The 101263-nt window shown below is 32.6% G+C and overlaps 11 protein-coding genes, 1 long non-coding RNA gene and 1 pseudogene across 17 annotated transcripts; 5 read left to right on the top strand and 8 right to left on the bottom strand.

Annotated features, from left to right (window-relative positions):
* The first annotated feature begins 4032 nt into the window (after window positions 1-4032).
* On the top strand, window positions 4033-10248 carry LOC11413678 (vacuolar protein sorting-associated protein 32 homolog 2). Of its 3 annotated transcripts, none has more exons than XM_024773743.2 (8): window positions 4033-4220; window positions 4302-4430; window positions 4761-4860; window positions 5625-5710; window positions 8519-8610; window positions 8907-9021; window positions 9155-9344; window positions 9605-10248. In XM_024773743.2, exons 2-7 carry the CDS (start codon window positions 4341-4343, stop codon window positions 9338-9340), a joined length of 669 nt encoding a protein of 222 aa, XP_024629511.1. In that variant the 5' UTR covers window positions 4033-4220; window positions 4302-4340; the 3' UTR covers window positions 9341-9344; window positions 9605-10248. The 3 variants fall into 3 exon arrangements, with proteins under 3 accessions (XP_024629511.1, XP_003630667.2, XP_024629510.1); XM_003630619.4 differs by having other exon boundaries at window positions 9600-10248; XM_024773742.2 differs by lacking the exon at window positions 9605-10248 and having other exon boundaries at window positions 9155-9577.
* A 3251-nt stretch (window positions 10249-13499) lies between these two features.
* On the bottom strand, window positions 13500-17957 carry LOC11409610 (vacuolar protein sorting-associated protein 32 homolog 1). Of its 2 annotated transcripts, none has more exons than XM_039829567.1 (7): window positions 17714-17957; window positions 17038-17137; window positions 16855-16940; window positions 15002-15093; window positions 14714-14825; window positions 14337-14532; window positions 13500-13720 (listed from the first exon to the last, which is right to left on the bottom strand). In XM_039829567.1, exons 1-6 carry the CDS (start codon window positions 17795-17797, stop codon window positions 14341-14343), a joined length of 666 nt encoding a protein of 221 aa, XP_039685501.1. In that variant the 5' UTR covers window positions 17798-17957; the 3' UTR covers window positions 13500-13720; window positions 14337-14340. The 2 variants fall into 2 exon arrangements, with proteins under 2 accessions (XP_039685501.1, XP_039685500.1); XM_039829566.1 differs by having other exon boundaries at window positions 13502-13730; window positions 17714-17956.
* An 8006-nt stretch (window positions 17958-25963) lies between these two features.
* LOC112417645 (uncharacterized) lies at window positions 25964-26092 on the top strand (annotated as a pseudogene).
* Window positions 26093-27972: 1880 nt separating this feature from the next.
* LOC11415739 (uncharacterized) lies at window positions 27973-31911 on the bottom strand. Its single transcript, XM_003630615.4, has 7 exons — window positions 31740-31911; window positions 31606-31667; window positions 31138-31221; window positions 30841-30895; window positions 30435-30570; window positions 28641-28691; window positions 27973-28548 (listed from the first exon to the last, which is right to left on the bottom strand). Exons 1-7 carry the CDS (start codon window positions 31834-31836, stop codon window positions 28449-28451), a joined length of 585 nt encoding a protein of 194 aa, XP_003630663.1. The 5' UTR covers window positions 31837-31911; the 3' UTR covers window positions 27973-28448.
* A 1982-nt stretch (window positions 31912-33893) lies between these two features.
* Window positions 33894-35336, bottom strand: LOC11416725 (60S ribosomal protein L31). The gene is made up of 3 exons (XM_003630614.4): window positions 35198-35336; window positions 34988-35086; window positions 33894-34338 (listed from the first exon to the last, which is right to left on the bottom strand). Exons 2-3 carry the CDS (start codon window positions 35071-35073, stop codon window positions 34059-34061), a joined length of 366 nt encoding a protein of 121 aa, XP_003630662.2. The 5' UTR covers window positions 35074-35086; window positions 35198-35336; the 3' UTR covers window positions 33894-34058.
* A 3656-nt stretch (window positions 35337-38992) lies between these two features.
* Window positions 38993-49923, bottom strand: LOC11413677 (zinc protease PQQL-like). Its single transcript, XM_039828634.1, has 21 exons — window positions 49548-49923; window positions 49179-49425; window positions 48688-48813; window positions 48424-48561; window positions 48197-48331; window positions 47831-48088; window positions 47583-47720; window positions 47428-47497; window positions 47106-47319; window positions 46306-46411; window positions 44983-45216; window positions 42496-42660; window positions 42267-42416; window positions 42101-42192; window positions 41280-41361; window positions 41072-41155; window positions 40873-40989; window positions 40679-40789; window positions 40388-40468; window positions 39557-39751; window positions 38993-39463 (listed from the first exon to the last, which is right to left on the bottom strand). The coding sequence occupies exons 1-21, from the start codon at window positions 49757-49759 to the stop codon at window positions 39356-39358; spliced, it is 3063 nt and encodes a 1020-aa protein (XP_039684568.1). The 5' UTR covers window positions 49760-49923; the 3' UTR covers window positions 38993-39355.
* An 8364-nt stretch (window positions 49924-58287) lies between these two features.
* LOC11412372 (F-box/LRR-repeat protein At4g29420) lies at window positions 58288-60738 on the bottom strand. The gene is made up of 2 exons (XM_024773319.2): window positions 60222-60738; window positions 58288-59541 (listed from the first exon to the last, which is right to left on the bottom strand). Exons 1-2 carry the CDS (start codon window positions 60532-60534, stop codon window positions 59012-59014), a joined length of 843 nt encoding a protein of 280 aa, XP_024629087.1. The 5' UTR covers window positions 60535-60738; the 3' UTR covers window positions 58288-59011.
* Window positions 60739-61152: 414 nt separating this feature from the next.
* Window positions 61153-62058, top strand: LOC120577604 (uncharacterized). 2 transcript variants are annotated; one of them, XR_005643566.1, is made up of 2 exons: window positions 61153-61646; window positions 61888-62058. It is a non-coding gene; the product is annotated as an uncharacterized lncRNA (long non-coding RNA). The 2 variants fall into 2 exon arrangements; XR_005643565.1 differs by having other exon boundaries at window positions 61853-62058.
* A 2200-nt stretch (window positions 62059-64258) lies between these two features.
* On the top strand, window positions 64259-66195 carry LOC11407568 (40S ribosomal protein S15a-5). The gene is made up of 3 exons (XM_003630607.4): window positions 64259-64588; window positions 65447-65607; window positions 65762-66195. Exons 1-3 carry the CDS (start codon window positions 64459-64461, stop codon window positions 65858-65860), a joined length of 390 nt encoding a protein of 129 aa, XP_003630655.1. The 5' UTR covers window positions 64259-64458; the 3' UTR covers window positions 65861-66195.
* A 707-nt stretch (window positions 66196-66902) lies between these two features.
* On the bottom strand, window positions 66903-68809 carry LOC11407567 (probable caffeoyl-CoA O-methyltransferase At4g26220). The gene is made up of 5 exons (XM_003630606.3): window positions 68617-68809; window positions 68453-68532; window positions 68097-68241; window positions 67562-67693; window positions 66903-67483 (listed from the first exon to the last, which is right to left on the bottom strand). Exons 1-5 carry the CDS (start codon window positions 68689-68691, stop codon window positions 67193-67195), a joined length of 723 nt encoding a protein of 240 aa, XP_003630654.2. The 5' UTR covers window positions 68692-68809; the 3' UTR covers window positions 66903-67192.
* An 861-nt stretch (window positions 68810-69670) lies between these two features.
* On the bottom strand, window positions 69671-73687 carry LOC25502259 (uncharacterized). Of its 2 annotated transcripts, none has more exons than XM_039829219.1 (3): window positions 73383-73446; window positions 73042-73228; window positions 69671-70218 (listed from the first exon to the last, which is right to left on the bottom strand). In XM_039829219.1, the coding sequence occupies exons 2-3, from the start codon at window positions 73221-73223 to the stop codon at window positions 70032-70034; spliced, it is 369 nt and encodes a 122-aa protein (XP_039685153.1). In that variant the 5' UTR covers window positions 73224-73228; window positions 73383-73446; the 3' UTR covers window positions 69671-70031. The 2 variants fall into 2 exon arrangements, with proteins under 2 accessions (XP_039685153.1, XP_013447294.1); XM_013591840.3 differs by lacking the exon at window positions 73383-73446 and adding an exon at window positions 73521-73687 and having other exon boundaries at window positions 69698-70218.
* Window positions 73688-74749: 1062 nt separating this feature from the next.
* LOC11406014 (uncharacterized) lies at window positions 74750-78098 on the bottom strand. The gene is made up of 3 exons (XM_013591839.3): window positions 77941-78098; window positions 77104-77282; window positions 74750-75280 (listed from the first exon to the last, which is right to left on the bottom strand). The coding sequence occupies exons 2-3, from the start codon at window positions 77280-77282 to the stop codon at window positions 75094-75096; spliced, it is 366 nt and encodes a 121-aa protein (XP_013447293.1). The 5' UTR covers window positions 77941-78098; the 3' UTR covers window positions 74750-75093.
* A 20119-nt stretch (window positions 78099-98217) lies between these two features.
* Window positions 98218-100400, top strand: LOC11412189 (1-aminocyclopropane-1-carboxylate synthase 7). The gene is made up of 3 exons (XM_024772425.2): window positions 98218-98476; window positions 98573-98844; window positions 99346-100400. Exons 1-3 carry the CDS (start codon window positions 98306-98308, stop codon window positions 100208-100210), a joined length of 1308 nt encoding a protein of 435 aa, XP_024628193.1. The 5' UTR covers window positions 98218-98305; the 3' UTR covers window positions 100211-100400.
* Window positions 100401-101263: the final 863 nt, after the last annotated feature.

The raw sequence follows: 101263 nt of genomic DNA, 5'->3' as shown, positions 1-101263 counted from the left end.
AACTCCAGTTTACTCAATCATATGCTTTGTTAATATCTATCTTCAGTGCTACTTCCCCCTTCTTACATTTGGATTTGCGTTTCATGTGATGTAAAATTTCAGATGCTACCAAAAATTATCAAGAATAGATCTATTTTCCACAAAAGCTGATTGTTCTTGTGAAATGCATTTTGGTAATAACCTCTCGAGTCTATCAGCTAACACCTTGATATGATTTTGTAAAGGATGTTGCATAGTGAAATAGGGCGTAAATCCCTCATAGTTTCTCGATTATCCTTCTTTGGAATTAAGACTATTTATTTCCACTAGTTTTTTGGAGAACTCATCTGTATTCAGCCACAAGACTCCAGTATGAAAAATCTCTGCTCCACAAAGATGCCAAAAACGCTTATAAAAATCCGGATTCAAACCATCTGGCCTTGTGCCTTGTCTGAGTGCATTTGAAACAACGCTTTCCGAAATTTTTCCATGCTAAGTGGTGCAAATAACATATCATTATCTTGTTGAACAACCACACCATTATTCAATATTTTATTTAATGACATCGATTTACTAATTTTGACTTTGTAATGGCTCTATAACTTTGTTAGCAAATATTTTACGTAATTTAAATAATATAAAATTTGAGTGAACCATCAAATCCGTCCTTGAATTTTTACGGGTCGGCCAAATTCGTCCCTCAATTATGTGAAATATCAACTTAGTCCTTGAATTTGTCAGACGTCCATCAAAAAGGTCCCTCCGTCCAAGTGCTCTGTTAGCCATGCTGATCTGTCGTCCTGCATGCTGTGTTGTCTTGTACACGTGGCAAGAAGGAAGCCACGTGTTCAAGGACTAATTTGATTTATTTGGAAAAAGTCCAATTATCACTTTTCAATTTAATTTTTTTTCTGCTTTTCCCATTTTGCCCCTGCATTACCGATACTTCCTTCCTCACATTTCTCTCAGAAACATAAAAAACGTTCTTGACTCTTCTCCTTCCCGCTAAAACTTTCTCCATTCTCACCACTCCAAAACCATCATCATCTTCGACGATTCTCACGTTTTTGAAGTTGTTGTGTTCGGCTGTGGTTAAAGGTAACACCTTTCCTCTAATTTATCAAGTTTCTGTGTTCGTATTTACCATTTTTTTGTCTGTTTTTTCGTTTTAAGTTTTTATCATTTTGTTTTTGTGATCGTTAATGCTTGTCTTGTTCTTTGTTTGTGTTTGTTGTGTTTTTGAGACAGTTGTTTTTATTAGAGTTTTAGGGTTTTGGATTAAGACTTAAATTTTTTTTTTTTTCTGGTTGGTTTCTAAAATTGATGAACATTTAAGTTGTTGAAGCAAAATCCTTTTTATTATTTTAAGGATTACAAACATATTTATTTAATTATATATTGTTATCTACTAATGATTTTTATGAGAAATGTTTATGAGAATGATCTCAAGAATGATCTTGGCACATGACAAGTACAAACAAAATAACACTCACGTATGAAGACAAGAGTGAACTTTTTATGCAATGGTTTATGCATCATTAAAGGCAAGAAATTAATATGGAACATTTTGTCTCACCAAATAAAGGAATAAGATCATATGACTTTATTTGGGTATTTATGGGCTTTTAAGGAATTTGATCCATTAAGGAGAAAGACCCATTAAAAGAAATATCTCTTATCTCCAATGACATGTACATGATATCATGCAATGACATCACAAAGGTCACTTCACATGAGCTGTAGCAAAAACAGCTTGCAAAACGCGTGAAAGCTCATCTCATGTACTTGCTGGATTTTCAAGAACGTTCTGGACAGGCTCAAGAACATTTTGCAAGTGTATTTTTTCATACCTTTCCAACAAGCAAAGTTTGGAGCGCAAACTTCAAATTCAAATTAAAGGAAAGGACAGCTGGTTTATTGATTGGGGAACAAGTCTTTGGCTTCTATAAATAGAGGAAGACATCCAAGGCAAAAACCAAGAGTTTGAAATACAAAAACATTTATCTTTCACAAAGCAAACAAGCTATCAATCTCTTCAACAATCTTTCTACAACAAGCAAAGCAAACTCCATAATCTTTCACTATATTTACCATCTTTATCTCTTTTATTTGAGAATATCTTTTTGAGTTTGCCTTTGTAAAAGTCTCTTTTGTTTTGAGACATCACGACCAAAACTCATCATCATACAAGAGTGTAATCTAGTTCTCAAGTCTATTGGGCTTAATAGTTTGAGAATAGGTGTTCTGGACTGATCTGGTGTGATCAAGACCTTATAGTGTTGGTTAGAAGTTTCTATCAACTGAAATCTATAGTGGATAATCTCACACGAAGTGTGGAGACTGGAAGTAGCCGGATTGGGTGACACAATATTCACACACAATCACACACTCTTTATTTACTTATCTCCAAAACATTCTGGTCCTATTTAAACCTCTACTATATCAATCCAGAGTGCTCTGGTCCTTATAATTAAAGTATTACTTTACTAATTTCTTCCAGAACAATCTGGTCCTGTTTAAATCTCAATCATATTAATCCAGAGTTCTCTGGTCCATATAATTAATTAATTACACTGCTTCCAGAACATTCTGGTCCAAGATAAAACAACTATATAATATTTAACTAAAGTTTAAATTCAGCTCAATATATTGTTTTATTACTCTTACTCTCCAGAACATTCTGGTCCTTAACTAAATCTTTATATTCCAGCTTTATATCATTCTCTTATCTTGCTCCAGATCATTCTGGTCCTAAAATTATTACTTACTTGACTGACTTGAGTATAAAATTTAATATAAACTTTCAGGAATAATTTAAAAAGGGTCACAATTCAAACCCCCCCCCACCCCCCACCCCCCCTTTTTGTGACATTTATTGCTACTTCATAAGTTTGTAATGAAGGAATTTATAGGTTAATAAAACAGTTTTAAGGATCAATTTAATATATGATTAAACAATTAGGGACTTATTTGATGATTTTTTAATATAACGTAGGAATCTATTTGATAGATAGAGAAATAATTCAAGGACTAATTTGATGGTAATATTATTACATAAATGTTACATTCCTCAATCACCTTCAACCTCTTTTCATTAGAACTTTACCATAGGCCAAACATATAATGGCATTCCTCGGTTTTTTGAAGTATTGGATTTTCTAACAACCCAAATTCTAGAACACCAACATTCAAGCACTCTCACAACACCATTAAACTTGAAGCTCGACTTTCATGACTGTTTTTTCCCATATTCCCACCCCCCATCATTTCAGATTCAATTTCAATAGTTTTGCTTCAAGAAATTTTGAGGATTTTGGCTTTCAAATTCAATACGAAAAAAATTAGGGTTTGAAGTTTTTTGAATTGGGGAAGAACTGGACCATTTATAATTGGAAGATATTTTGGTGATTTTAGAGTGTAAATTGCAGATTGTGTAATTAGGGTTCCAATGTTATACAATTGGGGAAGAAAGAGCCGTTAGGGAAGAAAATAGCTGTTTGGGAAGAAAGTCAAAATATTTTCTGCAAATCAATCAATTTAGTCCTTCGAAATGTTTGTTATTATCGGCCAAATTAGTTCCTGCCTGCATGGACATGTGAGAGGTTAACGGCCACGTTAGTCTCGTTAACGCTCCATTTAAACAGAAGGACTAACTTGATTGACATTTAACAAATTCAGGGATTAAATTGATATTTCGCATAATTAAGGGACGAATTTGGTCGACCCGTGAAAATTCAAAGACAAAGTTGATGATTCGCTCTATAAAATTCTCATTTAAGATATATAGATGCACACATACACTTAAATAAAATATAAAATATTGATGCCTTAAAAATTACGGTGTCCTGGATTGCAGCCCCTGAGCCATGCTGAGGGCTACCCTTGGTTGTATGTACAATCAAGATTTATATGAATAGTTAGTTAGTTTTAATTTGTTGAGAGTAAATAGCAAAATGATAAAGTGGTTTTGTTTTTTTGTTACAAAAAAGATAAGTGGTTTGACCTCCATACAATGGGACCCAGAATATAAATACTAAAATATAATTGAACGAAACTAACTAATCCGTGTGGGTCGCGCTTAGTAGAAGGGAGTAAGCAAGTATCCTTCGCTTTCGTTTTTCTTCTCTTGTTGAAGTACCCATCGCATTCGCACGCGTTTTCATCTCAATTCGTTTTCTTTTCTTCTCTATTATCATCTTCTCCGTTTCTTTCCTCTTATTCCAAACCCTAATTTTCAACAGGTTCCTTCCTTCATCTTCTTCTCATCATCATCATTCCTTTTTATTAAAATTTCATAATTCTCATATTGGATTCTGTTGCAGGAAGACCGGGTTTCAATTCAATTTCATAATTCTCACAAGATGAAATCATCCATGTTTTCAAAGCTTTTTGGTAAAACTAAACAGGATCAACAAGCCAATACTCTATCAACTTTAGAAAAATTAAATGAGGTAAATAAATAAAACTCCTAATGGAACTCAATTTTTCTTACTGAATTCTGCATAATTCATTAACATAACTGTTCACTCTTTAAACTGCTAGCACTCGATTACGTTTATATTGTTATTCGGAATATAGTTTTGTTTTTCTTAATTGATAAGCAACGTTATTGTGGATGTTGAATATCAATTGTTCCATATCTCAATTAAGCCTATAGTTATAAGGATACTACTTTTTGTTCTATAATAATAATAATTTGTATTTAGTTTCTTTCTTTCGGTGGTTTACAGTTTGAGGGAATTTTTTATAACTTGAAGTATTTTGTTGCTTGAATTATGTAGACACTTGGAATGCTAGAGAAAAAGGAGAGCGTGCTTCTTAAAAAGGCTGCAGCTGAAGTTGAAAGGGCTAAAGAATTCACAAGAGCCAAGAATAAAAGGGGTACGTACCAAAACCTTTTTTTAAAGAATATAAGTGGGAGTGGGACGCATAGACCCTGTTTCTATAGCAAAAGATGAAATTAAATTATTATTTTTTATGTTTGTTTCCATATATTATTTCGGAGAACTTATGAAAATAAGCTGAAAAAAGCTTATTAAGCGCATCATAAGCTGTTTTTATAAGTTCTCCCAAACACTAGCACAAAAATTATGCCGGTAGATAAACTCAAATAAGTTAATCCAAACAGAGCCCATAGTGTATCCCTCCTTATGACTTGCACTTGTGTTAATTTGGAGAATATAAATGTGTACTTTGCTCAAAATCAATCCAGCCTTCATTGAAGAGAAACTTGGGTAGCACCAACTGTAGAAAAGAGGGTAAAGTTTCTTCATAGGTGATTGGTTTGGCAATCTTTGGAGATGACCTATAGAAGCAGTTAAGGACGGCAGATCAGGTAGTTCGGTAGGTTTAGGGTGCCTACTACGACATCACTTTATAAAATGTGAGCTGATAGAAAAGGAAAGACTAGAGTGAAAGTGGGAGTGACTGGGTGAGCAATGAGCATATACAAGCTTTACCTGATCATTCTATTGTACATTTTACCAAATTTCTATAGATAAGTTTTACCTGGACATTTTATGCTAAAAATATCTCAACACACAGACGCACCCCTCTTTAGAAATTCATTATTAGTGGAGCAGGTTCACGAGTCAAATATATTAATCTCTAGTAAAGTTTTCTTTTTGAATTTCTATCTATTGCAGCGGCGATACAATGTTTGAAAAGGAAAAGGCTATATGAACAGCAAGTAGAGCAGCTTGGAAACTTCCAGCTGCGTATTCATGATCAGGTGACAGTGCCGCTTCTTATTCAGTAACTACAATTTCATATCCAGCAGTTACATTCATTATTTTCAAAAGTGGACCAACCATTAAATCGCTAAAAAGATTCAAAACTGGACTGACCATTAAATCGCTAAAAAGAAAGGTTCAAGTCTGCTTAGTTCAACCACCATTTTGTATATTAACGTAGATATAGACTCACATACACTCTATTAAACCTGATCAGAAGCCCAACCACCTGTCAATTTTCTACAAAAAACCTGCCCAAAGGCATTTTTATAGTTTTCTACTTTTCTTGCAAAACTTAGGCATTTGACAATTTTCTCCTGATGGCTTTCATGCGATTTTCATGCAAAAACATGGACATTTCCCTTAAGTGGATATTTTTCCCCTGAGCTTTTGCGTTGGTGCTGCACCTAGTAATGCTATGTAATCATATGAAAGTAAACAAATATCATACTTACGGATCTGTGTGTGAAACATGTATAAATAAATAAAGAAAAATATAAAAATATCTACCATAATTCAATGATTTATTACATTACTGGTATGAAATTCAAGTGATATACTGATATTATTTCTAACATACATACTAGTATCATATATAATGAGAGCAGAAGGGGAAGACAGGAGATTAGTAGCAAAATCTTGTTGCATTACAAATTGTTGTTTTTCTCATATTGATTCTAAATAAATTGGTAATAAAAAAATCATTATTATTATATTATTTAAAGGACCAGTTCAATCATTTGAGCAATGAACTGTGACTTGTTCATGCGGGTTGACTGGTTGACTACCAGTATGGTGCAGGAGGGTTTTATTAGTAATTTAGTAGTATTTATTATTTAGCCAAATCTTAGTAATTTTCTAGAACTTTCTATTATTATTTCGTTTTATTTTATTTTGGCCCACGGGTTTGTTATTTCTTTCACTATATAAGCAGAACTTATGTAGCCTAAGAGGCACACTTTTTGATTCAATAAAATTATTTGAGATTTTCTCTCAATTCTGGTGGATTCCGGAAACCCTTATTTTGATAGGTTTGTCGCTTGCAACCCTATTTTCACAAGTTTGTCGCTTGCAAACTTGTTCTTTTCTATCTAGGTTTAGCGCTTGCTAGCCCTACGCTTCCGTATTGCGTCAGTTGGTATCAAAGCAGGTTTCTCCTACTTTTCCTAACGGATCAGCCATGGGAGATCAACTGATGACGAGGGCAGAGTTTGCCGGCATCACCGCGACTCTTACCACGGACATCAAAGCTCTGTTAGATCAGATGTCGGCGTGGACATGTAAGGTTTACAACAACAACAGAAACAATCCGAACAGAGGAGAACCAATTCCGGTTATTAGGGTTTGTAATAACATCCCTATTATTGTTACGTACCGAAAATCAAAATATGTCAATGAATCTGATTTGGAATATTATGAGTGTAGATATTACAACAAGTTGACGGATGATTACTACGAGATTGAAATCTCCGATTCGGTATATCGTTGTCCGTTTTGTTACAACAAAGATTACTCCTAGTCCGACCTTTTGAGACATGCTTCCAGAATAGCTGATAACTCACGTAAGAAGGTTAAAGATATTGCTAGACATTCTGTTTTGATAACATATATTCTAAGAATTCTTACGACGTTGAAAGAGGAGATCGACGTTGCTCGTACGACCGAAGCGTTTCCGACGTCTGTGAAACCATGTGCTCATCAGTCTCCACAATACTAACAACAGGTTCGGTGACTGAATGTTCTTCGACCGGTTTCACAGACGTCGGAAACGCTTCGGTCGTCCGAGCAACGTCGATCTCCTCTTTCAACGTCGTAAGAATTCTTAGAATATATGTTATCAAAATAGAATGTCTAGCAATATCTTTAACCGTCTTACGTGAGTTATCAGCTATTCTGGAAGCATGTCTCAAAAGGTCGGACAAGGAGTAATCTTTGTTGTAACAAAACGGACAACGATATACCGAATCGGAGATTTCAATCTCGTAGTAATCATCCGTCAACTTGTTGTAATATCTACGCTCATAATATTCCAAATCAGATTCATCGGCATATTTTAATTTTCGGTACGTAACAATAATAGGGATGTTATTACAAACCCTAATAACCGGAATTGGTTCTCCTCCTCTGTTCGGATTGTTTCTGTTGTTGGCGTTGTTGTTGTAAACCTTACCAGTCCACGCCGACATCTGATCTAACAGAGCTTTGATGTCCGTGGTAAGAGTCGCGGTGATGTCGGCAAACTCTGCCCTCGTCATCAGTTGATCTCCCATGGCTGATCTGTTAGGAAAAGAACAGGAGAAACCTGCTCTGATACCAACTGACGCAATACGAAAGCGTAGGGCTAGCAAGCGCTAAACCTAGATAGAAAAGAACAAGTTTGCAAGCGACAAACTTGTGAAAATAGGGCTGCAAGCGACAAACCTATCAAAATAAGGGTTTCCGGAATCCACCAAGAGAAAATCTCGAATAATTTTATTGAATCAAAAAGTGTGCCTCTTAGGCTACATAAGTTTTGCTTATATAGTGAAAGAAATAACAAACCCGTGGGCCAAAATAAAATAATAATAGAAAGTTCTAGAAAATTACTTCCATTTGGCTAAATAATAGATACTAATAAAACCCTCCTGCATGACAGTACTTCCATTTTTTGCACTGTTTTTTTAGGGTTGAGTTGACCGATTGGAGGATCAGTTCTTAAGTTTTCTCGATCTGAGAAACCAGTTCAGTCTTGTTCCGATAACTATGAGTGCAACATGATTCAGTTTTTAAGTGTCTTTGATATCTTATGCTGGTGATATGTGTTACAGATGATAATGCTGGAAGGTGCCAAGGCAACCACAGAAACAGTAGCCGCATTGAGAACTGGAGCGGCTGCTATGAAGACTATGCAACAAGAAACGTATGTAGCACTACTTATGTTTAAAAAAATTGTGATCTTGTTCTTGATATATATATATATATATATATATATATATATATATATGTATGTATTGCATGTTGGTATATACTTGGTGTGTTAAGGCTTGGTTGTTGTTGGTATATATCTACTTGTTTTAAAACCTGAAAAAATTTATAATATTCTTTTGATGTGGAAAATATTCTTCTTGTATGTAACCTTTTTTTGTTTAACGCTCTTTCTTATCTTTAGGTTAGTGATTTGTGACTTTGTTGAGTTGCAATATTATATTTTTTCAGGAATATTAATGATGTTGACGCAACCATGGATGAGATTAATGAACAGACTGAGAACATGAAACAGATTCAGGAATTATTGTCAGCTCCAATTGGTGCAGCTGCTGATTTTGACGAGGTTATCTCTAATAATAATTTGTATTTTCACTCTGCTATGGAAATTTATCTTTTGATAGATTTGTCATTAAGCGTCTATTTATACGTATTTTGTGAAATATTCGGTCAGCATTCTGAATTTGTTTGCCATTCAGGATGAACTGGAAGCAGAACTTGAAGAGCTAGAGGGTGCTGAGTTGGAAGAACAGCTTCTTCAGCCTGCAATTACAACTCCAGAAGCCTCGGTGCATGTCCCAGCTAGGCGGCCTACTCGTCCGGTGCATACAAAGCCCACTCCTGAGGAAGAATTGGCAGCTTTGCAAGCTGAGATGGCACTTTGAGCAGGTCCCTTTTCTCGGCTACGACACTATTGATCTATTCTTATCTATGCATTAATATGTTTGTCTGATTGGTATGGCAATTAATGTATAGCAGTTGAATGATTTGTGGATTCTTGTTTCATTTCAACGTTTGCACAGTTGAATTCTGCGGTATGATAATATTTTGAAATGAATTGCTTGAAGCTGCTTGGCAGAAAAATATGCCTGTCCTGTTTTAAGCAGTTCTTGTTAATGATATATTGCTTCTCGCTTTGGTTAGGTCAGAATTTTGCAGGCATTGATGATGAGAATGATACGGGGCATACATAAGAATTGGAACCAGTGACTTGGAGAATTCTGCCTCTCTCTGTCACTTTTATCTTCGGAAATTATTGAACGGAGGATGCACATGTAGATTATAGATATTGAAAATTAATTTTGCCTTTGATGTCACCTTGCTAGATTTTTTTTTTTACGCAAAACAAAATCAAGACAATTCATTCAATAAAATGTTCCAAATACAATGATTAATAAACGTGAAAACGTTGCGAGTAGCATAGTTGGTACTCTGATATTAGGGTTGAGCACCGGCCGGTTTACGGCCCAAAAATGGCACAGTAGATGAAACCGAAGTCACCAAATTGAGACCCAAATTCGACCGTTGATTGGCTCGGTTTTGGCGGGTTTTGGATGTGTAGGTCGGTTTGTCCGGGTGGGTTGGATTGGTTATGGGTCTCAACAATGGAAAAAAAATGTAGAGAAATAGAAAGAAGAGGTGAATGACTTGGCAAAAAACCGGAGAAAGCTTCTCTCGGGTGCTTGTTTCTTTGTTTCTCTTTTCTAGAGGATGCTTGCTTCTTCTCTCTTGTATTCGTAAGCTCAAGTATCAATGTATCATTTCTTGTAATGAAGAGTAAATTAGATATTCAGTCCCTTAACTATTTAAGAGGTTTTATGTTGGTTATATAATTAATTTTCGTTACATTTTGGTCCCTTAACTCATCTCCGGCCAAATAAATCCATTTTGTTAACCTTTGTACATTAACATTCATCATCCTCTTCATCATCTTCATTCTTAACATTGTAGTCAATCCCAGATAGCGGCGTGTAGCGGCTGATCCTGAAGGTGGGACAACATGATAGAGTATAGCGGTATGACAAGTAGCGGTCCGTGATGTTTGACTGTTTTTTGGACAAATTACATGAATAATACCTACAGTATAAAAAACATATTTAATACAAAATATATAAAATTAAATATAACACTCAAATCTTATGAAACATTCATAAATCAGAACACCAAAGAATAAAAGAAATAGGACCGAATAAAAAAAATCATAAAACAAGAGAACAAAATGATCTGAACAGTGGAAAAGAATCGGCGACAGCGAACGTAGGAAGAGATTGTGTGAGTTCAGAACAGAGAAAGAGAAAAAAGATCTCAAGGTCGTGTTTTCCAGTTGGAAGATAGAATAATGTGTTTCGCGGTGCAGGTGGACGAGAGGAAGAGTTGAAAAATGTTAGGGTTTACGAAATCTCCAAAATGTCCTCAATGATTTTAAAAATTGAGTCAATTTGGAAATTTCCTGCTATAATCAAGCAATGGTCCCAAATCCGCTAACCGATAAGCCGTTATAGCAGTAGCAGATGCTATTTGATTATGTACCGCTACACTACGCACAACCGCTATCGACCACTATTGACTACTTTGATTCTCAAACCAATAAAATTCATCACATTCATCATCAAAACTCAAAAAATTAAAAAATAAATAAAAATCCATATTTCTTCTAGGTTCGAATTGTAACACAAAATTCCAATTTAACACTACAACATCACAGTGCACTTATTCTTAGTTCATTCTTTCTCATAAGACAACTTAAACTGAAACCCACCAAACCAGAATGAAGATGCAAGAGTGAATGGGGGGTGACGGTCACTCCTCTAGTCTATACAAAGCCATCAAAGAAGTCTTCCCTAAAACACTCATTTTAAAATCCCCACCAAGCTCCAATTTTGATACAAGAAACAGAAACCCAAACGCCCATTATTAGTTCAAAACCAAAATGAGAAATTCGAAAATAAGGATAAAATTAGTTTTGATTAATTGTGTTGATTTCAATAGCAAAATTAGTATCATTTACTAAAATACCTTTATTAATTGTAGTTAGTGGCGTAGTTAAGTTGGATAAAATTCAATAAATAAGAGTATAATCATGGAAAAAAGAGAAACAAATATTTTAAAGTGACATGAAAATAATAAACATATTATTTTGAGACGAAGAAAAAAATGATAAAGAAACAATTATTTTGAGACGAAAGGGAGTAAGCTTGAGAGAAACAAATTGATCTTTAATTAATTGCGATGGTATATGGAAAGTCAAAAGAGAAACAAGACGTGACACTTGCAAAGACAAGGCATATGCACTGCACACATTGGACAACGTCTTGAATATCAAACTTCAGATTACTAGCATTCATGAGTTTAAATTTCCACCAATATCATCTACTACATGCTTGAAATCCGTCTCTATAATATTAGTTACGATTACTAGCATTCATGAGTTTAAATTTCCACTAATATCATCTAGTACATGCTTGAAATCCATCTCTATAATATTAGTTACCCTAATTTAAATATATATGAGACCCACATAATTTGGTGGGATCCATATAAATTTTATCCAATTGAAGAAAATGTATGTTTAAATGTGTGTTGCTAGCATTCATGAGTTTTTTTATCCAAAGATACAATATTGAATGAACGCTGTTTAATCTTCAAGCGTAATGGAATTGAAATAGTTTTCTATGGTATTGATTCATTTTTGTTACCTTTTCTCCCTTAACTTAATGCGGCTTATGACGGACAATATCCGTGTTGCTTATAACCACAAAACTTGATACACAATGAAGAAACGGGAACCCAGTCCCAGACTGTGCAAGTGGGAGAGCTAACAATGTTTAAAGGGTGGAAGGGAGGTGTTTGTCAATTTATTAATAAAAATAAGGGAGGTTATTATTGTGTCATTTAAGAAGAGTCTAAGAAAGATGAGTGTTATTTGAACAACTAATTTGATTGATAATTACTTATTTGACAACCATACGTTTACAAAGAAATAATAGGTATTTGCACGAAAACCATAGCCATAAAAAGATAAAAATAATATGAATATGAGAGAGAAAGTTGTCACCAAATGGATGTTCAAATATCATTTATCTTTAACAAAACGGGTTGCACTTTGGTGACATTGAAGTTTGATGGCATTGGTAACATTTGTTATCTCTCTCATAACCATTCATTCTTTCATCAAAATTAATTTATACTAATGTCACCAATGTCACCCAAGTATCTTCTTAAGAAAACCTTGGGATGGTTAGTGTAATTTAACTTAATTTATTAATAAACCAAATATTTTTATGCAAATCTCAACTCCAACATCTTTATACCCCTAATCGCAGCTCCAAATTCAGCCAATAACGCAGAAACTTCCTTATCCAAATTCAACTCAAACACACAATACGTTTGCACACACAAACACGCTACCAAATCTGTGATGCAAACTTCCTTCAAAAAAATAAAAAGAAAAAAATCTGTGATGCAAACTCTCGACAGTATGAAGAGGCAGAAAAAACAGATAGCTCCTGTTTTATCTAAATCTCATTTGCTCAGTCACTCATAATCAAAACCGACCATTATTCATTTGTTGTTATTCGTTAATGTGATGAATAACGTTTATAGTCCCTCCGTCGCTATATATAAGACCCTTTTGTCAAAATCACGGGAATTAAGATAGTGGATATTTGTATTAAAGTTGTTTGTAATCACTATTGTTTTTACAATTTTATCTTCTTAAGAAAGAACGTTAGTTTATGTTTTCAATATGTTATTTTTTTTTTTTTTGGTCTTAGATGAAGTGGTAATCCACTGAAAATAAACTCACACACAACTGTGAGATCCCGGGTTCGAACCCGGGTCATGACGTCCGGCCTTGCAATTTCGGCATTTGCCAGTTTTGAAGAAAAATATGTATAATAAATAGGGGCATGTATGTAAAAAAATAATTAATGTAGTTGGAAATAACAAAGGGGTCTTATAAAAAGGGACAATTTTTTTTTTCAAAAGGGTCTTATAATTAGGGACGGAGGGAGTAGATGACAAGGTTTCTGGATGAAAAAAAAATATAACCAAATGCATCAATATACTCTGCAACAGTACATGTATAATGTGTAAAGCACGATAAGATTTCAAAGGGTTGTTTCAAAATTATCATCTATATATACATCACATCATGTCTGTTCAATAATTCCCCAAAAAAATCAAGTGATTGTAAGGTTAGGCAGAATTCTCCAAGTCACCGGTTCCAAATCTTTAGAGGTAACACATGTCATGCACACCAATGCCTGCAAAATTCTGGTTTTAATAAAACACAAGCAAATCTGTTACCAAATGCATAAAATAAGATATTCAGAACTTTATTCTGACAAGCAACTTAAAGCAATTCAATTCAAACTAAGATAGTATAAATTAAATCAATTGTGAAAAGTGATATCAAGCATGAAATTGGTGCAGATACAAACCACTCAACTGCTCCGTTAATTGAAATACTAATCCAACCAAAATAGATTAAGGGTGTGTTTGTTTCAACTTTAAAATTAATGGATTTTGGGCTAAAAGAATCTAGATATTTTTTTAGAGATTTTAAAAATAATCTGAAGCTATTTTTGTTTGCTTACTATCATAAAAATCATTTTTTTAAGATTTGAAACTCTTACAATTGAGTTCCTTGTTTTTAGAAAAAATAGATTTTGAAAAAGCTACTAGAAATAGCTTTTCATTTTGAGGCTAAAAATAAATTTTTTAACAAAATGGATTTTTTTTTTAAATCTGAAACAAACACTACAAAAATAAATAAATTATTTTTTAGTTAAAAAAATAGATTTTCTTTCAAGAAAATCCCAAACAAACGGGCCCTAAGGCAATCATTGAATAAATGGTGTGGTGGATGAGTTATGGAACCTGCTCAAAGTGCCATCTCAGCCTGCAACTTTGCTAATTCATCTTCCTCAGCTGTTGGTTTCACAGACACAGGGTGGGTATGTTGCTGCCCAGCTGGGACATGCACCGGGGCTGCTGGAGTTGTAATTGTAGGTTGAAGAAGCTGTTCTTCCAACTCAGCACCCTCTAGCTCTTCAAGTTCTGCTTCCAATTCATCCTGAAATAAAAAATAAATTCAGTATGTTGCCTGGGTATATTGTATCATATAATACATATGTCAATATTCAATAACGATTCAATCTGAAATAACAAAAAATTTGAATCAATCTTGTAATAAAAAAATCCTCTTCAGCATAGAGTAAATAAATAAAAACAACATTAACAGTTGAGAAGACAACCTCATCATAGTCGGCTGGGCCAATTGGAGCTGACAATGCTTCCTGAACCTGTCTCATCTTCTCTGTCTGTTCAGTGATCTCATCCATGATATTGTCAACATCATCAAGATTGCTGAAAAAAATATAGCAACCGATCAAGAGCAAGAGCATGAAACAATATTAGCTAAAAACATGAAGATATTTGTTCATACAGTATTCTCAGGTTTTAGAACAAGCATGAAAGAGGTAAAACATACAAGTGTACATCAACAATGAAAGAAAGGAAAATTCATAAACATTGCTATGTACAATTCTGTTTGCATGCGCTTCATAGCAAATGCTCCAGTTCTCAACGCATCAACCGTTTCTGTAGTCGCTTGGGCTCCTTCCAACATTATCATCTGCAACATATATTACAAGTATATGATAAAAATAATACTTACAAAAAAATTAATCATGTTGCCCCACTAGCAGTAAAAAATATAAGTAGAAACTAAACTCGATCCGCCAGTCAGACTGGGAAGACTTGTAACCAGTCCTCTAACTGGTCCAATCAATCCTAAAAAACAGGTAATATAATGGGTGAACTAATCACAGCCCATGAACCAGTCAAACTGTGCGGATCAATCATGATTCAAATGATCGAACTGCTCTGTCTTTTGTAGTTTTTCTAGAATCATGTAACAATAGTTGTTCTCAAATAATAACCAAAACTATCCATCTCTTTTAATTTGTCTAAATAGTTGTTTGTCAACCTGTGCGGATCAATCATGATTTAATGGATGGTAAGTTTCACTTCTTTCTTCTACATCTAGTGATTCAAATTCAAAATAAAACTAATGCATGTTAAAAAATCATGCAAATATAATTCATAACATCTGAGTGAACATTTAGTTGCAAGGGGATTTTTCACCTTTTTCTGACATTTTTCTCTTTCTCACACATTTGTGATATCCAACTCATACCGAACAGCAAAATTATAACATTTCTATTTTAATACTTAATCTTAATGATTTTCTCAATCAATAACGATACTAGCATGCATATCTAGATAAATAGAGGAATGTTTCTGGTGTAATTTGTGATACGAAAATCCCTGTCAAGCCTGACGAAATTTTTTACTTCACAACTACATGAACTACAGTGTTGTGTGAGAATGCATAGTGGTAGATAAAGAGCTTGCGCCAATGTAAGCTAACCATTACAGCGCCAAAACCATTACGATGAATGAGTACAAACATAAGACAATATAAGCTTAGGAATAAGAGCATTAAAGATAAAGTTAGAGAAGCATCCATAATAGAGAAAATAGTAAAGTCTCATCTTAAGTGATTGGAAATTTTATTGTGTATGGAGAAGAGCCATAGAAGCACCAAAAGGGGTGCAAAAATCAAATGCAGGATAGTCCAACAATTATAGACAGATAGAAACCGAAGAAAGCTATAGTGAAAACCATTCAGAAAAATTTGGTGATTTATCAATAGAAATGATTTACGATAGGACAATACGGGATTGTTTGATTCATGTAGTTGATCTTACTTAGTAAGAGAAGGCTTTTGTGATTGATGCTGTATTTTACTTAAATACTTGGCACAGATAGAAAACAGGTGCGAGTGTCTCAAGTATGCGGGTCAATTTGTATGAAAATAAGAAGATTAAATCATGACATTAACCATAAATTGTCAATATTAATAAAGCAATAAAGACACTTATAAGTTCTAACATTCACCACCCGCTGCAAATCAGATTGAAATTCGCAGCCTTAAGGCTATGTTTGGATTGATGGAAAATGATGGAAAGTAGTGGAATCAAATAGGTTAAATACTTTGGATTGTTTAAAATAAAGATGAGATGGAATGAAAAAGCGTTACACAGAATGAATTCAATCCCATTTCATCCAAAATCCCACTTTTCCTTGCCCATCAAATAGGGGAGACTGGAGTAAAACAAGTTTTTTCTCCACTCTTTCATTAAAATGAACAGACAATGGTATGGAAAATGGTACCTTATTTCATTCCATTCTACTTAAGTCTATCTTATTCTACTTCATTCCACTCTCCATTAGATATCCAATAATAGCCTAACAGTTTAATAGCTATTTCGGTTTTGAAAATAATAGTTATTAGCGGTTAACTTCTAACTACAAAGTTATGTTCACACACCTGATCATGAATACGCAATTGGAAGTTTCCAAGCTGCTCTACTTGCTGATCATATAGCCTCTTCCTCTTCAAGCACTGTATTGCCGCTGCATGAAAATAATATCATTATCATAATTTAGCAATATATGTAAATGTATTATATGCCACAATAGTATTCTCTATAACATGAATATTGTCACATACCCCTTTTATTCTTCGACCTCGTGAATTCTTTGGCTTTTTCAACTTCCGCTCCAGCCTTTTTAAGTAGCACTGTCTCCTTTTTCTCTAGCATTTCAAGCGTCTACATCATCCAAGAAACAAAACATTCAAAATAAGAATGATTCCCCAAAACAAGTAAACTACTATTAGAAACAACCAATAAAACTTGTAAAACTTAGGTGCATTACTCTGGATACTCTTCCTACGGTGTTTTTACATCTGTGTAAAATTGTACAGTACCTATGGTTTTGTACCAAATTTTAATCCTAAAACTTTTACACGCATTCATCATTACACGATCAAACAAACAATGCTTAAAAAGTTATACAAATAAAATAGTACACAACGTTACAAAACAATGCGTAAGTCAAATTTAATAAATAAGAGAAATGTTAACGAGTGCCCCTTTGGCTAGAGCTCACACAATTTAATTGTGGAGAAGTGGAGTGTCCGGGGTTCGAACCCCGGCTCCTACATATAATATGCAATATCCCTACCAACTGAGTTAAGCTCACGGGGATGCCCCTTTGTCTTAAATAGTAATTTTTTATAAAAACATGTGTATTTAATGCATCGGAAATTGAACATGGCTAAAGAGCGGGGCAATCTTTAACAAGACCCATAAATAAATTACACAGAATTCAGAAATCGGTGTTACCTCGTTTAATTTGGCTATAGTCTCTTGAGCACTGACTTTTGGTTTAGGTTTGCCAAGAAGTCGGGTAAGCAATGTTTTGGACATGGTTACAAGAATCAATCAAAATCGAAGTTCTGAAATCGCAAAAGGTAGCTCTATTTAGGGTTTGCGGATTGAGGTTTACAGAGGAATTTTGGTTCGTGAATGTGGTTTTGTTCCGTTTTATGTGAACCCGTTTTTCAAACCCATTAAAATAAGATTGATGAGTATTTTTTTTTTTAATTTGGTCTTTTTGGTTCATTTATATGTGAATTTTTTAAGTTTCAAATTTATGTTTTATTTTCTTATTTCAATCTTATTAAGATTGATGAGTTTATTTCATGGTTTTATTTTTTGAGATTGATGAGTTTTTTTTTTAATTTGGTTTTTAGGCTCATTTATATTTCAAACTTTAAATGTATGGTCATCATTTATTTTTTCGTAAGAATATTAGATTTGAGACTTAAAAATTCATGTGAAATGGACCAAAAATTCAAAATTGAAATAAAAAAAAAAAATAAATGACCAAATTATTATCTAAAAGTGAAATTTTATCTTCTTTTTTTTGACCTTATCTCTAGCGCTCTCTATTTTGACAATGACGTTATAACCGTCTAAAAAAAGAAAATAAAATCAGATGAGTTGCAATTAAAAGTAAAGAAGAACGACATATTGTTTATAGACACAGACAAAAACCTTATCGGTAACGATAGTTAGAGAGGAACCATTTCTCACGTGGTCCACCTTCTAATAGTTGTTAACCACATGTCAATCACCAGCCAAACCACGTAGGCAACTGACGTCGTCCATATTTTTGGCATATTTCATATTATATAATTTGATACTGTAATTCATTGGTTCATATAATATAATCAGAAACGTGCCGAAAATGTGCAAGAACATGTGCATTGGGGATTTTGCACGTTTCAAATTATGTAATATAAACCAGTCAAATACATATTTTTTTTTTGTGGTCCATATTGCAACAATAGCTACCGTGGTCACAACACATGAAACCTTTTAAAATTGGTGTGTTTGATTCATTTGCAACCTACTCCACGTAACCATTAACACTCAACTAGTAGATATGAATACCAAGCTAGTTGCAGTGTATTGTATGAGGGGAAAACTCAATATGTTTAAGGTCCACATTACGTTAAATTGTCTGGCTTGATGGATCAGCTGAACCAAATTAATGGCTGTCTCAACCACAAAGACACAAGATAGATTGATAGTCTTAAGTATCATCGTCCATCAATCTACTCATATGGGCGTGTTCAGTTCACCCAGATGAAGCTCCAAAACAACGACAAAGTGATAATCATGTTCTCTATATTTGATAATATGGTTGAAAGAGACCGATCGAGTTAGACGCTTTGTTGAATAAATATTTTCATGATGTTTTCAGGAAAATTTGATTAGGTCCAGGACTACAAATATATTATAGATTTTCATGGATAGATCCGATGAAGAACTTAGCTTGTCTTGTCCATTAGTTCATCCGTTGCTAAATTATAAGACGTTTTGGCCATTTAACAGGTATTAAGAAATAAAATTAATCTTGTATAGGAAATAGATATTAGGGTTAAATAATGTTTACCTATCTCATTTCACCAAGTTTTGGTTTACCCTCTATAATTTTTTTTAGATTCCCCAATATCATTTGAAAATTCTTTAATTTTAGACCTTCGACAATCTGAATGTGCAAAAACGATGACACACTAATTTGACTTTTTTAACTCATTTTCAAATATTTTTAATCCAATTGTATTTTCTATTATTACAAAATGTTTTTAAATAACTAAAACAATTTTTTTAATTCACCTGTATTTTCTATTACTACAAAATAATTTTAAGGCTTAATAGGTCATTTGGTCCCCTAATTAATTTCAAGTTTTCATTTTGGTCCCATAACTAATGAAACTCATGTTTGTCTCCGTCAGTCAAATAAATCCTGACAGTTAACTTTAACCCCCCAAAATGTTATGGTGGACCAACCTTAAGTGTGGTCCACCATAGATCCTATTAATTATTTAATCTTAACCCTTTGATCTTTCTTCATCTTCTTCCTCAATCTTGTTCATCATCCTCAACATCACATTCATCAACACCATCATTATCTTCATCATTTTTCGAAAAATTCAGAAACCTCGACCATCATCAGTAAATGGAAAATTCTTTACTCTTTCCATCATCCTTCATCAACAACAACAACATCATCATCACCATTAATTTCTATCAATAACAACCCCAAAAAAACAAACTCAATTGCAGATCAATAACACCAACACAAATTCAGTTTACTAGAGAAACAACCGTAAAGTAAAATTGCAGCAAACAATGCAAACAAAAATAGAATGAAGAAGGATTGAATTCAAAAAACCCTTCTTTCTACTAGTAGGAACCATAATTGCAGAAGCTTTTTAGTATTTCAACAACAACAACAAAAATGAAATCAAATTGGGTAAACGTGAAATTGAATACAAGGATCCCAAATAAAAATTTAAAGATCCCAAATCAGAAATACTAGGAATTCCAAAATTTGGCAACAAAAGAATGAAGAAGGATTGAAATCAAAGAATTTCATAGAAATGAAAAGGTGGGTCTCAATCTAAGCTATCCAGGATCACGAAAATGAGAACGATGGATGAGAAGAAAGTTCCAGATTCAATTGGAAGAAAATAAGGGTTTGTGGGTTCAATCCTGAGTGAGTAACGATGGAGAGAAGAAGAATCATTAACCTCTTTCGTCAACTTCCTTCTGCACCACATCATCATCCAAATGTCGCCGTTTCGGAGAAGAAGAATCAATCCTTTTATAGGTTGTTTATTTTTTTTTTGACTGTTTTTTTTTTTGTTTGGTGTTGATGAAGAAGATGAAGAAAGTGAAAAAATTAGTTGTTGATGGTTCGCTGTTAGATACAACGGCCCTTCGAAATCTAACCGTCCTTTTTTGGAAAAATAGATCAAAGGGTTGAAATTAAATAATTAATAGGATCTATGGTGGACCATTCTTAAGGTTGGTCCACCATACACATTTGGGGTTAAAGTTAACCGTCGGGATTTATTTGACTGACGAAGACAAACGTGAGGGACCAAAACATGAGTTTTATTAGTTATGAGACCAAAATGAAAACTTGAAATTAATTAAGAGACCAAATAACCTATTAAGCCTAATTTTAAATAACTAAAAACTTGAAAATTTTAGATTAAAGTTATCATCTCTTCTAACCAATCATCACAAATCAAAGAAAATTATAATTTATGAAGAAGATATGATTTTATGAGTTGCGTTAAGTGCTAATCGAATTATTTGGTCAGCATTTTTTTTCATTTGTATTTGAAATAATTAAAAGAAGAGATAAATACATTAATGTTTCATCCCCGCGAACTTAGCTCAGTTGGTAGAGATATTGTATATTATATGCAGGGGCCGGGGTCGAACCTCAGACACCCCACTTCTCCACAATTAAATTGTGTGAGTTCCTAACCACCGAGCTACTTGACAAAAAAAAAAAACATTAATGTTTCATTGATATTGTAAATCGATTTATAATTTGAGATTTTTTCTTCTCAAAACGACTTATGACTTGAGAGGGAGGGAATATCTTGTTTGTGTTTAATTATGTTATTGCAATTATCATTGTTTTCTTTTTTTGATCTAGTAGCCTAGTGGAGAAGTGGGGTGTTCGGGTTCGAACCACGGCCCCTGCATAAATTATGCAATGTCCCTACCAATTGAGCTAAGCTCACGGGGACTGCAATTATCATTGTTGACATCTTGGGGACGACGAGGTGCATACTTTTCTGTCTTTTAATTCCATCGTCAATGGCACCAAAAGGTATACATGTTACTTTTTGGTGTGAATCAGATGCACAACTATAGACTAATTTATCGGTTTATCTTATTTTTAAGAAACTAAACTAGTCCATTTAAATTAATATTAAGGAGAATCGAATCTGATACATTTCAAAAGTTCAAATCAACCAATGCTGATAATCCGGTTTAGAATACAACAAAACTCTTACACCCCATTCTGCGTTTGGGTGCCAATAATTTTATTTTTTATTTTGATAGGAGAGTGCCAATAAATGTCATTTGAGTATATAAACTGAAATCTTGGAAGAATATGGAATATTGATTTAAGAGGAAATAAAATTGCAATAATTTCTTGACCAAAAAAAAGAAATTGCAATAACTTACACGATATTTTTCCAATAAGTTCGCAATCGTGGCTTTAATGTTTTTATTTTATTTTTAGAAATGATTTTATTGTTTTACCATAAAGGTGTTAATGAATCAATAACAAAATATGGTAAAATAATAATATATCCTTAAATGAATGAAAGTATTTTTAAAGACAATGAATTGCATTAACATATTTCCATCTTTTCGTCAAAAAAACTTATTTTCATCCTAAATATATTTGTTTTCATTAAATTTGTATATAACTATTAGAGAAAATTACCATTTTAAAAATATCCCAAGATATTATTAATTGTTTCATTTTAAACATGTTAAAAAAAAACGCCAGTTGTTTCTCCTTTTGCTATCTCCATTTTTTTCGTATATTTACAAAACAATCAAAGCACTGTCTGTGTTCTTGAGAATTCTGTGTGTATTGTTCATATGGCTCATTATATCTCATCTCCAAAGTTGTGTTCAAGGTTTGAGTCAAAAAATAAGCTGTCTTCAAGGTGTTACATAGACTACTTATCAGATGATTTATTAGGCCAAATTTTCACCCGTGTGCCATCCAGATCAACCGTTGCATGCAAATGTGTTTCAAAACGTTGGTTGAGTTTGATTTCAAATACTGATTTCATAAAACAATTCACATCTCATCAACATTCTCTTTTCAAATCAATGTTGATATTCGTCACACCCCGTGAACTTATGTTAGCTTTTTGGGATCAATCTCAACATAATCAGTCTCTAGAGATTCCTATCTCTTTCCCTCCGGATATGCTCATCAAAGGTAAAGGCAGCAGCATATGCGGTTGTTCCAACGGCTTATTCTTGTGTTGTAACAACCGGTACACATATGGTAGCGGCTATTATGTTTATGATCCGCTTGTGAAAGGGCGTATCGATATACCTGATCCTTCTCCTCCTTTGACGTGTATCGAAAATTTATACGCCGTGGGATTTGTTTGCAAACCGAAGCAGAAGGTGACCGCTCGTCGTTCAAATAAACACAATTTTCGAGTTGTGATCATCAAGTCCTTTTTAGTAAGGGTGTCCGAGATCAAAGTTGATGTTTTCTCCTCAAAGACAGGGCAATGGAATCACATTGTTATGAAAATTCCGAAGGGCTTCGCTTTTGCTCCTCATTGGCTTCTGAGTTTTTCATACTGTGGAAAGCTGTATTTCATGGGGAGGGCAAACATTTTTGTGTTTGATCCTTATTCAAGAAAAAGGTACACTATTAATTATCCATCGGAAGCCGATGCGATGAATATAGTGAGTTGTGGGTTTCTCGGGATCTCTTGTAGTCGTTTGAGGATAGCTGATATTAGACAACATGATTTGAGAGTTTGGGAACATGTTGAAAAGAATCAGTGGGATTTGTTGCATTGTATTGATATATCTACAAAATTGCCACAAAAGTTTTGTGTTAATTACTACAAGAGGGTTGCAGGGTTTCATCCTTTTGATGGGGACATTGTGTATTTACATTCTTATGCTGAAGGAATTTTTGTTTGCTACTTAGGGACCCGGAAATTTGAGGCTGTTCCTGGTTATGAGAAAGCTGATATAAGTCCTTTTCAACTAGAGATATCAGATTTATTGCTGCCTCAAGAGTCCAGAGCCATCACAATCAACTGAATAGGATTATTATTGGATGAATTCTACATCTGTTTTTTAATTTCATAGTTTATTAGTTTGCTTAGTTTTTTAGGAGGGAAAACAACATGTTTCAAGTTTTGAATAATACAATTGTTCTTTATTGTTGAGTTTTATTTATTAAAAATGATATATGATGATGTAGTTTTCATGTTATAGTCATTTTTTAGATACATATGTTTGAGTTGTGTTGTTGGTTGTCACTCATAGTAGCTATATTTTCCTAGGAGAATTGTCATTTTTGAAATCAACTTTCTACATCAGAAGAGATTGTTTGACGAATAAAAAAGTCATAATCATCTCTTTTGCTCACACACTTACGATTGAAGGCGTGTCTCGATGTCCGACATGTGTTGTGTCCAACACTGACACTTGTGATTACATTGAATTATGTCATTTTCTCAAAATGTTAACGGTGTCGACGTGTCCGTGTTAGTGTCGTGTCCGATCTACGTGTTGTGTATGTGCTTCATAGATAATCATTTATGATTTTCAATGATTTTCTCAAAATTTTAACGGTATCGACGTGTCCATGTTAGTGTCGTGTCCGATCTACCTGTTGTGTATGTGCTTCATAGATAATCATTTATGATTTTAAATGAAAATCAAATACTTTTGGAAAAGTGTTCATTCATTCTCTAATTAAGGTTTTCAATACAATGTTGAAATTTATAGAAGAATTGAAAAAAAAAATCAAAAAGCTGGCTCATCATACATGGAGGAGTACCACGTAAGGGTGGGTTTTCAACTAAGTATTTGTGAGTGGTCTATGAGCTTACTTTTGATATATTGTCAACAAAATACAAATGAAAATCAACTTTATGCTTGACTTTATATGATATATGATTAAAGTTAAAGGTTTGTGGTGATCTCACAATTACAATTTATGGAGTTGATAGTGTAAAAGATCATTACTGTGACACTTTATATAAATCAAGTCAAAGTGTAAATGCTAAAAAGTTCCATATGAAGAAGGAATTGGTGAAAAATGAACTGAAAATTCGAAATAATACATCATCTTTCTAACCAAAGAATTATATAATGAGTTAACTTTAGTTTTTCAAAACACAGTCAAATTTGAGAGTATTGAGTTCCAAGCATTGTTTTGAAAGAGTGAAATAAGGGCAAACTCCAAACTTACATAATTTCATATTAATGACATCTCTCTCCCTTTGTCAAAGGTTTTAACATTTCATTCAAACTAGGCAAAGGTCAAGACTCAAGAGAAACAAACATTCAACTATTTGGAAACACAACAGGAATAATGCAAACTCTTAAATAACGACATCTCATGTGTGGGAAATTTTAGGTTGTACATGTGACGAGCGCTTGTGACCTGCTCTAGTTTAACTCTTACCGAATTCAAATAAATTAGTTTTTAACTCATATACCCTCATTGGAGGAACAAATAGAAGAGTATGAATGCATTGCATTTCCATGTGTGTACACTTCTAGAAGAACTACCTTGTACCTAACAACTTATTTTACACATGAATTATTGTTTGCCTTGTCATGAGGAGAGGTTTGTTACAAGAGAAACTAGAATACTCGAAGCATACCAGTTCCGATGGAGTACAAAAGAAACAGGATGTAACAGAAGACAAGAGCCGCAAATACAGTTTAACAGATCAAAAATAAATCAAAATCAGGTAAGCATTAGCTAAATATTTTACTGTTAGCATAGAATAAAAAGGTGGAAACCTTAAAATATCATTCAAAATAATCCCTCCATTAACTTCTATTACGTGATACCTTAACTAGACATGTCACATTTTATACGTTAATCTAACATCAATGTTTGATCATTGGTGACTAATTTGCCTATGAAATTTAGACCATGAATTTGATTAATGTATCACGTCATAGTCTCTAACAATAAAAACTAGTGGAACGGCTATTTTGACATACACTTCACAATGTTCAGACACTACCAGTAATCGACAATATGCATAAATCAGTCATGCTTGCAAATACATACAGAAGAAACAAACTTTGTAAGCCTTTTTCTGATCAACCAAACTGTATAAGGCTTTTTCAGCCTCAAATATCAGTATTAAAAACTCCACAAAAAAAAAAAAAAAAAAAAAAAAACTGCAGTGCTCCTCCTGCTACATTAATTTACAGAATGACTTAGCATAAGATAGAAATGTGAAAAGGGTTCCCGATTTCTGAATGTTCATATACTTTTTAGTAGTGGATACGGTGTTTAAATATGAGCACAACTACTTTGAGAGAAAACGTATATAGATAAAGGAGGTAGCTGAAGAATGGCCGAATACTGGTAGCTGAAGAATGGCCGAAGAGTGAGTCAAAATTATTGTTTAAGTGTAGTCCCACATCGATAAGTAAAGAAAGCAAGGGAACAGCAAGCCTAAGTTTCAACTCATACCTTTCTCGGCCTTTTGGCTAAGATTAAGTGTAGTATCTATTATGTGGCCCAATGGGTCACACAATATTAAAGTCTCTCGAGTGTCGTCTATGTGTTGCACTATTGCATGGGCTGACGCACCCCACCAATTAAGTTTAATTTTTTTTACTAGCTTTTGAACAGAGCTAGTCCAATTTGTTGTTGCGTATAAATTATGAATATTACTTTTTATTAAATTTTAAATAAAATTGTTTAGATTAAAATAGGCTTATTTGATCCAATGGTCCCTTAAATAATTTTAAGTTTTCATTTTAATCTCATAATGAATAAAACGTACGTTTTAGTCCTTCACTTTTTCCTCCGTTTGTCAAATAAATCCTGACGGTTAACTTTAACCTCAAATGTCTATGGTAGACCAACCTTAAGAGTGGTCTACCATAGATCCTATTAATTTTTTAATATAACCCATTCGATCCTTTTGTATTAAAGTAGGACTGTTAGATCATGCATGTCTATTGTATCTTACTGTGAATCCAAAATTTCTCCATTTCTTCATCTTCTTCCTCACTCTTCTTCATCTTCATCAATCATAATATATTCATCCATTCATTACAACACCCCCAGATTTTTTTTTTTTTGCAACAACAACAACAACATACACTTTATATACAATTTCATTCATTTTCATTATCTAGAAACAAAAATAACACTATTATTTTTCTTGCAAAATCATGGTTTTGGCAATAGACCGTTAGAGTAGAAAGAAAGAAAAAAAAAAAAAAAAACAACTCCCACTCCACTAACAAACACATGCCTACTGGAAAGAGATATGGGGCAGCAGCTAGCAAGGAAATGAAAAACACAAATTCTGCAAACGGCTGAACCAGTACCAATATATACCCAACTTCGATTAATCAAACAAAATCAACAAATCAAAACAAAACAAATGCCAGCTGCAATTTTCCGAAACAGTGAACACAAACGAAATCCGGCGCGGTGGTCGTATTTCCCGGAGCGGTGGTCGCCGGAGCAAAGTCATCCGATCATAGTTTTTCTTTGTGGGTTTTGTAGAGAATATGAAGGAGAGTATGTTTATGGTGGTGGTTTGTCACGAAATAATTTGTGGTGGTCTAAATCTAACAATGGAAGTGACGGTTTGGAGACTAAAAAACTGTCTCCGATCCAAAATTAAATTTCAGAATGAGATAGAGAATGAAGAACGGATGAATATTACATATTTTGTTAGACAAAAGATGGCCGGAAATACCACGGTGGATGGCCGGAAAAAGAGGAGAGCGAGAGTATAGTTTTGTAAAGAGGAAGAAAGAAAAGAAAATGAAAGAAGAGTCATGATGGGGAATATATTTTGTAAAGAGCGGAAGTAATTATGGTTTTTTAATTTTGTTTATGAATGTATGTGAAAATGACATGAATATGTTGAAGAAGAGGGAGGAAGAAGATGAAGAAAGGGAGAAATAATTAGGTGTTGTTGACTCGCGGTAAGATAAAATACACATGCGTAATTCAATGGTCATCCTTTTAAAACACAGATCAAACGGTTTAAATTACAAAATTTAATAAGGTCTACGGTGGACCACTCTTAAGATTGGTCCACAATAGACATCTTTTGGGGTTAAACTTAACAGTCAGGATTCATTCGGCAAACAGACGAAAAAGTAAGGGACTAAAACGTACGTTTTATTAATTGTGGGACCAAAATGAAAACTTGAAATTATTTAGGAAACCATTGGATCAAATAAGCCATTAAAATATTAGGTATAGTTAATAAACTATATTCAACATTATATTGAACTGAAATTTTCAAAATTTAAAAACTTATTATCAAGAATCTAAAAAATATATTTTCCTTCATAATCCCTAAATTTTTCATACGATTATAAAAGGTATATAAACACAGCATATTTTTTAAGATAATTGTACAAATTTTGAAATAGAAAAAACAAAGAAAATATAATAATTCTATTTATTTTATAGATTGATAAAGTGACAATTAACAGTTGAAAACTTAAACACAAATGAGAAATACCGAGTTCGAATCCAGATTACAACGTCCAACTTAACAATTTCAACATTTGCCAACTAGGATTTGTAGACTAATAATTCTATTTCTATTTCAGGTGTTACGATACATAAGTGCGACCTTTTTATTGGACAACATCTTTTTTATATTTTTAAAATAAATTAAAGGAAAAATAAATTAAAATAAGAACCAAATCCTATTTTTTACCACCTAAAGAACCAATACTATTTATTCAAAAAAAAAAACTCAACTATTTCGATATACAGGATCCAAAATTGTTACTAGTTCGTTCTCCCAAAAACAATGCCATTTCCATTGGATTGAATCAACCCAAGTATGTTATAACTCATGCCATCTCTGTTTTGTGCTGGTGGCTGATAAATAAATGGAATATACATTTCAGTTTATCTTATCATTCTGCTCCAAACTGCTTCTCATGTTTATTCTTAATCACCCCAATTCTAGCTTGCTTTGTAGGCATACATGTATCCATGAAGCTTTTTTATCTCTTCTGATGACTCAGTTAGTAAGTGATCCACGTAGAGACAGATTGTAGACGCACTGAATCAGGATAACCGAGCAATGCACCTATTATTTAGTTACTGCTTTCAAAACAAAAAACAGACAGACCCGGAAATAGAATTGTGGCTTACCTAAGAGGACCAAATGGCAGCCAGATAACATCCCAATGGAACTTCGGCAACCTACCAAAAAAGATTGTTATTATCACACAGTGAAAGATGAGAAGCACCTGAAACAGAGCATGCAACCAGCAGAAAACACAATTGAAGAGGGTGCTGAAAGAGCACTACAATAGGGAAAACAATCATTTTGTACTTTATTCGATTTTTACTGGAGTAGAATTGGTACACTCTTCTTTTATATACATTTCAATTTTATTTGTGCCCAATTGCAGACCCTTTTGATTCATGCAGCTAGAAAATCCAAACTGAATGCAACTAACAGCCAAATGGTGCAATAATTTCCTGCTATGAATTAAGTTCAACTAAACTTGATCAATATTTTTTGTATTCCTCTATCTCTTACCAGTGAACTATGAGTCTTCTCCAAACACATCCAAACTACTTAAAATAAGACATCACTATATTTCCAACAATGATAGCTACTGTAACTTTTTCTCTAATGATTTTATTCCTAATCTTGTCTTGTGCAACCAAATAATCTCATGTAGCCTTTTTATCATCCAATATTCAAATCTTCACGTGAACCATAAGATAAGTGACATATCATCCAATAAAAATGACATTTTTAATTAAAGATAAGTAACATATCAAAATTATAAGTTGATATATCATATACGAGCTTCTAAATAATTGAAGTTTTAAGTCATAAATGAAATGATAAAAGAAAAATGGCAAACTATATCAAATTGACAAAAAAGTGTGCTCGAGTAAACAGAGTTTCAGTAATGATTCATTAGAATGAATTAGCATTCATCATAGTTATTACTTATGAGTGAATCGAGATTTAATGAGATATATGTCAAAAATAGACATACACTAGGGATCCTTATCAAGATATGACTTGCATGTATATAAGATACTGATAACTAAAGCAAAATTTATTGAGCAATACTTTTCTATCAGTAGTATTGTTCTATTTCAACCATCTTGCTTTAATCCTATGGTTAACAACACACCCATTGATCTCGTTGTAGTTAGTACGATTAGCCCATGTTACTTAAAACATCAAACTTGTGATGTTGTATGCTCTTCAAGTTTCACCTCTAAGTTGATATTTGCTGCCAAGATGGGGTAAATACATTCAAAAACTCCCACATTGAAGCAAGAGAAAAGGTATTTATCATAATGATTTAAGTCATATATGGGAAATATGACTTCTATCTAAGGATAAAAAGATAGATTAAAATTAAAAAGTTGTATTGTATGAGTATCCAATAGATGAGTAGTGAGCAAGAAGAAAAATTGAAGAGCAGATCATGCCTAGCAAATATTTATAGTTTTTGGTGCAACATGTACCACATACAACTCGCATTGTAATTTTCCTTCCTGCATATAAGTTATATTGGATAGCAGTCATAATTCCCCCCTATGATTTCTACTAATTTGATAAATACTTTTCACTTGCATCTATATGGAGTTACACTATCCTCGTGAAAAGGTCACTCTTGTTAAACTTGCATTTTATACTCTATTTTATTTCTACTTTGGCAAAAGTCAAGTGCGTCCAAAGTTTGTCACTACCTCCACAACTTTCCATTTATTTTTCTCCCCATTCTCTAACTAAGGCTATATAATCCACAAAGCATATATCATGACACATGTTTAATATATTCAATAAGAACATCTAGAACAAATATGAAATGAATACAACTCATATCATAAGTTTATAACTGGTTTACCAATATATTGAATTCATAAGGAGTATATAAATTGCTTTTGTTGATGCTTATTTAAGAACTTTACCTGGACATGTAATATAACCAGAAGATTGCCAGAACAATGTCAGTATACCATGAGTACCAGATCCATCTCCTGTGATGCATTGACTCATGAAGAAGTCCTTTGATGGCAAATGAAAATGCTAAAATAGCCACGAAATCTGTAAAAGTCATACAGTTAAAAAAGTTTACAGTAATAGTCCTGAAAATTTGAAAAGTGAATAGCATATCATATTTCATCCACAATCGCAAATTAGTACAAGACTACAAGCATAGAAGGAAGTCAAAGGGTGCAAACTCAATATAAAGGGTCTAAAATCCGCAGTTATATAGTTAAAGGACAATACAATAAGAATCAAAGAAACAGGCCATGATATAACATAGGAAGCTGAAACATATGTACAAGATCCTCAATAAAAAGAGAAGTGAACCTGCAGATATAATCATCCATGAGTCGATCTCCTCCATGAAGTAAGCATGATACCGCTGTGCATCAAAAAACAAAGAAAGGCAGCAACAAAATTGGGTCAAGAAATAACCATTAAATTCAGAAAAAGATAAAACAAAATTTCTGTCCACTTCTAGAGTGAAAAAGAATATGTATGCATAGCATTTCCACACGTGTCCACTTCTAGAGGGACATGATCACAGAAGAACTACAAAAAAACTTATCTTGCATATGAATTATTGTTTCGTAGTCGAAAGAAACTAGGGTACTTGAAGCATACCAGTTCCCATGGAGATGAAACTTGGTGGAAGATGGAGTACAAGAGAAACAGGATGTAACACGAGACTAGAGCCGCAAATACAGTCTAACAAATCAAAAACAAAAATTAGGTTAGCATGAGCTCAATATTTTATTGATGAGTGAATACGTAGATTGATCCTCGAACTCATAAGCATCGGTCGAAATAGCCTATCTTATATGAGAATTGGCAGAAAAATCCCTTGAAAATGTAGAATATAATTCAAAATGATCCCTCCATTAACTTCTACCTATAAAGGCTATGATGTGACACCTTACAATTTCAGGAAGGTATTTGCCGATTCGCCAAAATAAGAACTATTTTGACGGATACTTACAATTTCAAGCATCGATTTGCTTATTCACTCTTTATAGATTTCAATCAATTTGTGTAAAAAGGAAAGAAAAAAAAAATGTAATATTGCATCGAAATTGAAATTTGTAAATGTACCCTCCAAAAGCGACTTTGGTGAGCTTGATTTGTTTCTAAAGAACGAACCAACTCTTCTTGCTCTGTACATCAAAATCAAAACCAGCGTTAAAAAAGGAATAACAATTTACAACAGAAGAAAAAAAGAAGAAGACCTTTGGAATCGAGGGGGCGAGAGTCATCGTCGTGAACAGGAAGAGAGTATTTGTGATCTTCTGAATTTCTACGAAACTTTCTCGCAAGCTTTTTCATTTTCGAACTTCTTTACTTTCCCTCAACACTTCCACAATGATGGAAATTCTTCTTTTCTCTAAGGATTCCCCTATTTTTACATGTAATTCTCCCTCTTATCGATTTAGCAAAAAAAAAAAAAAAAAAAAAAAAAAAAATTGTTTTAAAATAGATGTGATTTTCAGTTTTCAATACAATAAGAATTTTTTCTTTTTATACCATTCAATTTATTTTGAAACGGAGGAAGTATATTTTTGGTTTTGTAAAAAATGCTTCGGTTCCATACAAATATTCAAACGGCTTAATTGCACTTTTGGACCCCTATCTTTTCAAAAGTTGCGGTTACAGCCCCTTAATTAATTTAAATACAAAATAACCCCCTATATTTTGATTCTTTGGCAGTTTTGGACCCCCAGTCCATTAGTGAGGTGCCACGTGGGGGTTCAAAACTGCCAAAGAATCAAAACATAGGGGGCTGTTTTGTATTTAAATTAATTAAGGGGTCCTAACCGCAACTTTTGAAAAGATAGAGATCTAAAAGTGCAATTAAGCCTATTCAAACTTTTCAGTATAATCTAATACAAATTTTCTTGAACTTTTACAACACCACTTCTAATTTATACTTTTAATCCACTTATGACGCTAGAGATACATCTGTACCTCATTTGCTTCAAATAATATTAATAAAAATAAGTTACAATTTTGTTTGTCAAAAAATAATAAGATTTTATAATAATTTTAGTATTTTTCAACATAATTTTATGGATTGTATGGATATTCATCCGTTAAAAAGATGATCATTGATAAATTATATGGATTTTATGTTTAATGGAAAAAAATTGACTGAGCTTGGATAAAGAACATGAATGAATAATTTTTTTTTATCCATGAATTATAATCCAATCTAAACATACCCAACCCATCCATTTTGTCATCCTTGCTTTTTAGTTGAATTTAGAAGACATGCATTCAAACTTGTACAAAAAAATGCTGTAAAACAATTTTAGACTTTCATCCGATAAAAATATAATATTTTACCACATCAATCCATTTATTCAGTGTATTTTAAAACTAATACATGAAGTAAAAAAAAAAAATTAGTAATTTATCGCTGGATGACAGTGAAAAACTAATTTACATTGACAATATGTTTCAAACAAACTCCTTTTATTTTAACAAATTACTTATGATGTAAAATAAATCAGTTTAAAAGAGATGCACCGTAAATAACACAAACATTGCATGTGTCGATAAGAATCTAAAATTCATTAATTCTAACATGCATTAAATAACATGTTGTCATACTATTACTGAACTAAAAAAACATGACTTGTCATACAAATATTATAGTTCCTTCAAAAAAAAAATACAAATATTATAGTAATTTTTTACACTAACAAGTAACAACAACATATATCAATTAAATTCTTTAAAATAATTTGTTGAACTGATTTAAAAACATCAACTCTTACAATATATGAAAACTTGTTTAATACGATTGTTGATATGTTGCCAAAAACTTTATTAGAAAGACGGCGTGTATCAATTAAGCTCAAATACCCAAACTCCTGTTTCCATGGAACGGACAACCGTACTCTACACATCCCCACGTAAGAAAACGGGATGGTTGAGTATGTAATGAAAACAGAGTTTCTGAAAGTTGTGCTGTGCTGGAACAACACTAATTGCCGATTGAAGGACAACCACAAGATTTAGAAGCTTATGTACATCGACAGGTTTTGTGTCTGGTTGTTATAATGGGAGCTTATTAAAATATGACATATGCAACTTATGAAATTGCGATAAGATTAAAATAAGCCAATCAAAACAGGGCTGAGACAAGTATCTATATACTGCAGTTGGATACCAATCTGGATTTAACAAGACTGATGATGCTGCTACTGCTACCTATCGTACTTGTAAGTATTATAATTGATAATCATAATACAAATCCTGAACCCTAATTATATATTTGTTCATTTGTTCAGAACAGGTCTCATTTCCAATCTTTTTACCAAGATTTTACTCTGTATACCACTTGTAATGAACTGTTATCATTTTCAAAACAGCCAAGCACAGAAAAGAAAAGAGAGTAAAAATCATTGCTGATGTTTAATCTTTCTAAGACAAGCAAACAGAACGCAAACAAAACAGAGAAAGGAATTTAAAATTGTCATACAAAATATTCTCCACGTCTCAGACAAAATTAAATATAAAAACCAGATTAACAAAGCTAAAAGACATCAATCCTCATCATCAATAACCTTTGTGCCCAAGCCTTTTAGCTCTTCCTTGGGGATTTCAACAACAGTAACAAGTGAGTAGAGCTCTTCCTTAGCATCCTCATCATCGTTCCTCTTGCGGGCAATGCGTACCCTAACCCTCCTTGGGACACTTCTGATCCCCTGGCTCCAAATAGCCTTGTTCAACTTAACGTCCACTCTGACATCATTAGTTCCCATAGCCTTTTGGGCAAACTTCCTGATCTCCTTTATTGCTTTAGGAGCTTTCTTCTTAAATGTGCTGTTTTGCATAATAACACAGAAAAAATGATTATTAGAATTTGAGTTAAAACAAAAAAACAATGCGCGAACCAGATATCAGCTTAAACTTTCTCCATAGAAATGTCATTTCACACAGATAAACCACAAAAACCGAGACAAATGCAAATGTAGTAGTAAATATGTAAAATAATCCATCCAAGCAAAATAAAACCTACATTACATTGAGTTGCAAAAGGGGGATATGTATCTAAATGCCATGTGTAAGTGCGGCTGAAACATCTTCACCACCATCATTACAATGTTACATCAAAGTGCTGTCTCACAAATCTATATTTCCTCCTCACAGTTATCAGAATGTTGTGTAAATCACAGTGTATTGTTAAATAACATCTATGGCAGCACTGGACAGCTAGAGCAGAGCAAACCTCGACTGTCTGCGATGCGATATGCTATTTGATGTAAAAACGTGTGAAATTGAAACTATCGCAAGGAAATAGCACGGTTGACAACATTAATATCAGAGTCACTTAACATTCATACAGGTTAATTACAATATAACTAAGGTATCGTACTCAAAGTTTTCATATCTGATCGGAAATAAACATAATTATTTGGCTAAATAGAGTTTACACATAGAAAACAAAAATGAAAAACGGAGAGAGAATTACCAGCCATGGAGGCGTTTGTGGAGGTTGATGGTGTACTCTCTGGTTACAACCTCTTCCTTCCTACCGGCGCCGGTCTTCTCCACCATTTTCACTTGTGACCTATATTATAAACAAACACACGAAACGATTTACCATTGTCATAAATTATTTATGATTCGGGATAAACAAAAAGGAAAGATAGTTAACGAAGGAGAGGTGAACGGAACTTACGATCTGGAATATACAGCGGCGGAACTCAAAAGAGCTAGCGAACGAACGAGGTCAGAATGAAGACACAAAATCAGCTTAAATATAAAACCCTAATGTCTGATGGGCCTCATAGCCGGGTTCCACTCAATCAACCATTGTTCTCTAAATAATAATTGTATTTTTTATTACGGTAATAATAATTTTATTTACTGGTTGATTTGTTTTTTTTTTTTTAGACACTTCAGTTCCTAGAGGAAAAGACATTAGTAATTACAAAGAAATTGTCATCAAAATATTAAGATCAATAAAACAAGTTTCTATCGGTCGTTAAGAGCATCACATTTCATATGTTGGGGTTCGGGTTCGAATCCTGTGTAAATTTTAAGTCAATAGACTATTTGACAAAAAAAAATCTATATAAAGTATAAATATATTAAAAGGTAGTTTTCTAATGTAATAGTTTCATTGGATGAAGAAAATTAAAGGAGATAGACAATTATTATTAAAACTAGCAAAAAGACGGGCACGTAAGTGCCCGTATTTCTGTTTTTTTTATTCCGTTAACGTTTGAAAATTATGAACGAATTTTTTTTATGTAATTTTGATTTTGATTAAAAGTAAAAGTATAAATGTCTTTTACTTTCAAATTATAACAAATCAAACTAACAATTACTATCTATTTCAATGATACAAACAATATAACAAAAAATATAATTTATATTCTTAGTTTTTTAACGACACCAAGAATAATTTTTATTATAGAAAAAGTTTTTTAAGAGGGAGAAAAACTGGTCATATATACTCATATTGTGTTGGTTACACTTTTATTTTAATATTTGAATTTACTCTTATTTATTTGTTATATGTGTTATTTATAGTAGAAATTGAAAATAATTTAGGAAGAAAAAAGTCAGCTTAAATGAGTCAAAACATATTGTTTTATATTATTTTAAATTAATATAAAACATATGTTATGTGACAAAACAACTCTTATTTATTAACTAGGTAAGAGATTAGACCCACAAATTGATTTTTAGTTAAAAATGTATTCGCATTTAGTATTTGACAAATCTCAAATATGATTATCTTTCATGCGTGAAGCCTATAAAAAAAAATCATTTATCAAATAGTAATAAAATTAACAACAACAAAACAAACTTAATCCTTCAAAAAAAACAAAAGTAAATTACCCTCCCTCTCCTTAAAGATGTTTGAATTACACTCTCTTCCCTTGAAAAGTAAAATGTATACTCCCTTCTTTTATAAGATGCTTGAATTGCAACCCCCTCCCTTAATGATTAAATATGCACTACACTTTAATCTATTTTAACATAAATAAATATTTTTATGATATATATTAATTTTGAACCAACATTTAAGAAAAATTAATTCATTTCTTTATAATTTAAACGTCAATGGTGATTAAATTCAAATATTTTGCTATTGATTTTATAATTTAGAGTATAAAATTAACTTTTAAATAACCATGCTTTATTGTCTTTAGTAGTTTTTTACATATTTTAATTTTATTTTGGATCGTTTCATATTTTATAATAGGGTTTACAACTACATGTTAAAAAAATTGTGAATAAAATATAGTGAAATATATGTATTTGATTTTTTATTATATTAAAATAGACATGAAATACTATTTTTTTTCCTAAGTGCGTTAGATTATTATTTTTTTGCTAGATTTTTAGAAATAAAAAAAAAATATTGAGGGAGTAAAGTGTAGATTTTAACATAAGAGGGGAGGGGAGTGTAATTTACAAAAAAATAAAATAAAATAAAAAATAACAAACTTAACATCATAGGATGTTGAGGGAAATTCAGGAAGAAAAGGAACAAGCTCTTTAGACCATCTCCAATGGTATGTTTAATGGGCCATTCAACTCCTTCTTTGTCTCCAATGGTTTGTTTAATGTGTGTTGAATGGGGGAATAGAAGAGAGAGAAGATGAATACATTCAACATCAATTAATCCTGCTATGGATGCCATGTGGCGCAAGCAAATTGGCCCAAAATGGGCGCGTGTATCACACGCGCCGACAAGGCGCGTGAACGGTCAGAGATGCGGAGAGAGAAACGGTTTTTGGATAGATAAGGACAGGTGGCGCATTTTAATTGGTTATCTGGATTTTTATCATTTTAATAATTTGACCTCAATTATTTCGTTGTAAATTAATTTTAAAAAAATAAAATAAAATACCAAAATTCATGATTTTTTTTCCTCTATAAATAGAGACTTGGATCATTTGATTTGGACACAGAAAAAAAAAACCAAGTTTTTCACTATCTTCATCTTATTATTATCTTTCTATTAGCAAACTAAGTGAAGTTTTAATCTTATTTGTTGTACTTGCATTTTAAATTAAGAAAATAAAAATAAATTATTTTACAAAAAAAAAAATCTTCCAAAAATACTAAAAAATAAATAGTTAATTGTATTATTTTAATTTAATTATAATCGATAATTTTATGTAATTAGAAAAACAAAAATTAAATAAGAATAAGAAATAAAAAGTGGTGGGGTGGAGTGTTGAATGAAAAACCATTGGAGAGGTTAAATGTTGAATGAGTGTTGAATAAGAAAGAGAAAATGATGTGGAGTGTTGGGAATTGAAAAAGTGGTGTTGAATGGTAAAAACCATTGGGGATGGTCTTATAACTTCGAGTTAAGTTTTTATCAGTCAAATGCTTCTTTTTTCTTCCACCTACTTATAACAATAGTAGTGTTTAAAACCAAGTGCAATGGCATGTTGAATTTGCCATTCAACATGTTGAACCCTTGTTGAACCATTGTAGGGGGGGAGGGGGGGAAGTGAGTTGGAGGAGGGAAGTGTTGAAACAATTCAACATGTTGAATGCCTGGCCCACGGAGACACTTGGCGCGCGCTGATTGGCTGCTCGAATTTTTTTATCTTCTTAATAATTTGGACCCAATTATTTCATTGCAAATAATTTTTTATTTTTTTTAACCAAAATTCGTAATTTTTTTCTCTCTATAAATAGAGACTTGGATCATTTGATTTGGACACAGAAAAAAAAATCAAGTTTTTCACTCTCTTAATCTTATTATTAGCTTTGTATTAGCCTTTCTTTTGAAGTTTTAGTGTTTATTTAGTTTGTTGTATTGCATTTTATTTATGTTAAGAAAATAAAAATAAATTATTTAAATAAATTTTGTTTTTACAAAAAAAAAAATTGTTAAGTGTTTCTTCATTTTAATTTAATTATAATCGATAATTGTAATTTTATGTAATTATAAAAACAAAAATATAAAATTAAATAAGAATAAGAAATAAAAGGTGGTGGGGTAGGGTGTTGAATGAAAAAACCATTGGAGATGTAAAAATTGAATGAGTGTTGAATTAAGAGAGAGAAAATGATGTGGAGTGTTGGGAATTGAAAAAGTGAGTGTTGGGAATTGAAAAAGTGAGTGTTGAGGGTTGTTGAATATATTTTGCCATTGTAAATGGTCTATAAGGTTATTATAGGACATGCCATAGTTTCGCTTTCCTCTTCTGGCTCATTATGTTTTCAGCTGTAAATAAAAAATTTCTGAAAATTTAGCTTTGATTTGGTTCCTAAAATTTTATACATATGTTTTTACAGTTTTTTATACAAATTTTTCAAAACAGAAAACAAAGTAAAACTTAAATTTTATAATTATAACTAAAAATAAAAACAGAATGTTTTTTTAAAGGAAGAAACTTCTCATCACTGTAAAATCTCTTCCCACATATCCCCTTCTTAGAATCTTCGAAGTGCACAATCCATGAGATAAATAGAAGAATACCAATAAATGGCACAGAGATGCCGCATCAAGAATCAAGAGCACTCTTCTTATTCAGTCCAGGAACTGTGTCTACCAAAACTATTAATTGGTGAAAGACTATAAAATAGCCAGACTCAAATACAATTATACAATATTGCACCGGCATCCATTTTCCAGTTGATTTTGTAAAGATTCAAGTGAAGCTGCATGATGCGGTTCAGTGCAGCGCAAAACAATCTATAGATGTTTCATTTCAAGCTCTTAGTAGGGCCACATACAACTAACAACTAACCTGCCTTCTAAGTCATAACTGACTTGTGTTTTACATAATCTACTCTTACAATGTTGATATGTACGCGCTCTGTCTTTAGTGAAAAAAAGAATCACATTGCTGGAAGACTTCTACTTTGTGGCACTGCCAAGTAAATGTCTGCTATTAATATGGCCACTGCGCGAATGTCTCCACAAACTAAGAGCCAAAACTGCCAGGCCAGCAATTCCAGCTAAAATCTGCAATGGGGAAAAAATCGACAAGCGATTATGGTTGTTTAGAATATATGACCCAGGCATAAATCATTCCACAAGAGGCCTAGAAGAACAGACCTTTGCTTCTCTGCCACCATTTATTCGAGTAGATTGGAATACTGATTTCAGGAATTTAAAAGGAGACGACTTGGGCATAAGTATCACTGCGGTATACTGTTTTTTGCAAGGATAAGGCAATATTCTTTGTAGTGCCAACTGTGCAGTTGATGGGGTAAGGGATGATCTGACTTTTGACCGCCCTTCACCTTGAATCTGCAACAGGATAATTGCAAAATAAATAACTTCTCATCTATACGAAAAAGAATAAATATGATTATATAACCTATGCTGCCATTGCAATTTGCAATTGCAACACATAAATAGATAATTTAATAATTTCGTTATATTAAAAGAAGTTTATGTCTGGACGAACAGATATAATTTTGAATTTCTAATGAAAAGAAAAACTGAATGTTTATTTGATCATAACTTGCAAAAGAATAACACATTCAATTATCAAAGCAAAACAGACTACTAGGATATAAGGAAAATATCTTATCATATCTTCATTACATCTTCGGAGTAATTTAAAGTTACTTAAATTATCTCTTAAAATTAATTTTCAAATCAAATTTGTGTGAACAAATAATTACTTTTATTATTTTGAGTAATCATTTTCCTCCCTCTAGATTCAAAAGACTAACCCTAAAACTTCAACATCAACTGAAATAGAGAGATATTCTGCATTTTCTTCATTTCAAAACTAAAGTACGTGTACTGGAATTAGAAGTTGAAATCCATTCCTTTCCAACGGGAAAACCAAAATGCAAATATTCATCCTTGCAACAGACAGCATCTAAGTTTACTGAAACGGAAAATACAAAGATAAAGACAGTAATTGACACTAACCTCAAAAGAAGTGCCAACATCACCAGAATAGACTCTTGATTGGTAGCTATGTAAAATCCGGTCCAGCCAGTAATAATTTTCCTGAAAGAGCACATAAAAATAAGAAAAAGAAATTTGACGTTAATGTTACTTCCATGATCCATCCCTTTCATCCACAATTCCAGATGCCATTGTAGATAAAGAGATGTGAGAAGAAGGAGCTTTTGAATTTTATCATTGTTTAAAGTTGAGATAGGGAAATGAGAAATTGTTTGTCCGGTGTATATAACAGCATAAAAAGGCTAAATCAACCTGCAATCCATTCTCATGCGCTCTTTGCTCAATTTCCAGTACGGTTGAAACATCCTGTTCTGTAGGTCCTTCGTCTTGAAGACGCAACATTTCATCCAAAGCAATATCAACCTGCAAATGATTTACAGGACAGTAATTTTTAACCATATAACAGCATAAAAAGTTTGCTTATATTACATATGGAGGAGACTTGCCAGCTTGGAAGATATCTCTGGATCACATGAGAAATTTATGCTAATGTCTCCACGAACAATACCGGTTCTTGAGGGTTTATTACCGCCAAGGAATACCGAAACACCTACAGAGTATATCTGGTGCAAAGAGGTGAAACCTCAGAAATAATGTACCATATAAGAAGGCTGAAGGCAAATAGAGATAACACATAGTACTCACTTGCCCATGCTTGAAACGGAGAACCTGCATTATTTTTGTTTCCAGAAGCTTGCTTAAGAACCCAACAAAGTGAATCTCTTCTACCTGAAAGTCATGCCCCAAACATGACCAAACACAGATTATACGAGTTATTTGTAAGATGAAGTCAAGACAAGTTTTTATATATAATTCCATGGATTCAACAACTACGAAAGAAAGGAGCACAGACCATGGTCCCATTCTTCAACTCCACAGGAAAGCATATCTGTACCAAACATTGTGCTTCCACCATGGGACTTCGGACCACTTCTCTACAATCAAAGAATATATTGTTTATTTGGAAGATGCATTCACTGAATCTTTTAAAAGTGTTTTCAGTATCCATACACGCCTCATAATATAGAAATATGCTCGTAACATCCAGATTATCAAAAAGATGCAATAGAAAAAAGCATACAGCCTTTTCGAGATGATGTTAAAGCATGGTCATTTCTTTTTTCCTTCTGACATAAACAAAGAAGTCCATTTATCACTTTTCTCCTACTTAGAACTCTAAAATTTGTATTGTTTTACTTAAGATATTCATAAATTGAATCAGTTAAATCATTTGAAAACTACCGTCACCAAAACAACAGATTTCACTGAAAACCTAATTTTTTAATCTCATTAACCCCTGCTCTAATGTTCTGTATAATCCTTAAAACTCAGTCAAAGTTCCACTAAACTTCTGGCTTCTGAACTACCAAAATTATTCCATATCCCAAATTCATTGTAAACCCATAAATATGTTGATATAAAATTAGAATTTAAGGGTTTTGGTTGGTGATAAAAAATTGACGGCAAGGTTAATTTGCATAACTTAAAAAATAGATGGATTTGATTGGCTCAAAAAAACCAAACTAGAGACCAAAAGTAGAGCTACGCCAAAAAACATAAATAGTCTATTTGAGAACCTAACAAAATTTTCACATCTTTTCCTGAAGGTACAAAACTACACAAATTATATTAACACCAACACCTTCTGTTTGTGAATGCAATGCACTGATGTACCTATGGATGGCTGTTGGAAAAGTGAAAGGCAGTCCTTTCAGATCATCACGGTTAAAATGCATAATAGGTTCAGGAGGCTTTGGTATTCCACCCTGCATGGAAAGATATCAATTGGTATAGAATTATTCAAGGTTTGCTGCCTTTTGGCAAGTGGATGTATACTCACTAGGTACTGCAATATTAAGGGAAGTGCAATAGTAGGATCAATATTCCCAACAATCACAACAGTAAAAGCTGAAGGATCTCTGAAACATTTGCTGAAGTATTCACAAGCTTCCAGAGGATCAACCTTTTGTAGGTCACATTTTTTAATCGGCTGCATAACACATATACGTTGAAAGTCAAGAGTAGTTTATTCAGTTTATGATTAAATTGACACGAGAAAAATGTTATACCCTAAAAAAATAGGAGTTTCCATAATTAAGCTCCTTTACACGGTTTGTAAAAGCAGTATAGGGATCCCTATCTTGAGCACAGACTGCTTCTTCAGCCATTTGCATCACTATTTTGACATTTTCCTCATCTGGGGTTAAATTTGTTGTGAACAGCTGATAGACAAGCTGTAAAATAAACAATACTATCGGAATAAGAAAAAAGATAGCACACATTGAAAAATAGAACTGATGTCTGTGCCAAAGTGTGGAAGTCATAACCACATGAATCTTTGTGAAAAATCCAACAAGATATAACACTTGTCAGATGTGACCAATATGAAACTAGACACATCAAATTTCCACAGATCTAACTTTAGAAAGCATGCATTCTCGATTAATATATAACTAGTGCAAGCCAAAAGTTTAACGAACCTAGGCTGTGTTAAACAATCCGAATTACACAATAAACTGTGTTATGCATCAGAATCATAATGGACTCAGATATGAGGTAATCAAAATATACTTTTTTGAAAAAGCTGGGACCAAACGAATTTGAATGCTGCTCAGAAACAGAGAGGCTGAAAGCACTTGCAGAGAAAAAATGAATATCATACGAGTAGGCTAACAAACCTAAACACACACATGCTGTTTGACTATATTAAGATGCAGGCACTTTCAAGTGTTTAACGATGAAAGGGAGAAAATAAAGACGACGTAAGTGGTTGAATTTGGAACAATTGCAAAACGAAGCCGATGCAAGGATCGGAAGATTTTAAGCTAATGAGTCATACCATGAAGTTATGGGAAAGGAAAATTGAGCGAAGACTAAGAAAAGAGACTCGCGTTACGGATAACCAATTTGGTTTTATGCCTGGGAGGTCGACTATTGAAGCGATCTACTTACTTCGACGCGTGATGGAGCGATATTGGACGGATAAAAAAAGACTTACACTTAGTTTTCATTGATTTGGAGAAGGCATATGATAGAGTGCCTAGAGATATTTTGTGGAAAGCCTCGTAGAAGAAAGGGGTGAGGATTGCCTAAATTAGAGCTATCCGGGATATGTATGAGGGAGCTTCGACTAGTGTGAGGACGCAGGATGAAGATACCGTAGATTTTCCTATAACAATAGGACTGCACCAAGGGTCAACCCTAAGTCCTTATCTTTTTACTTTAGTTTTGGATGTCCTGATAGAACACATCCAAGAGTTAGCACCGAGATGTATGCTTTTTGCAGATGATGTAGTCTTGCTTGGTGAGTCGAGGGAGGAGTTAAATGGGAGGCTAGAGACCTGGAGGCAAGCCTTAAAAGCGTATGGTTTCCGCCTGAGTAGAAGCAAGACGGAGTATATGGAATGTAACTTCAGCAAAAGGAGCAAAAGGAGAAGTGGGTCTACCTTGGAGGTGAAAGGTGGAGATCATATCATACCCCAAGTTACACGGTTTAAATATCTTGGGTCCATCGTACAAAATGTTTGAGAAATAGAAGCAGATGTAAATCATCGTATTCAAGCTGGGTGGTTGAAATGGAGAAGAGCCTCATGTGTTTTGTGCGATAAGAAAGTACCACTTAAGCTGAAAGGAAAATTCTATCGGACAGCAGTCAGACCGACAATGTTGTATGGTACGGAGTGTTGGGCGGTTAAGAGCCAACACGAGAGTAAAGTTAGTGTAGCGGAGATGACGATGTTGCGCTGGATAAGTGGTAAGACTAGACAGAATAGGATTAGGAATGACACCATCAGAGAGAGAGTGGGGGTAACACCTATAGCAGAGAAGTTGGTAGAAAATAGGCTTAGATGGTTTGGACATGTAGAGAGAAGACCCGTAGATGCCGTTGTAAGAAGAGTAGATCAAATGGAGGAGAGTCAGGTTAAAAGAGGTAGAGGAAGACCTAAGAAAACCATTCGAGAAACCATTAGAAAAGATTTAGAGGTCAATGAGTTGGATCCAAATATGGTTTTTGATATAACACTATGGCGTCATTTGATCCATGTAGCCGACCCCATTTAGTGGGATAAGGTTTGGTGGTTGTTGTTGTTGAGACAAGCACATGTATGTAACATAGTCTTGGAGAATCGTATCGCTACCAACCGAACAAAAAGCAGAAAAAGCAAAAAATACAATTATAAGTTTTGATCGATTGCAAAGGAAAGCAGTAGGGTATAGCTAACAATTACAGTAACAACAAAATTACCTTATAACTTAAATATAGATGGAATTTACATATTCAAGTTATGTTATGTCTATAAAATATTCATGAAGAAAAAGGAGAAATATTATAAGGCATTCAGGAAAAGATTACTAATACATACTTGCTTTGTAATCGATCAAAACTTAAAGATGAAAAATACTTGCTGCCTACTTTAAAACATAAACAATTAGTTGTAAAATTTAACAATGGTTTTTTAATGTGTTGTCTTGGTCGTGAGCCACTGCATACTGCTTTAAGTTGTGATCATATAATGAAAAAAGCAACATAATTTTGCTAATTAAATCAAATATACCTGCAAGCCAGTTTCCAGGTCTGAAGGTGAACAGTCACCATAAAAAGTTCTCATATATGCACCAATCTTGGTGCCGACTTCAGCTCTCTTGCCAGCAAGCATATCCATTAGGACAGATGGTCTATAACCAAACACACCAATTTCCCCAGCAATGGTCGGTCCCATTGAGCAAGAGAAATACTCGCTTTCTGGTAGTTCAGATAAGCCCCCATACGAATAACCGGTGAAGATAACCTGTTGTGAGTTGTGACACATCTGTAGATTAGAACTGATAATTTTCTGCCATAATTTTAACACCACAAAAATAATGGAACACCGCTCATCGGGATAATGTGCTAGCTTATGCCCAATAATAAATGTTTCGGTATGCTATTTCTATTTAAATTTACTACGAAACAGAAAACTAAATTTATGGCACTACAAGTGGCTTATGTGTATGTATGGTTTAGTATAAAAAAGAAGCTCCAGTTTATTATACTACAATGACAGAGAAGAAGAGAGATCAAGTTTATTCAATATATTTCAGTAACTTTGGTTACACAATAGATTAATTTTCTTGTTAAAAAAATAGATTAATTTTTTAGATTGTACAATTGATACTGAGGCCACATAAGTTATGTCATGTCCACTATTTTATGTCACTTCAGCAGATATTGGAGATGGATTAATGCCAGGAGGTAAAACTGCATGAGTGCAGATGGAAAATTAACTAGGGACCTAGAGCACACAACTTTCGTTTGATTCAATGAACTCTGCCTTCTCTTCCCCTACCAAGCCCTAAACCTCTAGACCGACTCATCACCTTTGCAAACCAACAAATTGCCTCTGGGACACTTTATTGTACGGATGAAGAGCCCTTTTCTCCTTTTCTTAAAACTGAAATCCAAGCTGATATCCAAATGCACTAAAAGGGGATAGGGGATGGTGGGATTGGTGGAAAGGGTGGAGAGGGAGGGGGCCGAAATCGGGGAGATGACACAACACATACTTCTTCATCATACAAAAGTTGGAAATTGACTAGGGCCAAAAGGGAGTTCTAGGGTTTTAAAGAAAACTTAGGGGAATAGGGGATGAAGAACGGGAACAAAGATCGGGGGTTAGGGTTTTGGTTTATGAACACCCCCGAGTTTAAGTTCTAATTTGACCTGACTAAACTCTATTAGGGATCATATCATATCATATAATTAACAAAATCTAAGTAAGTTGTCAGTTAATAATGTAATACTAAATTCTAACCAGATTGATACAGAAATTGGTCAAATTTGGTTAAGAAAATATGTATGACTAATGATAAGCAATGCCTAGAACTAGAAGAATCAAAACCTGATCATCAAGGAAGTCTGTACGCTTATAGCAGATCCGCATCCCATTTGACAGAATTAGTTCAGTAGCTCCAATGTTTGAGTATTCCAATTCCTTCACAACATGCCTTATTTAGGAAAAATGAGATTAGAATGTTAATTCCTAAACATAGGTTTTACTGGAAGAAAATTATCTAATTAGGACACTTAGCCCATAGTTTAATAACTGATATATGAAACCATTCATTGCATATAAAATCCAAGCAGCTTAAACATATAAACGCTGGCATCTTACTGCTGAGAACAATCAAGATTTTAATGAAACACAGCCTAATGGCAAAGTAAATGAAAATAGCTAAAAGCATAAACAATTGATTCCTGTAGGGAAAGCCGAGTAAGGAAATTTCCTTTATTTTCACTACATGAATTCAACTCTAAATAAGAGTTACAGAAGAACCGCTAAAATTTTATGCTTATCACTATTAAAATGACCTCATGGATCATGATAATCACTAAAACTGTGAATGTTAGCTCATAGGAAAAACAGGACGAAAATCTCAGGTTGAATAACCGACTGATATCACCAACAATGATTACATGAATATAAGCATGTGGGAATTACACTATGGATGATTTTATATGAGGTGCGCTAGAAATCAGAGAGCAAAGAACTATGTAGGCAAATGAAAGTGTAATGTACAAGATAGAGAAAGGCGTTCCCCTTTGAACTCGCCCCATATCAGAATCAGAGAGTAAAGAACTGTGTAGGCAAATGAAAGTGTAATGTACAAGATAGAGAAAGGTGTTCCCCTTTGAACTCACCCCATATTTGGTTTTGTAGTCACAATTTCTTCAGGAATATGGTCATCATCCCACAAAGAAATTCCACCCTCTTCCTCAAGAAGATTGACTTTCTTAACAACATTTTTTAGATCATCAAAAACGGCAAATGCTCGGGGCTCCATGGTCTTTATGACACAGCTACAAGACGTCCGTAATTTCTCAGAATATTTAGAGACCTCTAATGCTGATATATCTGAGGGGAATAAATATATATAAATAGCTAAAATTATATCTAAATACATCCAGAAATTTGATATCAGAACTAAGAAGACATAAAAAAGCACATGATATATCAACTCACGTGGTAAAAGAGTCTTTTGGAGTTGAGCTTCATACTCAATCCCAACAACAGGTTCATTGTGGAGAAAATGCTGCATGAACAAAACAATGTTATATCCAAAATAATGCACAGTTTGTTATTATCCATTTTAATGTAAACAAAGAAATATAATATACTTGTAGATATTCATCTCTCAAGCTCGTGGATTGAACTTGATCTCGCTCCAAATAGGCAGATTCAATCTCTGACATCAGCAGCGCACGAACTATAGATACTTCACGCTCTGAAAATCCATGAAGCCGCACCCTAGCAACCTAAAATATAACTGTCTTAAATCTTGAAAGAAAAAAGGAGAAAAGAAGGAAAGGGAAAGATATAAAAAAAGAAGAAAAAATGAAGTATCTCAGATCAATGGTAAAAGCACCTCTGTTAACATTGATTCCAGGGCTTCAAGAGTTCCTTTTCCTCTACATGATGAAGTTATAATATTGGTCTTTACTGGACGGACTAGAACATCAGCAGAAGCTGAACATGAGAAATAGGGTGGATCTTTCCTACGGGATATTTTAAAGAATCTCTGGTTTAATGCATAGAGGAACATGGACTCTGCAAGTAAATCTCTGTAGTCTTTTACTGTTTTAAGCTCATTTGCTGGCATCTTATAACTAATCATAACTGCAGACTGTTATTGGGAAAACCCAAAGTAACATGTTAGTTTCCAAGCAAGACAACATTACTAGTGAAAAACCCCAGAAAATTGCCAAAAGTTAATGATTCGTTACTTACTTACCCCAGCAGCTTCAGATTCAACAAAACAAGAAAACCGTGGGTCATCATGTGATGGAACCTGGAATGTTGGAATAGGTGGAGGATCAGGTGCTGGAATTTTCTGGCCAAAATGAACCTTTATCAACTCAACTACACTCTGAAATTGTACAAGGGAGAAAAAGGTCAGTAGAAACAACTAACCAAACAACACAACCATGGCATAAAAAGAAGATAAGTAACAAAAAGAACCTGGGTGTCAGAAAAATCTCCAACTGCTATGACAGCCATATTGCATAAATGGTACCATTTCTTGTAAAAATGCCTCACAGTCTCGGGAGAAACGGTCCGAATCACTTTCTCGAGTCCAATTGGTAACCTTTCAGCATACTGCAATCAATTAAACACTTTATGCATCAACCCATATAATTCCCAAAAATCACCTCTATGTAACTTCCAATACAAAACCATCTTATCTTAACATGACTAATAGCAGAAAGAATTGGTTCAAGGTACCTTTGAACCTTCCATCAACAGAGTCCAATGAGCATCCTGCAGCCTCCCCGTGGCATTTCTGCTTCCCCTATACTCTTCCATGACAGCTCCTCTTTCTTTCTCCAAGTCATCTTTCGATACTCGAATCTGCACATAACAATCTCATCACAACAAATAAAAACTAGAAATAAATAAAGCATTCAAAAATCCAAAAAGAACATAACATAATTCGGCGAAGTTGTTGTTAGGTCTTGTTTAGATAATCAACTCAATTAAAAATTTATGCATAAGTTATTTCTAAAACAAAATCTAAAGTTAAACTATATTCAAATAAGCTGTAAACTGTAAACTGTCTTCACAAGCTATCACATTCACAGAAAGCTTTTAAAAATAAGTTTAAACCAACTTATAGATATGTCATAACCGGTATTCATAAGCTCTTTGAAATAATCTCAAAAGAGATTATGTCGGTAAATGAGCTTAAATAAGTTGATCCAAATAGACTCTAATACCTCCGAACTGAATTCTGCTAAAATCGAAATCGCCTGAGACAACAATTCCGGTTTATCAACGGGAACCAACAGCTCATAAACAGTATCATCGGAAGAGGTAACCGCATTCTGACAAGCGCCAAATTCAGCTCCAATACTTTCAAGAAACTTAACAATATCATGATTATTATATCTCTTTGTAGCACTAAAAGCAAGATGCTCAACAATGTGAGCAACTCCACGTTCATCTTCTTCTTCAAGAACTGATCTGCAATTCAACACATAACAATCAAGAATTTCGATTGAGGAATTGAAAGAGATAAACAATTGAAAGAAAAAATGATCTGCGAAGCACAGACACGTTGACGAGTTATGTTGAGAATTACTAACCCGACTCTGACGGCGAGAGCAAGAGCGGCTCTCATGCGTGGTTTGGAATTGCAGCGAACATAGTAGCGAAGGCCGTTATCGAGAGTGCCGAAGTCGACGCCGACGGGTTGGTCAGAGAGGAGTTGGTTCATGTCGGTCGAAACAAGTTTTAATGATCGGAAGCCTTGTTTCCGTGAGATCGGAGCTGCTGCTTCTGATGGAAGTAATTCCATTCTTCTTCACTCTCACCAGAGTCCAAACTTCCCCACTCTGTCAGAATTTTTTTTTTTTTTCTTTTTTCTTTTCCTTTCTCGTGTATTCCTTTTGAAAACCACTTTGTATGTAGAGGGTTTTTTGTTGGTATAACTACAAACCAACCACTCTGCGCAGAGTGTAGGCTTGTTTTAAGTGGATTTTGTATTGTTTTGTACTCGACTATGTACGTGTGTATGTATATACGTAGCTGAAAAGACCTGTGAGTAAGCGCTCCAATAAATGTACGTTTGGATTGATTTATTTTTGAGTTTATGTAGAACACGATTAGGTGGTTCATTGTGTTTATGATAACTAATCATGACAACAAGCATTCTCAAACATGAAGTAATTATGACAAATAGTTAACAAGATTTTAAACAAATAAAAATAAACTTAATTCCTAAAATATAATATTTTTCCTAAAAAAAAACGATGTATTAAATAGTGAAATCAAATGAAACAGAGTTGGATGAAAGACCTATGTATTTAATATTCGAATACACACTTTTCCGTCATTTGGATGATGACCTGACCTGATACTTCCTCATATGACATGAGATTATCAAGTACATACCTAACTTCGCTTTTATATGTCTTTCAAAACATAAAACAGTCAGTCAACGGTGGTCCTCAATACACTTCGATACGATATCGCCTTTTTAATAAAAGTGAGAGTCCTTCCGCACAAATTATGAAAAACTATAAAGATAAGTGATCCGCGTGTGAGTTCTCTACTTGAATCTTGCAATCCAACTCCTTCATTTACTCACATCATGCCTCTAGTTAAAATTGAGTAATCTGCTAAATCGATCCCTGTTTATTCTCAAATAAGTCATTGACTCTATTAATATTTCATACTAGTTATTGTCTTTGTCAAAAGTTTTTCAATTAGGTATGGGATCATATGACAAAACACACAAAGACAAATACCTGATTTATTTTTTATTTTTATTTTTATAAAAATAAGGACTGGTTTGAAATATTAATCGAGTAGAAATTATTTTGAGAATAAACACGGACCAATTTGGTAGTGTACTCAATTAAAATTTGTAAAACTGATATTAAAAAATCATAAAATAATCAAATATTATGTAAAAAAATATTTGATGAAAAAATAGATATAAAAAATTACTATTGTATATAGATGCATGCATAAATTGATAAGGCTTTTTCGTTTTGGCTTTACGTTATTGATCAGGGTTCAGTTTGACGGCTCAATGAAGAAGCGACCTTAGTTGGTGGCGGTGGTGATGCTTCCCAACGAACTGATTGTAGAAATATTCTCCTTGCTCTCCGTGAAACCTCTTATGCGATTTAGATGTGTTAACAAGTTTTTCAACACTCTCGTATATGATCCTTACTTCATTCAAATGCATCTCAAGAGATCGAAAAGAAATCTACACCTTGCGGCAATGCCACTACCGTATTCCACTAGTAGTGTAATGACCTTCCCAAATATTTATCGTTTACTCGAACAACAGGAGAATTCATCAACCACCATTCAATACGATCCTTACCATCGATTGATCGAGAAGAATGATCGTCTTTGGTGGGTTGCTGGTTCATGCAATGGATTGATTTGTTTGATTGATAGGGGTATTCTAGGCCTTTGTCTTTGGAACCCAACTACTAGGACAAAATCTCAAATCTTTTATGTCCATACGAGGTACGTTAAATCGAGTTTTACTTTTGTTTACGATGTTTCAACTCAAACTTATAAGGTGGTAGAGTTACGTATAGAGGGGGAGCATGGTAGTGCCATGGTGCAAGTTTTCAGCTTTCGGGATTATTCATCTAGATATATTCAATGTTTCCTCCCACTTTTCAAGTTTAATAGCGGTAACAACACTGGTGTTTATTTGAGTGGTACTATTAACTGGTTGGTCCTTCGTGATTACGTTTCTTCTCGAGGCAACTTTGTTGTTTGGAATGATAGTAGTATTACTATTGAACAACTTGTGATTCTTTCATTGGATCTCTCCATTGAGACATACACTCTGTTAAGAGTCTCACATCGGTTAGGAGTTGGCCTGACAATTTGTTTATAAGTGGAGGGCAATCCTCACCTCACAAGCCGGTTTTGTGGGGTTGTGTTAGGCCCAACCACGATTTCTAAGACACTCAAGTGTTGCTTCCTCATGATTTTGACAAGGTTTCACAGTATCAGCCAGAACTTGTGGTTTTGAGGGACACTCTTAATTTTTTTCATGATTTTGAGGAAACCCATTTTGTTATTTGGCAAATGAAGGATTTTGGAGTTCAGCAGCAATTATTTAAAATTAATTCTAACAAGTTACCTTCATGCTACTACAATTATGGAACGGGGTTTAAACAGTTGGGATCGTTGCCATTGTATCTTTCTAAGATTGGGGATACGCTTGTATTGGCAAATCATGAAGACGGCAAAGCATTTATCTATAACCGCGTGGACAATAAAGTAGAAGAAATTGGAATTACTAATAAAATTATTTGGTCGCATGCTAGGGATTATGTTGAAAGTTTAGTTCCGACTCATTGAAAGTGAGCGTCTCTTCCACATATTACTTGTTTGAATTTATGTTTCTTCATGTATTTTCTTTAAAATCCTTGTAAGTTCATGAAGAAACATAAATTGTGTGATGGTTTAGCCACATAGCTTGTCTATATTGTTGAATGAGTATCTATTGCCCATTGTTCGATGTTTGGCTTCATTTACATGCTTATTCTAAGGTTCAGCACTTGGTGGTTTATTTCCCAGAAACTTCAGTTTAATTTCGGTGAAGGCAATTTTCCAGCAACATAGTGGTTCAACATTCAGTTTTCTAAAATTTCTTTGTTGCAATTTGTTTTGGTTTTAGTCAATCACATTTATTGAGAAAAACAGTTTTGGTTTTATTCAATCACATTTATTGAGAAAAACATCTCCATTATATATGTTTTGGACTTTGCTGCATCTCTTAACATGATTTTCAATCCTTTTCTTAGTACTGCCTGTAAATCTGTTTACAGGTAACGTTTAAAATGGACCTATTTTTAGATGTGTCCATCATGAACCCATGAATAACAACCATTAATTTAGTATTACTTTACACACTTGAATATTACAACTGTAGTTGATTTTGTTTTTGGAAAGGAACATTTTTTTCAAAGAGACATATGGTTACGTTTTGTAGTATAAATATAAGCTTCATTTCAACGTTAATTTTTTCTAATACTCATTTGAATTTTTTAATGTGTAGTAAGACCATCCACAACACAACACTCCGAATTGGATGCTTAAATGGGTCCCCCATATTTACATTATTAAATTTACGGTAATATTTAATAAGTATCAATTTTCTCACATCCAGCATCTCAAAATAAATTATTAAATAGGTCCCACAAATAATTCTATATCATTACATTTCAACAAAAAATGAAGAGAGGGAGGGTGCTTCCATAGCCACCATTCTCCATAGGCACCCATATATATTACTCCATAATGGAGTACCTATTTAATGTGGTGCTAAATAGATTAAGTGCACATCATTGTGGATGGTCTGAGTACTCACAGTAATTTATCAATGTATCAAAATTTTGAAAATAGTCTCTAATTGTACATTTTATTTGTCAAAATTAAATAGTCACTAATGCTAAAATAATCTTTCAATACTCTAAATAACTCATTTTACATAGTGATTGAAATGACAATAAATAAGTATTTATAAAGACTTATATAAAAATAAGTAATTATTCTCTAAAAAAAAGTAATTATATTGAATGATTGATATGACAATATTAATGAAACATTTTAATATCAGGAACTATTTTGACTAATTAAGTGTACAATCAAAGCCTATTCGAAAATTTTGATACATTGAAGGACAATTGTGACCAATCGTTATACAATTATGGATCAAAATGACTATTACAATTTTTTTTTTAATGTACTCTTTATTAATAAAAAATATAAATTTAATGCACTTTTAGTAGTATACTCTATTTTATATTTTTTCCGTGAATTTAACTAATTTATAGGGACAATCTATAATTTTCTTTAAAAAAAAAAAAAAAATTAACTAAATTTTAGCCACATGCTTGTTGCAAGAAAATAAAATCTGCTACGATTATAATATTAAAGTGTGTAAAGTAGCTTTAAATCAAAGGTTGTTATACATAAGACCATGATTGACACATTCATGCATAGGTCCATTCTAAACGTCACCCTGTTTACATGTGCTTCCATCAGTGTTGTCAATTGCAGAAAAAGGCGGCTTGTTCGACACCGTTTGATCAGATTTTTTTCCGGTCTAAAAGCTACTTTAAAACAAAGTTAAAATAAAGCTTTTTAAGGTTAAAATAAAGTTTTTTAAGGAAAAAACTAAAGTTGTTTGGTTTCTTTATTTTTTTCTAGTTCTAAAGTTATTTTTAAGTTAAAAGTTGTTTGGCAAAATATTGTACAAACTTTAAATTTATTATTTTTTTTTGGTGGTGTCCGGGGTTCGAACCCGCGATCTTGCATATATTTATACATTGTCTATATCAACTGACCTAAACTAGATAATAGTTTGTTTTTTCTTTTCCAATTATACTGTATAACAAATTTTGTTATAAGAATATCATATTTTTGGTGTCATTTAAAAAGATAAAAATTTATATTATATGATATTATATTTGTTACATTGTTGGTGTTATTGAAAAAGATATGTTTAGTTTTTTAATAAGAAAAAGATATGCATAGTTTGTTACAATATAAATGTGTAAAATATATATAAGTATAATTTTTTTAGGCATCTATATTAGTACTTTTAATTAAAATCAAAATTTTATAAAAATAATAATTGTACGCATTACGCAACACAAAAAAAATTATACGCATTAGCATAACAAAAAAAAACAGACATACAAACATAAAATATTACTCTAAACGCTAATGTGTGTGTGTATATTTGTGAGGTTGAAGAAAGAGAATAAAATTCGGTGTCATTCAATGACATCATGAATAAAAATATTTGTGAGGTTGTGATAATTAAACGATATTAAAATCAAACATATAAGTGATAAAAAGATAATAAAATTCCTTCAAAAATAGATAATAAAATTAAATTGATCTTCCTTTAAAAAAAAATTATATGGACCGGTTCAAAAAAAATATTAAATGGAAGAAAAAAATAAATAAAAATATAATATTAAAAATAAAATATAAGGTTGCCTGCATTACAGAGAAGTAGTTTTTCGAAGGTACTTTATTGATATTGTGTTTGATTTAACTTCTCCTTAAAAATGTAGAAAAGTTGGAAAAAAAAACTGGATCAAACGGTACCTTAGTGCTATAGTGTCACTATTTGACAACAATTTATACTTAATAGCTTATCCCGGAACAATAGCAATTTGTTCAAATTTTGTTGGTGCTTCTCTGCTATAGCCGCTCTTTGACAGCACTTGGTACTACTTGTAGTAATTTTGAAATTTTACACATTTCCCTTTGTTCTGTGTCGGCTAATCACGCGATTGAAGTTTGTCCAAACATGGGGTTATTCACTTCCAGTGAACAGATTAAGTTGTTACAAGCTTCCATTGTTTAAATTATGTACCCTTCTTTCATGAATAAGTAGTTAATAGTTAAAAATATGTACACAATCTTGTCAAGTTCACCATTTACTTCATCATCTTGTATGTATTTTCCCTCCTGTACGTCGTAATTTAAGTACATTTAATGGTTCTTTCTTTGTCTACATTTATTGTTGTGACACTATAATAGTTTGATTCCAGCTTATACAAAACATTGATGCAATTAGCTCATGTTTGATACTCTCTACGGTCCTATTTATAAGAAAAAATCTGATCAACAAAAATTGATGTATTTGAACTAAATTTTGAATCAGATGTATCAACTTTTGTTTACCCAACTTTCTTTAAGATCGAAGGGAGTACTATTTGAATAGCGACACTTTTTATTCCGTTCTTGTTTGACAACATCGAGTCAAAGCTTAGTAACTTCTACCAAAGTAGCTTATTTATTGTTAATTTGTGGTTCTTATATTTCTTTGCAAAAATAAGTATACGGTTCTTAACTTGTTGTATAATTTATCATTTGTTTTCAGGTGGTAGATTTAGAATCATCAATTGAGATGCGACGCTCTTCTTAGTCTAGTCGTATTCCTGGAGTTGATAAAGCAATAATATTCCGAATCGTCTAGATAGTTAATTTCATTTTCTCGTAATGATCGTGAGAAACTTTTATTGTGTCGTGTCATATGTTTTCTTTTTTATTGAATCACTTTATAAATAATGTAGAATTCATCATATTTTAGTTTATGAAATAGTGAATGAAGTTTGGTTTTTGAATTATTTCATATTTATTATTAAGAATTTTATTTGGTTTTACGATAAGAAATTAAATAATCAAAAATAAAATGCAATTTGAAAAACTAAAATCTCCGGTTAGCCGAAATAGTAGTTTAAGAAAACATGTCTTACCATTAGCGTAATGTTTAAAACTCAATTTTTTATGTGATTAATGGCGGTTCAGAACCGAACCGGTGCAATGTAACTATAACGGATTTTGTGTTGTTTCGCAAAACCATTGTCAAATATGTTGCCGACGATCTGATATAGACTTATAAGGAACTTCCACGAGTGAACTTTTCCGGCGATTAAAACCGCCATTGCTTGTCTTTAAAAATGGCACAACTTAATTTATTTTTTTTGTTGAAACACATGACACATTTTATGCTATTCATTGAAATTCAAAAAAAAATTATTGTTTTGGAAACGAATCTCACCAAGTTATGTGAAATCTATATGAACTTCAAATAAAAGAAGAGTGTTGAAGCTTTATAAGCAAAATATTGAATTAAAAAAATGTTGAAAATATTGTTAGAAATGTGACGAGCTATATGTAGTTCATACTATATAGATATACGCAAGTATAATTGCTTGGGATGCACATCTCCAACCCAAAACTCACGTTTAGTCTAGTCAAACGTTGGTATATTTATAGGGACCAAAAACATATTTAACCAAAAAAAAATAAAAAATCTTGGTTTTGTTTTAGCAACCAAGCAAAAAACATGCAGAGGATGATTAATAGGGCAACGTTTAGCATGGGGAAATTGGTATATTTTCCTATCTTAGGTCAATTTAACAGCGGTCATTGATTTAATGTTAATAGAGATCAATGGATAAAATTGCTCTTAAATGTTTTTTTTGGTTACACGCTCTTAAATGTTTACCTTGAACTTGGATGGATTTTAATTTTTTTAAAAAAAAAAAACTGAGATATTTGAAATTGTAGAAATCACCTAGGTTTGATATATTTATAAATTTGGAACATGTTGAAAACAATGTTGTTTTACTTTCCGTTACCAAATTATTATTATTTTTTTTATCAAAATCAATATTTCATTTTCTTTATTAATTAAAAAAACTCGATAAATGTTATTATTTAAATTAATATTTTCTCATTCGTTCAGTTTGGAGTCAGAATCACTAACTTCTTTAACGGTTAACTCAAACTAATAACTCTCTATTCACTTTGTTTATTATAAATTTTTATATTAATATCATCTATTTGAGTTGTTGCTTGACATAAACATGATATATTTTAGAATTAATTTTTTAATTATTTGTGTTTGTCAGGAATATAGTTGAACTTGTTCATTTCCTTTGGCATATGGTAGAATTTGCCATGAACTTCTTGATTTTATTTTTATAGTTTTTTATTTCAAAAACAAGGTGAATTTAGTATTATTAATGATGACCTTAATAACTATTTCACAAATAATATGAATTTTGACGATGTATATTTATTATTTTTTATGAACAAGTCATAAAAAAAAAGGCAATCTGGTGCATTAGAGCTTGACAACAACTTTACTAGTTGCGCCAAGGTTACCCCTCTTATGAATCAAGTCATATTCATGTAAAAATAAAAATAAATAAAGTGATAATATTTATTTTTGGAAGAACGTTTTTCACTAAAATCTGAAGGGTAAATAATTGAAATCTTTTCTTTTTTGAGGAGATTAAGGAAATAAAATCTGAAGTATGAAAATGTTAGTCACATTATTTGGTTTATGTTTTTATATTAAGTTTTTTTTATTGAAAATGAGGCTGGAAAAGGTTAGCAGGAGTGTTAAAAAAATATTCTATCTCCCTCCGATAAAGAAATAAAAAAATTAATTGGGTTCAAATTATAATTTTGAGCCAGGAGTACAAATTGGAATATAAAAGAATAGGAAGTACAACTCATTACAAGTAAAACAAAATTGATCTAAGATGGAGAAATTTGACAATTTGCCCATGCTAAAACTCGCCTGATTAATAGACGCCTTAACCGGCTTCAAAGCTTTAAGGAATCGATGTAACAAATAAGCGGTTCAACATGAATATTAGAGCTCACCCCACTAATGATACGATAATGGTATCAAGACCATTTCGTAATAGGCTCAGCCTCATGCCATCCATAAATTTGTTCAGTTTAACGAATTGAGAAATAGCTGAAATGAACAAAATGAAAAAGAAAAACCTGCTTCAAAAATAAAGATTTTTATTATAATATATCTATAAATAAACATCACTTGAAAGAACAAGTGAACAACAAGGATCAATAATCCAAGAATATACATATGTTCAGAACAGTTCAAAGATCTATATACAAATATACATAAAGTGGAAAACCGAACCAACGCCACTTCTAGTTAATGGTTTCCTAGTTTGCACTACACTTGGGAAAAGGTTTGAATAGATATTTTGTGATGTTTTAACGTTTGAAGCTTGCTCTTGCTCTATGAAGCTGCTCCAACACAATTTATTCGAAATCTTTCAGTGTCCCTACTCCTAACCGTAACACAATCTGTAATGTAGACCTACAACAATTCAAAGACCGACTCTCCCTTTTCCTTAAACACACTAGATGCCATCTGAAACCAAAGTATCCTTGATTCCTTCTTTCCATATTCCCCATCTCCATCTAACTCCAGTGAATTTGCTTCTGCACACAGAGATGAGATTTCCCGCAACACAAGAATCAGCATGACCGTGGATGAACAGAGAAACGTCTCCCAAGAGGTTGCATTTATCCAAAACAGAGAAAATAAATGCATGAGTAAACTCAATTTCAACGACCACTATATGTGCAACAAGCTCTTTCAATGTCTTCATCCTAGTCCCATTTTCACAACTTACCTTGCGGAAAGAACTCTCCATCACATGCCAAGCCTCAGAACCTAAACTTAGATAACTTATCAAGACCAAACTCTCCTCCTCGATCAACTCCAACCTCTACAACTCTCCGTTCTTCTCACAAAATCTAAGCTTAGTCTATCTAAAACCACACAGTGGCGAAACATGCTTAAAATGTAAGCAAGAGAGAAGCATTCCACTTCAAGCTGAAGGCATTGTATGTTACCACAATTTTTCAACATTAGCTCATCAGTGTTCTCAAGAGAAAGATTGAAGTTTGACAAAGAAGGTGCTTCAAGGAAAAGCAGCCTAGGCTTGACACACTTGAGATGGAAATCAACAAGACTTGGAGCAGATATAACCAAAGAAAGAGGAGCATTTGAAACCGACCATTGACAAGTTTGAAGGTGTGAGAGATTAATCTTAGGCTCTTCAAGTCCTCCAACACCAATAAGATTAAGTTCCTTAAGGTTAGGGAAACAAGTATTGATCATGTTCAAATCCTCATCATCCAATCTTACAAACTCAAGAGTCAAATTGGTCAATGTTGGCATCAAACACAAACCATCCACAGCTAACCAAGCGTTCCTAATCACCAATTGCACCAAACCGTAGCCTGCAGCACAAATGATATGAAACTATTAGCAAGGTTTTCAACAAGATTTGCCATCGCCACAAATATAACTCTAAAGGATTTAATTTATATAGACTATCAATGTAAAGTCTTTTTACAGCGTCAATCTATTATAACTATTAGATGATTAAAAATAGGATTTGATTTATATACACCGAAAGTGTAACACCTTTTTACACCGTCAATTATCTATTATAGCTGCAAGATGATTTAAAATAGGATTTCATTTGTATTCACCAACAGTGTAAAACCTTTTTAGACATGCATCCGATCAACCGACTCTAAAACATCTTTAAAAATATCTACTTGGCATGATTAGATTTGATCGGATGTAGTGTAAAGTTTTATGCCTCCACCACATAGAAATTAATCTCTTTAACAATTTTAGACTTTAAACATAACTACGGGTCAATTATCGTGATTTGTTGACATTTTACACTGACGGTGCATTACAATTAAACTCAATTCAAAATTGGTTTCTGCAACTGCCATTGGGGTCACAATTCAAATGTTTCAGAAGTCTCTGCAACAATATTTCAACTATAATTCTGACTGCATTTTCCGCAATTTCAAGTTTCATAGCATAATTGCAACTACAATCACAATTTAGAACCATAGACAATAAATAATTAAAGGAGTTGAGAACTAAGAAGCTGACTAACAAGTGGAAGAGATGAGGGGCAAAGCTCGTGAACGTCTCCAACAAGATTGAACCCAGAAATCAGAAACAGACGGCGAATTAATGGAGTTGGAAAGCGAAGGAAGCCAATCTTGAATGAAATTAAAATCCGTAAGGTGAAGATCATCAGATTCATCTTCAAAATCGTCAAAGGGCATCTCAACAAGAGAACGATCAACGCCGATGGTAACAGATTCGAGATTGGGGGAACGGAGAACGAGGTTGTTGAAAACGATTTTGAAAGGGGTGATGAGGTGCTTGGTTTCTGGGGAACGTGAATTGAGGTAACGAGACATGGAACAGATGAGAGTCAACGAACGAACTTCGGAGGAAGCGGAGTTGCGGGTGTTTGAAACGAGTCAGCATCTTGCTAGATCGGTTGAGTCTTTCAGGCGGCTTAGAATTTCTACCACCAACGGAGAGGGTAGATTATCCATTGAAAGAATTTCTAACACCACCGTGATCACGATGCGTGTTGTTTGCGTGGCTGTTTCTAATAGATTTTGGACTTAATTGCATAATTAGTCCCCTAACTTATTTGTTGTTTTCGATTTGGTCCTTTATCTTTAAAAAATTTCAATTTAGTTCCTCATGTACACTCTTTTAGTGAAGTTGGTCCTCACCGTTAGTCATCCGTTAAGGGAATATTTGAGATATGATTTCAGCCATTAGATTGTAGGACCATTGTATGTAACGGTGAACCACCAACACCAAATCCTTCGTCATCTTCTTCATCAACAACTATTTTTTTCATTTTCTTCATCTTCTTCATCCATCTCCTTCATCATCTTCAACATATCCAGAAAATCAATCATAAAATAAAAATTAATTTTACACCCAAAAATGAAAATCAATTCATCACCAAAAAATTAATCATTCATATATTCATCCAAAACTGAAATCCAGAAAAGAAAAAAAAAACAGAAAAAACCCAAAAATAAATTGCATTTACACAAACCCCAATTCAATGAATTGATTCACACAAACCCTTCTCAACAACTCAGGAAACCAACAACATATTGATTTTTTTTTTAGATCTGAATTCTTTGCAGCTACATATTGATCTTAAAACCAAGACCTCGCTTTATCTTCTTTCTCCTCCATGGCAAATAGCAAGAAATGGAATCACCAAAAATTGCAATCAGGAGGCTCACACACTCAAAAATTGCAATCAATGTTATGTGGAAATCAGCCACGTGAATTAAGCTTGAGAGGTGTTTGATTGATTCTTGTTTTGTAGCTTCATACCCATTAATGGATCGAACACGCCGTCGTCCGTCTCAATGTCGCCGTCGTCCATCTCCCACCGTTGAAGTTTCCGTCGTCGAGGAAAAGATTGAAATCGATGTTGTGGTTGAAGAAGTTCCCAGTATCACGAGAATTGCGGCGATTACCATTGAAGTTTCAGGTGACCAAGTTACCATTGTTTAGGGTTTCATTTTTTCCAATTTGAATTATGCAATTTCATAGCAATGTTGTTTCAATTTCTATTTAATTTTGTTATTATGGTGTTGTTGCAGTGAAGTAAATTGAGTTATTAGATATGGTTTTGCTACTATAAACTTAAAGTAATTTATGATTTTTGGCTTTGATTGTTCTCTCTGGATTGTTAAGGAAGATGAATGATGGTGTAGATTCTGTTGGTGCAGATGATGAGGAATTTTGTTGTAGCTGAAACATAAAAATGGATGATTTTTTGGGAGATGAATTTTGTTGAGGAAGCATAAAAATATTCAGCACTTTGATTATGTTCAGGAAGATGGATTCTGGTTCTTCTCTTCGCAAAATTTATTTTTTTTGAAAAAAATGGCTTTTTTTAATGGCTTTATGAAATTGTGTTGTGGAAGATTTGTTATGATTGAGAAAATCTTTTATGGGTTTTGAAATTGATTATTTTTTATTTTTGGAGAAGAATAAGTTGTAGAAAAAAATTATAAGTTTTAATTTACTTTTTTGGATATGTTTGAAAATTTGTATGAATTTATGAAGATGAGGATAAGAAGAGGAAAATGAAAATGGAAGAAGATGAAAAAGGGTGAAAAATCTTGGTTTATTTGATGGAAGTATATGAAGATTATGATGAACATGATGAACAAAGGAGGGTAGAAGATGAAGAAAAGGATAAAATATTATGTGTTGATGGTTCACTGTAACATACGATATACCTATATGATCTAGCCGTCCTCTTTTTGAAAAAAAATATCAAATGGATGAAATTAAAAAATTAATAAGGTCGACAGTGGACTACTTACTGTTGGTCCACCTAATATATTTGGGGTTAAAGTTAACTCACTTTGATCAAACTGACTAACGGACCATATTTAAAGGACCAAAAAGGAAAAATTTAGACTTATGGGACCAAAATAAAAACAACAAATAAGATGAGGGACCAAAGGTTCAATTAAGCCTAAATTTTGCATTTATACATCTTTCACAAATCACTCATTCATTTTTTTATGGCTTAAATGGAGTTTTACTTTGTACTCGTCCGTTTTTAAATATAAGCAAATTTTACATATATGAACCACATACATCATTAATTAAATGAACCTAAAAAGTAAAATTTCTTTATATTTAAGAACAGAGGGAGTACCTTTTAAACGATTGAAATTTTTGCCTCCTAATAAAAAGATATAAAATTTGTTATTTATCTTTAGTGAAATAGACTCTTTTGATCCTTTAATATTAGAAAAATATGTTTTGACCTTCTATCTTTAGAAAAATAAGTTCTTTTCCTTTACAAAAAGTTATGATTTTTGCCTATTCTTGTAGGACACGTGACGTCTTTTCAGCTGCTTTACAACATTTTGTAATTGTTATTTTGTTTTTGTTCGGAGACCAAAATCGTAACTTTTTATAAGTTAAGGGGTCCAAATGCTTTTAAGCCTTTTTCTTTTGGTTTTACTATCTTGTGTTAAGATTTTATTTTGTGACCATGTCCCTTAAATTACCGTCTGTTGACATAGAGATACTCAGAGCATCTCCTGCGCTTTCCATGCACAATCCTTGAGGCAATAAGAACTTATTCCTACTTTCTAATCCATTAGAGAGGAATGATTTCGATGCCATTTGGAGAACAGTTCTCTCCGAAGAACGTCCAATAACAAGGAAAAACATAAATTATGAGGACCATAAAAAGGCAAGTTAAAAAGGGAAAACAAACATTATGATTTATGGGATCCTAAAAAGTAATATAAGAACATAAATATGGTTCTTTACATTATTAGAGTAGAAATAAATGATAGTTCTTAAATCATATGTGACATCCATAGGTTCACAAAAAATATTGAAGATTTTTTTTTTGGTTTTAGCATTGTAGATATTCTTAGTTGATGTTTCAATTCTCATCGATTAAAATTGGTGTATTAATAGTTTGTATCTGTCAACCACCTACGTCCACCCAAAATTATTTCCCGTCATCATATTGTTGAAGTTAATTTTGGCTTTTGTATAGGAACATTTACATTGTCCTCCATTTTATATTTTGGCTTCTATTGCAAAGTAAGATGTACAGTTATTAGTTAGTTTTTTTTGGTTACAAGAGTATTAGTTAGTTTAATAATAATGCAATTATGAGAAATACACAATTTACACTGACATTTCAATAAAAGCTCTTTATTTTACCACATGATAGAAGTTATTTTAAGATTAAGTTACAAGAGTGGATTGACACGTCAAAATGATGAATTTTTTATTGAACATGTGTGTAAAGTTGATTTATACTTGTAGTGCATCTTATAATCTCTTGTTATTTGTGACATGTCTTTGTCCTAACCAACCGTAAAATTATCTTCTTTTTATTTATCACCAAAAAGTTATCATTTTTACTTATCACCAAACAAATTTCATAAAACTCAACACACATAAAAGTCTTGCTTTTAATTTAGCAAAAAATAATTTAAAAATTGGAAGGAGGGTGTGTGTATATGTAAATAGTAAAAGAGTGGAGTGCGAAAAGCAATTTCTTATTACCACCAACTCTCTGTTCATATGGCCTAAATGGTCCAAATCCAAAAGTTCTGAAGAGTTGAGAGAAAGTAAAAAAAACGAAAAAAATAAATTCAAAGAGGGTTGAAAGACGGAGGTAGAGTGGATTGCAGCGTCGCGTGGAAGCGGCGGCGACGAGATCGAACAAAACCGATATCGAACACCACTATTTCACGATTAACGAACAAAACCGTTCTCGCTTGGCGTAACGAGATCGAGAGTGAGAAAGAGGAATGGGGAGAAGGATATTGAACGATGCGTTGAGGAGTATGGTGAATGCTGAGAAGAGAGGGAAAGCTATGGTGGAGCTTAAACCTATATCCAATGTTATCTCTTCTTTTCTCCATATCATGAAACACCGCGGTAATATTTGTTTTCAATCTTTCATTATTCATTTTGTTTTATTTTCCCTTCATCTTATATGAGTATGAAATTTATGTACTATTTGTTTTTCTGCTGGATTTATGTGTTTTGGTCAATTCATTATGATATTGTTATTGTTTTAGCAAATACCCAAATTCCATTAAGACATACATTAGGATATTATTAATTTTAGATTTTTGGCAAATTAGTATAATTTTTAATGATATTTTTAGTTCTATCTTGACTAATTTAATCACATGGTATTTTATCCATTTCTCATGAACTATGCAGCTTAGACACTTTAGATTGAAGGCATGTTTGGTGTCTAAACACCTACACATGTGATTGCTTGCATTTTCTCAAATTGGTATCGATGTTGTGGTGTGGGTGCCTTTGTCGTGTTTTCGTCAGTGCTTATGGTCTCCATGCTTATTTTCCAACAATTATCAGCTGGATTAGCATGGTCTTGCTTTCTGTATGTAAGCATGTATATGTAATGATTAGGAAAATTGATTTACTCTACTTTGAGGGTAGAGAAGCCTCCTAAGAAAAGATAAGAAGAAAAGACTAATTTCTCATTTCATGATCATTTTCCTTGTCAATACAAGATTATATAGCCTTATGCAATAACTGAATTTAGTAACAAACTAGCAAGAGAATGTAAATAACGCTAACAAACTTAATCTAGATTTTAGGCGAGTCACCGCATCAGTCCATCTTTGGCTTCGACATTGTATTTGGCCTCCTGAATCATAACAGTATATGTATTTAAGATGAAATGAAAGGCACTAAACGTACTAGAATAATTTGATATTTAGATAATCGATACAGCTAATTTGGTGTCATTTATGATGGCAGGATATATCAAGGACTTTCAGGTCTATGATCCCCATAGAGTGGGGAGGATCACAGTTGAACTACAAGGTAGAATTAACGATTGCAAGGCCCTTACATACCGACAAGACCTTAAGGCAAAGGATATTGAAGCTTATAGATTGAACACTCTTCCAACACATCAGGTTGGTTAATGCTTACCGTTTTGTTTTTATTTAGTGTTATAGCAGTTTCACACCTATTTGAATGTGGAGAATGCTGTTTGTATTAGCTACCAGCTTTTATACTTTAAGTTCTTTCTTTTTAATAGATCATTACGTTTTATTTATCTTGATGCAGTGGGGTTATGTTGTGATTACAACTCCTGATGGTGTTTTGGATCATGAAGAGGCCGCAAAAAGGAATGTAGGTGGTCAGGTTCTTGGTTACTTTCACTAAAACTGTTGTTTACCTTGTTATTTAGGCCAGTCACTGTCTTCAGCTAAGTTTCCTGATAAGCTTTCAATGAATTTTATGAAAGAATGTTTTCAGCAAAGGAGGTTTTGTTTTCTATTATTACTTTGTCCTGTATGAATTATGTGGCAGTTCATGCATGATGAGCGTGATGCGTTGGATCACAATCTTTGTGGAAATTAGTCATGTTTATGTTAAATAATAGACTAGACTTGAATGGAAACCGTATCATCTTAGTTGTAATCTACTTTAAATACAATGGCTCTTGTGTAATCCATAATTGATTCAAGTTCAACCATTCTGCAACACTAGTTTTCTTATTTGTTTTTCCGAGGATGCAGTTTTCGACAAGAAGAATAATATATCATCCTAGAGGATAATCGATGTTGAAATTTATTTTCCAACTTTGTCGCCTGGTGGATATTTTAATGGCTAACCAATTGAAACCCAATTAATTTTACTAGATTTTTCATCTCTCTCACTTTACATGTTAAAAATAGATGGCCTCAATCAACAATTTGCCACCCAATTTATAGTGAAAATAAGAAGTATCTCCATTGTTGCAAAAAACAAAAAAAAAAGGTGTGGTTCCAATTGCTAAGTAGAAAGGATTAGGAGTATTACTACTGATGCGTGTGTGTGTCTCAAGGTGGGGCTGTGCCACACTTTTATATTTGGGTTCGGCTTTGGGCGGGAGTCCTTTTTCATTATTCAATTGTAAGAATGATGACTAATTTAATATGTATGGTGATTTAAAAAATGATACTATGCAATTGGATGGCAGTCGCTGGCTAACTAGTGATTTGGGATAGCATAATTGACATGTGTCTAGTTTGATGTAGCTAATTGGGACTATGCATTCCTATTTGTTCGTATGAGGTTAGTAGAATGTTTGTGAAGTCATCAAGTGTTTTGCTGATCATTACCGTATTATTAGACACTGTAGTTTGTAGGCAATCTTATGATGATGCCAAGGCAATTGATTATGCATCGAACCATAAACTGTTTGGAGTTTCAATAGTTCAATACCAAACCCGTTTTGTGTACTCTTCAGTATCGTTGCTGGCAATACAACTTGAGAACAGTTATCAATAAGATTAAATTTTACAAATTTATTTATATATGGCACACTAGTGTTACTGCTAAGCTCCTTTAGTGTAGTTCTTATTTTTTTTTTTTGTCTAAGTAGCCTAGTGGCTAGAAATATATTGATAGATTGAGAACAGTTATCAATAAGATTAAATTTTACAAATTTATTTAAACCGTGCCATGACTTGGACTATTATTGATCACAACTCTATTGGAAGTCAATTTATATCAGCAAATGCGCCTGCAGATAGTGAGTCCGTCGCCTATTGAAACAAAAGCAAGTTCCATGCGAGGATCCTTTGAAATTGCTTCGTTGAAATCAAGTGTACATCTTCTCCATTCTCTCTTTGTTTCTGAAACTACCATTTCCGGCAAGGCAACAGTTCCTCCCCAAAGTGTGTTATCATAGGCAACAATCCCGCTGATCTTGACCAATTTGATAAGCCTCTCATGGTAATTCCAGTAGTTATTTTTGTCGGCATCAACAAAGGCAAAGTCAAAAGTACCTTCATTTGCCGGCTACATCAAGACAGGAAAAGAAAAACCATCAAGGGTCTGACTTGACCTGGACAGTTATTTGTGGAGTAAGTTACTTACATCATCTAAGAGTTTATCAAGAACCGGCAAAGCTGGAGACTCTATGTAGTCAATCTTGTGTAAGACACCGGCCTTTTTTATGAATGGAAGTCCTATCTCATAAGCTTTTCTGTCTGGATCTACGGCTGTAATCTACAGCAGGCAGACAAATGGGGCTAGTAACATAAAAATAATAGACACATATTTGCGACATTGTTATATAAATGTATACAAAGAGAGAGGGTGATTATTAGCGAGAGAATTAAGCATCTTATGCATTGAAATTGCTCAAAACTCTTACGATGACCAACATATTCATTTAACATTGTTCAAATAGTTTTTTTTTTTTTTTCTTTCCTTCTCTACCAAATTAGCGGTGATAGGATTCATTGTCCCAGTCTTGAGAATGCGTAATATCATGAGCTTCTACTTACGAAGAGCGACGTCCATCGTTGTTCTAGTTCAAAAGACTCTTTTACTCGGTGATCTACCATAAACTGTGATACTTTTCCACTGTAGAAGCCACAGTATGGATAGGAGGAAAGCAGATACAAACCTTTCCATTATATGGAATGCTAAGTGCTGTGAGTAGAAGAGAGTATCCAGTGAAAACTCCTACTTCAATTGTCTTTTTAGCATTTAGAAGTTTCAAGAGCAAAGCCATTAGCTGACCCGCATCAGGTGATGTGCCCATGAAGCCACTGAAGAATTACAATAACATTACATAAGAAAAAGTTTCCTAATGCTGGCTGAAGAAGTCAAGTTCAACAAGAATAAAAATAATAATAATAATAATAATATCATACTATTTTTGTTTGAAAAATCTTGTATGCGTATCAAATTTTGTTATGTTAAACAACTTCCATAATTTATAGGTTGGATGTATGGTATAGTAGTCTTAAGAATAATTACAGAGGATGATTTGCTGTTGCATTTCTCAGCTCTTTGAGAGTCTCTGCTTCTCGTGGGTAAACGCTGGTTTCTAGTATATACTGCCACAAAATTGTATGTTAATTAAGCAGGAAAAATCAATCTAAACAGTTACAACAAAAATGGCAAGAGATGCGTATGTAAACCTTGAGTAAGCCCTCACTCTGCAAAATAACTGGATTGGTGGAAGCTGATATTTTGTCCATTATTTTTCTCTGCATACAAAGCCAAGGTACGAATAAGGATAAATTTTCAGTGAATGAGTTTATTGTTATAGGATCTTTCACGTCAAGAATGCTTAATACTTCATGATATCCTTGTTTTCTTTCAGTCACCACAATCTTTTCATGGCTTTAAAGACAAATGGACACGCCAATTTAATATTTTGGGGCTAAAAAGACTGATAAAGTCGGGTAGAAATTACAAACACGCCCATAATAAATAACTAAATTAATTTTTTGGAATTAGGCTGGTTATTTCATTATAATAAGAGTCTTTGTGGGCTTAGCTCAGTTGGTATGGACAAAATATAAAATATGCAAGGTCTGGGGTTCGAACCCCGGCCATAAAAAAAATAAAAAATTATGAGAATAAAAATGGAACTGGTGTCTGCGTTGAACTTAAATTCTCTTTTGTTAAATAACACTCGAAATTACTACTTTTATCCATTTGATTTGATTCTCGAAATAACCATTGCTATTTAACCTAGACCTAAATTTAGATATTAACAAAGACATATTTTTAACAGACTAATCATAATTGTGAGTAATTTAGGTATATTGAAAATAGGCTAAAAAAAAAAAATCATAAATCATGCATCTCCCTCTATTAGAGTATTTAGTAGTATTCAGAAATTAACAAAGAAGACATGTTTTTTCCCTAAAAAAAAAACAAGACGACGTGTTTTTAGCCCCTCTATTAGTAGTATTCGGAGACTAACAAAGAAGACACGTTTTTTCCCTTAAAAAAATAAAGAAGAAGACGACATGTTTTTAGCAACAAAATTATAATTAATGAATTTGAGGATAATTTATGTCTAATTGAGAATAATTTAGATATATTTAAAACCTTGGTCGTAATCGAGAGTCTTTACAACGGAAAATGTGATTCTAATGGCACTCAAATGATGGCCACTTCCAAAGCTTATATCACAGCTGAATGTAAGAAATTCAGAAATCTGTTTTATTAGAGCAACTTGTATAACGAGATAAAACTTATTTAATGTTATGTACGAAGCAATAAAAAAACAAATAATATTATTTCCAAAATTTGCGACATTTATTTTGAAAATTGCAGGATCACCATTGTAGACAAGTAGCACCACAAGCTTTCCAACATTCCAACATGATATAAGAGCAAAATGCAAGGTCCTTCCCGCTTCAAGTACAAGGGGTTATTGAGGCTTATCAAAGTTAACCACTAGTTACTCAACCATGTTTTGTCAAAGTAAAAATAAAAATCAGAATAACATATTGCCATGCGGAATGCCCATATTCGAGTGTATAAAACGACATTGCGCCTATATAGGACTGCAAAAATCTACACTTGGAAGTGGCTATTTTCAGACAGAGTAACCGGTGAAAGTAAATCCCCTTCCAACAATCTCACCAGCGCAATACCATGCATAGCATTCCAAGCCAAACAAAGCAGCAATGCCTGCATCTTCAACCTTTAAGTCTTGCCTGTTCCTCCATAAATGCTTGACATAATCAAGTTCCTTCCAGAAGGCCTCACAACGAACCGGAATGCTGCAAAATTTAATTAGAGTGAGTTATATATAGAGAAGCAGAAGCACTGAAAACTAAATTGGCCTAGAACAGACTTGACAGATGTGTGTGGCATTTGATCAGGCAGAATAAGTTTCCACATTTCTCCATGATTGTTTAGCTAATTCACTAAATAAGATTGTGAAGATATGTTGCACAATTTTCTATGCATAACCATACAATGATAGATAATGAAGAAAAAAACTTCAAACATGAAAAAACTAAAGTGGTTGCCATATGTCAAGATAAAAAATGTTTTCCAAAAACAACCACCATTCCATTTTCTTTAAAATTTGCAAGTCAAGTTGAGTGTTTATTTTGTGGTGATCAAGAAAATCACATGCATTTTGTACCCCGTACCACTTAAAGTCCTTTTGCTTTACACGAACCACAGAAAACAGAAAAAATGGCACTTCCCAAGGCATTTTTTGTTTATCCCCCCATTTGAAGGAGGTAAAATCCCATTTACTCCTAAAAACGTGACTTTCGTAAAAATAAATATACTCCCTCCGTCCCAAATTGTATGTCGCTTTAGAGAATTTTTTTTGTCCCAAATTATATGTCGCTTTACAATACCAATGCAACATTAATGCTACGTTTCCTATTATAACCTTAGCTATTTATTACTCTCTTATTTCAATTCTTTCATTTATCTTTCCCATATTATTTATTAAGGACAATTTTGTAAAACAACTCATAATATCTCTTTTCCACACAATATTAATTGCATTTCTTAATATGTGTGAAAAAGCTAAAACGTCATACAATTTGGGACGGAGGGAGTATTATGTTAGGTTACTTTGGATCATTGATTTTGCTTCCAAACATTGGTTTAACTATAAGCGATGAAAAGTAGCTTTTGCATTGTGTTGAAAAACTTACACCAAGTCTTTCATCAAGTTTGATTTAGAAAATAATCAAACATAAATCACTTCAATTCAAGCTCAGTTTAACCGAATCAGTTTCTTTCAAATTCATTCACCCAAACATGCACAAGTTGAAAAGGCAAAGGATGCTAGACCTATATTAGAAGTTAACAATACAGCAACCAGAGTTTTTCCCTGACAACTAGATGGGGTAAAAACCATGGCTCAAACGATGTCCTCATGCCCTGTATGAATTAAATCCAACCACAGACCAGTAACTCTAAATCTCTCTTAATGGTCTTACCTACACTTTTCCTTGACCCCATTCTACCTTTGACTATAGAATTATCCTTTACTTTATGTACACTCCTAAGTCATGCTACTGTCGTTCTTCTCCATACATGCCCTAATCACCTAAGACGTAGCTCTACCATTCTTTCTATGAGGGAAACCACCCAACATTCTTTCTAATGATTAATTCCTATTCCTATCTTGTCTTGTGTAATCATGTGTACATCATAACATTCTCGTTGTTGCAACACGGAACTTACTGCCCAGCATTTTGTCGCACACAACATAGCAGGACTCTCAGATGCACGGTAAAATTGTCTTACTCTTCTTTGGATCCTACACTAGGCCTCTATCTCTCCATCATTGTATCTGGTGGACCCGCCTATTTTTTATTTTAATAGTAAAACTATGCAGAGAATAATGTAACATAAGAAGTGGCGGTCTGCACTTGCAAGTATTCTATGTAGTTGCACACCCATAATATATTGCTCTACATTCAGTTAAGTTGGTTCACTATGGTAGGCGAGTAGCAGACACATCAACGAAACGCTGCTAAAAGGCATTAAGCCACCAAGCTTAAATCAACGTGCTTATCCAAAGCAATTACTTGAAGCAAAAAACATGTTTAATTGAAGTGCTGGCATTTACAAAATATGCATAACTTGCTACTGCAATGTAGAAAAATAATTCCTAATAAGAATAACTATTAAAACAAAATAGATATTTTATTTATTCGTTGTTCATTGCATTGTACATAAGTCAACAACAGATAAAGGGTTACGGTTTGGTGTATTGGACAAGTTTATGAAGCCTAGAAGTGTCCAACTTTGTATTCAGGGTTTCTGGTAATGCTTTGAAACCAAACTGCTCATTGAACTGCTAAAAGCAGTGATTTACAGTTAAAATGAAAGAAGAATTGCAGAGAAGAAACGAGAAAACAGAGGCTGTAAACTGTTATTGTTCATTCTATTTTCATTGACTGTTCTCTGATACAATGATAAGCTATATATAGAAAGCTTAGGGAATGACTATTGTAACTGAATCATAACCATCCAGATGTAAATAGCTAAAAGCTTACTTTGGTTCTTAGGGAAAAGGAATCCTATCCTAGTAACCAAGAGTTTGGTTGGGAAATAAGTAAAACTTGAGGAAGAAATGTTTCAACTAGGGATCAAACTTAGATACTCCGCATCGATTTTACCTTATCGGAAGTTCATAAACCACTTGGTTAGGCTAACAGCTTAGTAACATAACCAATTTTAGTTAAGAATACAGCTTTACATACATATCTCTGATAAAAGGTTAAACTGAGATTAAACCATGATCTAATTAATCGTCAAATGAAATTAGTATAGGGCAAAAAACAATCATACATATGGGTTTTTATAACTTGTTATTGGACTTCAATTCAGCCAAAAGAATATATTTTTCAATTAATAATGACAGGTTTGGGAGAAGCCTGACTTATTATATACCGGTTATGTGATCCGGCAGTTCTTTTTTTACACCCTTTCATAAGGGTCGGTGACAATCATACGAAGTTTTATCCGATCAATCCGATCTGGTTGTCTAACATCACATGAACATAGAATTTTAGCACACAGTATATTATAGCATTATTTAAGAAGAAAGTTGGAGAAAATAAAACCTAGCAAGGCGTGTGTAAAGTAATTGCTTAGCGAGAAGGTTGCATTTCTCAATAGTAGCAGGCTCTTGAATGTATTGCTTGTTCTGCTCCAACAATTGCTTGTAGTAACCACTTCCATGCTTTGATATCAATTGGGATGCTTGACATGCTTTCGACTGCAATGCCTTCAACTTAGACGCCATCGAATCTGCAACATTAACATTCTAATCAGTTAAACAATATAGTATAATACTCCTAATAATAGATAATTATTATTTTCAAACAACCTAAATAATAATTAAACTAATTGATGATCAATATGGTTACATGGGGGATAAATGGATGGAAAATCAAAACCCTACATATTCGGCAATTTATTGAAGGATAATGAGATCGAATTAAACGAGAGCGTGTCTGTCCAGATCTAAAGAGGAATGAAAAAGAAAAAATAAGAATAATACGAAATCAAGAGTGATGATTGATTGAGGGAAGAAGGTTACCTAGTTGTGTTGTTGTGGAGTGAGTGAATCGAACGGAAATTGCAAGGATGCGCCTCTATTTGCTTTGCCTCTTCCTAAAACCTTGTCTCTTTACTCTCTTGAGCAAGTTTCGTCTCCAATATTTATTTGGTGACACTGTGGAGTTACTATTGGCACCCCCACTCTTCCTTTTTCTCAACATACCTCTGTTTTCAGGTAATTTTTTTTTATAATTAATACTGATTTGAAGCATAATTACAATTCCTTTTTATTTCAAAAATTTGGACTTTTTTTCATAAACCTAATTTACATTTTTATATTTCAATTAGGCAGCAAAAATTATCTTATAAAGTACAATTAAATTATTAGTTGAAAAGGTCAAAAATCTAAAACTTTTTCATTTTGGTCTCAATTCAATTAAATATATATAATCAAGTTAGCTCATTAATCAAACAAGTTAAATTATATGTAGCTCGGTTAACCAGCTTAATTTTTAACTTAAATTAAACTCATTTGATTCATTAACTAAACTTAACAAATTAATTGTCAAGAGTGTTGAATCAGATCATTGACAATCTTAGTATTTTGATCTCATTCCAAAAAACTTCCAAAATTGATTATATAGTCTCAAAGAAGGTGAATTTTGACCCTCAAACTTGATATTTTCTTTTCTGATTCAAAATTATGGCAACAAATCATCACTTTTGAGACCAAATATGTTGGGACCAAAACCAAGGGCAGAGACTACGATTGGAATTAAAGTGGTACTTGAACCAAAAAAAAAAAAATTAAAACGGGAAATATTTTCATTAATTTGATAAAACAAGGAGACAAAAGTGAAATTAAAAACAATTCCTAGCAAGAGGCACAAAAAATAATACTCTATCTAAACATTTAGTAGCGGGTTTTCGTGACAAAAATTGTATTATGTGAACGATAACACTATTACTCACACAAATGATTGAATTAAAACAATCAATCTACAGTAATAGTGTTATTGTAGTGCGATAAAATGCACTCAATAAAGATATGTGATGAACATAGTGAAATTTTCATGTATGAGCATCAGATTTAAAATATGTGTCATTACAATGTAGTGAGAGGTATCAAACTCTTTTCTTCTTTCAAATATTAAGGAGTAAAATTTGAATAGTTCACATCTTCACAGATAACTCAGCTTGTTTAAACCCCCTACATATTCAGTATTTAACTAGCTAGCCGTAATTCATCAGAATGACAACAACAAAACGCTAGCAAAATTCAACAGTTTTTATTCTCATTGTAGTATTTCATGCAAAGCTAAAAACATTAATATTTATTAAAAATGGCAAAAATGATTAAAAAATTACAGGAAAATAATTATCCGCTAGCTTTCTAACATGATAAAAGAAGAATGCATTGTATATCCCGCTTCAAATACAAGAGGTTACCGAGGCTTATTAACCACTAGTTTCTCAACCTTTTTTTCCTCACAGAAAAGAATGACAAATTGCTTGTAGAATGCCCAAAATCAGCATAATGTTATAAATGACAGTACTCCTGGTTTTATGAGTATAGAGAGCCCGCTAAATCGAACATTATAAAGTGGTTACTATCAGACATAGTATCCTGTGAAAGTAAATCCCCTTCCAACAATCTGACCAGCACAAAACCACGCATAACATTCCAGGCCAAACAAAACAGCAATACCTGCATCTTCAATCTTTAAATCTTGCTTATTCTTCCAGATTTGCTTGACATAATCAAGTTCCTTATGAAAGGACTCGCAACGATTTGGAATACTGCAAAAGATCGATGAGTTATAACTTATATGAAAGCACAAGAACTGAATTAGCACAGAATAAAATAGATTTGCTATACATTTAACTAAAAAAAAAAAAAAAACTAAGGAAATGCCGCTAAATAGCGCCACATGGGAATTCTGATCAATATTCAGAATATATCTTCTGATGTTTCGATTCAACATAGGATCAGAATTCTGATCATATATCAGATCACATGAACCCTAATTCATGGCCTGAACTCTATGATATCCAACACGGAACTTAGGTGTTGTCAACTGCGGATAATGGAAAATAGCAGTTGGTTCAAATTCCACTATGCAGCAGTGCCATAGCCACTATTTCACAGTATTTTGTACTAATAGCATATTGCGGAAACAGTAGCGATTTGTCAAATTCCGCTATGCTTTACATAGGATCAGAATTCTGATCATATATCAGATCCCATGAACCCTAATTCATGGCCTGAGCTCTGATATCCAACACTAATCTCAGGTCTTGTCAATTGCAGATAGCGGAAAATATCAGTTTGTTCAAATTCCACTATGCAACAGTGCTATAGCGCCGCTATAGCCACTATTTCACAGTATTTTGTCCTAAATAGTGGATTGCGGAAACAGAAGTGATTTGTCAAATTCCGCTATGCATCAACAACATTGAACTCTAAACTAACTAAGGGCTGCATCAGACTACATTACTAACACTTCATTGCTATTTCACAGTATTTTGTACTAAATAGCGTATTGCAGAAACAGTAGCAATTTATCAAATTCCACTATGCATAAACAACACTGAACTCTAAACTAACTTAAAGGCTGCATCACACTACATTACTAACACTTCATTGCTAAGAAAGGATTCATGTCGACCACATGATCACCCGATCATCTTTTATACTGTATAATAATAACTACGAAACTATGTGGTTAATCCCAGATTGCATCGCATCGCACCGACCCCCTAAAATGCTATAGTGGTATATCGAATAGTGGGATAGCTGCTATTGCCATGACTACAAATCAGTGTACAAAGTAAGTATAAATATTCAAAAATAGAAAAATACAATAAATTATTGAGATTGTCATACTTAATAATTAAAGAATCTAAAGTACAAAACAAAAACACTTAAAAAGAGAAGAAAAACATAATAGAAAGAAACAAACTAAAAGTAGGTAGAAGAACATAACGATTGTTTGTGCGCATAACATAACAAAATGAAGAACAGAACAGAACCCTTAAAAGGGTTAAAATTGACATTTAAACTCTTAACAAAAACAGTTTAAAAAAGATTTGAGGAATTTCGCCCTAAAATCCTACTAGCAGACACGATAGCATTTTGGGGCCGCAAATTCACTGTAATTGGCTGCTGCAACCACCACTATTGCTGACTGTGGTTCACGGGCCAAAAGCACGGTGCCGAACCCTACCACAGAAACGCTATTCTGCTATAGCACGCTATTGACAACATAGCAAGCAAATACTAAAATATTATGTTAATCTAATACAAATGTAATATGTTTCACAATAACACTGAGTATTTGAAAATTAACTTTGTATTTCAAGGGTAAGTTTCGACTAATATGATTGAACGATGAACATATTAGGTTCAAAACTTGAAATCTCGCCCTCCAGGGCTTTCTCCCTTGTCAATAAAGGGAAGGGTAGACAGTTAGGAACGTACCGACATCAAAATGCAAGAAAAAAATGTCAATAAAATCATTTGCAATCAATAAATTATGGCCAACAAGTACATACATATATTAGCAAGTATTAAACACTAAATCCAGCTAGATTTATTAAGAAGGAAAGGAATAAAATAAAACCTAGCGAGGCGAGTGTAAAATAGTTGCTTGGCCAGAAGTTGGCATTTCTCTACTGTAGCAGGTTCCTGAATGTATTCCTTGTTCTTCTCCAACAGCTGCTTGTGGTAAGAAGTTCCATGTTTGGTTATAAATTGGGATGCTTGACACACTTTTGATGTCAACTGCTGCAACTTCGACATCTGCAAAAGACGAATGTACAATAAGGTACAAGGTAAACGATCTATTACACTACTCCTCATCCATATGACTCCTTCCGTCCTAACTTATAAGTCACTTTTAGAAAAAAAAATAAAAAATAAAAAAATTGCCTCAAAATATACATAGTTATAGAATGGCATTATGCATTAATGTTACTTTTTCAATTACACACTTAAATATTTATTACTCATTCTTCTTTCAATTATTTAATTTATCTTTTCCATAAGTTAATTTTGTAAAATAACTTATAATTTCTTTTTGAAATTAATTACATTTCTTAATTTTATGTGAAATGACCAAAACGAATTATAATTGTTGTTTAAGAGTGAAACTCAAATTGGTCTCTGTCAATTTTCTTGCGGCCGACAAAAAAATGATACCTAAATTTAGCTAATCTAAACATGCTAGAAGCCTAAATTTGGGTTCTAAATGCAAAGTCAAAACCCTAAATATTCGATCAATTTTCATAACACCAATACCAAAACTTTGAAGAGATAAAATTGGTCGGAGCAAAGAATCAGAAAATGAAATCGATAAAGCGAGCGAAATCAGATCTAAAGAGGAATCCAAAAAACGAGAGTAACAAGAGATAATATCTCAGAATGAGTGATAATTCATCAATGAAAAAAAGAACGTTACCTTGTTGAATGAATAAACACAGTAATCGGAATTTATTCGCCGCCGCTACCTCCCGACGCTGCAAGCACCAAGGATACGAGTCACTGAACTGAACTCTCTAACCTTGTGTGATGTGTGTTTTATCGACTTTTTTATTTTCTTTCTTTCTACGTATCTTTTTTTTTATTTTTTATTCTCTTTTTCAGTTTGGGTTAGACTAGACTGTTTGGACTTTGGACCATATAAACCCAAAGTAGGTGGCCACAATGAGGTACTATTAACACCCATATTATTTCTAATACACCGCTCAAATATGTTTTGTATTTACATTCTGAAGTTTAACTCTCTTCAGTCTTCATTTGCATGTTTGTCATAGTGTTCACAACTTAATTGACTCGTTACGTTGTTTTCTTTGATTGCATGAGAAATATTAGGAACACTTTCGTTCTAACACTCTTTTTTTATTGGATGAAACTCATGTGCGTCTCATGTAATACCTCGTTTTCCCAACTTAAAAATTTCACATAAAAATCAGAGTAATTCAACATAAACGGAATGTCACGCTTCTTTTCATAAAATCATAAACAGAATAAAATAACTATTTATCCTTCAAATTCAACAACATATCATTTATTACTTCGCAGCGGAAATCATTTCAACGTTTAAAACAACTTTGGCACCAAGGCCTCAACATAAAATCCCTTAAAGTTATTCCAACAACATGTTCATGAAAGTTCATAAAGTAATACGTAAGGAATAGAAAATAGCAACAAAATCTCATCCCGTTACGTATCAGAGCACCTAAAGACACACGTGAGAGATAGTCTACTCATGACAGCAACTAACATCAACTTATTCTCGATCACCTGCAAGTTACCCATACGAAGGGCAGCATTTCCAAACAGAAGGGGTGAGATTTCACATTCAATAATAATAAGCATATAATTCATCAAAAGTATTTAACAACTTAAACTTCATCGATTAATAACATTAACTCTTTTTATAATACTTCATTAATAACTCAACCAACTTCTAATCATCATTAACTTCATATTCATCACATTATATACAACATCATATAGCACATAATAATCAGATCATAAACATCATCATATAACGACATAATCTTCACATCATAAACATCATCTTATAACAACATAAACGATACATCATAAACATCATCTTATAACAACATAGACAACTCATCATAAACATCATCATATAACAACATAATCATCACATCATATACATCATCTTATAACAACATAAACAACACATCATCAACAACATCATAAACAACATAACAACATCATAATCAATATCATAAACAACATCATATAATCTTCATAAGCACTTCATTAACAACATGTGGATAGAAGACAACTCAACAACTTAACAACTCATGGATGACAACTCATCAACAACTTAACAACTCATGGATGACAACTCATCAACAACAACTTGGACTCGACAATGCAACTTTGACTTCTTAATCATGCATGTGGTACCAATCCATGGCATCAAGCCCCCAACATATTGAGCATAAATACACTCCCAGGGCATAAAACCCTAAACTTAAAGAAAAAAAGCTCACAGAGCATCAAGCCCTCAACGTATTGAGCATAAATACACTCTCAGGGCATCAAGCCCTCAACTTAAAGAGCAAAAGCTCACAGGGCATCAATCCCTCAACGTAAATGAGTATGCATGGACTCAACAACTAATGCAACGACAACCAACAACTTCAATGACATCGACAACAACTTACAACTTTAACGACATTGACAACAACTTACAACTTGACCAACATATGCAACTTAATGATTTAATAATCAATACACTAGAGACAACAACATACAACAACTTCACAACATATCATCGTTAATAATAAAAACTTGAATGGTATAACAACATTATTTTCTATATCATATCTTTTCCTCATAAATATATGTAACTCAAATTATTCAACAACAACATTCACATAATATATGTATTTCAAATTATCCAACAAATAAATTCACGTCAAATCAAATTAGATCCATCACACCATAGATTAAATACTCTTAAACACCCTAGTTGAACTCATAGTACTTCTAGTTTTGAGGTTTGGAATTATTCCTTAAGTTTTGGATTAACTTAGAAACGGTTATGCTGAATTTTCATAAGATTTCACTAAAACCTCCTTGGAGTATTTTCATCATATCTTAAGAACCAAAAATCATTTTCACGTCAAACTAAAGCCACTGGAAATCTAACTCAATTATCTACAACTTTCATGTTTACATCAAAGACCAATTCAAAACAGAAACGTGTGAAAAAGACACAAGAACATGAAACAGGACGTGCTGTCGGAGAGCAACTCGGGAAAAACACACTTTTCACCCCAAAATTCCAATTTTAACTTCCCTATGCCCAAATTTGATCCAAAAACTTGTCTAACCATTTCTATACATGTTAAGGCACTCAAAACCATATAAAACATTGCACTAAAAATAACTCATGATCTGAACATCAATTCTACACAAATTCAACGGATTTTCTACTTTATTAACAACCAATTACAACTTCAAAATCTAATTTCCAAATTCCCATAACTACAACCTACAACATGCTAAACTCAATTTCAGAATTATACAACTTAGAATTAGAGAAAGTAAGTCCCACCCTTACCTTAAATTAGATGATCGGACTCTACAAGATTGCTCTTCTTCTCACAAGATTCTTCTCTTCTCAAACTTCTCTCTTCTCTTGGTTTTCTCCCTTTTTCTCCAAAATCAGGTTTCACGTAATCCTTATTTTCTAATTCTAACTCTCCCCTTTTATATAAATCTTTAATCTACTTATTTTCTCTTATTTCCAAATCTGCCCCCAAAGTCTTATTATTCTAATTAATATATATATAACATATTTTTACACCAAATAAGAAATATATTTCTACACCAGATAACATATATATTTCTACACCAAATAACAAATATATTTCTACACCAGATAACATATATATTTCTACACCAAATAACAAATATATTTCTACATCACATAACGTATATATTTCCACACCAAATAACATAAAATTTCAACACCAAATAACATAATATTTCTACACCAAATAACATAATATTTTATACTAATATATACCAACATATAACATAACAAAATATCACTCATCAAAATAAATCGACTAAATTATAAAAAGACATCTAAACTCAATTAAAGTAAATAAATAATAAAATAGGGCGTTACATCTCACCACTTTATGTGGAACACATTTTTAAAAGGGTTAATTATGTTTAAGGTCCCTATAAATAGGCGTGTTTCCAACATTAGTCCCTACTTATATTTTATGAAATTTTTTGTCCCCAATGTTTTTGGCGTCAGCGAATTTGGTCCCTGCCGTGAAATTTTTGCTGACTGGACAAACGGAATTGACATGTATATGAACAAGTAGGATGCCACATGGACTCATTAAATGACATGGCATGTGACTTGGTAAAACAATATTTTAAAAAATATGATATTATTTCATTTTAATTTTTAATTATAATAAATTAGGAAAGGTACCACAAGCATCCTCTCTCACTCAATCACAACCGTCCATCACTTCCAACTCCATTATCTCCCTCCCTCTCCTTCGAGTCCCTCCCAACCTTACATTTTATGCCTTTCACTACCCCCAGAAAACCATTACCTGCCAAATTCCAATTTCTCCCTTAACAATTTCTCCTTCACTTTCAATCTCTACTGTAATCCATCCATCTCACCACCGATTTCCGTCTTTCCGTGAAATTCACAATGACAGGAGCCCAATCACCCAAAACGATGACCCTATCTCAAGCAATTCTTCTTCCGCTTATCTCAGATCTGAAGTAGATGGTGAAGATATGATTTTTTTCATCTGTGTTTTTACTCATTACTGTTCTGGGTTTTTAGGTCCTTCTAACGCGTTTTTAAGGCTTGAAGAACACTTTCGATTTTACCCAAAATTTCAGTCACAAAATTTCCAACCTTAATCAACAACAGTTCCGATTTTGAAAAAGAATAGAAAGGGGACGAGGGGTGATTGGTGTGTCACAAGCGTGAGAGAAGGATTGAGGAAGGACCGAGGGAAGTGTGAGGTGCGGCCATGGATCAACAACAAAATGGGCAAATCCATTTTTCATCTTCTCTTATTATCATTAACATTGATACACCTTTCTTGATTTGTATCCTATTTTTTCCTTGATTTCTATAGATATGGACAATTACAATGAGGGTCAGGGTGGGGAATTGAGGGTTATAGCCAAGATGACGAGGAAGAAGCAGATCGGTCTTGGGTTAATTTATGGGTCTGGTTCGGGTCATTACAGTTATCGGGTCGGGTTAAGGCCCAATCTTACAATATGGTTTAGTTAAAAAAAATGCGTCGTCCACGTGTTTGCTTCCGTTGACCCAATCAGCAACATTTGATGGTAGGGACCAAATTCGCTAACGACCAAAAACGTTGGGGACCAAAAATTTAATAAAATTTAAGTAGGGACTAATGTTGGAAGCACGCGTATTTATAGGGACCTTAAACATAATTAACCCTTTTTAAAATGTGGTACCCACTTAAACTTTATCCTACAAAAGAGTAGGTGTTAGAGAGAATGTCTATAGCATTACTCTTGGTTGCGTTTATTCATGTAGAGTGACTGTCAGTTGAGGCGAAAGAGGAGAACCCTTCTGAAAGGGGGAGGAAGGAAAATAATTTAATAGGAATGTTGTAGTATTAAATTTCAAATAACTATTAATAAAAAAAAAAAAAGATTTCATATAACTACACAACCCAATGGTCCCAATTAAAAAGTATATATATATATATATATATTAATGAATGCTACTTCATTTGAAAAACGTCATCTTAAGAAGAAATATTACCAACCAGTTTAATAGTGTCTAATATATGTCAAATCGGATGAGAGTGTCAATCTAACAATTTTGACATTCTTAATTGAGTTAGGTTTTACGAACAACATTACTTCTCCTTATTATGTTAAAAAAAAAAATGTATATTCATCTCTCTCTATACAAAACATATTAGAGGAACTTGCTCTCCTCCCTCCTTAGATGAGTTTAAATTGTCTTCTTGCTTTATTTACGTTAAAATATACACTTTCATTCTTTAGTAACAATTTTAGCTAACTTTCTGTCCAAAAAAACTTTTGTCAATTTTAATGTAATCAAACTTTTAATGAATATTTTTATCATTTATTTTTTATTCACACCAATTAAAATAGTAGTTTTAAACTACGAAGTAATACAAGATAAAACTAAAATCTTGGACAAATTACTAAAGCTAATAAAAAACTATTTAATTTCATTCTTATTTGGCTATTATGGATGGTAATGACTTTTAATTCTTTATGGTAGAATGAGATCTATAAATCCTTTCAAAAAGAAATTCTATAAATAGTTTGTGGTCCCTGAGCCTGCTCTCATTTCATTCTTCGTAAGAGCACTGCACTTACAAAAAAGAGTTTGAAAAAAAAAGGTAGTGCACTTACAACTGTAACATTGGTTGGAGGAAAGTTATCATTTATATTTCTCGCATTTGATTTATTGATTTTGGTTGTTCTTTTTTATTATGAACACGGGTTCAACAATAATTAAACTAACATAAACTATATTAAAATGTAATAAATATTTAATAATTAAGGACGATAGTATATATTTTAACATAATAAGAAGAGAGAAATGTAATTCAAACTCTTTTAAAAAATAAAAAATAGAGTGCAATTTTTTCAAAGTATAAATGAATTATATGTGTAAAATCCACATAATTGCACTCATATTCAATTAAAAATAACACATTATAGTTCACCAAAAAAATAACAACACATTGTAGATACTGAAAATGAAATGTTATAGATGCTATTAGAATTACTTTTATTTGAAAACAGGTATCTACTTATTATATTATAAAGATAAATTTCTATGATTTTACCATTTTGCTCTTAGGAGAGGTATTTTAGTAATTTTTTATTGATGAGGTGTGATTAGTGTCACCTCATCATTTTTAGGGTGCATTTCCCATTTTGCCCCTCATCATTTGTTAATTATTTTATAATATTTATATTTTAAATAATTTTTAACTATTTTTCAATTTTTATTTTTTTTAACTATTTTTCAATTTTTTCACACAAATTCAGTTGCTTCTACATTGACGTTGTGGGAGATTAAGGTATCGTTTGACTCGATTTTTTTCCAACTTCTCTACATTTTTAATGAGAAGTTAGATCAAACACACTATCAATTATTTTAATTTCAATATTGTTTAATCATCACAACCTCACAGATATTTTTATTCACACTGTCGTTTAATGATATCAAATACTTTTATTTCCTTTCTTCAACCTCGCAAATATTTACACACATACATTAACGTTTAGAGTAATATTTTATGTCCGTCTGTCTATGTTTTTGTTACGCTGATGCATATAACTTTTTTTAGTGTTGCTTGGTTGAGTGCTACCTCACCGATTTTTTTAAACTATTTTCCAATTTTTATATTTTTAAAAACTTTTAACTATTTTCCAATTTTTTTATTTTTAACTATTTTTCAATTTTTTCTCCCAAATTCAGTTGCTTCTACACTGTCGTTGTGGGAGATTAAGATACCGTTTGACCCTTTTTTTTTTCTTCTTCACTTCTCTACATTTTTAAGGAGAAGTTTGGTCAAACACAATATCAATTAAGTACTTACTAGAAAGGGAACTTTTTTTAATGCATCAAATTGAATGGAATGAGTTTTGGTCAAAAGTTGTTGAATGCTACTTTAAAAAACTACTTCTCGACAATATATTTCACAAGCACCTCTTTTCAACTCACGGTGGAAACCTTTTCTTTTATTTTTTAATATTATATTTCAATATGTTTTCTTTTCATTTAAAGTTATTTTATTTTTTTGAATCATTTCATTTAATTTTATTATCTTTTTAAAGAATTTTATTATCTTTTTATCACTTATATATTTAATTTCAATATTGATTAATCATCACAACCTCACAAATATTTTTATTCACGCTGTCATTTAATGATACAAAATATTTTTATTCCTTTCTTCAACCTCGCGAATATATACACACACACATTAACGTTTAAAGTAATATTTTAGATCCGTCTGTCTATTTTTTGTTACGCTAACGCATATAATTTTTTTTTAGTATTGTTTGGTTGAGTGCTACCTCACCGATTTTTTTAACTATTTTCCAATTTTCATATTTTTAAAAAGTTTTGACTATTTTCCAATTTTTTTATTTTTAACTATTTTCTAATTTTTTTCTCACAAATTCAGTTGCTTCTACACTGCCGTTGTGGGAGATTAAGATACCGTTTGCCCCGGTTTTTTTTCAACTTCTCTACATTTTTAAGGAGAAGTTAGGCCAAGTACAATATTAATTAGGTACTTACTAAAAAATGTAATTTTTTTAATGCATAAAATTGAATGGAATGAGCTTTGGCAAAAAGTTGTTGAATGCTATTTCAAAAAACTACTTTTCGACAATTTATTTCACAAGCATCTCTCTTCAATTCACGTTGGGAATCTTTTCTTTTATTTTCTAATATTATATTTCAATATGGTTTTTTTCTTCCATTTAATTTTTTTAAGGAGGTTCCATTTAATTTTATTACCTTTTTCAAATAAATTTCATTCTTTTTATCACCTATATATTTAATTTAAATATCGTTTAATCATAATAACCTCACAAATATTTTTATTCACGCTATCATTTAATGATACAAAATATTTTTATTTTCTTTCTTCAACCTCGCAAATATACAGACAGACATATTAGCGTTTAGAGTAATACTTTATGTGTGTCTGTTTTTTTGTTACGCTAATGTGTATAATTTTTATAAAATTTTGATTTTAATTAAAAGTAAAATTATAGATGTCTTTTCTTCAAAAAAGGTATAGATGCGTAAAAAAATTATGCTTATCTTATCTTATATATATATATATATATATATATATATTGCACCTATATATCGTGACAACTATGCATATCTTTTTCGTATTAAAAAAAACTAAACATTGCTAAATAGAAAATATATTATTTTCTATTTTGTCAGCATCAGATGATAGGATTTTGTATAAGTTTGATAATTACCCGAAAGATGTCTTTCCTAATGTAGTGGAAATATAGTTGATGTAACACTATGGGAAAAATACGCCATAGCTTTATCATTTACCATCTATTTACCTTGAGTTCTTTGCTTCCATTTTGTAGTCAATGACAACCCAAATATATGTAATAATTGGTCAGATTAGAGGCTGCTCATCAACCTACATCATCCGGTTGTTGAGAAGTTTAAGACTTAGTAAGTTTGCATTATAATTTCACAATACAGTGTTAGAATAACTTATTATTTCACAATTCGATTTGATTGTTTTTTGACCATGTTTCTTGAATTGTTGTCGTGACTTTAACACTTCTCAAGCTCATAGTCAAAGCTTCAGTTAGAACTTAAGTTAGAGTTCGACTTCTTCTCAACGTACTTCGTACAACGATTTTTCCAAACTGTCTCAGGTTAGGCCAATTGCTGAATTTATAAACTTAGTCAATGTCTCCTTTTTTTATGCACAAACATGCTTTGAGTTTTTTTACGCACAAATTAAAAATACATATTGCATTATTCTTTATTTCATGTGCATAATTTGTGTTAGGAAACATACTGCATCACTATTTGGAAAACAACTAAATTCAATCCTAACCACTTTGGATTGTATTACGAGAGTTGCACCAAATGTTCGAAGACATCAATGTCAAATGGTGCTAGCTATATATGCACATGCGGAAGTGATGCTTAATTTCCATTTGTTTCAACAACGTTAATTGGTCAACGGGGTACATATAATGTACATGCATGCATTTATCTAGACTTTATAGGAAGATAAATTAGAAGTCATGCTACATTTTTTTTTGAAAGAAGTCATCTATATTTTCTTTAGCTTAAAATCAGTTATGCTACCTTTATTTTATAAATTATATGTAACTATATTCGCATACATCTTATCCATGTAAATATGCATTAGACTAATATTGCAGTTATTTTCTTGTTTAGCATTTCCCAAACGAGGTGTCAAGAACAATTCTGAAAGGAAAGCGCAAAACAATCACTCTCATTGATGACCATACACAGAGACAATATAATTGTCACCTCATTATCGCCGTTAGAGCAAGCTATGAAAATTACTTGCGTGGGCAGTGGTTCAATTTCGCAGATAACGAGTGATGGAAGAAGGTGGTAAACTCATCTTTGATATCGAAAAGTCACAGAAGAACTTGCAAATTTGAGTTGTTCCAAAGTAGATCTTTGTTGTTGAATTATTTGAACTTCTACTATTTTGACGTATCACTTTGGATTGTAGTCGTAAACTATCTTCACTTTGGGATGTCATTTGTTCTTTTCATTTGTCTGGTGTAAATATTGGCAAAAACTCCTTTTTGGTTAGCCTATGAAACTTGCAATCTCTTTTATAAACCTAACTATTATGTGACTTTAATCTGCACATTGTTGGTTCCTTCATTGGTTCCAATTAGTATCATGTTAATTGTAATGTTGTTTTCCTAATCCCTTGAACAAAATAAAACATGCTCTTTTCCTACATTAAATCTTTATAATGCTTTGGTAAATGTTTTAGAAATGTACATATATATAACTTCTAATTAACAGTGCAATTTTTTTTTTATACCTATAGCACTTCTCAAATGAGATATCAATGACATTTCTAAAAGGAACATGGAAAACAATCACACTCATCGACAAACAAGCTCAAAAAAGGTATAAGTGTCGCTTGATAACGAAAAAGAGAGCAAGTTACAAAAAATACTTAGGCGGCCAATGGTTCAAATTTTGCCGAGAACATATGTTAGGGTTAGGTGATAAGTTAATTTTTAATCTAGAGAAGCCACCTAAAAATATGCACATTCAAGTCGTTTCCAAATAAATATTTGGTGTTCATGATCCGCACTTTCAACAGATCACCTTAACTCTAATCCTAGACTAGATTATCCTCACTCACCGATGCTACTTCTTTGCTTGATTCATTTGATGTAAATATGGGTATCAATCATTTTTTGGTAACTCTATAACAACAACACTCTTTTTTATAATTTTGGAGTAAATTCACACATCATTGATTCCTTTATTGGTTCCAATTGTTTTCATCATAAATATTATGTCAATTCCTAATCTCATAAGATAGTTGGAGGTCATAGGTTTAAACTCGGGCAAAAGAGTAAATATTTAATCTAATAACTAATTATTAACATTTGTCATTCAATTTTCTTTTTAATTATTTTAATAATAATAAAAAAAATTATTCTTTTCTTTGTATTATTTTTTTTTATTTGTGTGCGCTTCTAAATAAAAAAAAAATTATGCTTTGCGTGAGGGTAATGTTGCAGCTGACTTTCTAACTAAAACGGACGCTCTAAATGACGATAATTTTGTTGTCTTCCATGAAGCCCCCTAACATGACATGACATGACATGCCACTCATTCTTTTAGCATTGAGTTTGTTCCGCTTCAGTTATGGTCTCTTTTTCATTTTGTTTTCTTTCCTTTTTTTTCCTTTTTCCTTTTGTTACTAAAAAAAAGACTCTACCATCAAAGTCCATAAAGAAACTTATGTCAAGTAGATATGTGGTTAAATCCTTTAAATCAATAAAAAAAAAAAATAGATCATTTGCAGTGGCGGAGCTAGACAAAAATGTTTGGGGTGGCCGTCATTCCGCCATCAAAATAAACTAAAATGTAATATATAAATCATTCAAAATAAACCAAAAACCAATCATTCAAAATTTAAACTACATAATATATAAAGTCGATCATTACATACCTAAAGACGCACTTTACGCTTTCCGAGTGACTTGAAATCATCAATAATTGTTTCAGAACTAATACATTCACTAATATCCCTTTCGATGTAAACTGACATGCTATTTGCTAAAAACCCATGTCCCATCTTGTTTCTCAACTTAGATTTGATAATTTTCATTGCTGAAAAAGATCTTTCAGTTGTGGCTGTAGAAACCGGAAGAGTCATAACAAGATGCAACAATCTATCAAGCAACAAGTGTTTTTTGGGTTGTCCATTGGCAGGAATGGCAGCAGCCAAACATGAGCCTAATTCTTGAATAGTTGATAAATTTTTCAAAGTTGATGATTCACGAGCCTCAAAAAGGAAATGTGTTAGATGAAATGACAAATTAATCTTCTCCTGATCACTAAAATCCATGGGATAATATTTTTCAACAAGAGTACATATAGTGTCAATGTCAAAAGCTTTATGTCCATCATCCGGAGACAAAGCACAACTTAGAGTCAACAAATCCATTGGTTGCTCACTAAATCTGCTATTTAACTCTTGTAATTGTTTGTCAATGGTAGTAAAAAAAAATTCATTAACCACATATATTTTATTTGACAGAATCAATTATAAGATACTTCAAAGTCTCTAAAATTGATAATTGAACTTAAAGTGAACCAACACTTGAAAAAACCATAAACTGATAGCTAAAAAGCAAAAAACAGAGTCTCTAAAATTGATAATTGAACTCAAAGTGAACCAACACTTGAAAAAACCATAAATTGAACAATCAGAGGTAACTAAAAGTGATTAAAACCAACGAAAAATATAGAACAAGTTATCACAACTAACAATTAACTTAAATAACATCAACAAAATTACAAAAAGCTATACTTTTTCAAAACCAACAAACAGTTAAAGAGCATTCAAGATAAAGCTAAAATTAAGATGGTTAACAACATTAAAGAACATGTAATCATCAGAGAATAATCATATTTGAAGGAAAATACATTCAATTTCATATTACCTTGCAATTTACAAGAATTAGGGTTTGTGGAGACTTTAAACAACAGAGAAGATGGATGGAGATTGGAGAAGGAGGTGATTGGTCGCGGCGGCGCTTGCGGTTGGACGGCGGTGGACCCGTGCGGTGGTGTGGTTGTCTTGTCTGAATCGGCGATTTTGTTGGTTGGAACTTGGGAGAAGAAGAGAAGTAGAGAACGCGTTCTCTCTTTAGATGAGAGAGAAAATGGCTGACCAAATGAAATTACCTGAAAAATATTATTATTAATCAAAGACATTTTCGTAATTTTACAGAAATAATGGGGTGGCGGTGGCTCCCCTGCCACCCCCCAGTTCCGCCACCGACCATTTGAATCATAAGGATATGTGGTTAAGTTTCAGCCATTTGAATCATGCCTCTATTTTCAATGCTTCGGATTGGTTGGAATAGTTGTATGTTAATTTGATTTCAGTGGAGCAAGTTATGAAGTGTCAATGGAGACCTATTTTTGGTGTTATGCTAGATTTGATTTGATAAAGGAGAAATGATTTTGTTTTTAATAATAACAATATCATTGATAGTAGACAGCAATAAAATTCTGATGTAGCAATTAGATAACAACCTTAAGATGACAGTTTGATAGCTCTTATCGCTGATGGTTCTGTGGCTGAGCACGGCACACAAACGGCATGTGTAGGGTTGATGCGAGATTGTAATGAAAATTTTCTTGTAGCTTATGTGGCGTATTCATCCTTGTTTAGTGATTGAAGCGGAGCTTTGGGATATTTAATATTGGGGGTAGATGCTAACTTGCATCTATCTAAAAATACTAAGGTGCAAGTTAGCAAGTTACATCAACTTGTATCTATTAAAATACCCTTTTGTCTCTATTAATATTTATTTTAAATTGAAGAGCAATTTTGTAAGTAACTTTAAGGACATAATTGTTTCTCCTAATTTTGCGGCGGAATTTACGTGAGGGTTAAATTACTTCCAATTAATTTCGATACATGCCGGGAACAAAAGGAGGAACATTAATACGCTTGCAATGCATTGAAATTAATGTTCCCTAGAAACAAAAAAATAACAAAAAGGCCTGTAGTAAAAACGTTCCCTAGAAAAAGAAAATAGGAAAAACGTGTAACATCAACAAAAAAAAAAGAAGCAAAAAAGCGTAAAACATGAGATCTGTAACAACCTTTGTTGTTGTTTGTTAAATAAATGAGTAGAAACAAATTTACAAAACTATCCTTTAGTTAATACTAGTTTAAAATAGTAGATAGTGATTTTTTGGTAAAATACAATCGGATGTAGCTTGTTTACTTACATCTTAGTATTTTTAGGTGGGTGCAAGTTAGCAGCCCCTTTAATATTTATTATATATTTAGTAGAATTAAAGTTGTATTTAATTCGTTAAGTTCTATTATTTTGCTCAAAGATGGTTGTCCGTCAACTCATCCCCAACATACATTAGTGGAAAATATTCATCAAATCCATTGCAACTTAGGTTTGGTCGTTTGGAATCATAGCCTAGAGAAACCATTTAGGTGGTTGATGTGTAGCAAAGTTTGGTTTGACCATGAATCTAATTTCAAGATTTTTAGTTCTTATATTTCTTTTCATTCAGGCTTCTAAATTACTTATTTTTTACTCCATAAACAAAATGCAGATACACATTTTATGGACATGATGAAGGCTTCTATCGGCAAAACTCTCATATAAGTTTGCACTTGTTTCTTTTTAAAAATCTTATATGGTAATTTTGTAATTATTTAAGAAAATGTTCAAAAATGAACATGTTTAAATAAATCTCAATTACTTCGAAGATCAATATTCACTGTTGCCCGCAAAATATACCTTTGATTTTATTTTTTTTAATTTGTTGTGAAAAAATTGGCAGTAAAGAAACAAAAATGGGAAGAAAAAAACTGTGATTTTTAATATATTGGGACCATGCAAGAAGGAGGGTTGAGCCTTGCTCTAAGAATACATGATCACCAAATCCAAGAGAAAATTGTCATCCATATATAATCAAAGATTTATGTACCCATCCAGGACTCAAAAATTTGTCCCTTCAAGTATTGGGGTCACGGAGGAATGCCTTAACTTTTGGACAGAAGTTATTGTCATTTCTTTATCAAATAATTAATCAAGAGAGGGACATCTAATTTACTTTCATTTTTGTTTTTTTTCTTCGTTACGATATTTCATTATTAACATTCATATAGTAATATGTTATTTCTTTAATTTCTACGTACAAAGTCTCACAAATATATGCTAGTCGTTGAATATATACTAGTAGTGTATATATATATATATATATATATATATATATATATATAATTTTGCTATAAGCGGTCCATGAAAGTGTCTTTTAGCAATCCACACCTCAAGGTGTGATTTCCACTTTTTAGTTATAACTTTGCTAAAAGACACCTTCATAAAAATTAGTTTGTGTCTTCTAACAAATGCTCATATAAAATAATTTGCTAAAAGACATCTTCATAAAAGGTGTCTTCTAGCAAAACTCATATATATATATATATATATATAACTTGGATATATGAAAATAAGGTAGACAAGAGAACTCGGATAGTTTATTTTTTTTTTATTTTTTTTGAGGGAAAGAAATCGGATAGTTATGATTTATGATTATTAAGTGTACTTGTATAATATAAAGTCTCAATTAAATATGGAAATTTTTGTGTACGAAACACAAGGTACTGAACGTACAATTCAGTTTAGTACTTTTCTATCCAAACAAAGCCAGGCAATATACAGCAAATTAAATGAAACAACATATGGAACATGAATTTATTTAAAATACATTTCCTTTTTCTAGTTAGTTAGTGTTGTTCAATCAAATAAGGTCACCATCAAGTGTCATGATCTTGGCCCTTCACTTTTAAGCTGACACCCTTAGCTGTTACTAACAATTATGAAGAAAAAAAAATGGCATATTGCACGTACTCATTGATTTTCTAGACTTCCAACACAGAAAACGAACGTACTTGGTATCGGAGAAGGCCCCAAATGAAGCAGTCATGTGATCTTCCTTCATCTACAATAGAGGAATAGACCAGTGTCATTTTCACATCTAACTAAATTTTCAAACTGATATATAATATCATGAGATGAAGACAGACACAAGTTCGCGATCACTATCTATATCTTCTTTCTAATTTCTTCTATGAATTTAATATGTATGCGTGAAAATATATTTTACACATGCATTCAACCGTGTGTTGTCACGTTACATTGTGTATTGTATATAAAAACAACTAATTTGTTTGATTCAATAAATAACATGACAACACATGGTTGAGCGTTGAATCTATGGTGGGACGGATCCAGGAGTTTTGATAGGTGGGGGCAAAATAACATACTATGATAAATATTGGATACGAAGGTAAGCTTAAATTACTCGGAAGAATAATGTAAATTTCTATCATAATTAAAATGATTGGAATACTCATCACACTAAGACGGAAAATCAAACAAAGTTGCTCAAACAAAACAATATCATACTTAATTAGACGTGAAATCACGAAAATACACGAAAAAAAGATCCGATCAATGAAAAATCATTTAATTTGATTAAAAGAGGAAGAAAAAAAATGTAAAGATGTGTGATTTTAGATAAAATAAAATAAAAATTCACCACAAAAAATATAAATAAAAAAAGAAAAACTCAAAACCACATCCCTTTAATGAAGATGAACAAAAGAGATAAACTTAGATAAGTTTTTTGGTTCAAAAAATAGGAGGGGAGGGGTGGAATTTTAATTGCGGGGGGAATGAGATATTTTAGTTAAATATGTTTGGTTCAAAAGAGGGAAGAGGAAGGGGATAATTTTAATTAAAAACATAATTTTAGAATTAATTTAACTTTTTGACCTTAAAATTTAAATAAGAATAGTTTGAAGTTTTAACATAAATTTAAGGACAGTTTTGTCAATGTAATCATGACATAAATTGAACATCTTCCCTCCCTTAAAGAAAAACTCCAATTTGGAAGGAAAAAATAAATGATTCTACAAATTAAAATAGTTTATGAAAAGCATATCAAATAGGCCGTAAGAAATCACTTTCAATGCTTTTCAGTCAATAATTGAAGAAAAATTATTTTATCTGGAAGAGAAGGGAATCTAGCAAGATATATACGTGCACTTGTCCACGACTATAACTCCATTATAAAACCAACAAATAAAATAAATGTAAACATATCTTGTGAGCTCTTTGTATGATACTTGTCTTATAACTCTACAGGCCTAAGTCGCCTCATAATCGTCATATATGATATCTCCCCGTCATCTTTTTATTGCATTAAGATTCACCATATTAATTAACTGCATTTCTTACCCCCTAAAAAAACTGCATATCTAGAGTTGATCTAGTACATAGATTTTCATAGTGTTGAGCTCCACAATCTTCTTATGAAGCATATTCTTCTCATCATTGCTTATATCATATATTTCATATTTTATTCTAAAATAAAACGATTCTTACTGGTATTTCAACATTGAAATCTATAATTTGTAAAATAAAAAGTGATTGAAATCCACAAAAAAACAACATGATCTCGACAAATATCTAAAGTTCCTAACTCCTTATAATGTTGATTGTTGTGTGCATGCATATATAATACATGGCGAAATTTACGTCTCAAAAATAATATTTTTTAATAAAAAATAATATTTTCTTTATTGAGCGATAGATGCACTCCTGTTTACATGGTGTGTGTATTTATCCTAAGCAGCTTCTATACCTAACCGTTTAATTTAACTTAAAAGGGTGTGTTTGGTAAAAAGAAGCTATAAGTTAGCTGATAGTTGAAAAGTTAACTGGTGGCTGATGGCTGATAGTTTATAGCTGAAAAGTTAGCTTATTAAAATAAAAAGTGTTTGGTAAAATTAGCCGTTTAAGTGGCTGATAAATATAAAATGACGTAAAAGGACAATCTTTTTTATAAATCATATATACAATTTTTATTAATTATTGTATTTCTTTTTAAATGTTTAAATTTATTACAAAATATTTTCATCTCCCAAATGATAAATGTATTTATGAATTCAATTGACATTTTTTATTGGCTTAAATATGTATTTCATCCTTGCAATTAGAAGTCGTTTAAAAATTGGTCCCTATAATCACCAATCGTGGCAATTTACCCTTGCATTGTTTAATCATTTAAAAATTGATCTCTGTAATCGCTAATCGCGACAATTACATTTTTATAAGCTATAAGCTAGCTTTTTTGTGTTACCAACCAAAGTCAATTCATACTTAACTAATTCAATCCTGCTGAAATAATAACTGAACACAAAAAAACAGATATAAATACGACACCACCGTATTTTACTGTTCACTTATACGGTTATATATATATTTTCCCCTATCACGTACAACGCTCTCTCCTCTGCAACTCAGATCTGTTCCACCGGCTCCGACGAATGTCTCACCGGCTCCGGCGTCACTCCCTTGATCTCATCGGCGACCATCTTTGACATCACTCTATTGAATTCACTGACGGTTTCTCTCTCTCTCTCTCTCTCTCTCTCATCATGTTCTCACGCGATCACTCGGATATGTTCTTTAACGGCGGATCTATGAGTTTCATCTGGTGGTGGTCGAGAGCATAGTACGGTTGTTGTAGGTGGATAAGATGAAGCGGCTTCCAGATCTGAACACGGTGGTTGGTGAGAATCTAGTTGGTGGTTGGAGGACGAAAACGATGATGGAGAGGACAAAGATCATGGTGCCAAGGATGAAGGTGTGTACGTGAACTGAGAACTGGTTGCGCAATGATGGTGGGAGGGTGGTGGTTGATGGTGGCTGTTCAGATACAAGGAGGAAAGAGAGGAAGAAATTAACAAAAATACCCTTGATTTCCAATTGAAATCTCTATTATGCCATTAAACTTGGACAGAAATTACAAAATTGTCCCTGGTGTCGAATTTTTGTGTGTGTGTGTATTTTTTTTTTTTTTTTTTTTTGTGTTCAGTTATCATTTCTGACAATTATTTAGTCAATACCTCGTGCACCTAATTAATTAACATTGGTTTTAGGACATCTATGTACTATGTATTAATTTGCCATTAGTAATAGATTATTTTATCTTAAATCTAATTAAGAATTCATGTTCCCTTAAAAAAAAAAATCTTGTTGTCTCTTTTATGAATGGTTGTGAATCATGTTAGCTAGCAGCTTTTTCGAAGAGTATAGGTTTTTTATGTTCGATGTTTGGCTTATAGTTGGGGCTGTTTTATTTTTGATACAGATGCATTTGCTAGTTAGAAAAATTGGCAATGATTTTTTTAGTGTTCATTTTTGACATAGTTTCAAAAGTATAACCATTGATTAGCTTGTAACTCAAATTTAGTCCTGTTGACAATAATAACTGATTATGATTTTGCAACATGTCAAATTTTTCTTTTCAAAGTATCATTGAGGTTTAACTTAAATTAATGAGATTGCCAAAGAAACTTGTTAACATGAATTTTTTGCTTAATCATTAATTTTGATGTAATTAAAGAGATATGCTATTTACAGCGACACTTTTTTTCAAGAATTCATCACGATATAAAATTTGGCCAATCAAAATTCAGGTTTGAGCGGAATACATGGGTGGTGGGCTGAAAACATGGAGATCATTTATCAATCATGCAATGAAAACAATCCATGTGTATCAGGATGATTTCGTAAGCCCAACGTTCGCCGTAAATAGCATTAATCTTTATTATAGATCTAGTGTCGCAACCTATGAGTTCCACATTCACACTATTATTCAAATCCGAAAACTTTGATTAAATTGAGGAAGAATATGACGCCATCTCCACCACACCGAGTTCTTGTTAACACCAACGATGATGACAATATGTCACACAAATAAGACTAAAGGTTCCGGCATACTCAGAGAATATCCACAATGATCACTCCCAAATCACATATACATCATAACATCTAAACGAGGGAAAAAATCCAATAATTCGAAGTCAAATATATGACTTAACAAGGGAAGAGGTAGACCAAGACTATAAATAAAACAATGTATATTATATGTAGGGGTCGGGGTTCGAACCTCGGACACCCCACTTCTCCATAATTAAATTGTGTGAGTTCTAACCACTAGACTACTTGACAAAAAAAAAACACTTATGTTTTAAACTAGCAAAATATACAGATAATTCCTATGATATTGTGATACAATTTGTTCTCTTAATCTCTTGTATTCGAATGTAATACTGCAATATAATCAATATTTCGGATCCCCTCAAAATTACCAATTTAATTAATTTAGTACACGAACATTCTAATCAGCCACAATCATTGCTGTGGGAGTTTTTTCCACACGAATGGTGGTGATTGATGTGAAAATGAAATATTTTTCTTATCTCATAGTAGTATAGTACTTGCCCAATTGATGATTGCTCTTAAATTAGTCGATCACATAAACACGAATCATTTCAAAACTTGAGCTGTGTTGTTTTGTTAATGGCTTGATCCAAAATGATAAAGGAAAATGTTAACCGGTGTCTACGGGACATTTTTTTAACGGTCATAATTAATAAGTACTTATGAAAATGTGTGTAATTAATGCATTGAAAATTGAAATATTTGCCTTTTGTAAAGAATAATTACTTATTTTAGAATACTTAAAAAGTGTCACGGGGCACTCGTTAACAAGACGCATATGATAATTATACTTTTTGAATGGAATGAATTCGATTGAAAGGATGTTCCAAAACTTGAGTTATGTTGTTTTGTTAATGGCACCATTCAATATTTCTCTCGAGTCAAAAGCGTGTGGCTCTAATGTAGGGTATGTACGTCAGAAAATCATCAGTGAAGAACTTAAGCTGCTTTGCTTGCCCATCAAAAATCTTGTTCAATCTTTTTGACATATCTTTGTCACCTCATTAAAAATACTTAACTACTCTCCAAATCCCCACACGTATTCACATCTTAAATGTAGTAATCATTTGGTTCTAATTAATTCTTATCACAAAGGAATTTTTGAAGTTTCTTCTCTGATTAAAGAGATTTGATTAGTCATAGGTTTATAATATGAAAATCCTTTAACTGGGAGTAGTACTCAACCACTATAATAAACAACATTATAGACAATAATCACATTTATAACAAATTTGTATATTATAAACAAGAATCCATTAAACCGACATTTTAAGTAGCAACTATATTGCAAGAAAAATCCACCCCCCTAACAACAACCATATATTTTCCGCGTGATCTGGCAATGTACAGTTGTCACATGCAGTCACGATCAGATAAATCTATATCTGTAAAAACCGGCACAAGATTAAACTCTGATTTCATATAATAATTAATTAATTTAAGAGTATATAGTATTTGATACTTTTTGTATACGCTCAAAGTCTATATATAGAGCGGGGTTTTCTTTGACAAACTCATTGATTGAATCAACGGCTCTCTAGCTATCTTCTTTCTCTTAATTCTCTACTTTCTCTTTTCCACATTAATTCCTTCATTCTCTTACTAACAGAAAACTAAAGGCCTAATCAATTAATATGGGTATTGAGATAGAACAATCTTGTGTACAACTTTCAAACATTGCAATTTCTGACACTCATGGAGAAAACTCACCCTACTTTGCTGGATGGAAAGCATATGATGAAAACCCTTATCATGAATTAACTAACTCTTCTGGTGTTATACAAATGGGATTGGCAGAAAATCAAGTATGTTAATATATATCTTGAATAAGTCTTATTATAATTAGCTCCTAAGTACTTTATTAATGGTTTTAGAACTAACTACTAATGTGTATTGTGCAGGTTTCATTTGATTTGGTAGAAAAGTATTTGGAAGTGCACCCGGAAGATTACAATGGTTTCAGAGAAAATGCATTATTTCAAGACTATCATGGACTTAAATCATTCAGAACTGCAATGGCAAGTTTCATGGAACAAATAAGAGGTGGTAAAGCTACATTTGATTCGGAAAGAATAGTCATCACTGCCGGAGCAACTGCGGCTAATGAGCTTTTAACCTTCATTCTTGCAAACCCCGGAGATGCTTTGCTTGTTCCCACCCCTTACTATCCAGGGTAAGAATCAAGCACAATAATACAATCCGGCTATATGTTTGAATAAACAACTTAATTAATAAACTATTTTTAAAATACAAGATAAAATATAGTTAAACTATTTTAATATAAGTTATAGAGTGTTTTCATCAACTATCCTCAAGAGTTATGAAAAATAGTTTAAGAACAAGTCATAAATTGTTTCCATAAACACTCAAGTAATATCCGTAGAAAAATTTAAAAGTCAATTCAAAAAGAGTGCCTATCTATATATTTTTAAAAAAACATACTCTTAATAACACGCGGCAAATTCTTCACATATTTGTTGCATACATTTTTTTCTTTATGATGAAATATATATTTTTTCTTTATGATGAATTTCTTCTATCAATAAAAACCTTTTAGCTAGCTAGCTTCATTTGTTTTAATTTATTATCATTAGAAGCTATAGCATGTAACCATACTTGCTTAAACTATGTATGATGAAATAATCTCATGTATCTTTATCTTATACTTTTGTAGGTTTGATAGAGACTTAAGGTGGAGAACTGGTGTAAACATAGTGCCAATTCACTGCAACAGATCAAACAATTTTCAAATTACACCAAAAGCTTTAGAAGCAGCTTACAAAGAAGCAGAATCAATGAACATGAAAGTGAGTGGAGTGCTGATCACAAACCCTTCAAACCCATTAGGTATAACAGTTAAACGTTCAGTTCTAGAAGAGATTCTTGACTTTGTGACAAAAAAGAACATCCACCTTATCTCAGACGAAATCTACTCAGGATCAGTGTTTAATTCCTCTGAGTTTGTAAGCATAGCAGAGATTCTTGAAACTCGTCGATACAAAGATGCAGAGAGAGTTCACATTGTCTATAGTCTCTCAAAAGATCTCGGTCTACCAGGTTTCAGAGTTGGAACAATTTATTCATACAATGATAAGGTTGTAACAACAGCCCGAAGAATGTCGAGTTTTACCTTGATATCTTCACAAACACAACAATTTTTGGCTAATATGCTATCAGACAAAAAGTTTACTGAGAAGTATATTAACATTAATAGGGAAAGATTGAAGAAGAGATATGAAATGATAATTGAAGGTTTGAAAAGTGTTGGAATTGAGTGTTTGAAAGGGAATGCAGGTTTGTTTTGTTGGATGAATTTGAGTCCACTTTTGAAGGAGTCAACTAAGGAAGGTGAATTGGAACTTTGGAATATTGTTTTGAATGAACTGAAATTGAATATATCTCCGGGGTGTTCTTGTCATTGTGATCAACCTGGTTGGTTTAGAGTCTGCTTTGCTAATATGAGTGAACACACTTTGGAAGTTGCATTGAAAAGAATACGTAACTTCATGGCTAACCGAACAGGGACAAAGAAGATGTAAGGAAAGAATAGTGGCAAGCTAGTATTTGACAAATTTTATTACTATTCATAGTTTTTTTTTTTAAATGGTTATGACCATTTTGATATATTCTTTGTTTAATTTGTTAATATCCGAAAATATGTAACAAAAGATTCACCCGAAGTGTATGAGTCTAAGCTCTTGTTTGCTTGCTTTAATTAAGCAAGTTCCTTGGAAACTCCTGTATCATTGTTAATTTGTTAATTAAAGTGAAATTAAGTCGGTTAGTTCTTTGAATTCTATGTACCCTTTTTGTATAGGAATTAGTTGCTGAGTTATTCTCAAAGCTGTTTTTATTGCAAACAACACACAAAATCGATCAACTCAAATTGAAATAATTTTCTCACATTTACACTATACAAAAACTCCCTTCGTCCCTTAATAAATGAATCTTTTATAAAAAAATATTATCTTAAATTAAGTGATTTATTTCACTTTTCAATACAATATTAATTATTTTTTTTCAATTATAACTCTAATTAAAACTACTATCATCGCTCTCGATTCAATATCTTTTAATTTGCATTTATGATAATAGTAAATGTATCAATACTAGCATGGACACCCGTGCCAAGTACGGGCTAAAATTTCGTCATCCTTAAGGGAGAGAATATTGTAAAGTATTAAATGTATGTTAAATCTTAATATTGGATAAAATATTGGAGGTTGGAGAGTAAATAAGTGAAAATAAACTCTTATACTTAAGACTTTAAATTTTGGATGAAGATGTGACATCATTATCACTCGTGTGATTGCTCTTTCTGCAATGTGTCGATTCACACAAGTGTTTGCTCCTCGTAAGTCTCAATGGTGATATCATATCTGCTTCAACATTTTTGGGGAGCGGAAGTGGTCTGTGGTGGTGGATAGCAGATACAGAGAGTCTCATGCTTAATAGAAAGATGTTAATGTGTCAAGTGTGAGTTAAAATAACACATTGAATGCAATAGTATATGTTGAGAAACATATAAGTGAGATGACTCATGTATCTAATGTCTTAAGATTTTGGGTGAAGTTGTGAATCAAATAAGAGTA

The sequence above is a fragment of the Medicago truncatula genome, chromosome 8, assembly GCF_003473485.1.
Source record: "Medicago truncatula cultivar Jemalong A17 chromosome 8, MtrunA17r5.0-ANR, whole genome shotgun sequence".
Taxonomy (NCBI): Eukaryota; Viridiplantae; Streptophyta; class Magnoliopsida; order Fabales; family Fabaceae; genus Medicago; species Medicago truncatula.
Note: the sequence above shows the minus strand (reverse complement) of the source record. Positions and strands in the feature narration are given on the sequence as shown.

Coding starts and splice junctions, on each gene's coding strand:
- LOC11413678 (XM_024773743.2), top strand. CDS start 4,341: ATGAAATCATCCATGTTTTCAAAGCTTTTTGGTAAAACTAAACAGGAT. Junction 5,711..8,518: donor AGCTGCGTATTCATGATCAG/GTGACAGTGCCG, acceptor TATGTGTTACAG/ATGATAATGCTGGAAGGTGC. Junction 8,611..8,906: donor AAGACTATGCAACAAGAAAC/GTATGTAGCACT, acceptor ATATTTTTTCAG/GAATATTAATGATGTTGACG.
- LOC11409610 (XM_039829567.1), bottom strand. CDS start 17,797: ATGTCCAAAACATTGCTTACCCGACTTCTTGGCAAACCTAAACCAAAA. Junction 14,826..15,001: donor AAGCGCATGCAAACAGAATT/GTACATAGCAAT, acceptor TATTTTTTTCAG/CAATCTTGATGATGTTGACA. Junction 14,533..14,713: donor GCCCAGCCGACTATGATGAG/GTTGTCTTCTCA, acceptor TTTTTATTTCAG/GATGAATTGGAAGCAGAACT.
- LOC11415739 (XM_003630615.4), bottom strand. CDS start 31,836: ATGAAAAAGCTTGCGAGAAAGTTTCGTAGAAATTCAGAAGATCACAAA. Junction 31,668..31,739: donor TCGCCCCCTCGATTCCAAAG/GTCTTCTTCTTT, acceptor TTTGATGTACAG/AGCAAGAAGAGTTGGTTCGT. Junction 28,692..30,434: donor TGGTTATATTACATGTCCAG/GTAAAGTTCTTA, acceptor CTTTTTTGGTAG/GTTGCCGAAGTTCCATTGGG.
- LOC11416725 (XM_003630614.4), bottom strand. CDS start 35,073: ATGGTGGAGAAGACCGGCGCCGGTAGGAAGGAAGAGGTTGTAACCAGA. Junction 34,339..34,987: donor CACAAACGCCTCCATGGCTG/GTAATTCTCTCT, acceptor TATGCAAAACAG/CACATTTAAGAAGAAAGCTC.
- LOC11413677 (XM_039828634.1), bottom strand. CDS start 49,759: ATGGAATTACTTCCATCAGAAGCAGCAGCTCCGATCTCACGGAAACAA. Junction 48,089..48,196: donor TTGAATCTGAAGCTGCTGGG/GTAAGTAAGTAA, acceptor TCCCAATAACAG/TCTGCAGTTATGATTAGTTA. Junction 40,990..41,071: donor TCCGTTTCAAGCATGGGCAA/GTGAGTACTATG, acceptor TCTTTGCACCAG/ATATACTCTGTAGGTGTTTC.
- LOC11412372 (XM_024773319.2), bottom strand. CDS start 60,534: ATGTCTCGTTACCTCAATTCACGTTCCCCAGAAACCAAGCACCTCATC. Junction 59,542..60,221: donor GCCCCTCATCTCTTCCACTT/GTTAGTCAGCTT, acceptor TTTGTGCTGCAG/GCTACGGTTTGGTGCAATTG.
- LOC11407568 (XM_003630607.4), top strand. CDS start 64,459: ATGGGGAGAAGGATATTGAACGATGCGTTGAGGAGTATGGTGAATGCT. Junction 64,589..65,446: donor CCATATCATGAAACACCGCG/GTAATATTTGTT, acceptor TTATGATGGCAG/GATATATCAAGGACTTTCAG. Junction 65,608..65,761: donor ACACTCTTCCAACACATCAG/GTTGGTTAATGC, acceptor ATCTTGATGCAG/TGGGGTTATGTTGTGATTAC.
- LOC11407567 (XM_003630606.3), bottom strand. CDS start 68,691: ATGCAGAGAAAAATAATGGACAAAATATCAGCTTCCACCAATCCAGTT. Junction 68,533..68,616: donor AGAGTGAGGGCTTACTCAAG/GTTTACATACGC, acceptor ATTTTGTGGCAG/TATATACTAGAAACCAGCGT. Junction 67,694..68,096: donor GCATTCCATATAATGGAAAG/GTTTGTATCTGC, acceptor TGCCTGCTGTAG/ATTACAGCCGTAGATCCAGA.
- LOC25502259 (XM_013591840.3), bottom strand. CDS start 73,223: ATGGCGTCTAAGTTGAAGGCATTGCAGTCGAAAGCATGTCAAGCATCC. Junction 70,219..73,041: donor CTTTACACACGCCTTGCTAG/GTTTTATTTTCT, acceptor TAAATTTTGCAG/CATTCCGGTTCGTTGTGAGG.
- LOC11406014 (XM_013591839.3), bottom strand. CDS start 77,282: ATGTCGAAGTTGCAGCAGTTGACATCAAAAGTGTGTCAAGCATCCCAA. Junction 75,281..77,103: donor TTTTACACTCGCCTCGCTAG/GTTTTATTTTAT, acceptor GATCTTTTGCAG/TATTCCAAATCGTTGCGAGT.
- LOC11412189 (XM_024772425.2), top strand. CDS start 98,306: ATGGGTATTGAGATAGAACAATCTTGTGTACAACTTTCAAACATTGCA. Junction 98,477..98,572: donor TGGGATTGGCAGAAAATCAA/GTATGTTAATAT, acceptor TGTATTGTGCAG/GTTTCATTTGATTTGGTAGA. Junction 98,845..99,345: donor CCCACCCCTTACTATCCAGG/GTAAGAATCAAG, acceptor ATACTTTTGTAG/GTTTGATAGAGACTTAAGGT.